Source organism: Eptesicus fuscus, chromosome 22 (genome assembly GCF_027574615.1).
Source record: "Eptesicus fuscus isolate TK198812 chromosome 22, DD_ASM_mEF_20220401, whole genome shotgun sequence".
Classification (NCBI taxonomy): domain Eukaryota; kingdom Metazoa; phylum Chordata; class Mammalia; order Chiroptera; family Vespertilionidae; genus Eptesicus; species Eptesicus fuscus.
In genome coordinates this window covers 14,748,230-14,868,216 of record NC_072494.1, presented here as the reverse complement: position 1 = coordinate 14,868,216, position 119,987 = coordinate 14,748,230, and the positions used below count along the sequence as shown (strand labels likewise).

The window sequence follows — 119,987 nt, the reverse complement described above, 5'->3', positions numbered from 1 at the left end:
ATAGGGTCTGATTCCTGGTGTCCAGAAAGTTTTTCCTGGCCTTTGTCTCCTGTGGCAGGAAGGTTACAAATGGCCGTTATATTGCCCTATAGTAGTCCTAGCACAATGAGGCCTTTTCACCTTTGCAAAGAATAGGCTGAGCCCCCTTCTTTATTTTGCTTTGTCCTCTACTCTCCCATGAGGCTAGAAGAGGATTCTGATAACACAAGGATGTGGGCCAAGAGGATACAGCAAGACCCAAACTGCAAGGGAACATTTATTGGGTAAATTAAGAGGTAGAAAAAGTAATTCCTAGAAGAAATAGATTTAGCAAACAAGTTCTAGAGGTAAAGTTAGGGCCCTTGGATCTTGGGAGTGAGGAACTTTATGTTAACTTGCTGGGGATGGGGGAGGGGAGGAGGGGAAAGGGAAAGTCAGGGGCATGTTCCTGGGAGGGAGAGTGCACTGTCCTCCATCCTGGGGGTTTTAAGGATGGAGATTTTAGGGGAGGTCCCAGGGAAAGATCTTAATAAAATATTCAGTAGTTTTCCAGGTGTGTCCTTTCAGGGTTGTGGTCTCCACTGATTGATTGGCCAACACCAGGGCAGGGGCGGGTTCATTAGTCAATGCAGCTGGGCCTGAAGTCAGCTGTGGCTAGTTTGGTTGCTTATCTGGACCTGAAGCTGAAATGCAACTGAGGCCTAGATGTTATCTCTAGGGAGGAAAGATCAAGGGATCCAAACCGCTTCCCCAGTGATAGGCTAGGGGAGGGAAAGTCACCCCGGGGGTGAGGTCTACCCTACAATTAATTATTCATTGCTAGGCACCTGCACTTTCCATCCTGGTGACCTTTTGTTGTAATCCTCACCCCAGGATATTTTTGCATTGATTTTTAGAGAGAGTGGGAGGGGGGGGGGGGGAGAGAAAGAGAAACGTGGGCGTGAGAGACGTGGATTGGTGGATTGGTTGCCTCCCGCCTGGTCAGGGCTGGGATTGAGCCTGCAACTGAGGTATGTGCCCTTGGCTGGAATTGAACCCAGGACCCTTCAGTCTCTATCGACTGAGCAAACGGGTTTGGGCCCTGGTGACCCTCTGTACCTGGCCCATCGTCCCTGCTCTGCTCATGTCTGTCTAATTGCCTGCAACACTAAGAAGGTAAGGTGACTTAAGGAAGGGGTCCAAGACCAGGCAGTCGTACTCAGAGGAGTCAGGCGGAAGACCAGGGACTGCAGGGTGCGTATGGGACAAGCAAGGCCCGCGAGTTTCTAGCACTCTTTCTCTCTTTTTTAAAAATATATCTTTATTGATTTCAGAGAGGAAGGGAGAGGGAAAGAAAGATAAATAGAATCATTGATGGGCTCCTCCTCCACGTCCCCTAATGGGGATCAAGCCTGCAATCCAGGCCTGTGCCCTCTACCGGAATCGAACCCGGGGCCCTCACAATCTGCAAGCCGACGCTCTATCCACTGAGCCAAACCAGCTAGGGCTCTAGCATTCTCTTTCAAAATGTCCAAAAGATCAGAGCCTCTGTTGCGCAGCCAGCTTCTGCCCACCAGAACTCCGCCGCAGCAGCTGGGGCCCTCAGCCCCTAGATCTTTTCTCTCGCTCCTGCCCATGCTCCCGCACATTTCCCCCGGGTCTCCGCCTCCACCGAGCTCCGGCTGCCCGTCTCTGATTGGCCCTACACCACGTCGCTCCTGGCCTGGTCCCGCCCACCAGGAGCATTCATTGGCAGCGGGGGCTGGTGCGCGGCGGCTGTGGGGGTGGAGGGTCAGAAGAGTGCTGGGGGCTGGGGAGGAGGCGGGAATTCCCGACTGGAGGCCGGAACCCAGCGGGTGCCATGTAGTGGGACCCTCGCGAGGTGAGTGCGGGTTTCCTGGGAGTGGGAGTCCGGCCGGCCGCCCCGGCCGCCCCGGGGCCTGGGAGCTCACATCTTTTCGCTTCCCGGAACGCTGGCGGCCTCGGACCCCGCCTCCCGAAGCCTGGACTTCAGACACCGCCCTCAGTTGTTGTGTCAGCCCGTCCCGGGACCCCAGACCCCGAGGGCCTGTGGTTTGAAGTGGCCTCTCTCAGTTTTTTTGGGGGGGGGGGGGATGGCGCTGGGGGAACGGGAGCGGGAGAGCGATCCGGCACCCGGACTCTCCTTGTTCAGGTGGTCCACGAAGCTGGCCGTGCGACGTCGCTGCACAGCCCCAAACCCCGCTCAGCCTCATCCACTCCTTTCATGGAGGGGCCTGGCCTCCACTTTCCTTACAGGACCGCAGCCCCCCAAGTCTCTGGGAGCTTCAGGTGAAAGCGCCATGAGATGGCTGCACAGTCCTCATGCCTCTGTTTCCCCCTTGCTGGGCCCCTTCTAAGTCACTTGGAAGGGACCCAGTCCGAGGGGAAGGAGGACTGCTCCCAGGGCAGGAGTGGATGAGTCACACTGGGGAGGTCAGAGAGCGGCCGGCGCGAGGGAACAGCACTCTGCCGCCCCGTCTCTCCTTACATGACCATTCCCCCCACGCGCTCTCTTCCCAGGTCTGAGAGCCACTGGAGCAACCACGGCCACCATGGGGCCCTGGGGAGAACCGGAGCTCCTGGTGTGGCGCCCAGAGGCAGTAGCCTCGGACCCCCCACTGCCTGTGGGACTGGAGGTGAAGTTGGGGGCCCTGGTGCTCCTGCTGGTGCTCACGCTCATCTGCAGTCTGGTGCCCATCTGTGTGCTCCGCCGACCCGGAGCGAGCCCCGAAGCCTCCGGTAAGGCGCTCCTCTTCCCTGCTGCCCTGGGTGCTTGGGGTAGGGAAGGCTCTGGGGCTGAGCAAGGTGACTTAAGGAGGGGAAGGTGAGAGTGACCGTTGCTTGGGTTGGGCCTGGAGGGGCTTCCTTGGCTCATTCCCCTCTGCCTTCACCCCTGCCCAGCCTTCCGCCAGAAAGCCCTGAGCCTGGTAAGCTGCTTTGCCGGGGGTGTGTTTCTGGCCACCTGTCTCCTGGACCTGCTGCCTGACTACCTGTCTGCCATAGATGAGGCCCTGGCAGCCCTGCACGTGACGGTGAGCACCGGCTGGATGCGTGTGATGCCGTGTATGTGAGTTGCACACCTCTCGGAGAGGTGGTTTGTATGGCTCTGTTCCTGACTGTGTGGAAGGCTCTTGGATGTGAATTGTGGTTTTTAGTTATAGGGCCTATCTTTCTTTTGGGGGTTTACCCCCCCAGTCCCTATGTGACCCTTTGAAGCAGTGTGTGTGAGGAACCTTATTACCAGGTACATGACCTACTCTGTGGGTTTCTCAGTTCAGCCTCTGGGAAGTTAACAGCATTCCAAGAATCATCTTCACGCCCTCACCACTTGCCTGAGGGGTTGGAGAAAGAGGTCTCTACAGGCTTGGGAGGCAATCCCAGGGGCTTGGTGTGGCTGACCAAAAAGGCCCAAATAAGTAGGCTATGGGGAAGATCGATTCCAAAGCGTAGGAAAAGTCTCATGGGAAAAACTGAGACATTTGGGGGGTTGGGGAGAGTGTGAGGACGGCACCCTGGGGCTCTTCCTCTATTTCCCTAAGACTGAGGAAGTGACACCGGATGGAATGTGTGTCTGTGACTGAGTGGCCTGTTTCTCCCTGTGACTTAAGTCTGAACGTTCCTGCAACAGTGTGTGGCTCTGTGTGAGCATTTGGGAAGGTGGGAGAATGCGTGGCTCTGTGTGTGTGCTTACATGTGACACTCTGTGTACGTCTACATCAGTGATTCTGAATTGGGAGTATTTTTGCCCCTCCCCCAAAGACATTTGATAATGTCGAGACACTGTTGGTTGTCACCGCTTAGGGAGGGAGGGCGTTGTGCTGCTGCTGACATCTAATGGTTAGAGACTAGGGAGGCTGTGCGCAGGACAGCTCTCCACAACAAAGAATTATCTCGTCCCAAATGTTAATGGTGCCAGAGTTGGGAAATCTTGGTTTACATGTAACACTGTGACACCAGGATCTGTGTGATTGTGTGTCATTCTGTGTCTGTGTGGGACCCCATGTCTGTGTACCTGGGACTTCAATGGACTCTGCTCCTGACTCGTGTTCCCCATACTTGGTCTGTCTCTTCAACTCCCACAGCTTCAGTTTCCCCTACAAGAGTTCATCCTGGCCATGGGCTTCTTCCTGGTCCTGGTGATGGAGCAGATCACGCTGGCTTACAGGGAGCAGTCGGTGCCACCACCTCGAGAGGAGACCAGGGCGCTGCTGGGAACAGTGAATGGGGGGCCGCAGCACTGGCATGACGGGCAAGGCCTCCCCCAGGCAAGTGGAGTTCTGGCAGCTCCCTCAGCCCTGCGTGCCTGTGTGCTGGTCTTCTCCCTGGCGCTGCACTCGGTGTTCGAGGGGCTGGCAGTGGGACTGCAGCGAGACCGGGCTCGGGCCATGGAGCTGTGCCTGGCTTTGCTGCTCCATAAGGGTATTTTGGCCGTCAGCTTGTCCCTGAGGCTGCTGCAGAGCCACCTGCGAGCAAAGGTGGTAGCTGGCTGTGGCATTCTCTTCTCATGTATGACACCTCTGGGCATTGGGCTGGGTGCAGCGCTGGCAGAGTCGGCTGGCCCACTGCACCAGCTGGCCCAGTCTGTGCTGGAGGGCATGGCAGCTGGCACCTTTCTCTATATCACTTTCTTGGAAATCCTGCCCCAGGAGCTGGCCACTTCTGACCAGAGGATCCTCAAGGTCATTCTGCTCCTATCAGGCTTTGCCCTACTTACTGGCCTACTCTTTATCCAAGTCTAGGAGGCTCCAAGAGGGGCAGGGGGAGATTCGGAACCAGGTGCCCTTGACCCACCTTCCCTCCTCAGGAATAGGGAAGGGAAGTATTGAGGTCCAGAGAGTTCTGAGAGGTGAGGATGGAGCTTTTGGGACAATCTGACCAATGGGAAAGAAGTGGGTAGACAAAAGTCTGATCCCCAGGCCCAAGGGACAAGGCATGATCAAGTCACTACAGACATGATCAAGAGACATTAGTATTAGGGAAGACACTGAGCACTAGAATTGGGCAGACACTACACAGGGACAAACTGACACTGGGGAGGCTTTGGGATGGAAATAGAGAGGACACAGACCCAGAGTCAGCAGTTCTCTTGTTTCTAGCCCATTTCAGCCCTCTGTCATTTGGAGTGGGTCCCTCCTAATTTTCTTACTCCTACTCTCACATCTTTCTCCTTTCCTTCACCCAAGACACTAGTGCCAAGTGGCCTCTTTCTGCCAGTATTGGTACCTTCTCTGGCTTCTCCAGTTCTGCTCACTCTATTTTTAAAGTGCCAAATAAAATGCCCTCCCTCTTTCTCAAAGCACAGTGATGCACTGAGCCCTTGCTCAGCACCTCAGTGAAGGGGTCCTCTTGCTCCTAATTTTACTCCCAGATTCTGGGGTGGGGCAGAAATGTTGGTTGAGTTGGGGTGGAGGGAGGGTTGGCAGATCCGAGGGCCCTACCATTGCTGCACTCTAGGAATACTGAACATGGATATATGGTGCCCCATATGCCACAGGTGATACACATTGAGCTGCCAAAACTTTTTATACCACAGGAGCCCAAGGGGGGATGGGGAATGTTCACCCCCAGGGTTATTGGGGGTGGGGGTGGGGGGCTGGGCACAGGGCCATATTCTCTAGAATCTATTTTACTTACTGATCTGTTTTGGGACATGTTCCCCAAATAAAAGATGTTTCTCTACATCTGTATGGAATCTGATTCTTTTGTATTGGGAAAGTGGTGGGCATGTGGCTAGCCTGAGCGCCGGAGTCCCAGATGTTTACAGTTGTTTTAGTAGTTTCCCTGGTCTCACTGTTTTCATTCAGGCCCTTCTACCCTTCCCTGAAGATGACATTTTCCCTCTTTTGTCCCTTCCTTCTTCCCTCCCTGTCTCCACCCCTTCCCTTTCCTCTCCTTTTCCTTTCTTCTCCTTACTCCCTCTCCCCTTCGCTTTCCTAGGCTCCGGGCTAATGTAAAACTACTCTTCCCAGCTTGCCGCGCGCAGGGAGGAGCCGAGTGGGAGGAGCAAAGTCCTCAGTATCCCGAGTCAACAGGGCTGCTGGGAATTGGTGTCCATTTCCTTTCCGTACTGCGTGGTTGGGGCTGTGAGAGGGTCACGTAAACAAACTACAATTCCCGGAAGGCCTCGCGCGCCACAGGTCAGGGCTAGGCTGGGGCCGGGTTCGCGGTGCTCGCTGAGACGGCGGCGGCGGCGGCTACGGGTGGAAGACCCGATCGGGAGCCCGCGGCGGAGGCCGGGGCTGGTGCTGGGAGGGTGGCGGGGAGGGTCGGAGGAGGAAGATGGCGACGTCGGGGGCGAACGGGCCCGGCTCGGCCACGGCCTCGGCTTCCAATCCACGCAAGTTTAGTGAGAAGATCGCGCTGCAGAAGCAGCGTCAGGCCGAAGAGACGGCGGCCTTCGAGGAGGTGATGATGGACATCGGCTCCACCCGGGTGAGGGGCCGCGCCGGGGAGCCAAGCGGAGCAATTACGGAGCGGGTAGCCGAGAGGCGGGGCGGGGGCGGGAGCCAGTGCAAAAGAGGCGGAACGGGACTGCCGACGCCGCCGTCTGGGATGCGCGGGTTGCGGGCCGGGGGGCAGGAAGACGGATTTTGCCGGGGGGGGGGGGGGGGGAGGCCGAAACACCGGTGAGGTTGGGAGTTTGGGAAGGACTGGGGGCTAAGTGAGTAAGGAGAGGGAGGAGGGAGGAGACAGTTCCCCGGAACCCGGCGGAGGTGGGTGGTCATTGTGCATCTCTGATGGAGTCCTCTCCGGGCTTCTCCTGAAGCATCCCCGGGGTCGGGTTGTGGGTTGGGGGGGATGGTCTGCTTGCCCTACTCTGTCTCCTCCGTTGGTAATCTCCTCCGATCTGGTCCTTCTGCCCTCTTGGCCACTCGGCACTTCAGTTCCTCTGGGAAAGGGCCCCTTGAGTGGTTTGAACAGCAGCGCTGGGTATAGTGGAGCAGGAAGTCCCCTCCTGCGTCCCGTCCCTTTGCTTCCTTTTTCAAATACTTCTTGTGGTTTCCTGACGTGAATGAAGGTGAGGTCCATTGCTCACAGACTGGTGCTTGGTGTTTTGCCGTGGTGGCCGCCTTGGAGGAGAGAGGCAGGGCTTTGAGTCCTGAAATCGGGAGCCAGTGGCTATAGGTTGTGTGGAATCCGATGGTCTGCTGAGCTTTCTGGGGCGATGGCTGCCTTGTGGGTCAGTTATGGGTTGGCTTGGAGGGTCTTCTATGTGTAGGGAATATTAATTCCTACGAGGATCCAGGAAAAAACGGTATCCTGGCAGAGTTGCCTCTGGAACCTCTTTGGCCTTGATTTCTTGCTACCAGCGCTGGATGTCTGAGGGAGTGCGGGGTGGGAGTTTGCCCAGCTGGTATGCAGTCCTAATTTAGGGAGGCATTGTTCTCAAAACAGCAGGCTAGGAGAATATTGTAGGATTCCCTCATGGCAGGGAGCTAGAAGGAATTTAAGGGGAGATGGTAGAACATAAATACCACATTTCAAAGCTCTTCCTCCTGATTTGACTGTGATTGCATCTGTCTATGACTGACTCTGGTTTTATTTTTGTGTGCCTCTCCCTCGACTCTCTTAGTCTTTTTCATGTTTGTTTCCCCTTTGAGTCTCTAGAGACCATGTGCCCTAGTTTGTGGGAGACAGAACAGAGAGAGTTAGGTGGGGAAGCAAATCTTGTGTGTGTGTGTGCGCCTAACCCCTGCTAACTGCCGTGAGGATCATGATCTAACTGTTGACTGCTCCCCGTTAGTAGCTTTTGGTCACGATGGAGCAGAGGCAAGAAGGTGGGTGAGAGGCTGGTCTCTAGCTGACAGCTTGAGGCCCTGCCTTCTGGACGGTGACTCCAGCAGAGCATGGTAGGATCTTAGGGCTTGTATGTGCAAACAAAGAAAGGCTGTGAGAAGCTCAAAGCCGGGCCAGCTATCTTTGTAGTGTCTTGGTCTGTCAAAAGGCCCCCTCTACCCACCTTGCCCCTGCGGGGTCACTTCTCTGCTGCACGTAAGATTCCGGTGGGCATACTTGGCCAGAGCCTGGGAACCCAGGAGCGTAAGCCTGTTATTTGGCTAGCTGGGAGGGCTCGTCTGAGGCAGATATGGCCATGAGGCCTATACTGCTTGGAGGCTGGGGCTGTCCTATATATATAGGCAGCCCTGAAGTGGTCCACAGTTCAGCATAGTGCCCACTACACTCACCGGGCTGACCTCCTGGGACAGAAATTCTGAGGTTAGCCTGTGCACAACAGTATGTCCCAGAAGCTCTTAGAATTTGCCCCTCGTCAGCTGCCCTGTTTATTTATTTGGCTGTTGACAGTGGTTGAGTCTCAGAAATAGGTGCTCACCTCTCACAGAGGGACACGAGATCTGTAGCCGGACTAAAACCGTGCTAGGCTGAGGGATGTGCTGTCTCGCTCCAGTGCCAGACTTATCTCCCCAAAGTGGGGCCGTGCCTAGGGAGAGGGCTCTGGCCCAGACTGGAGTGGACTACTGTTCCCTCTCCCATTCCCATTCTGCAGGCTCCCCTGCCCACTCAGGGCCTTACGACTAAGTAGAAGAGTGCGCCTTGGTTTTGGCCCTGTACTTACAGCTACGCGAGCCGTTATTCCTTCGATGTTCTAGTTTAGGAGGTGCAGGCTCTGTGTAGCCTTCTTGAGGCGGGGCAAATGGCAGAGCCCAGAAGCCACAGGAAAAGGCTGGTCTCTGTGGCATCCACCTGTGGCCTTTCCCTCATTTGCCAATCACTCTGGGACACATCTGGAAGGGAAAGCCAAAGTGCCTGATAGGCACCTCTTCCCATGTGACTAGCTGGGGGCTCCTGGCAACCCCTCAGGGACTCTGTTTAGACTGATGACAACTGAGCGGAGTGTCAGGCTCCGTGCTTGGCAGGGTGTTTGATGCCAGGCATTAGGGCTGTCATTGGTGCGGGTAGCCTGCAGAGAGCTAGCGCAGGTTGTTTACACCTGGTCTCAGTGGAGCTTTTCCCCAGCACTGTTTTCTTCTTCGTCTTCTTTTTCTTCTGGCAAATCTCTTAAAGGCAGCACCACTAGTAGCCTATCCTGGAGACAGGGATGGCAAGGGTGGCCAAAGAACAGGAACGGTACTCAGGCCCCTCCCTGACATTCCCATTTGCCTTTCATGTTTCAGTTACAGGCCCAAAAACTGCGACTGGCATACACAAGGAACTCCCATTACGGAGGTTCTCTGCCAAATGTGAACCAGATCGGCTGTGGCTTGGCTGAGTTCCAGGTGAGTGGACACCAGCCTCAGGCGAGTGCAGGCTCCTCGGCAGCTCCCCCATCGACTCACCTCTGTGTTTTGGCAGAGCCCCCTCCACTCGCCTTTGGATTCATCCCGGAACACTCGGCACCATGGGCTGGTGGAACGGGTGCAGCGAGATCCCCGAAGAATGGTGTCCCCGCTCCGCCGCTACCCCCGCCATATATCCTTCACAGGGGGTTTGGGGGCTGGAGGGTGGTGGGTTGGAGTCCCTTAGGAAGTCATGGTGGGAAGGGACTTGAAGTGTTGTCCAGCCTCCCAGAAAAGTGACCATTTGGCCCACGTGAGAGCGCTGGCTCCTGTGCGAAGGAGTGGCTGCTCCAGAGGTTGCGCCCTCCGTCTCTGCTGGCTCTGACTGCCCTTATTCAGCTAGCTCTTTGCTGTCTCCTGCCAAAGGGAGTTTGGTTTACCCGGTCAGTGTGGCTCCGTGGTTGAGTGTCTGAGTGTCGACCCATGAACCAGGAGGTCATGGTTGGATTCCTGGTCAGGGCACATGCCTAGGTTTCAATCCCCAGTAGGGGGCGTGCAGGAGGCAGCCGATGGATGATTCTCATCATTGATGTGTCTGTCTGTCTGTCTGTCTCTCTCTCTCTCTCTCTCCCTCCCCCACCTCTTCCTTTCTTCCTCTCTCTGAAATCAATAAAAACATAATTTTAAAAAATTAATAAAGGGAGTTTGGTTCTCTCCGCACATTTCTGTCCGTAGCTTTCAGTCTCAGAGACCTCCACAGATCTGTCTCCCCAAGCCCTACCTAGATATTCTCCTATATTTTTCCAACTCTGCTGGGCCTCACCCTCTTCTCTTCCATTCTCTGACCTGATTGTGGCCCCTTATTGAGAAGGAGAAAGGTATTTGTTTCTTGAAACTCACATCTGCTGTCTCCATTATTCCTCCCTCATCTGGTGTCTAGCCCACCCAACCTCTCCTCACTTTTTACCTTAACTGGTGCTGTTCACATTGACAGCTCTCCCTACAGCCCTGCCTACTTGTCTCCTCCCCCGGAGTCCAGCTGGCGGAGGTCAGTGTCCAGGGCAGGCGGATCTCCTGCCCACTCTCTGACATACCTCTGGAGGGAGCTTGTGTTGGGGTTGGGCTTGCTGGGCCAGGCTTTCAACAGTACCTCCTCTCTTAAGGGCAGGGCTGGGAGGGGTGGGGGCAGGTGGAGTAGGTGGGTCAGAGTCCAGCCTTGGCCGTATTGACACGGGTGGCCAAGCCTCCCAGTCCAAGCAGGGCAGGACCAATGGTAACTGGGGCTAGCTGGGGTGTGGATGTAAGGGGGAAGGGAGAACGGCTGCCTCTTGTCAAAGTGGGTGCCAGATGTAGTGTTCTGGCACTCAGATGGGTGAACCCTTCCCCTGTCCATCTCATCGCTAATACTTGTACCTAGAAGAGTTGCTGGGCTCCAGATCAGCTTGTCCTGGCAGATAGAAGTTGAGATTTTCCAGATCTCCTACATCAGTGATTTTCAACTTTTTTCATTTCATGGCACACATAAAATAATTACTAATATTCTGTGGCACACCAAAAAATATATTAATTTTTTGCTACTCTGACAAAAAAAAAAAATAGGTATAATTTTGATTGGTTTTTAAAAATAGTAATTTTTTACCTACCCTTTTTGCTCCTAAGTGACTTTTTAGTAAACCAGGTGTTGCCCAGGCCAGGTAGCTCAGTTGGTCAGAGCGCTGTCCCGATATGCCAAGGTTGCGGGTTCCATCCCGGGTTGGGACACATGCAAGAGTCAACCAGTGAATGCATAAATAAATGGAACAACAAATTGATCTCTCTTTCCCTCTCCCCCACTTCCTCTCACTCTAAAAATCAACCAATATGGTAAATAAAAAAGAAAAGAAATTTAAAAATCAGGTGCCTATACTTGTATATAAGGATTTTTGATACCAAGAATTAACCAATCAGACGCAACCTTATTATGAGATGTGACCAATAAGATGCATCTCTTTTATATGACCTATATACTTGTGGTTCCCGACAGGGTATTCACATCAGACAGCTATTGTTGTTGACTGTTGTCGTTTTTTAAATTTGACAATCTAAGGGGAAAAGGGGTTAGTGTCCCTGACTAAATAGCCAGGTATTGGATGTTGTAAAAATTCTTACGGCACAACTGTGTGCCATGGCACACCGGTTGAAAATCGCTGTTCTGGATCGACTGGGGAGAGGGTTCAGGGGTCACAGATACCAGAGAACCAGAAGGAAGAGAGGCATGGTCCTGGGTGCCGAGCCCTCTTTACTTCCACCTCGGCTGCCCCACCTTTCCCAGTCCCCATGCCTGCCTCGTCCACTACTGACCTTCCTCCTGACTTTGTTTTTCGTCCCAGGACAATGCCCTGGGGTAATTTCCCTGCAGAGAAGGGGCAGTTGTTTCGACTACCATCTGCACTTAACAGGTGATGGTCCTTGCCTTCTTTAGTCTACATCTCCTCTTACCTGTCGTTTCTGGGCCATACCCTGTCCAGCCCAGCTGTGTTTTTCCTGGCTGAGGAGGGCATGGGGGCCAGGAAGACTGTCACTGGTGCCAGCTGATCTATGTTTGCCCCACAGGACAAGCTCTGACTCTGCCCTTCACACAAGCGTAATGAACCCCAACCCTCAGGACACTTATCCAGGCCCTGTCCCTCCCAGTGTCCTGCCCAGTCGCCGTGGAGGTAGGTGGCATGTCCCTGGGTTAGGGAGTAGGCGTGGTGCTTTGGTTTGAAGAGGGCCCTGCAGCCAACTCCACTGCACCCTTTGCAGGTTACCTGGATGGCGAAATGGACTCCAAAGGTATACGTTTCTCACCACTTGTGGGTACTGAATGCCTAAGAATTTCTGGGCTGGTGCTGGGGGCTTTGCGCAGGGCCAGGGAGGGAGACTGTTCTACCTTATTGAGACTGTTCTACCTCCTGTTCTACCGTATTGACTCCTTCTGTAGCCCTCTCCTCACCAGTCTTTCTCTTTCAAGTCCCTGCTATTGAGGAGAACTTACTGGATGACAGGCATTTGCTGAAGCCCTGGGATGCTAAGAAGGTAGGTGCGGCCCACGATCCCTCTTCCCATGGCCGGTCTTTCAGGGGCCTCCACTGAGCACTGTCGTCACCTTTCACTTGCTTCCTTCTCTCCTCAGCTGTCCTCTTCCTCCTCCCGACCTCGGTCCTGTGAAGTCCCTGGAATTAAGTAAGTATGTCTGTGATGTTTGCTGAGAGGATGGGGAAGGGAAGTAAAGGGGAATGTGGGAGGCTGATCTCTGCTCTTCCCTTTCCACTGCCCCCCACAATTATGTCTTTTTTTTCCTCTCCTTCCCCAGCATCGTTCCATCTCCTGACCAGCCTGCCAACGTGCCTGTCCTCCCACCTGCCATGAACACGGGAGGCTCCCTGCCTGACCTCACCAACCTGCACTTTCCCCCACCGCTGCCCACGCCCCTGGACCCAGAGGAGACATCCTACTCTAGCCTGAGTGGGGGCAACAGTACCTCCAATTTGACCCACACCATGACCCACCTGGGCATCAGTGGGGGCCTGGGCCTAGGCCCAGGCTACGATACGCCAGGTGAGTGGCTGTCCTGTGTCCACGGGGTGCTGCCTGGCTGGAGGGGCTAAGGGATGGGAGGCTTGAGCACCAGTGACTGCCCACATCAACCCCTCACCTGTCCATGCCAGGTTTTCCTCACTGTACTTTTTTGCCAGTGAGAACTGGTAGGTGTGGCTTTTCCTAGAAAGAAGATGGAGAGCAGCCCCCAAGTGGGCAGGGCCAACATCACTGCCAGGGACAGCGTAGAGAGGACATTGTGTTGCCACTTCCATAGTCTGATCACTGCTACCCGTTCTGGGCAGAAAGGGGCCCAGTTCCCATCAGTAATGTTGGCATCTCTGGTTTTTTGTCTGTGCCTGCAGGACTTCATTCACCTCTCAGCCATCCATCCTTGCAGTCTTCCCTAAGCAATCCCAACCTCCAGGCTTCCCTGAGCAGTCCTCAGCCCCAGCTCCAGGGCTCCCACAGTCACCCCTCACTGCCTGCCTCCTCCTTGGCCCGCCATGCACTGCCCACCACCTCCCTGGGTCACCCCTCACTCAGTGCCCCAGCCCTCTCCTCCTCCTGTTCCTCCTCCTCTGCTTCATCTCCTGTGCTGGGTGCCCCCCCTTACCCAGCTTCTACCCCTGGGGCCTCCCCCCGCCACCGCCGTGTACCCCTCAGCCCCCTGAGTTTGCCCGCGGGCCCAGCCGACGCCAGAAGGTCCCAACAGCAGATGCCCAAACAGTTTTCGCCAACAATGTCACCCACCTTGTCTTCCATCACTCAGGTATGCGTGGCTGCCTTTCCTACATGTCTGTCTCCCTTCCCCTTCTTTTTTCCTGCTAAGTTCTTTCCCTCGCACCCTCCTTTCCTGAAAAACCACTTCTCCTTACTTCCCATACTCCTTGTCTCATCCATCCCCTTCAATTCCTCTATCCTCTACCTGCCCCATCTTTTTAAAAAATATATATTTTTATTGATTTCAGAAAGGAAGGGAGAGGGGGAGAGAGAGAGAAACATCAACGATGAGAGAGCATCATTGATCAGCTGTCTCCCACACCCCACACCGCCCCCACTGGGTACTGAGCCTGCAACCTGTGCATGTGCCCCTACCAGGAATCGAACCTCGACCTCCTGGTTCACATGTCCACACTCAACCACTGAGCTACGCTGGCTGGTCTACCTGCCCCATCTTTTTATCTGTCTTGTCTCCTCTTGGCTTAAGAGTGGAAACCTTGGGGTTAAGCTTTCTGATCCAGATCCTACTCTAACTAGTCGTCTCCTTGGACAGTTGTTTAATTTCTACAAGTGTCAACATTCTCATCTATACGACAAGGATGAGATTGTAAGAGTCAAAGGAAATCATGTATGTGAAGTGCTCAGCACCACGCCTAATCCAGCTGCAGGCTTGACAGATGGTAGCCTTTCTCCCTTTTCTGTTCCTGTCCTTTTCTTGTCTGTCTTTTTTTCTCATGCCTCCATCCTGTTTCATCCCTTCTCCCACCTCCCTTCTTCCTTTTCTAGATTCCATAAACTCAGAGATGCTCAGACCATGGAGCCTAGTCCTTCCATCGTATAGCTGTGGAGACCGGGGCCAGAGGGAAAATGACTTTCCCAAATGTACACAGCACGTTAGGAGGAGTTGGGACCAGAACTAAAAACCCTTAGTTCAGGGCTTTCCTCAGTGCTGAGATTCTCAGCCCTCCCCCTCCTTCTCTTTTTCTACTTTCTCTGTACCCCTTCTCCTTCCACCCCAATGCTCTTCTTTCCCTCGCCTCTGCCCTACTTTCTCCTCCTCCTGCATTCCCCTTCCCTGGAATGTGTGTGCTGTGTTCCATCTGCTGTGGTCCCCTTTCTGTAGGAAAGCCTGAGATCCAGGCCAGCCAGGGCTGTGTTCTCTTAAACCCTGGAGTGAACCTACCTTCTTCCTTCCTTCCGTCCTTCCTCTCTCATTCCCTCTGGCCTTTCCAAGACTTTCGAATGGCAGTTCTCAAGTTTACTGTTGTGCTGTCAAGCACTTGTTAGGAGTGTCACAAGTGTTTGATTACTAATAATCATTAAAGCACCAAGGTTCAGGAATAGTTGACTTCTGGACTGGTTTAAAAATTATTCTTATTTTAGCCTCACTCCGTTGCTTTTATTCTGATAAGCAGTTTTGTGTAATTGCGCCTAACCCCGGGGATCTCTATGGGAACGTTGTCAGGTTTGTGTTGAGGATGGTTGCAGTTTCTAAGGGTGGGAAGCCCTAAGAGTTCCTCTTGGGGACACACTGAAAGGTACGCTTCCCCCTTTTTCCTTGCTTCTCTTTAGGGCGTCCCCCTGGATACCAGTAAACTGCCCACTGACCAGCGGCTGCCTTCATACCCATACAGCCACTCAAGTCTGGTTCTGCCCGCCCAGCCATCCACCCCAAAGCCTCTACAGCAGCCAGGGCTGCCCTCTCAGGCCTGCTCAGTGCAGCCCTCAGGTGGGCAGCCCCCAGGCAGGCAGCTACACTATGGGACACTGTACCCGCCCAGCTCCAGTGGGCATGGGCAGCAGTCTTACCACCGGCCAGTGAGTGACTTCAGCCTGGGGAATGTGAGTACCCAGGTTCCTAGCTCGGAAGCAGGGGAGGGAATGGGAGTGGACCCGAGCGGCCTGAGTGATATCATTGGTGCTGTATGAGTTGGGAGATCCAGGCGGGGAGATCTCCCTCCCTCCAGGGAATAGGACACTGCCAACTTGGGGCTCCTCTCCTGCATCTGACCCCTTTCCTGTCCCTTTCCCCCTAGCGCTCTCTGCACAGCTTGCTCTTTGATGACTACTGCTTTGACCCCTTCTCTTCCTGGCACGCACAGGCTCTGTCCCAGCAGGTACGGTGCCCACAGCTACTTGGGGCCCGTGCTCGCCTCTGTCGCTCTGCTTGCTGCCATCTCCTGTCTCTGCTTTTGTTCGGGGGTGGGGGTGGGGAGATTGTTCGGGAAAGGGGATGTATTAGCAGGGCTAAGCAGTGGCAGGCAGGTACTTCTGTTCTGAGACCCACTTCCTCAAGATTTGTCTTTGTGTCCATAGCTGGAGCAGTTCAGCATGGAGAGTTCATCATCCAGCCTGGCGCTGGATCCCACTGGCTTTTCTGAAGGGTCTGGATTTTTAGGGGGTGAGGGATCATTGAGTGGCTTCCAGGACCCCCACGCCCTCAACCACCAGAACTTGACCCATTGTTCCCGCCATGGCTCAGGGCCTAATGTCATCCTCACAGGTGAGAGGTGTGGGTAGTCATGGGGGACGGCACAGCAGGAGATTAGGGGATCCTCACCCATTTCTTCTGCCCACACAGGAGACTCCTCCCCAGGTTTCTCTAAGGAGATTGCAGCGGCCCTCTCTGGGGTGCCTGGCTTCGAGGTGTCAGCAGCTGGGTTGGAGTTGGGGCTGGGGCTGGAGGAGGAGCTGCGCATGGAGCCACTGGGCCTGGAAGGGCTCAACATGCTGAGCGACCCCTGCGCCCTGCTGCCTGATCCTGCTGTGGAGGATTCATTCCGCAGTGACAGGCTACAGTGAGGGGACGCATCATCCCTCCGACTGGCCCTGTTCCCCATCACTGTCCCTGTCCTCCCTTCCCCCTGGCCAGTAGAGACTCAACTCTGCCCCCAGATCCTCTTTCTAACATGAATGAGGGATCCCAAGAATGAGGAAAAGCAAGGGGTTTATCCAGGTGGCCCCTGAATTCTACACAGGGGTAGGCCTGGGGGAGCTCAAGGGAGGGTCTGAAGCACTTGTAACTTTGAACCGTCTGTCTGGAGGTCAGAGCCTGTTGGAAAGCAGGGGTAGAGGGAGCCCCAGAGGCAAGGCTAGTTCTGGATGCCCAGGGGTGGGCAGTGCCAGCCCCTCCTCACCACTCTTCCCCTTGCAATGGAGGAGAGAGCCAGAGTGGATATTATTTTTTATTAAATATATTATATGTTAATAAAAAAATCATATCAAACCCTTGATGTGTTTGTCTACTGTTTGGGATGTGGCTGGGGAACTAGGGAATCCCTGGGGCACCGACCCTTTCATCTGTTGTGCTTTGTTGTTGTTAATCCTCACCCGAGAATATTTTTCCCATGGATTTTTAGAGAGAGTAGAAGGGAGGGAGGGAGAAGAGAGAGGAAGAGAGAAACATGGATATGAGAGCAACACATTGATTGGTTGCCTCCTGCATACGCCCTGACTGGGGCCGGGAATTGAACCTGCAACTATATGCCCTTGACCAGAAATTGAATCCAAGACCTTCTAACCACTACTTATCAGCTGGGCTGGGCCATCTGTTATGCTTTTTACATCTGAGCACCATTGTGGTTTGTGGAAGGCCTCCATCCTCGAGACCCACCCCCCAGTGTCAGAATTTTTTTTTAAAATATATTTTTATTGATTTCAGAGAGGAAGGGAGAGGGAGAGAAACATGAATGATGAGAATCATTGATTGGCTGCCTTCTGCACACCCCCTTTTGGGGTTCGAGCCCGCAACCAGGGCATGTACCCTGACGGGGAATAGAACCATGACCTGGTTCATAGGTCAGTGCTCAACCACTGAGCCACGCCAGCTGGGCCAGCGTCAGAATTTGAACCCAGCATTGGACATGGGAGTCCAGGCTGGATTTCGGCTTCCATGGCAGCACAGGTGCCTCCCATCTATCTGTTCAGGGCCCTGCTGCAGCATCAGGGGACGAGTTCTGATTGGCCAGATGAGTTGCTGCTCTTCCTCAACCCTGTGGCCTGGCAGTGAGTAGAAGTGAGGAGGCAACTGCAGGCTGAACCCAGAGGTCTGATGTTTCTGATTGAAGGACCCCAGCTTTGAAGGACCCCAGCTTTCTTCAGGAGTAGCTGGCCTCAGCGCTAAGCCTACCTAGGAGAGAGGATTTAAATCCTGACACCATGTAGGTCTTGGGTTGGCTCCTCCTTCTTTATGGCCCTTTAAGCCTAGAAGAAATTAGACGAGCGGTACCTGGCCAGCCTCTGATCCCATGCTTCTAGGTCTCAGGGAAGCTCTGAGGTCTCATTTCTGCCCCCTCACTAGGCATGAATTCACCCTCACCATACTTCACTCATTCTACAGATGCTTGAGTGCTATGTTCTAAGAGATTTCCTCTCTCTGGCTTGGGTTGCTGCTAGCCCTCTAACCATCATAGTCTCTCCCCTCTTCTCTTCCACTCCCAGCGAAGTCAGAAGGGTCATGTCCCTCCTCAGTTACCCTCACCTCTACTACTATTTTTCACGCCCTACATTCCTGGTCTTTCCTCTTCCTCTTTCCAAAGCTTTTGTCATTTTCAGAAAAGAGAACTGAGAGCTCTGGCTTAGGCGCGAAGGGACTACAATGTGCCCTAAACCTGGAAGTAGGGGCAGCCACCTGGGTGTCGCTGCTTAGGCCTTCAGGGCCCTCCCAAGGCCTGCCTTGCATATCTGACTAGGATCGCCTTGGACTTGAGGGGCCGCCGGGTTAGTGTCCTGCAGCATCGTTTGAGTGGTGAGAAGCTGCTTGGGTGCAAGGGGCCCTCCCAGCCGCCAGGGGTCGCACTGCAGGCCGCTGGGCGCTGGATGGGCGCTGGGCGGGCGCTGGGCAGGCGCCGCCAGGGTCACGGCCACAGGCCCGGGAGGGCGTGGGGGGGAGCAGCTGCGCCCTCCGTCCCCGTGGGGGTGTGGGGGAGCGGCGAAAGCGGGACACTCGGAGGAGCACCCCGCCTCCAGCCAGCGGGAGCCCGGAGGAGCGCACGCCCAAGTGAGCTGCAGGGCAGCACAGTCCCCTGCGTGGCGCAGCGCTTTGGGAACGTAGGGACCGCCGGGATCTCCCTCCACCGCGCCCAGCGCCCCGGCGCGCTCGGCTGCCTCTCCTTCCTTCCCTGGCCTCCCGGGAGGGAGTGGCGCCCAAGTCGGGTGCGCCATGTCCGGGGCCGGGTAGCCCACCGTCCACCGCCCGCCCGCCGGCCCGCCAGCCCACTCTCCCAGCCGCCCGCAGCGGGCCGGCCGGCCAGGGAGTCGCAGGGCAGGCAGGTAGGGGCCGGACCGGGCGGGGTGGCGGGCGGGGAAGGAAGGGAGGGGGTGCCGGGCGGGAGGAGGTCCCCCAGCTGTTCTCTGGCGTGGCACATCTGGTTCCGGTTCCTCTCTCCTGGGGAAGTGAAAGTGGAGGGGAGTTCGCTAGCTGCGCCCGGCGCCCTGCACCCCCTGGCTCCTGCGGGTCCTAAGCCAGAGCACCCCTCCCTCTGGCTCAGGTCACGCGGCGCTGCTGCTGTCACGTCCCCCGCGACTGGCGCACCTGTCCCTGTCCCCGGTGCTCCTGCCCCTTCCTCAGCAGTCTCCTGCTCCACCCGCCGCTGCCCCAGCCCCAACTTCCCATCGCCTGGTTTGCGGGCGTTGGGACCCGAATGGTGCCCGTGCCCCTTGCCTTCCCCAGGCAGCAAGGGCTGCCTTGTGCAGGGTGTTTCCCTGGCCGGGTGAGGGGGGCTCTAGGGAGCAGGTCCTGCGGATCGGGGCCACCCACTCGGCCCACCTAAGGGCTCCTGCCCGCCGCCTGGGGCATAGGGCGCCCTTTCGCCTGCAGCGGCTGAGGGATGCGGTTGTGCCCCAGAGCTAAATTAGGAGGCTGACGCTGACTCCTGGCTTCACCTTCCAGACATGGAGGCTAAATTTAGCTGGAGGTGTGTGTGTGTCCAGAAGCCATATTGAGGAGAAGGCCAACCTGGCTTCATGAGAGTCCCTTGCTCCTCAGAGTTCTCTGAGGTTAAGTAGGACTGTACCCCCTGGAGCCATGCTGAGCCTCCTCTTCTTTGCTGGGGGGTCCTTTAGTCCGAGGTTACACTTGGCATGATGCTGTGTTGGCGCCTTCAATAGTACGCCCGCCTCCCCCAACACACACCCATAGGCTGACTTCCGCTGAGCTGGGCTGAGCTACAGCTTCCCCTCCACTGTTCCAGGAAGTCACTTCCCTTCCCCTCTGAAGCACCCCCATTCCCCTGTCCTCTGCTGCAAGCCACCCTTCAAGCTCTTCCCTAGCTTCTGCGCCTTGGGGCTCCCCAGGGCCCTTAGGCTCCTACTCTCGGGGGTTGGCCATGGAGGCAGGTGAGACCCAGTTACTGAAGACCTGTGGTGGGCCGGCCTATTTTGGGGCTTCCTGGAGGAGGGCATGGGGGTGGCTGGGACTGTTTCCCACAGCCGCCTTTGTCCTCACTGGGGATAACCCGAGGATCCTGGAGGTGGGCGGGCACTGTTTTTTTGTTTGTTTGTTTGTTTTGTTTTGTTTTTTTGTCAGTTTAGTGGAATTAGGTGAGGAGAAAGGACACTTGAGTCTGGTGAAAGGACACTAAAGCTTGGGTTTTGTGGGTTTTCTCGACACTTGGGTGCTCCCAAGATCTAGAGGTGGGTTCTTTAACCCTTTGCACTCGCTTGCTTTTTTCTCGATTCCTTTATTCTAATGCCTAACCGTGTCGAGTCACACTCGACATCCGAGTGCAAAAGGTTAAGAACATTAACTGGCTCATGTAGTTCTTAGGATGTCATAACTAGAGTCAAGAAGTTAAAAAACCCTTAAACTGTAAGGTTGGCATGATGTCATGGCCAAAATTAATGATGTCATTGCAGGCCACTACAGAAAAGACTGACCTATCATAAGTCTGTATGGGTAGGGGGTGAGGAGGGGAGGGGTCTTTAAAAGGGACAGAGGAACAAAGTGATGTCAGAGCCCAAGTTAGCTGTGTGTGGTGGAGTGGAGTTTGGGTCCTTTAGGGACAGGGCTAGTACCATAAGAGAGGGTCCTGGTCTCTTTAAGAAGCTGTGGTGGGGCTCTGAAGGCCTGGTGATGTCATAGGCGGGAGAGTTCAGGATTGGCTGACCACTGATCCTGCCTTCCTTGAAGGGACTCTGAAGAGGAGGGAAGCAGAGGCGGGGAGGCACCCTGGTTGCCATGGCAACACCAGCCTTCCTTGACCATTGCAGATGCAGTGAGTGAGGGGGGGGCCATGGCGGAGGAGCGGCCCCCCCGGCTGGTGGATTACTTCGTGATAGCTGGGCTTCCGGGGAGCGGAGCACCCCTTCCTGAGGAAACGTGGGTTCCTGAGCCCAGTGGGCCCCTGCGCCCTCCCCGGCCAGCTGAGCCCATCACAGACGTGGCAGTCATCGCTCGGGCGCTGGGCGAGGAGGTGCCCCAGGGCTACACATGCATCCAGGCCTCTGTGGGCGGCCACCCCTTGGAACTCAGCGCTGGGCTCCTGAGTGGAACTCAACCTGTCATCTGCTACCGCAGGGGCCGCGACAAGCCGCCCCTCGTGGAGCTAGGGTGTGTGCCCCACCCATGTTGGCACCAGGGGAGACTGGGAGGGACTGTGGGGCGAGGCAGGGAGAGGTCGGGGTATGGGATGAGGGATAGGCAGCGGGAACGGGAAGACAGTGGGCTGGCTCGGGGCCGGAGAGAAGGGACTGAGTTTTTATTCACTTAACCCTCACACCGGTTTGGGTCCTTGTACTCATGTTGCTACTTGCCATCTGTGTGATCTTGGGCAAGGTTTGAGCCCCTCTGGCCTGTTCCCTCATGTATGAAGTCGGGGAAATTATACCTCCGCATAAGGTGGCGGAGAAGATTAAATGAGATCACCCATGGAAGGGACTTAGCACAGAGTCCGTAAATGGTAACTTTTCTCTTAGCATTTATCAATGACTAGGGGAGCCATGGAAAGCCTGAGGGGTTGTTGCTGGTGGAGAAGAAGAGACAAGGGCAGAAGAGGGGCATGGGGTTCTTGGGGGCAGAGGTCAGCAGTAAGGGAGCCCTGGGGTCGGGGTTTATGAGGCTGATAGGTAGGACGGCGTAGGCAGGTCTGGCAGGACGGGGGTCTTTCTCCTCGGCCCCGAGCTCGACATCTCTCTCCGTTCTCTGTGCCAAGGGTGTTGTATGAGGGGAAGGAACGTCCCAAGCCTGGCTTCCAAGTACTAGACACGACACCCTACAGCCACTCTGCCAGCCTGGCCCCTCCAGGCCCTGGGCACCCCCGCACCTACCTCACTTACCGGCGGGCAGCAGAGGGGGCAGGGCTGCATGCCTTGGGCATCACTGACCTCTGCCTGGTGCTGCCCAGCAAGGGTGAGGGCACTCCTCATACTTACTGCCGACTGCCCCGCAACCTCAACCCTGGCATGGTGAGTGGGGCTCGGGCCCGGGGCGGAAACCCGCACCGCCTCGGCAGGAGGGTGCGGACACTGGGCGCAAAGGGCACGCGCAGCCTACGGCCTCTGATGGCAGGCGCGGCCCCAGGGTGGACTCTGGTCTTGGGGGACCGGGATTAGTGGGAATTCTAAAGACGAGAGACCGTGTAGGGGTGGCGGAGAGCGTGGGCCCCGGAGACCTTTGTTCCTGTGTATCTGCTTGTCTCTCGCTGTTTCTCGGGCAGTGGGGCCCAGCAGTGTACCTGTGCTACAAGGTGGGCCTGGCCAAGGCCAACACGCTTGTGTACGAGGCAGGTGAGTTGCCCCTTTGTCCCGCTCACCCCTGGGCCCTCCATGTCCCTCTGCCCTGGTGCCTCTTGGCTGTCACTTCCACTGTCCCTGGAACACTCCCCTTCGCCATTTGGCCCTTCCCTGGGACACCCTCCCACCCCCGCTCCAGTTCCTTCCCCTGGAGCCTGATGTACCCTCCTCCTTTTGGGTGCCCCCCACTCCGTCCTGGGTGCAGAGCTGCTGGGCCGCTACCCAGAGGAGGACAACGAGACGTTTCCGCTGCCCGAGTCCGTGCCCGTCTTCTGCCTGCCCATGGGGGCCACTGTCGAGTGCTGGCCTGCCCAGACCAAGTACCCGGTGCCGGTCTTCTCCACCTTTGTGCTCACGGGGGCGGCTGGTAACAAGGTGGGTGTGTGGGGTGCGGGAGGGGGTCTGGGCTGTGCAGGGCCCCCCTGACCGCCCCTCCGCCCCCGCCAGGTGTACGGTGCGGCCCTGCAGTTCTACGAGGCCTTCCCGAGGGCCAGGCTGTCGGAGCGGCAGTCGCGGGCCCTGGGCCTGCTGAGCGCCGTGGAAAGGGGCCGGCCGCTCGGGGGCCGGGCGGTGCGCAGCCGGCGCGCCATCGCCGTGCTGTCCCGCTGGCCTGCCTTCCCTGCCTTCCGCGCCTTCCTCACCTTCCTTTACCGCTACTCCGTCTCCGGCCCCCACCGCCTGCCCTTGGAAGCGTGAGCATGGCTCCCCTGGCACTGGGAAGGAGTCTGAGGGGATCAGGAGGCCAGGAGGGATGGGAGAGATTAGGATGGAGCAGAATGGGGTGGGGGGTGGGGGAGGTGGGCAGAGGAGTGGGGATCGGGGCTGTCGTGTGCGGTTGGTGTGGTTGTATACATTGCAAAAGTGCCGCTGGCTAAGGGAGAGCGGGGCCTGGAATCCAGTCTACACTTGCTAGCTAAGGGGCTCGCATGCTCAGAGGGGATCTCTTTTCTTATTTGTATGGATTCTACCTATAGGGCGTCCCCAAAATGTCCACACACACTTGGAATAATTATAAAGGCAGTGTTCATGAAAATACATTTAATTGCAAAACTTGAGCTATCCGCTGTTAAAGGGTGTATACATTTTGGGGGGACGCCCTGTATATTGGCTGCTCTGATGGCTGACGCCGGCTCAAGGCGAGGTCAGGGAGGAAGAAAGTTCTGGGGGCCCGGTGGCTGAGGAGAGGGAATGTGATGGTAGGAAGGAGATAGACTGGGGACTCCGTCTCTGACCGGCATCCCTCCTTTCCCCAGGCACATCTCCCACTTCATTCACAACGTCCCCTTCCCTTCCCCGCAGAGACCCCGCATCCTGGTGCAGGTGAGGGCTGAGGCCGGGCTGGGGCTGGGCGGGGGAGGGCAGTTGGCAGGAGCCAGCCTCCCTTATCCTGACCCATGGCTCTTCCGCCTCCCAGATGTCTCCCTATGACAACCTGCTCCTCTGCCAGCCTGTGTCCTCACCCCTGCCCCTCAGGTATGTGCCCAAGTTGGGGGAGAGGGTTGATGACCAAGGACATGGTAGGTGCCAGGCAGGTGGGCACAGCTGTTGAGGTCTGTGCAGGCTGGGCCCGGGCGGTGTCTGTGCCCAGTGACTAGGAAAGGGTCTCCAGGGTCTCCTGGTGACTTGCCCCCCACGTTGGTGTTACCCACAGTGGTGCCAGCTTCCTGCAGCTGCTGCAGAACCTGGGCCCTGAGCTGGCCATCACGTTGCTGCTGGCTGTGCTCACAGAGCACAAACTACTAGTCCACTCGCTGCGGCCGGACCTGCTCACCAGCGTCTGTGAGGCCCTCGTCTCTGTGAGTGACCCCCCTCCCCGGACTCTTCCCTGGTGGGGCGGGGGTTCCTCAGTCTTCTCCTTTGGCACAGTCTACAGGGACATTCAGCTCCCATCAGGGGCTCTCCTTCAGAGCCCACCTTCAACAGTTTCAACAGGCACCACCCAAAAGCCAGTGACCCTCCCGCCCCCCAGCTGCCCCACCCCCACCCACCTGCTCACTGCTCCTCCCTCCCTGGTGCTTCAGATGATCTTCCCGCTGCACTGGCAGTGCCCCTACATTCCCCTGTGCCCGCTGGCGCTGGCTGATGTGCTGAGCGCCCCCGTGCCCTTCATCGTGGGTATCCACTCCAGCTACTTTGATCTGCACGACCCACCTTCTGATGTCATCTGTGTGGATCTGGACACCAACACGCTCTTCCAGTAAGATGGCTGGTCTCGTTCAAGGGGCTGCGGGGAGGAGATGCGGGCCGGTGTATGGAGTGCCACCTCTATGTACAAGGAGCCTCAGGCAAAGTGGGGGAGCCTGGCAAGGAGCCCCATGGCCCTTTCTTCCTTCTGCTTCTCTCATAGGACGGAGGAAAAGAAGCCCCTCACCCCTCGGGCCCTGCCCCGCAGACCCCACAAGGTGCTGCTGGCTACACTGACAACCCTGTATCAGCAGCTGGATCAGAGTGAGAAGCCTGGGTGGGAGGCTGGACACTGTCATTGGCCTTAAACCCCCAGTTTGGGCAGGCCTGTGGAGAGAGCCAGGCCTTACTTGAGGAGGTTAGAGGAGTTAGGGTTTCATTTGGTGGAAGTGAGGAAAATTTTAAGCAAGAGGGAGGAATCTATCTTATTAGTGTTCCTGGATGTATTGAGAAGGACGAGCTGATCCTTGGGGAGGCTTGAAACGTGCCTCAGGGTAACTCTTCAGTCAATACTGGTGCAAAGTCATTTGACAGCTGGAGGTAGCCAGGCCGTGGTGGAGACCTGGGTGCAGAGCGGGGTCGGGACTAGCCCTCCAGGGGGCTGGCTCTCAGTCTCAGGCCACCCTGGTCCCCAGCATACACGGGGCCCGAGGAGGAGGCGTCCCTGGAGTTCCTGCTGACAGACTACGAGGCTGTGTGTGGCCGCCGGGACCGGCTGGAGCGCGAGGTCCAGGGCGCCTTCCTCCGCTTCATGGCCTGTCTGCTCAAGGGCTACCGGGACTTCCTGCGTCCACTCACCAAGGCGCCCTCCGAGGGGGCTCGCGATGTTGACAACCTCTTCTTCCTGCAGGGTAAAGCGGGCCTGTCTGCTTGGGGAGGGTGGCAGGGGGCAGGCATTTTTACGGGCTCCAGCTTCGAGCCGTACACTCCTTTGGGCTTGGAGGGAGTTAAGGGCACAAAGAGGAACCCGCTGGCCTGCCCTCTGGGGCCTTGGGTTTGGGGTGGGCACAGGGAGGCCTGTGGTGAGCCGCCCCCCGTGGGCAGATCTCTCTTCAGGGACACTGCTCTGGAGACGCCCCAGGGAGAGGGAGGGAGCACCGACAGACAAAAGGGACTCCATGGGGCCACGGTGCTGGGGAGCTGAACCAGTCCGCTTGGAGTGTGGGGTTGTGTCTGAGGGGCCAGAGAGATGGTAGCTTGGATGGGCAGGGAGCCAGGAGAGGGGCTCACCAGGGGTGTGGCTGCGGTAGGAAGCCTGGTCATCTCCTCCCCTGCCCCGTTCTCCTGCCCTCAGGTTTCCTCAAGTCCCGGGAGCGCTCCAGCCACAAGCTGTACTCGCAGCTGCTGCACACGCAGATGTTCTCGCAGTTCATCGAGGAATGCTCCTTTGGCTCAGCTCGGCACGCTGCCCTAGAATTCTTTGACTCTTGCGTTGATAAGGTTTTGAGCATGGTCCCTTCTCTTCGTGCCCTTTGCCCTCTGCTGTCCTCCTGGCTGTCTCTGTTACCCCAGGACCACGATAAACACAGCTCTGTGTCTTGTCTGTGACAGTGATGGCGCCCCTGGTTATTCAGTGCAGAGCCTGTGTCACCACACGTGGCTGGCTTACATACACCCCATCTTTCCATTCCCGACGCCGCTCCCCCGCTGCATCCCAGGACCCTGGTGACGTCTCAGCGCACTTGCTCCTTCCCCCCGGGGTGTGCTTTCCTGGGAGACGCCACCTGCCACCTTCTGGACACGCTGGCCCCGCTCCGCACCAACTTGACGCTCACTCCCTTACCATCCTGTCCCAGGTGCACCCAGAGCAGGAGAAGCCTGAGCCGATGCCCTTGGTGGAGCTGGAGGAGCTGTCGGGAAGTGAGCTCACCGTCTTCATCACGCCCCCCGAGGAGCCCCCGGTGCCAGAGGGCAGTGAACCCACTCCCCAGTACTGGTGAGAGCCCCTGGGGCCCTCACCGGTTCCGAGGCCACGCAGGCTAGCTGAGTGCCGCCTGCCCCTGATGCTGCCCCTCTGCCCCTCCAGCTACGATGGATTTCCAGAGCTGCGGGCTGAGCTGTTTGAATCTCCCCAAGAGCAAACTGGGGCTCTGCCTGTGCCCGGCCCGGCCCGTAGTGCCCCGAGCAGCCCTGCTCCTCGCCGTACCAAGCAGGTAACCGGCAGGTGCCCCTCAGAGGCAAGGGCTCAGCCAAGGGCTGTTGCTTCAGCGTCTGCATCTGTAAAATGCACATAATAGTACCGATCCCATAAGGCTGTTAGGAGGCTTACGTATGCCTGGCACAGAAAACATGTTACCATTGTCGTCATCATGTGTCTTCATCTTCTGAGCACTCTGGGGACCCAGGGCTGTGTCGCCTCTTCCAGGGCCTCTCTGCCCGTGCTCAGGGCCTTGGCCTCTCTGCCCAGGGCTCTGGGGCTGAAGCCTGTGGGTGCAGCAACCCCCCTGCCTCCTCCAAACACAGCCCCTTCCTCAGGGAAGGGGCTGCTTCTCCCACAGCATTTGAAGACCTGCCCTGCCCTGACATCACCCCCTACCCCATCTAGGAGATGAAGGTCGCACAGCGGATGGCGCAGAAGGCTGCGGCGGTGCCCGAGCTGTGGGCCCGGTGCCTGCTGGGGCACTGCTATGGGCTCTGGTTCCTATGTCTGCCTGCCTATGTGCGGTCAGCACCCTCCCGGGTGCAGGCACTGCACACGGCCTACCACGTGCTGCGCCAGATGGAGAACCACAAGGTGGTGCTGCCCGATGAGGTGGGTTCCCGTGCCCAGGCCCAGGTGTGCTTGTGCAGGCCTGGGTACTATGAGAGGGAGATTCACCGGAAACCTGGGAAGGCAGGCGGGGGGCATTGGCACACGCCCTGGAGTTGCCAGGTGCTTCGTAAGATTCACGGAATGAAGGAGCCTGGCCAGGAACAGCAGCGGGGACTGGAGGGGGCGGGTCAGCTGGAACAGGGGCTGCCAGGGGCCAGGGAAGTCTGTGAGAACTGGAGAGGCTGGAAGAGGTGCTTGCTGAGGCTTTAGGGTTTGGGTTGGGAGTGAGTCCCCTCATCCCGTCCCTCCCCTGGCCCAGGTGTGTTACCGGGTGCTGATGCAGCTGTGCTCACACTACGGGCAGCCCGTGCTGTCCGTGAGGGTCATGCTGGAGATGCGGCAGGCGGGCATCGTGCCCAACACCATCACTTACGGCTACTACAACAAGGTACCAGATGTGGGCTACGGTGGGACGGTGGCATGTGCCAGGTGTGTGTATGGGGAGGGGGCTGCTCCCTGGCACCTGCTCCCCTCCCCTCTCCTTGGAGATTGCGCCCATACCATCCAGCTAGGCCCTGTAAGCGTGGCTATCCATGCGCTCCTGGAGTGTCTTAGTACCTAGGCTGGGTTTTCGCATGCTTGGCCGCTTTGATATTCACAACAGCCCTGACAAAGGTAGGCAGGTACTGCAACCTCCCCATTAAAGCTGGGGGTTCGCCGGTGTGCCAGGATACTTTTTTTTATTTTTATTTTATTGATTTTTTACGGAGAGGAAGAGTGAGGAATAGAGAGTTAGAAACATCGATGGGAGAGAAACATCGATCAGCTGCCTCTTGCATACCCCCTACTGGGGATGTGCCCACAACCAAGGCACATGCCCCTGACCGGAATCGAACCTGGGACCCTTGAGTCCGCAGGCCGACGCTCTATCCACTGAGCTAAACCGGTTTCGGCCCAGGATACTTTTACATCGTTTTCCCTTCACCACAGCCCCAAGAGGTGGAAGGATTATTATCGCCATCTTACAGACGAGGCACTGAGGTGGCAGAGTTAGTAACTTGTCCAAGGTCCCACAGTGAGTAAGGTAGGGAGGTGGGATATGAACACAAGCCTGTTGATGTCTCCTGAATTCAGGCCCTTGACCGTGACACTGAACTGCCTCCTGTCTTTTAGATGAGGAAACTCATGACCAAAAAGTGAAGTGATTTCTTCAAAGCCATAGCGTTTAGGAGTAACAGAGTCTGGAAATAAATTGTCTCCCTGCTTCTGGCTTCCTCCGCTAACCCCCCCCTGTCAGTAGTGGCCGCTGCCAACTGCCTCTCCTGGCTGAGCCACTGGCGGAACAGCCCCGGTCGGCACGCCGGGAGGGGAAGGTGGTCCCTGGGCTCCGCGACAGGCAGTAGGTGTCGGGCTGGGCTCCGAGGGTGAAAGTAGGCCACCTTGATGGGCACTGTGCTTGGCAGGCTGTGCTGGAGAGTAAGTGGCCATCTGGTACACCTGGTGGGCGCCTGCGCTGGGCCAAGCTTCGGAACATTGTCCTGGGCGCTGCGCAGTTCCGCCAGCCCTTGAAGGAACGGTGGCGGCAGCAGCAGCAGCAGCAGCAGCAGCAGCAGCAGGCGGCGGCGGCACGAGAGGCAGGCCGCTCCCAGACGGGTAGGTGTAGGGGCTGGAGACACGGGGCTTGGGGCCCCGGCATGGAGAGCTGGGACTGGCCTGTTGTTTGGCACTGGGTGTTCTGGGGGTGGATAAACGACACGTGGCTGGTAACAAAGGAGATAAAGTTCTGCAGAGAACCTTACCAACCCAGGTCCCTGCAAGGAGTTCTGTTTTGGAATAGAGGGCTGGGTGTTGACCTGGCTGCCTTTCAGCCCGCCCTGTCTCTTACAGAGCCCTGCCTGGAGCGCCCCTCCCCTTCCCGCCCCCTTCAGCGCCAGACTACTTGGGCTGGGCCAAGCCTGCGGGACCCGGCCTCACCCAAGGGGCGCCTGTTGAAGAGTGGCAGCCTGGGCAGCGCCCGAGAGGCACAACCCACTGTGGAGGCTGGCGTGGCCCACAGTGAGTGCCCTTGACTGACTAACACCCCAGTCAGCTTTTCTAACCACTTGCCAGGGAGAGAGGAAGACTAGGGCCGGGATGGAGGGGTGGCCCTCCGTGGTGGGGACTGCAGACTCAGGGAACCTCGCCCAGAATGCCGTCATGATAGGGGCTGTGGTGCCAGAGTTTGAGCAGCCAGAAACTGTGTTTACTCAGTCTCTGGGGGAGGGGCTGGGCTTCGTCTTCCCTGACTCTTCTCTGCCCTGCAGTGATGGAGGCCTTGGGGGTGCTGGAGTCCCGGGCATCACCTGTGCCCTGGCACGATGGAAGCCTCTCAGACCTGAGCCTGACTGGGGAGGAGCTGGCAGCTGGAGGCAGCCCAGGGGACTCAGGCTCAGCCCTGAGCACCCAGTCCACGGAATTCGTGGAAGGGCTAAGTGAACGTGTGCCCAAGGCTAGTGGGCATCGGGATGGGGGCAGCACCCCCCGGCGAGGGCTGGGTGCCCGCCTCCAACAGCTGCTCACTCCTTCCCGCCGCCGCTCCTCCGTCTCTCGCCTCCCCCCACCTGAGCTGCCCCATGACCTGCCTCCCCCAGCCCACCGCAGCCCCATGGATGGCCTTCTGCACCCCCGGGAGCGCCCTGGATCCACTGCCTCCGAGGTAGCCAGCAAGGGGAAGGTCCAGACACTTAAGCACCCAGAGGCTGGAGGGGAGGGGCTGCTGCTATTGGGACGGAGCCCGAGAGGGCCCCAAGGGGTGGTGGAAGTCAGCGTCCTGGGTGAAGAGGAGCGTGGGCCGGCTGACCGTGCTTTCTCATGTGTGGTAGAGCTCAGCCTCTCTGGGCAGTGAGTGGGACCTCTCAGAATCTTCTGTCAGCAGCCTGAGCCTTCGCCATTCCTCAGAGCGCCTCACTGAAACCCCCGGGACCTCCCAGCCACCTTCCCTGGAAGTGAGGATAACCTCCCACACGGATGTGCTGGAACACACACACACACACACACACACACACACACACACACACACTCACTCTGTCAAGGCAGGGGCTGGGAGGAGGAGGCTGGAGGCTGGAGGCTTGGCTGGGCTTCGGAGGTGGGAGGGGCTGGGGAAGGAGCCTGAGGCCAAGCAGGGGTCTTCTTGCCTGCAGATCCTGCTGTCTAGCTGCTCCCTGTGCCGGGCCTGTGACTCGCTGGTGTACGATGAGGAGATTATGGCCGGCTGGGCACCTGATGACTCCAACCTCAACACAACCTGCCCCTTCTGCGCTTGCCCCTTTGTGCCCCTGCTCAGCGTCCAGACTGTTGATTCCCGACCCAGGTGCCCAGAGCAGGGCAGGTGCTTTGGGTGGGAGAGGGAGGTGGAGGCCCAAGTGCTGAGCCCTCCTGCTGTCCCCCTGCAGTGCTCCCGGCCCCAAGCCTGCCCCTGCTGGTGCCAGTGGCAGCAGAGATGCTCCTGTCCCAGGGGGCCCAGGCCCTGTGCTCAGTGACCGCAGGCTCTGCCTTGCCCTGGATGAGCCCCAGCTCTGCAACGGGCACATGGGGGTAAGGGCTGGGCCAAAGGGGCATGAGGAATGGGTGTGTGTTGCCCTGTGGGGGGGCCCCCAGGGATTCTGTCCAGAGATGGGCATTGAGGCCGAGGGGCATCCCAGAAGCTGTTGGACATGTGGGAGCAGGGCTCTGAGGATGGGGCATGGCACATGCCCACCCCTGCTCTCCCCGTTTGTGCCCAACAGGGTGCCTCCCAGCGAGTCGAGGGTGGGGCCTGGGCATACCTGAGCCCCCTGGTGCTGCGCAAGGAGCTGGAGTCGCTGGTGGAGAACGAGGGCAGTGAAGTGCTGGCGTTGCCTGAGCTGCCTGCTGCCCACCCCATCATCTTCTGGAACCTCCTGTGGTATTTCCAGAGGCTGCGCCTGCCCAGTATTTTGCCATGCCTGGTGCTTGCCTCCTGCAGTGGTCCCCCACCCCCCCAGGTCAGTGCCCTCAGGGGGCTCCCTGTTCCCGAGGGTCTGCCTCAGCTCTCGGCTCTCTGTCTGTGTCAGTCCTCTGTGTCCTTGGTACTGCAGAAAGAGCACATGCTTTGGAGTCGGGCGTACTTGGTCTTACTTCTCACCCTTTCCCTTCACTACTGAGCCTGGGTTTTCTCACCTATAAAATGGCATGAGTGTTCCGCCCCCCCCCCCCCCCCCGCCCAGGGCTATTGTTAGACACCTTGTGTAATGCCCAGACGGATTCATTCATGTTTGTCTGCTCATTTTTCCAATATTTACTGAGCACAGGCACAGGGTTTAGGCTCTAGGAACACAGCAGATTACAGAACAAAGTCCTTGCTCTCAGAGAGCCTGTGTTCTCCTGGGGGTGAGGGCTCCTTTCCCTCTTCTCTTTGGCTACGTCCTGTAACGTCCCTGTGTGTCTTGGAGCGTTGTCTGTCCACGTCCTGTCCTCCGTGAGCCTCACTGTCTCCTTTTTCTTGGCCTCCTGCAGGCCCCATCTCCTTGGCTAGTGCCTGATCCAGCATCTGTGCAGGTGCGGCTGCTGTGGGATGTTCTGACGCCCGACCCCAATAGCTGCCCGCCTCTCTATGTGCTCTGGAGAGTCCACAGTGAGTCTGGTATTTGGCCTAGGGTGGGAAGGGGTGGGTCCCACACCCAGAGGACTCGGTAATCCTGGTTCCCTTCCTTTCTTTCACCCAGGCCAGATCCCCCAGCGGGTGGCGTGGCCAGGCCCAGTACCTGCATCCCTGAGCCTGGATTTGCTGGAGTCGGTGCTGCGTTATGTTGGTCTCGATGAGGTGCACAAGGCTGTAGGGCTCCTGCTAGAAACGTTAGGGCCCCCTCCCACAGGCCTGCACCTACAGAGGTATGGGGGCTCCCATCTGGGAGTTTGCTGGCCTGTACCAGACTCGGTATCCCCTTTCTCTCACTCATGCCCTTCTGCCTCCACTTCAGGGGCATCTACCGTGAGATCTTATTCCTGACAATGGCTGCTTTGGGCAAGGACCACATGAAAATAGGTGAGGGTGCAGGCCGGGGGGGCTGAAGCGTTGAGGGGTCTGGGGGCCTGGTGTGGGAGGTTGGACTCCTTATATATTGACCTGCCTTCCACCTCTTCCCTAGTGAACTTCGACAAGAGGTACAAGTCTGCCTTTAACAAGCTGGCCAGCAGCATGGGCAAGGAAGAGCTGAGGCAGCGGCGGGCACAGATGCCCACCCCAAAGGCCATTGATTGCCGGAAATGTTTTGGAGCACTTCTGGAATGCTAGGGACCCTCAAGCCTCCCCCTCCAGCCTGGAGTGGGGAGGTGAAGGAGAAAGGATTCTAGAGATCATCTGTTTCCCTGTTCCTTTCGCAGAGGAGTTGGGACACGGGCCAGGAGGCATGCCCAGCCATAGGCCCCAAGTGGGGACAGCGGGAAGAGGGACCCAGTATTACCAAAACTCACAGCTCCCTGTCTCCACCCTGCCCAGTGTGCTCATGCTGACATTGGAGGAGGCCTGGGGACATTTGGCACAGCTCTGTTTCTCCCCATCCTATACCAGGAACGCCCCCTCCAGGCATCCACAGGTCTGCACTACCCTGGTCATTTTATAAGTTTTTGTTTTAAAAAACAACTGGAAAGATACAGAGCCACCGAGCCTTTGCCTTGAATGGGAGGGGGGACTATCATTCCCCATCAAGGAGGGTCCCTCTTCGCTAGAATTGCTGAAGGAGTCCAAGGCTCTCCATGCCTTTCTACCTTAGAATTTGTATTTTATTTTAAGTTATTTATTCTGGAGCCACAGCCCCCCTGCGTCTGAAGTTGTTATGGGTGGTGAAAAAGAGAAGGGGGGTGGGGGTCCCATGGTCCAGTGCTTTGTAGCGCCTTAAATTTCAAGAGGTGGGAACTGGAGGAGTCCCAAGGTCTCCTTAGGAAGGATTGGTGCCCCCTCTAAGTCCTAATCCTCCTTGTCCACTCCACCTGGGGAATGCATCACCCACCCAGGGCCCTGACTGTGCAATAAGGATTGTTCCTTGCGAAGTTTTGTTGGATGTAAATATAGTAAAGGCTGCTTCTGTTTTTTTTTTTTTTTTTCCTTCTGCCTCCTGTTTTCCGGGTCTGGGATAATGGTGGGGGAGACCTCTCCTTTTCCCCTGGCTGTACATCCTCCCTTCCGCCTTTCCATCTCTTGCAGCCTTCAGGTACACCTGGCTTTCCCCGACCAGGTCTGCTACCGGTCCCTTGAGGCACAGGGAGTTCTCAGAGCAGGAGAGGGGTGAATCCGGTGCTGGCTGTGGTGATGCCAGTGTGTGGGGCACTTCCGGCCCTCCCACACAATCGCCCCCTTGTGCCTCATCTGTCTGCCCACACAAAGACTCCATTCTCTGGGGGCCCTGAGCTCATCTCTGCCTTCTTGCTTCTCCCCCACCAGCTTCTCCCCTCCCAACTTCTCCAGCACCTCCACGGGGATGGCAGCGCGCTCCCCAATAGTTGGTGTTGGTGGCCCTCATGCATCTTGGGAGCCCTGGCGGTTACCCTAGGCCTCCTTGGTTGCTCCAGCTGGAGGGAGTGCGTTTCCAACCAGGGTCTCAGTCTGGGGACAGTGCCAGGAAGATTGGGACAAGGATTCAGGGGCTCAACTGCATGTGGGCATCAGAGAGACAGGCTTCGTTTTTCTAATCCCTTTGGCCTACTTGGAGTTCTCCCTTTCTTTCCTGTCTAATGAAATAGATACAGAAACAACTCCAAACGGAGATGCAAAACAAATCACCAAAGGGAATTAGCCAACAAAACAGAAATGCCTTAGGGAAGGAGGGTGTGAGTGTCAACGGAGGAAATAACTTACAGGAGCCTTTCCATTCCTTGGGGTGAGATCAGTGGATGAAAAGTACTACTTTTGAATTCTGGGACCTTCAAGCCAGTGGACCCTTCACCATCCTGTCTTGAGCGTGGCAAAGAAGCCGCACAGGAGGAAAGCAGGGGCTTAGGAAATGCCATCTGTTTTGCCAGGGACTAGGAGATGCCTTCTTCAGAGGGAACCTTCATGTCACCCCAGGTTCTGATCAGAGCTCCTTCTCCAAAATCAACCTCTCCCTGTATCCTCCTCAGGGACCTTCTGCAATGGAGCCACTGCCTTCCCGAAACCATAAGTTTCTGTTGAGTGTAATGTGCCTAGTAATATGCTAAACCAACTGACATTGGAGAGATTTTTAGGGCTCAGTCCCTACTTTAATAGACCGTACAATCGCCCTAGCTGGTTTGGCTCAATGGATAGAGCGTCGGCCTGCGGACTGAAGGGTCCCGGGTTCGATTCTGGCCAAGGGCACATGCCTGGGTTGTGGGCTTGTTCCCCAGTAGGGGGCGTGCAGGAGGCAGCCAATTGATTCTCTCTCAACATTGATATTTCTATCTCTCTCTCCCTCTTCCTTCCTCTCTAAAATCAATAAAATATATTTTTTAAAAAATAGACTGTACAATCTTACTGGTCTAGAGGGCCTCTTGGTTCACAAACAATAATGCTAATCAACCCTGCCTCCAGCTTCTGTTTCTCATTTTGGGGCTTCCTTTTAGAGGTCTACAGTCAGATGTGCAGAACTATAGAATTCTTTAACCACAAGAATATCTGAGAATTCCACTAATAAAGTAATCGTCATGGCATCTGATATCTTCTCTGTCCTGTAGCTTAGGGAACTGTGTGAGGGGAAGGATATGCACATATAACCTGGCCCCATTTCTCTTCCCAGACTATTTTGTTGTTGTTGTTAATCTCACCTGAGGATATCTTTCCATTGACTTTTAGGGAGAGTAGGAGACAGAGGGAAAGTCAGAAAGAAACACCAACGTGAGAGAAACACATCCATTGGCTGCCTCCTGCACGAGCCCCAACCAGGGCTCAGGCCAGGGAGAAGCCTGCTACCAAGGTACGTGCCCTTGACCAGAATCGAACCCCAGACCCTTTGGTCCGCAGGCCACGTTCTGTGTATCCACAGCCGAACCAGCTAGGGTTATCTTCCCAGACTTGGAAGTTTATAGGCTCAAGTATGAAAAATTGCAGTTAAATCTTGTCTCTTCCACTTACTAATTTTATTACATCTGACAAGTTACTTAACTGCTATACCTCAGTTTTTCCTCATCTGCAAATTGGGGAGGTTGTTTAAAGATTAATTATGTAATCCATGTGAAATTAATAAATGTTAGCTTCAAAAAGAAAATGAACAGAGACTGCATAGGGCAAAGATCATGTACATTACAACAGTGGCCTCACTTACTTGTCCTCCTTGGAACTTGATTATTCCAGATTGAAAGTCCCCCTCCACGGCCTGATTTTTAATTTTGTTAGAAGGCATTTTCTTAGGACTCACTAGTATCTTCTTTCGTCTGGTATCCACCAACATACTTCTTATGTCTCCTCACAGCCCTTGAAGAATGGCCCTTCAGATACAGAGAATGCATTGGACTGATCATGGTTTAAGCGAGTTAGGGAAGAGGACTATACCTTCCATGAGGGCAGGGACTATCTCATTTACTGTTATAGCCCCAGCATATGAAAGAGTGCCTGATGACATAATAGGTCCTCTATCATGTGTACTAATAACAGTCAGTGAAAGCATTAAAATTAGGGGGTTAGTAGAGAAATAATTTTCAGTTCAGTATAAGACTACTACCAATAGAATACCAACAGAAGCTGAATTTTGAACTAAGAGGGTGAAATTCTTGGAAAAGTGAGGAAACCCATACGTTACTATTTATGTTTATTGAGTACTTACTGTATCCTTAGCACTCTCCTGAGCATTTTATATTTTTATTGATTTCTGAGAGAGAGGGAGAGACAGAAACATCAATGATGAGAATCATTGATCCGCTGCCTCCTGCACACCCCATACTGGGAATTGAACCCTGACCTCTTGGTTCATAGGTCGATACTCAACCACGGAGCCACACCGATCAGGCTGTCCTGAGCATTTTATTTTATTTATTTAATTATTTATTTTTAAAAATATTTTATTGATTTTTTACAGAGAGGAAGAGAGAGGGACAGAGAGTCAGAAACATCGATGAGAGAGAAACATCGATCAGCTGCCTCCTGCACACTCCCCACTGGGGATGTGCCCGCAACCAAGGTACATGCCCTTGACTGGAATCGAACCCGGGACCTTTCAGTCTGCAGGCCGACACTCTATCCACTGAGCCAAACCGGGTTCGGCTGTCCTGAGCATTTTAAATGGACTATTTTATAATCCTCACAATTATCCTATGAGCTCAGTACTCTTATTAGTCATTCCCATTTTTACAGACAGGGAAACTAAGGCATCTGGATATATAAAAAGCCAGGGGCCATCATGACCACAACAACTGAACAGATGACCGAACATGGGCTGCATGGGGCGACAAGGCTGGCAGGGGGGATAGTGAGGGACGACCAAACGAGTGAACAGCAGGCTGCGTGGGGCGACCAGGCCGGCAGGGGGGTAGTTGGGGGCGACCAGGCTGGCAGGGGGGGCAGTTAGGGGTGATCAGGCAGGCAGGCAGGTGAGCAGTTAGGAGTCAGCGGTCCCTGATTGTGAGAGGGATGTCTGACTGTCGGTTATCCCCTGAGGGGTCCCGGATTGGAGAGGGTGCAGGCTGGGCTGAGGGCCGCCCCCCATGCACAAATTTCGTGCACCAGGCCTCTAGTCCTATATAATAAAGAGCTAATATGCAAATGGTCGTCACACTCTTGTGCAGGGTGGGGACCTGAGGCCTGGCCGGGGGACCTGAGGCTGTGCCCCCCACCCTTCTTCCCCATGCTGGGGCTGGGGACCTGAGGCTGTGCCCCCTGCCCTGTGGGGCTTGACGGAGGTGAGGGCCGTTGGGTCTGGGTCTCCTGTGATTTCAAGGTGCACGCATGTGGGCGGGGACTTGACTCTGGGTCTTGTGGTGTGCCCCAGACTCTGACAGGAGGGAGATGTTCATATACATTTTACTAATTTTCTTTCCTCTCTGACACTTGTATTATAGAGAAAGGGCAAATAGCAATATTAAAATATTTCCTCTAATTCCCTTTTAATGTGCAGAATTTCATGTACTGGGCCATTAGTAGAGAATATAAATTAACTTGCTCCCAAATCACACAACTGGTAAGAGGTACAGCAAAGATCCAAACCCAGGTAGTCTAACTCCAGAGACCATGTTCTTTTTTTTTTTTTTTTAATGTATTTTATTGACTTTTTACAGAGAGGAAGCGAGAGAAATAGAGAGTTAGAAACATTGATCAGCTGCCTCCTGCACACCCCCTACTGGGGATGTGCCCGCAACCAAGGTACATGCCCTTGACCGGAATCGAACCTGGGACCTTTCAGTCTGCAGGCCTATCCACTGAGCCAAACTGGTTCCAGAGTCCATGTTCTTTACCTGGACACTATACTAGAATGAAACAAGGTTTTTTTACCCACTTAAAATAAGAATTGGGGCATGCCTCTGCATGTGCGTATGTGTGTGTGTGTGTGTGTGTGTGTGTGTATGTGTATGTGTGTGTGTGTGTGTGTGTGTGTGTATGTTCAGGGTCCTTCTTTAGTGTGTGGCCACGCCCTTCATTAGTTTAATTTCCAGTGCAGAGCACGACTTCTAAATGATGTGAAGAACATGTTCTAGTGCTTCTGGAATCAGTTGTTTCTGGGCTCAAAGCACTGCATAGTCAGTCACTAATTAGCTGTTTGGACTTTGCAAGTTAACTTAACCTCTCTGAGCCTGTTTTTTGATCTACCCGTATTCAAATTTCAGCTCTGCCACTTAGCATTTTTAACTTTGTACCTCCTTTTTCCTCATCTGTAAAATGAGGATAATAATTACTCCACAGTTACGAGAAGATAACCCATGTAAAGCTCTTTGAAAGAATAATGCATGTATAGCTCAGTCTCTTTCCCCAAACGTCAGCTATTGTAATTCCCTCAACACATTCTGATACTTGTTGCTTATCACTGAGGTGGTCAAGAAATGCTAAGTAAGTTTAGGTGGGTCTAACAGCTTCTGGGAATAGCAAGAGGAGTTGGGCCTTGAGTTGATTAGGGGGAGTGGGGTAAGGAGGCTGTTTCCTTCACTGTGAACCTAACCAGACAAGATCCCGAGAGAAGGAGCTAGGAGGGCTTTGCACACCGTAATTTCTCAGCAATTTGGCTAGCTGCCTTTTTTTTCTGCTGCCATGGGTTAGTTACGACAGGACCATGCTGGGGTACGATGAAGACTAGGAAGTTCAAGGCCTTTGGCAGACTGAGACAGGCCACGCCCCAAATAGAAAGCAAGGCCTAAGCGCCTAAAGCTACTTCTTTCGTGAAATTCATGGATTTTCTCGGGATGAAACACCACCTAACACAGAGCCCAGCGCCGTTCGCCAGTTTCCATCTTTAGAATTGGAAGAATGAGAGCTAGCCAAAGGGGAATCCCGGTTTTGGGATACTGGGGTACGGCGGCTGCCTGGGGACCAAAACGTCTCCAAGGTAAAGTTGCAGCCTGAAGCGATTTTTTGACCCCCGACACTTAATGGACTGCTGAAGACCCGGATGTGTCTGGGACTGGTCGAGGTACCCATTAACGCGCCCCCGCTAGACCATCCCCCTCCTCCGTTTAGAATTGGGTTTCAGGTACGCCAATCATCACTTCGCCAGCCACTCACTCTTCAAGGGTGGGGTGTAGTCCCGGCATCCCCTCTCTTATTGGTATGGCCTAGAAGAAGAGGGCGGGGAGGCCGGCTTAGGTTGCCCAATGGGCGTCGTGGCGTGTGGGTAAGGCGGAGCCGAGGCGCTTGGCAGCTGCCCAATCAGCGTCCTTGTTTGTGTGGTGCCGCCGCCGCCGGTGCAGCCGCCGCCGCCGCCGCTGCCCCCGTCTGTACCGCAGTGTCTGCTCCGCCCGCCTGCCCCGGTCCGGCCCGCCCCCCTCTCCCACCTCCGTCCTTCGTCCCGTCAGCAGGGTACGGAACCCACTGTGCCGTCGCCTCTTCCTTTTTCGACGCCTCCGCCGCCGCCTGAAGAGGCGAGCTAGCTGGGAGTTACACCGCCACCGCCAGGTGAGGAGCTCTGGCCTAGGCCAGCCTGGCCGCCCGCCCGCCCGGGGGCGGTGAGGAGGGAGGAAGGGAGGGAGGGAGGCTGGGAGGAGGCGGTGGTGGCGGAGGTGGGGGAAGGGAAAGGTGGAGGGGCGGGGGAGGGGAAGCGCCCGCGAGCCGACGCCCGCCCGCGCGCCCCCGCCTTGCGTCCCCCTCCCCCCACCCCGGCACCGCGCGCCCCCGCATCACGCTCCCCCTTCACCTCATCCCCTCCCCCCGCTCCGTGCGCGCGCCCCGGTCTTTCACTTCGGCCTCGCGCGCCCTCAGCTCCCTTCATTCCTTCTCCTTTTACTCTTTCTCCCCTCCCTCGCGCCCCGTTTCCCCCGCCATCCCCGCTTTCAGTCACTGCCTCATGCCCGCCATGCTCCCCTTCTTTCCTCTCTGCGCGTCCCCCCCTTTAACTTTCCACCCCCGGTGGTGCCCTCAGGGTGCGGGGGCCGCTCCCTGCTTTCAGTCTGGTGTTTGGCGGCGGTTGGGACAAATGGGGGATTCTGAAGGGTAAAGGAAGCACGAGGTAATTATCTTTATTTAGGTAAAGGAATCAGGAGCGCAGAACCCGACCCCTTTATTTCGTCGTCGTCGTCCACGGTCCCCTCGCGCTCCCTTAGGAAAAGGGAATTGTCTCAGTCTGTGTGGACACTTAATCTTGTGTAGCGACCAAACCACCCCTTTCCTCAGCTGGGCTTCTGGGACACACCGGGTCTGTATCCCAGTTCATTGCTTGAGGGTCTGTGTGGAATCAGAACTTACCCTTCCCTAACCAATCCGGGACTTAGAGTACTTTTTGCTTCCCTGCTCTCAGTTACACCAAGGAGCTAGCCACTCCTGTGAGTGCCAAGGTTTGGGTGCCACTCGCTGGCCCGGGACCTTTCTCCCCTCATAAAGGTATGGTAGCTTCTTTGCACTCTTTCCCCAGCATCAACTTCCTTCCAGACACTAGCTGTTAGCTCATAGGACTGGCACTGAGTTGGAGATGGAGGCATTGTGGTGGGTGGGTGGCTGACTAGCAAGCTTTTCTGCTTCTGTCATCTGGAGAATCAGGTAGCCTCCCAGGAACAGTTTTCTCCTTTCTGATCAATAATTATTTGAAGCCCTTCTGTGTGAAACGGAGCTGGGAGATAATTTTAGCAAAGCAAAAGCAGACTGCAACAGAGATTTGGACTTGCAGCAGCTGGAATAAAAAAGCAGGTTCAACAGATCTGTGTTGGAGAAGAGCTGATGTTTTTGAGTTTTTGAAACACGTTTCTCTCTAAAAATTTACTTTTACAAAATGTGATACAAAAATGAAAAGAAATGTTCCTCCAGCCCTCCAGTCCCCCTTTCAGTGCAGATGAACTTCTGATTGTTTTCTGGCAGCAACATGGTGTCCATATGTTGTCTATATGTTGGAGATGAACCTACTTGGGAGTTTAATGGTAACTTTATTGTGTTTTTTCTTTGATACACTGACTCTTGAAAGTCTGATAACCACTTTTGATGCTGGAGAGTCTTGATAAGAATGCTAAAAGTAGCATTTCTGTTGGTACTTGATTGGGAGGGAGGCTACTTCTGGAGCTGCTAAAGGTGCTACTGAGGAGATCGATATATTTTGAGGGAAGACTCACACCTGTTGGAAATGATGCTGTTTTTTGTGTGACTGATACCCAGTCTCTGACTGTTTTGGGATGGGCTGGGTTAAGGATAGTTTTTCCTTGGGCTTCTTGAGCAGATAGGTTGTATGAATAAGGAGTTAATTAATGGGAGTACTGATCTGGTAGTGCTGTCTTCCGTTTTTAGAAAAACGTAGTTTTTAGTCTAGTGGCAGTGATAGTCATCTTGATAAAGACTGAGGAAGAAAAGTATTAATGAGCAGGTATCAGAAGGCTGGACCTGTGTGTGGGCTGAGTGACCCAGTTTGAGAAGAGGTGAAGCTTAAGGACTTTTGTCCTGCCTATTCCTTATTTAAGAACACTTTCCATGAGGTGAGAGTGATTTGTAGCTGACAGCAGCATCCATCTTTGTTTTATGACACTGTGGTTTGCTTCCCCTGACTGTGGGTGATGTCTGTTAACTTCCTGTTTAGAGGCAGTCCGAATAGGGTCTGAATAGAGGCTGCATTCAAATACGAATCTAGGAACAATGTTAACCAGGTTCCCTGATCAGCCCTTCACATTTAAGTTCTAGCAGAAACTCTTATTGCTGTGTTTAGCATAAGGCCACAGGGAGGTGGGGAGGAAGATGTGAGAAATTGGTTCTGAATCTGATAGTCTTAAAGTATATTCAAAAACCTGTGTATTGTCCTCTCCCTTTTGGGAGGCAAATGTCCCCATTCGGTCCCTGTGTTCCCCATCCCCTACCCCTTTTTTTTTCTTCTGGCTGGACCTGGTTACCAGGTTGGGTTTTGGTTCGAGAACAGCAGTGTGGAAGAAGGGTCAGTGTGTCAGTAATAGTATCCTAGTCATATTCTGGGATATCCAGCTTCATACTAGCCTTAAGCAGTAGTGTATATGGAAACCAGGCCTCTGGTTTTAATTTACTGATTTTTTTCTTTTTTGCACACCCACCAAACTGGAGGTTCACGTGTAGAGGAACAGTATCTGTGCTGTCCTGGTTTCTAGATTGGGGAGCATATTCCGTATTAGCCACCCATTGGGAGTCATGCTGACAAGCAGCCCCTCTGCACTCAACTCAGAATGTTCATTTTGTTTGGCTCATTGAGAAAAACCAAACCAGCTTTGGTTGATTAAAACAAATGCTATAGACATCCTAAGATTTGAACCATAACTGGGACCGAGGGACTTTCTTTTCCAGATCCTTTGCAGTACTTAAAGAGTCCTGAATCAGTACATTATCAAGGCACAATAGACAGGCATTTTCTGAGGCCATTTGGAGGGAAAGAAAAAGGAAAAAAAAAGATATGAACCCAGATTGACTATAAATCTAGTCCTGGCCTAAAGCTGTCCACCTCTTGCTCAGAAGAAAAAAAAAGCAACCTATCAGACAGTGCCACACAAAGTTGCAGTTCGCCTGCATTGGCTAAGCCTGAGAAAAGATAACACATAAGGCAGTTCAATTTCTGTTGAAAAGGACTGGCTTTTGGGGGGGAAAGCTTCTGTTAGCCATATTATTTGTTTTATTCTTAATAATTCCTCTGATGCTTTTTCTGTAGGTTACTGGTTGGAGATTTCGGTGGCTTTAAGGTCCATAAAGCAGAGAGGCTCTTACATTTGTGTACTAATGATGAAAATCTCTGAAGAGTAGATCTAATTTGAAATGCTCCCGCCTCATGTTCCATCTTTTACCTTCTATCTTATGGATATGTGAAATATTCCTGTGCAGTTTGGAGTTCATCCAGTAGGAAAGGATTGAACCAGTGCCATTAAGGGCTTAACCTGTCTCATATACCTTATAGATGGTGTCTCCCTCAAAAATCCTCTATTTTTTGCCATTGCCTTCTTAAGTTGCTATCATCTGGCAAGAAACTATCAAGAGTTTTGGGTTATAGTACCAACAGCAACAGATGAATAAGAGCATATATTTTGTTACTTTTGAGGTATGAAGTGGTCATATCCCAGACCTCAAAGAGTCATTAGTAATTGCAAAAGCTTCTTTGACAACATAATTGTTATTAATACTAACCAGTGAACTATTAAGGGAAATGACAATACTTCCTGAGCCATTCTCTGGTTGCTTTTCACATCTGGCTAGTATACATTTTTAAAATAATTTCAGGTTACTGTTATTTGAACCTGAAAGTCATGCTTTAAGCCTTCTGAGCAAAGCTTTTTTTTTTATTTTGTCTCATTTGGGAAAGGTGGGATTTGTAATATAAATATAGGCTGCAATGTTAGTAGGATTTAAGTTAGATATTAGGATTAATAAATTTCTATTATGGTTGTGAGGGAGTAGAAATATTAACTGGAGAGCTTGTATTCACTTACCTAGAAGGTACTTACAAAATTAGCTTGTTGAGAGTATTTAAATTTACACTTCGTGGGAGGCAGGTTGTGAGCTAATAAGTGGCAAATTGGAATAGTAGAACACAGGTGTAGAGAGTCTAGAAATATTGGTTCAAATCCTAGCTGCTTTGCCACTTATTAGCTACTAGTATATGACTTTGGGTAAGTCTCATCATTTTTGAATTCTCATTTCTGTCAGAGTAAAAGCCAGTCCTTATAGTGGCCTATAAGGTCTTACATGATCTGCCTGCCCTCCTCACCCCTTCTCTTTTGATTATCATCCTCCCGCTTTGTTCACTCCATTCAAGCCACATTGACTTATTCTTTAAATACAGAGGTGGGGAAAAGTAGGTTTATAGTTGTATGTGAAACAGTTTATTCTTGTATTATTTATTAATTATTGTATTATTTACTCGTATTACAATTGTAAACCTATTTTTGCTTACCCCTGTATATCAACCATTGTTTTTTTTCTAAACCTTCACCCGAGGATATGTTTTTTATTGTATATATGTGTGGGTTTTTTGTTGTTGTTGTTTTTTAGAGAGAGTAAGGGAGAGGGAAAGAGAAACATCAGTTGGTTGTTTCCCCTACATGCCCTGACCATGACAGTGTGAGATTGAACCCCCAACCTGAGTATGTGCCCTGACCAGGAAGTGGACCCAAGACACACAGGACGATGCTCTAACCGAGCCACACTACATTGGCCAGGGCTCAGCCACATTCTTTATCTTAGGACCTTTGCCCTAGCTATTCCCTCCAGTGGGAAATAGCGAGTTTTTCCCAGAGATAATACAATTGAACCATTTTCTAACTTCCTTCAAGTCTTTGCTTACTAGTAAATGACACCTTTTCAATGAGACCTTATCCTACCACTATTTAAAATTGTACCTTTAGCCCTAGCCAGTTTGTGTCAGTGGATAGAGCATTGGCCTGTGGACTGAAGGGTCTAGGGCAGTGGTCGGCAAACTGCGGCTCGCAAGCCACATGCGGCTCATGAGCTGCGGTTTGCCGCTCAGTTGACTAGTGAGTTTGCAGACCACTGGTCTAGGGTTCCATTCTGGTCAAGGGCACATACCTTGATTGCAGGCTTGATATCCGGCCCCAGTCAGGGTGCATGTCGGAGGCAACTAATCAATGTGTCTCACACCAATGTTTCACTCTCTGTTTCTCCCCATCCCTTCCACTCTCTCTAAAAATTAATGGAAAAATATCCTCAGGTGAGGGTTAACAACAACAACAACAAATTATTCCTTCTACTATCACCCTGTTACTCCTAATCCTTCCTTACTCCATTTTCTTTTTCATTGCACTTACAACTTTATAACATACTGATTTGCTTTTTGGGTCCTTTCCTATTGTATAAGGTCTATGAAGGCATGGATTTATTTTGTTTTGTGTAATACCTAGTTCAGTACCTGACATACAGTTAATACTCAAGTATTTGTTGATCAGATAGGAATAAAACTTTTCCTAACCTCATGTATGTTTACCTCATGTTTGTTTATAACGAAAGTATGAAGTGTGATAAGCATAATATGAGATCTTAAAATGTGAACCTTGTAGTATGATTAAAATAATGGTACATAATACTTGGTTACTGAAAAAATAATCTTCATATATATAAATATTATTACATCTCTTCTAAACTCCAGTTCTTTTATTCCAGTTGTCTATTGTGTGCTGGACATATTCACCTCTATTCCATTGGTGCCTCAAACAACATTTCTATCATCTGTTTCCCTTCTATGATTCATTGAGTTACCTAAGCCAAAAATGTGAGCATCTTTGTCAATTCTCTCTCATCCATTCCTTTTTTATTTTTTTTTCATTCCTTTTTTTTTTTAATCCATTACTTTTTTTAATACTTCTGAATCTAACTTTTTCTGTATTTCCATTGCTGGTCTTCTAATTGACACCCACAATACTTATTTGAAACATTGCCATAATCTCTTATAGGTCTCTCTGCTTTTTAGTCTTATTCCCTTTTATTTTTAAACTAGGGGCCCAGTGCATGAAATTCGTGCATGGGTAGGGTCCCTAGGCCTGACCAGCGATCAGGGCTGATTAGGGTCTTCCTTCCCTGACTGCCGGTTGGGGCCTTCCTTCGTTCTGCGCCGCCCCCTGGTGGTCAGCGCACATTATAGTGAGTGGTCGAACTCCCGGGCTGTCAAACTCCTGAGGGGACAATTTGCATATTAGCCTTTTATTATATAGGATTTTTTACAGTTCCCACCTGAGGATATGTGTTATTAATTTCAGAGAGAGAGGGGAACATCGATTGGTTATCTCCCATTTACGCCCTGACCAAGGATGGAACCTGCAACATAGATAAGTGCCCTAACTGGAAATTGAACCCACAGCTTTTTGGTGTACGGATGACCCTCCAACTAAATGAGCCACCCGGCCAGGACATTCTTATTCTAAACTCTCAATCATATTGTCTTCACAATGGCCTAACACAGAGACCTGATTATTCAGTGTCCCCTTCACAAAAGTATTCAATAGTTTCTAATCAGTTAAAGGTAAAATTTAAACCTTACCTAGTATTTAAGGCCCTTTGTAATTTTGGCCTTTGCCGTAGCCTGCCTTTTCTCCCTTACAGTTTATATGTGGGCAAATAACTGTTCTTTTAGTTCCCAGATCAACTTCCAAATTTCATTTCAAATGCTGCTTTCTCTGGAAAGCCTTCTCTGACATGCCTAAAGAGACTTAGAAATGCTTTCTTCTTGGATCTCACTCTAATTTATAAATATTATTTATCTCCCCTTAGTGGTCTATAAACATCCTGAAAGAAGATACCATTTTTAAAAAAATATATATTTTATTGATTTTTTACAGAGAAGAAGGGAGAGGGATAGAGAGCTAGAAACATCGATGAGAGAGAAACATCGACCAGCTGCCTCCTGCACACCCCCTACTGGGGATGTGGCCGCAACCAAGGTACATGCCCTTGACCGGAATCGAACCTGGGACCTTTCAGTCCACAGGCCGACGCTCTATCCACTGAGCCAAACCGGTTTCGGCACCATTTTTTTTTTTTTTTACTATTGTGTCTCCAGTGCCTAGCATGGTGCCTGTCACCTAAAGATATTTTAAAATGAATAATCCTATGGGTTGAAAAAATGCTGCATACATTTAGAAGCTGCTCCTTTTGTTATGTTCTGGAGGCAGAAGAACAAAGTTGGAGTTTTAGTTCTACCATTTATCATTTGTGTGACCTTGGTTGAGTCATTTGAAGTCTCCAAGCCATGGTTTCCTGAGATTAGAAATAAGGATCAATAGCTGCTTTATCTGTTTCACTAGGTTTCTGTGTCAGTCATATAAAGGTGCTTTATAAACTGTAAAGCCCTGTACAATTGTTAATTATTATGAGCTGATACAAACTGAGCTTTCCTCACAACCCATTTTTCCTCATTGATAATGAGGCCCTTTCTATCACTGAAGCCATAAATACTCTTCTACAAAATGTTCTCATGTTCACTTTTTCTTTTTTTTTTTAAATTGATTATATATATAGAGAGAGAAACATTGATTTGTTGTTCTACTTACTTATGCATTCATTGGTTGTTCCTTATACTAGGTGTATTGGTTAATAATGCAGATTTTGTAATCAAAGGAAACATAATTTCAAGAGAAACATCAAAAGTGCTTTGTTCAAACTAATGTCCATTGCTAGCTACATATTTCCCCCATCTTTCAGGTAATTTGTGGATACTGTCCCAATAGAACTTTTCTTGTTTTGAGGCAAACCATTCAGAGACCCAATTTTCCACTTCTTCGTACGTTTTGAAGTGCTGCTCAGAAAGTGCGTGTGCCATCGATCGGAACAAGTGGTAATCTGAAAGAATAAGTGGTCTGGTGAATACAGCGGGTGGGTTAATATTTCCCAGGCAGGATCTTTTAAAGTGTCTTTAACTGGTTTTGAAGTGTGATGGTGCGTCATCATGAAGCAAAATTACTTTGCTGTGTCTTCTGGCACATTCTGGTCGTTTCATGATCAAAGCGTGGTTCACATTGATTATTTATTGTTGGTAGCGATCAGTATTAACGGTTTCACCTGGTTTTAGAAGCTCATAATACACTACACCAGGGGTCCTCAAACTTTTTAAACAGGGGGCCAGTTCACTGTCCCTCAGACGGTTGGAGGGCCGGACTATAGTTTAAAAAAAACTATGAACAAATTCCTATGCACACTGCACATATCTTATTTTGAAGTAAAAAAACAAAACGGCAAAAACACCCGCATGTGGCCCCGCGGGTTGTAGTTTGAGGACGCCTGCACTACACCTTCCTGATCCCACCAAACGCAGAGCATTGTCTTCTTTCTGAATCGATTTGGCCTTGCAGTCGATGTTGATGGTTGCCCTGGATCAACCCATGATTTTGTGCGTTTGGGATTCTCAAAATAAATCCACTTTTCATCGCCAGTCACAATTCAGTGCAAAAAAGACTCTTTCGTGCAGTTGAAGCAACATTTTACTGATGACTTTTCGGTTTTCCATTTGTCTTTCGTTCAGTTGATGTGGCACCCATTTTCCTTCCTTTAAAATCTTTCCCATTGCTTGTAAACGATTGGAAATTGTTTGCTGAGCAACGTTTAATCTTTCTGCAAGTTGTTTTTGAGTTTGACATTCATCTTCACCCAATTATGCTTGTAATTGTTGGTCTTCAAACTTTTTCGGTTGACCTGGACGTTCTTTGTCTTTCACATCGAAATCATCACTTTCAAAGCGTTTAAACCAGCATTCACAAGTATCTTGAGATGGAGCATGTTCACCATAAGCTTCCCGAAGTATTCAGCAACACTTTTCTTCAAAATAAAGTAATGAATTAAAACTTTCCGCAAATGTTCTTTTTTTGGGGGCACGAAATTTGACTTTTTAAAAAAATATATATTTGATTGATCTTTTACAGAGAGGAAGGGAGAGGGATAGAGAGTTAGAAAGATCCGATGAGAGAGTAACATCGATCAGCTGCCTCCTGCACACCTCCTACTGGGGATGTGCCCGCAACCAAGGTACATGCCCTTGACCAGAATCGAACCTAGGACCTTTCTGTCTGCAGGCCGACGCTCTATCCACTGAGCCAAACTGGTTAGGGCTGAAATTTGACATTTTTAAGCGTAAAAATACCTATGATGTTAACACCTTCAGAAAATTTGACATAAAGTTTTGAAGCTTGTTGTCAATACAATAAAATAGCATACATATCAAATTGAATATATGTCAACATATGTGTAACTCCATCTATTGAAAAATCTGCATTATTAACTGGTATGCCTAGTATATGCCCTGACGGGATCAAACCTGCAACCTTGGCATTATGGGATGACCTAATCAATTGAGCTCCCCAGCCAGGGCCTCTTCATGTCATTTTTATCAGTAGGTGTAGTGTACTCCTGTATATCATCTTAAGTGTGGCAAATTTAAAGGCTTTTTCTATATCCCCGTGGATAAAAAGGTTGCAAAATCCTGGGAAGTTACACTTCTCATGGAGTTCCTCAGTCATGAATTTTATATTTTCTGAGATTTAAAAGAAATTTGCATTTTTGCAACTTTTAGAACTTAAAAGGAATTTAAAAAATGTAACTGCAGCCCAACTAGCGAGGCTATGTGGTTGAGCCTTGACCTATGAACTAGGAGGTCACAGTTCGATTCCCACTCAGGGCACATGCCCAGATTGTGGGCTTGATCCCCATTGTGGGGTGTGCAGGAAGCAGCCCATTAATGATTCTCTCTCATCATTGATGTTTCTACTTCTCATTCCCTCTCCTTTCCTCTCTGAAATCAATTAAAAAGTAACTGTAAGCTGATTTGTTAAACACTTTTTTTGTGTAAGGCTTTTTACTATTTTAATTCTTATAGTAACTCTGTGAGGGAGATCTTTTTACTGATGAGAAAACTCAATCCAGGGAACTTGTCATTTTGCTGGAATCTCACATATTAATAAAAGTGGTGAATATAACATTATTTGAACAACTCTGATTCCAAAAGTTTTGATCTTACCATATTCCTATCATTTCTTATAGACTTTTGTTTTGACTTTTTTATTTTTAAAAATATTTTTTGATTGATTTCAGAGAGGGAGAGAGAGAGATAGAAACATCAGTGAGAGAGAATCATTGGTTGGCTGCCTCCTGCATGCCCCCTATTGGGGATCGAGCAGGAAACCCTGATAATGTGCCCTGACTAGGAATTGAACTGGGACCTCCTGGTTCATTTGTCAATGCTCAACTTCTGAGCCACGCTGGCTGGGCTATTGTGCCTTTAAAAAAACCCCAGCAAAACCCATGATAGTTCTCAGTATTAAAAGATTTTATGTAAAAAAAAGTTATATGATCAAGTAGGTTTTGAAAAATTCTGCATTAAATTAAGGCAGATTTTATTTTATTTTAAATTTTGTTTTGTTTTTTGTTAATCCTCACCCAAGGATATTTTTTCCATGGATTTGTAGAGAGTATGTGGTGGGGAGAAACATCCATGTGAGAGAGACACATCGATTGGTTGCCTCCCGAATGTGCCCTGACTAGGGCTGAGGATTGAATTTGCAACCCAGATACATGCCCTTAACTGGTGTGTGGGCCCATGCTCTTAACCACTGAGCCAGGGCTTAAATAGGTTTTTATTGATTTGGGGGGGCGGGGGGGGGGGGGGGGAGAGAGAGAGGGAGAGAAATAGCAAAGAAACATCTATCAGTTGCCTCCTGCACGCTTCCTACTGGGGATTGAGCCCACAACCAGAAACTGAACATGTGACCTCTTAGTGCCTGGGACAGTGCTCAACCCACTGAGCCACATCAGCCAGGGCAAGGCAGATTTCATTTTTTAAATTGATTTGAGAGAGAAAGAGAGAGAAACATTGTTTTGTTTTTCCACTTATTTATTGGTTGATTCTTGTATGTGCCCTAACCAGGGATTGAAACCACAACCTTGACATATTAAGACAACACTCTGACCAGCTGAGCTACTGTCCAGGGCTCAGATTTCTTTACCACATGACTTCCCATAGCCTTGCATTGTACATTGGGAGTGGTAAAAGAATGGCTAAAGGATGCAGAGCTTCTCAAAATTATTTGAACATCAAAGAGCATCTTAGAGTGATCTCACTGAATGCTTTGAGAATACTGTACTTCGCTATTCTGCTTCCCTGTAGTTCCTCTGTGGATTGAATTTTTTTAATGAGTTGCAACTTTGGAATGAGGGTGAGGGAATTGATTGCTTTTGTTTTTTTTGGTTTTCCAGAGAAATAGTATGGTGACATTAGGCCAGATATTTTTTAGAAACTTCATTGGTGTGGAGGCTGCATTCCCCAGCCCCCAACCCCGTGAAACTTCTAAGATAAGTGGCACAGTTCATCTGACTTGGCCCTACCTTCATTGAATTTCTAGGTGGATAACTGTAACTGAGCTGCTGGCCCCACCTTCTTCCATCTAACATGCTAGAAGCAGGAGAGTAAGGTTTCAACTTTGTGAGTGAGCAGAAGCCCTTGAGCCAGGAGCAAGAAACCCTTTCTTTCTGTAAAGATGGTCATATCACAGTAAGAAATCTATAAAGCCCATCATTCTTTTTCTTCTGTGAGACATGCAGATAGACCTGGGGATCAGAGGAGAGAAGATTGATACCTTTTATTTTTCAGTTTTTTTTAAAGTGGTATGTTGGTCTTTAAAACAAAACGAAACAAGAAATTTGTTCTGTATCTTTTAAATGCATAAAGGTTACCTGAATGGTGTTCACTCCTGAAATCCATACTTTTAGTTTGAGCTACCAGTGAAAAATATTGAAAATAGCCGATACCAGTTTGGCTCAGTGGATGGAGCGTAGGCCTGCGGACTGAAGGGTCCCAAGTTCGATTCTGGTCAAGGGCATGTACCCTGGTTGAGGGCACATCCCCTGTGGGGGGTGTGCAGGAGGCGGCTGATCAATGTTTCTCTCTCATAGATGTTTCTGGCTCTCTATCCCTCTCCCTTCCTCTCTTTAGAAAATCAATAAAATATAATTTTAAAAAAATATTGAAAACATTTCCCTAATAGGATAACATTTTTTGAAGGGAGGGGCAGTTTTCTAATCACTATTTAACATTTAAAAATATTTTTATTGATTTCAGAGAGGAAGGGAGAGGGAGAGAGAGAGAGAAACATCAGTGATGAGAGAGAATCATTGATTGGCTGCCTTTTGCATGCCCCCCACTGAGGTTCGAGCGCACAACCCAGGCATGTGTCCTTGACTGCAATCGAACCTGGGACCCCTCAGTTCGCAGCCCACGCTCTATCCATTGAGCCAAACCAGCCAGGGCTACTATTTAACATTTATATGGCTAGATTGATGTGTTGCTTGCTATAAAAGAGATTAAAACAATTGGTCATGTGTATTGCTACTGCCCAGGACAGGTTGGCTAGAAGAGCCTATAATAAGTTCTATGAAAATTTGATGTGTGAATATCATCACACTCTTTCTATGTACTAGGGTTTGGCTTATAATAAGTGCCCATGAATAAATTAATGCTACTCTGATGCCATTATTTAAAAAAAATTTTTTTTTAAATATATTTTTATTTCAGAGAGGAATAGAGAGGGAGAGAGAGAGATAGAAGCATCAATGATGAGAGAGAATCATCATTGATCAGTTGCCTCTTGCATGCCCTTACTGGGGATCAAGCCTGCAACCCGGGCATGTGCCCTTGAGCGGAATTGAACCCAGGACCTTTCAATCCGCAGGTCAATAATCTATCCACTGAGCCAAACCAGCCAGGGTACTGATGCCATTCTTTTTTCATTTTGTAATTCAGGTAGTAAAGAATGCTCAGTTCCTCAGCTGAGTGCATTGTGAATTTGAAAGTTTTGCTTTTATATTTTTAAAAATACATATTTTTATTGATTTTAGAAAGGAAGGAGAAGGGATAGAGACGTAGAAACTTCAGTAATAAGAGAGAATCATTGACCAGCTGCCCCCCACTGGGGATCAAGCCAACAACCTGGGCATGTGCCCTAATCAGGAATCGAACTGTGACCTCCTGGTTCATAGCTTTTAGAGTATTTAAATCCAGATATCATCTGCCACATGAATGGAAACTAGAAAATAGGTCTCTTATTGCACTAAGATCCAATTCTAAGTTTTCATTAGCCTGCACTTTTAATTCTTCACTTTCTGCTTGGAGAGCTATTTCCCAGTTGAATTCTGTATAATGCATTAATATTGAACTGAATGTTTTCAGGGAATGTGGATGACTGGAAAAGGACCTTTTATAGGTGTATTTTGCAGAGGACAGAAGCATCTTTAAAAAAACTAGTGCATCTTTAAGAACCTTGAGAATTCAAAGGAATAAGATGTTTTTAGCCTAAATAATGGTGAACAATTTCTTTGAGATCTAATGGATTACTGTATATACATAGGTACCATCTGTTGTGAATTGTTTTGATTGTTGCATGACTTTGTATTACCAAGGCCTTGATGTCTGGCTGATAATAAATTGTAACTTCCCCAATTTTGTCAAATACAGAGTGATATATGTCACAAAAGAGTATAACCAAGGTTAGAATCTGGACAGTCTTCATTTACAAATTAAACCTATTCTGGCTGGCTGAATACCTGATCATATTCATAGAGACAAAATACAATATGATATAGTTGTACTAAAAAAACCCCACACACTTAAAAGTGTCTGTCGATGTGTGATTTTTGTGCTGTCTTCTGGGTTCAGTTGGGTTGAGGGTGTGAAAAGGACTGTGCAAGGGGTACTGTTATAGTGCAGAGAATTATTAGAGGACAGTGAGATTTTTACCCATTGTATAGTTTTATGAATTAACTGAAGAAAACTTTGAAAATTAGCATTTTAATTTTGTTGTTAATGGGGCTGTTTAGCACATCTTCCATGTGCTGTCTAGACTACCACATTAGTTTTTGCTGGTTATTCATTTTTAAAAGATACTTTTATTGATTTCAGAGAGGAAGGGAGAGGGGGAGAGAGAGATAGAAACATCAATGATGACAGAGAATCTTTGATTGGCTGCCTCCTGCGTGCTCCGGGCTTGTGCCCTGACTGGGAATCGAACCGTGACCTCCTGGTATGTAGGTCGACACTCAGCCACTGAGCCACCGTGGCCGGGGTTATTTTATTTCATTTTTTTTTTAAGATAAAAAAAATGATTTCATAGATTTTTTTTTAAAGAACTATTATTTTTATTGATTTCAGAGAGGATGGGAGAGGGAGCAAGAGATAAAGACATAAATGATGAGAGAGAATCATTGATCAGCTGTTCCTGCACTCCCCCACTGGGGATAAAGCCTGTAATCCAGGCATGTGTCTGACTGGGAATCAAGTCCTGACCGGGAATTAAACCCTTAAAAAAATAAAAACCATCCTAATTTGTGTGAAGTGGTACCTCATTGTGGTTTTTATTTGCATTTCCTAATGATTAGTGCTATGTTGAGCATCTTTTCATACACTTCTTGGTCATTTGTATATTTTCTTTAGAGAAATGCCTATTCAAGTCCTTGCCCATATTTTAACTGGGTTGTTTTTGTTGAGTGGTAGGAGTTCTTGCTATAGTCTGAATATTAATCCTTTATGAGATATGGATTTGTAAATATTTTCTCCCATTTTGTGGGTTACTTTTTTACTCTGTTGACTGTTCTTTGATGCACAAAAGTTTTTAATTTTGATAAGATAGAGTTTAGTTTTTCTTTCATTGCTTTTGTTTTGGTATTCAAGAAATTGCTTCCAAATCCATTGTAATGAAGCTTTTATAGTTTTAGTTATTACATTTATGTCTTTGATCCATTTTGGTTAATTTTGTATATGATGTAAGGTAAGGGTCCAATTTCATTCTTTTGTTTGTGGAGATCCACTTTTGTTTGTGGATATCCAGATTTTCTAGCACCATTTATTGAAAAGACATTCTTTTCTCCATTGAGTGGTTTTGGTACTTTCGTTGGAAATCATTTGATCATATATGTCAGGTTTATTTCTGGGTGCTCTGTTTCATTGGTCTATATGTTTGTCTTTATGCCATTACTATACTGTTTTGGCTAAGTTTGGAAATCAGGAATTTTGAGTTCTCTTTTAAGATTCTGTTGGCTATTTGGAATCCCTTAAGATGCCATGTGAATTTTAGACTGGGTTTTTCAATACTTTTTTAATATTGGATCAAACAACATAAAACTAAACTGAATGTGATTACATTATGACAGCTGATTCCTGTCATAGAACTTTAATTTCACTTGGCTTCTTGGATCACTGTGCTTTTCTTTTTTTAAATATATTTTATTGATTTTTTACAGAGAGGAAGGGAGAGGGATAGAGAGTTAGAAACATCAATGAGAGAGAAACATCAGTCAGCAGCCTCCTGCATACCCCCTACTGGAGATGTGCCCACAGCCAAGGTACATGCCCTTGACCAGAATCGAACCTGGGACCCTTCAGTCCGCAGACTGAAGCTCTATCCACTAAGCCAAACCGGTTAGGCAGTACTTTTCTTTATAGCATTATAATCAAGGTTATACCAAATATCTTTGCTTTTATATTGTTACTAGAGGCCCGGTGCTGAGGGGGGTGTCCCTCAGCCTAGCCTGCACCCTCTCCAATCTGGGACCCTCTCACAATCCGGGACTGCTGGCTCCTAACCACTCACCTGCCAGCCTGATAGCCCCCTAACCGCTTCCCTGCCGGCCTGATTGACCCCTAACTGCTCCCCTGTCTGCATGATTGTCCCCAACTGCCCTCCCCTGCCAGCCCGATTGCCCCCAAGTGCCTTCCCCTGCGGGGACTGGGGGACTCTGGCTGGATGAGGCGGGGCTGAGGGGACTGCGGGACTGAGGCTGGATGACGCGAGATGCTGTGGGGACTGGGTGAGGCGGGGCGGAGGGGACTGGGGGACTGAGGCTGGATGAGGCAGGGCTGAGGGGACTGGGTGTCGCCATCTTGTGGCTGTGGGGTGCTGCCATCTTGTGAGGGTGTGATGGGCAATTAGCATATTCCCTCTTTATTAGATAGGATTATTGGAAAAGCATTAAATTTGGTTCAAATCTTTTTAGAAAAATCAAGATATACATCAGAAAGTTTCTCATAATTGTTTCTCACCTGCCAAGTTTTAAACCCTGTCATTGTTATTCCTTTCTTTTATTTCAGTTTGTGTGTGTGTGTGTATGGATTTATTTCTAGTCTTCTTTTTACATAAAAACATTGTTTTCCACATCATGCTGTTTTCTATCCTATATAATAAAAGGCTAATATGCAAATCGACCAAACAGCAGAATGACCGGTCGCTACGACACACTCTGACCACCAGGGGGCAGATGCTCAACTCAGGAGTTGCCCCTTGGTGGTCAGTGTGCTCCCGCAGGGGGAGCGCCACTCAGCCAGAAGCCCTGAGCCAGGCTCACAGCTGGCGAGCATAGCTGCGGTGGCAGGAGCCTCTCACGCCTCTGTGGCAGTCGGACATCCCCCGAGGTCTCCCGGACTGTGAGAGGGCACAGGCCAGGCTGAGGGATTCCCCCTCCCCCCGCAAGTGCACACATTTTATGCACCGGGCCTCTAGTTTAATAATAAAGGAGATTTTGTTTTTTCAAGTCTGTGCATAGAGAATTTGCTTGTTCTTTAAATGAAAACTTGAAGGGTAAAAGTCTTTTTATGGATATAAGAATTTCATGGAGCCCAGATGGTGTAGCTCAGTGATTGAGTGTCGACCTATGAATCAGGAGGTCATGGTTCAATTCCTGGTCAGGGCACATGTCTGGGTTGTGGTCTTGATCCCCAGTGGGGGGTGTGCAGGAGATAGCTGATCAGTGATTCTCATCATTGATGTTTCTATCTCCCTCTTCCTCTCTGAAATCAATAAAAATATATTTAAAACAACAAAAAATTTCATTGAAAAGTATTTGGGTTTATGGCTGTGTACCTTTCCTGTTGCCTATAAGTCTTGCTCTTTAAAGACTTATATCCATTATTCTCTTAGTTAACATTGAATAACATTTGAATACTACTAGGGTAATAAACTTCATTTAGGAATTCTATTACCTAGTTCATGAAGTCTGTCTTGTAGATTCATCTGTAGTTGTAAATCCAAAATTATGTCAGAAAATCCAAGGCTCTGATCAGTGATATGGGGTTATTTTTCTAATTCCTGGATTATAGAACACAGATGGTTTTTTCTATCCTAGACAGGTTCAGTCTAGGAAAATAATAGTTAATTATTATGATAAAGAGAAAATTTGATTCCCACCTATCAAAGCTCTCTTTACTTTGTAACCACTTAAATCCTCTAGTTTTGGGGAACTGAAAAGGCCTGACCATTCATATAGTCACAGAACATTTGTTGTACACCTACTATGTAAAAAATATATACTAGGATCCTGGCCTGTATGGCTTGGTTCACTGGGCGTCATCCTATGCACCAAAAGGTTGCCAATTGGATTTCCAATTGGAGCATATGTGGGGGTTGTGGGCTTGATCCCAGGTAGGGGGTGTGCAGGAGGCAGCCAATCGATGTTTTGCTTTCACATCTTTTCTCTCTTTCCCTCTCTTTTTCTTTCTCTAAAAAAAAAATATAAACACACACACACGAGTAGAGTATATGAAGATAAATAACATTACCTTAGTCCTCAAAAAAATAGTGTTAAAAAAAAGATAGTGTAGAAGAGGAGAGAAGACATATAAAAATAACTAATACTAAATTCAATGTGTTTATAAATTAAGTAGTCAGCATATTAGGAACAAGTGCTTCTTAAGTAGGAACAGCACTTTTTTGTTGTTAATCTCACCTGAGGATATTTTTTACATTGATTTTTAGGAAGAGTGGAAGGGAGGGGGAGAAAGAGAGAAACATCGATGTGAGAGAGACACTTCCATTGGTTGCCTCCTGCATGCTCCTGACCTGGGTGGGGGATCAAACCTACAAGCCAGGTACTTGCCCTTGACTGGGAATCAAATCCGTGACCCTTTGGTGTGCTGGCCAACATTCTTAATCAGAGACACACTCGCCTGGGCTTTTTACAACTTGGGTCCAAGTGTGAGACAGGTTTATTATCAAATCCTGAAAATTCTACTCTCAAAATTTCTCTCCATTCCATTTATTTGTGTCTGTCCCAACTTCTCTTGCTCTGATGTTAGCCATTGTGATTGCTTGCCCATATCTGTTTAGTACCTTGGATATGTTGTTAATAATGACCCTTACTAGTAATTGGGCTTTTCAGTGTGACAGGAACTGTTCTAAGCACTTCACATTAATTAACTTGTTTAATCCTCACAAGCTCTAAAGGTAGATGCTATTATTATTCCCATTTTACAAATGAAGAAAAAAAAAGGTGCAGAGAGGTGTTAAGGGATTTGCATAAGGTCACATACCTAGTTAAGTAAGAACTCTATACAGAATCAGGAAGTCTGACTTTTCAAAAAATATATATTACTAGAGGCCCAGTGCAAGAAATTCGTGCATGGGGTGGTGGTGGGGGGTGTCCCTCAGCCCAGCCTGCACCCTCTACAATCTGGGACCCCTCGAGGGCAGTCGGACATCCCTCTCACAATCCAGGACTGCTGGCTCGCCTGCCTGCCTGCCTTCCTGATTGCCCCTAACCGCTTCTGCCTGCCAGCCTGATCACCCCCTAACCACTCCCCTGCCAGCCTGATTGATGCCTAACTGCTCCCCTGCCAACCTGTTTGCCCCTAACTGCCCTCCCCTGCAGGCCTGGTCACCCCTAACTGCCCTCCCCTGCAGGCCTGGTCCCCCCCAACTGCTCACCCATGCAGGCCTGGGTCTCCCCCAACTGCCCTTCCTTGCAGGCCTGGTTGCCCCCAACTTCCCTCCTCTGCCAGCCTGGTCACCCCTAACTGTCCTCCCCTGCAGGCTTGATGGCCCCCAACTGCCCTCCCTTGCAGGCCTGGTCCCTCCCAATGGCCCTCCCCTGCTAGCCATCTTGTGGTGGCCATCTTGTGTCCACATGGGGGCAGTCATCTTTGACCACATGGGGCAGCCATCTTATGTGTTGGAGTGATGGTCAATTTGCATAGGATTAGATAGGATAGAGGCCTGGTGCACGGGTGGGGGCAGGCTGGTTTGCCCTGAAGGGTGTACCGGATCAGGGTGGGGGTTCCCTTGGGGCGTGGGGCGGCCTGGGTGAGGAGCCTGTTGTGGTTTGCAGGCCAGCCACGCCCCCCGGCGACCCAATCGGAGGCCCTGTATCTGGGATTTATTTATCTTCTATAATTGAAACTTAGTAGCCTTGAGCAGAGGCCAAGGCAGGCCAGGGCTATGGAAGCTTGGCTTCCTCCATCACGGGGGGCAACTCAAGCCTCCTGCTCTCTCCAACTCTGTGGCTGCCGCCATTTTTGTTGGGATTTATTTATCTTCTATAATTGAAACTTTGTAGCCTTGAGTGGAGGCCTGGGCCGGCCAGTGCAGGTGGAAAGCTTGGCTTCCTCCATTGCCAGGGAAACCCAAGCCTCCTGCTCTCTCTAGCTTTGTGGCTGCCGCCATTTCTGTTGGGATTTATCTTCTATAATTGAAACTTTGTAGCCTTGAGTCGAGGCCTCGGCCGGCTAGGGTGTGCGGAAAGCTTGGCTTCCTCCATCGCCGGGGAAACCCAGCCTCCCTCCTGCTCACTCAGTGGCTGCAGCCATATTGGTTGGGGTTAATTTGCATACTAGCTCTTGATTGGCTGGTGGGCGTGTCTGGTGGGTGTAGTGTAGTGATGATTTAATTTGCATATTACTCTTTTATTAGATAGGATTATTGATTTTGGAGAGGGAGAAAGAGATAGAAACATCAGTGATGAGAATCATTGTTCGGCTGCCTTCTGCACACTACCCTACTGGGGATTGAGCCCACAACCTGGGCATGTACCCTTGACTGGAATCAAACCTGGGACCCTTCAGTCCGCAGGCTGATGCTCCGTCCACTGAGCCAAACCAGCTAGGGCAGGAATTCTAACTCTCTTTTTTTTTCTTTTTAATTTATTGATTTTTTACAGAGAGGAAGGGAGAGGGATAGAGAGCTAGAAACATCGATGAGAGAGAAACATTGACCAGCTGCCTCCTGCACACACCCCCCACCGGGGATGTGCTCGCAACCAACGTACATGCCCTTGACTGGAATCGAACCTGGGACCTTTCAGTCCGCAGACTGACGCTCTATCCACTGAGCCAAACTGGTTTCGGCCAGAAGTCTAACTCTTAAGCTCAAACTTTTGAGTATTCTGTACTTTTATCTGTGTGCGTTGCATATATATGACACACGTATGTCATTTTTGCTTTGAGATTAGCATTGTTTTATTTATTTTTTAATAAATCTTTATTCAGATTATTACAATTGTTTCTCTTTTGCCCCCCCATAGCTCCCCTCCACCCAGTTCCCACCCCACCCTCTGCCCTTACCGCCCGCCCCCACTGTCCTCATCCATAGGTGTATGATTTTTGTCCAGTCTCTTCCCGCACCCCCCCACACCCTTTTTCCCCCGAGAATTGTCAGTCTACTCCCTTTCTATGCCCCTGATTCTATTATATTCACAAGTTTATTCTGTTCATCAAATTTTTTATTCACTTGGTTTTTAGATTCACTTGTTGATAGATACGTATTTGTTGTTCATAATTTTTATCTTTACCTTTTTCTTCTTCCTCTTCTTAAAGAAGACCTTTCAGCATTTCATATAATACTGGTTTGGCAGTGATGAACTCCTTTAGCTTTTTCTTATCTGTGAGGCTCTTTTTCTGACCTTCAATTCTGAATGATAGCTTTGCTGGGTAGAGTAATCTTGGTTGTAGGTTCTTGCTCTTCATCACTTTGAATATTTTTTGCCACTCCCATCTGGCCTCCATAGTTTCTGTTGAGAAATCAGCTGATAATCGTATGGGTACTCCCTTGTAGGTAACTACCGTATTTTCTGGTGTATAAGATGAATTTTTAACCCAGGAAAATCTTCTCAAAAGTCGGGGATCTTATACGCTTGAAAATACGGCATTTACAATTTAGAATTAAAGTGAGTTATTGCCAAATGATGGGTGGGTTACCGTATTTTCCGGCGTATAAGACCCCCAACTTTTGAGAAGATTTTCCTGGGTTAAAAAGTCCTCTGATATGCCGGAAAATACGGTAACTTTTTCTCTTGCTGCTTTTAATATTCTCTCTTTGTCTTTTGCTCTTGGCATTTTAATTATGATTTGTCTTGGTGTGGTCCTCTTTGGATTCCTTTTGTTTGGGGTTCTCTGCGCTTCCTGGACTTGTAAGTCTATTTCTTTAACCAGGTGGGGGAAGTTTTCTGTCATTATTTCTTCAAATAGGTTTTCAGTATCTTGCTCTCTCTCTTCTTCTGGCACCCCCATAATTCGGATGTTGATACGCTTGAAGTTGTCCCAGAGGCTCCTTACACTATCTTCATATTTTTGGATTCTTTTTTCTTTTCCGATTGGGTGTTTTTTGCTTCTTATATTTCAAATCTTTGACTTGATTCTTGCGATCCTCTAGTCTGCTGTTGGTTCTCTGTATATTCTTTTTTATTTCAGTCAGTGTATGCTTAATTTCTAGTTGGTCCTTTTTCATATCCTCAAGGGTCTCACTAAATTTATCCGCGGTTTCTAGAAAATTCTTGAAAAACCTTATAACTGTGGTTTTGAACTCTATATCCAGTCGTTTGCTTTCCTCCAGTTCTTTCATTTGTGACCTGTTTCTTTGTCTCCGCATTTTGGCTGCTTCCCTGAGTTGATAGAGTGGCTTTGTGTGCTAGGTGTCCTATAGGGTACAGTGGCACAGCCTCCCCAGTTACCTGAGGTGGACACTCTTGGTGCACCCCTTTGTGGGCTGTGTGCACAGTCTTGTAGTCAAGCCTTGATTGTTGTTGGTATCACTGGGAGGAATTGACCTCCAGGCCAATTGGCTGTGAGGATCAGTTGTGTCTACTCTGGGAGAACTTCTGTGCTGGAGATACCCTTATGGGACAAGACTTGCTTCAATGGGGCTTTGGTGTTCACTGAGTCTGCCCCCTGAGTGTGTCCCTTATGGATCTGAGGAGTTGTAATCTGGATGGTCCTACTCTGACCCCTGGGTACATTGGCTCTTGGATCTCCAAGGAGGTGCTAATTTAGCCTCTGTCTGTGGCCACCCAGCAGGAGCTATGGAGAGATCTTCAGATTCCTCTTCTTTGTTTGGGTTTTGGAGGTGCCCAGATGAGGCCCGGCTGTGAAGCAGTGCAAGCTGCTGCGGGGCCTTGGGCCTTCTTTTGGATGTTCTGGGTCTCACTGACTCAGCTGCAGTTTGTTAGGTAAGTTTAGAATTCAAAGGACCAGGCCATTCATATGCAAAAGCCTCTGCGTTCAACTTGGATGGGGCGGAGTCTCGGGGCGGAGTCTCAGGGCGGAGCAAACAGCAATGGCTTCCCGTCAGCCCTGCCCTAAGAGGTCCCTCGGTCTCAGTGTCCCGTGGTAATTGCTGCAAGCACCTCTGAGAGAAAGCCGCCCTCGAGTTTCACCTGCTGCCAGACAGTCCAGTTTCTCCCCGTATGAGTCTGGGTCCCCGGAGTCTCGCCCGGAACTGGAGTTCAGAGCAGTCGGGAGCTTTTGTCTCCCTCCTGATTGAGAAAGCCAGCCGCGTACTCAGTTGTCAGCCCTCTCCTTGCGTGCGTGCCTCCGTACCTCTGCACTTCCACAGCTCCTCTGAGTCTCAGTGTGCTTTTCTCTTTCCTTCTAGTTGTAAAATTTCCACTCAGCCTGCCTTCCTGTGGTTCTGGATGATGTCCGTTTTGTCTTTTAGTTGTAGTTTTGAAATTGTTGTGTGAGGCAGCAGTTCAGGCATTTACTATGCCACCATCTTGGTTTCTGTCGAGATTAGCATTTATGTCATTGTTTTAATAGCTGTGTAAGATTTCATTGTATGAATATATGTTAATTTACTTAATCTGTCCCTTAGGAACATTTAGGATTTTCTCAGTTTGTGTGTAAGTGTGTACTGTCATAACCAGGGTTCCAGTGAAACATTTTACATGCATCTTTTTGACATAAGAAATGTCCAAATCTGTAGAGAATTTTTATGAAAGTTTATTTGAACCAAAACTGACAACAATTGCTAGGAAGCAAGATCTCAAATTCTCCAGAGAACAACAGTTTTGCATTTTCTTTTATGCATTTGAAATTGAGGGAACTAAGGAGGATTACATGAAGATAGGAGAAAGAAAGGCAGGGATTGGATTATAGAATAATTAGCAAGATTAGGTACTCTCTTGAGGGTAGTTATTTTAAAGGTGTGTTAACCTAGATACACAAGAACAATGGACAGGGCTTGCTTAAGGCAAAGACGATAAACCTTTTACTATAGAAGTTAATATGCCAGGGTGGGTTGCTACCCACTATGATCTGCCCAGTTAGGGATTCATAATCAGACTAGTGGCAACCCAGTGCATGAATTTGTGCATGGGTGGGGTCTGGCCAGGCCCCACCTGACCGGCTAGGGGGAGGGGCCATGGGCGGTTGGCCAGCCAGCCCTGCCTCCTGGTCGAATTCCCAGTCGAACTCCCGGTTAAGGGGACAATTTGCATATTAGCCTTTTATTATATAAGAGGATAACCTTGTGAGGTTACTTTCCATAGACCCTTTTTTCATTCACATTCTTGACACATTTTACTATATCTATAGATAAAATTCCTAGAATTACAATTACTGGACCAAACGGCTTATACTTTTAAAATTTTGTTAGATAGCATTAAATTATCCTCCAACTTTGTACCAATTTACATTCATACCAACAGGCTATGAGAGTTTCTAAAACAACTCAAATCTAATTTGAGGGAATTAAGTGTGGCTAGATGAGAACTGTCTTCAAATGTCTTTAGGAACATTCATGTACCTTATCAGCATTTCCTTTCTTTTGCAAATGTCTGCATTTGGCCATGTGACTGTAGCCAATTGTTGGAAAGAAGAGTAGGCATTTTAAAAGAAAAATTTTCTTCTTGATTGCATTGGTCCCTCAAACCTCTCAATTGTTGACCTAAATGTAAAAGTTTTGATAAATTGATTTCTTGTCACCATAGTCTTTTTAAATCAGGACAACTTCAGGAGTAAGGAGCATATACAGTTCCCAGGTGACTGCTTACATAGAAACTCCTTCCTAGAGTTCTTGTTGAACTTTCCATAGGCAGACAGAGCTAACAGCTATATTCGCAGGATCATACTGTTTTCCGGGAATGGGGAGGTTAAGATGAATAAATGTCTTATATGACTTACGGTAGATTTTCTTTCTGACTAGTTTTTCTTCTTAGTGGGTCACTTATTTGTATTCCTCTTATCCCATTTCTCTGCTTTTAGGGTAGAAGTGATTTGTTTTATTCAGATTTAAATTTTGTTTAGTGAACTTAGAACTTACTAGTAGGCTTTCACCACCCAGAGTAGAGTCAGAGTGTGTTGTGTGTAGGTACCTTTGGTGGTATCATGGCCCCATGGAATTAAGCCTTTATTATTTTAAAAAATTTTTTTTCTTTTTTCTTTATTGATTAAGGTATTACATATGTGTTCTTAACCCCCCACATATATCCTTTTATCCTATATTTGAGGCCTATTGTCAGGAGTAAAATGAAACACTTAGTTTTCATAAACATTCTTAAGGATTACAGGAAATTTGACTAATTCAAGGGCCTGAGATGTGTTCAAAGTTACCATCTTCTTAGAGATTAAAAGAGAATTTGAGACTGCTTCATTAATTTGTTGTTGTCTTGCGTACTTCTTATGTCATTTTACTTCCAACAGCAAGCAAAGCTTGTCTTCTGGATGTGTTAATATCAGTTCTTTTAAGTTTTGGATTACTAAAATATTTCCTTCTGTTGATTGATTAAAAGATTTAAATCCACTGCTGATCTTTATATTCCTTACTGCTTGACGTTGGTTTTTGGAAATGAAAAGGAAAAGAAACTGCAAACTTCAGATGTCTTATCATCACTACTGACCTGTTTATAGTTTAAACCTGAGTGAAGGCAACTGTGATTCTAATTTTAAAATGTTGATAGCTTATGATTCTGATATTTGGGGTGAAAGTTAATTCTGGAATTTTCCTTTATCTCTTGGCTTAAGAAGTATCTTTACCCTTGGCCAGCGTGGCTTAGTGGTTAGAGCGTTGGCCCACACATGGAAGTGTCTCAGGTTCTATTCCCAGTCAAAAGCGCATGCCTGTGTTGCAGGTTCCATCCTCAGCCCTGGTTGGGGCAAGTGCGGTAGGCGGCCAGTTGATGTGTCTCTCACACATGGATGTTTCTCTCTTCCTCCTTCCTTCCCTCCCACTCTCTCTAAAAATCAATGGAAGAAATAACCTCGGGTGAAGATTTACAAAAAAAAAAGAAGTATCTTTTAAATAAGCCTTAATGAAGGGGAAAGAATTTCTTTTCAATTTACTTAAATTGTTGGCTTTTTTCCCCTTCACATTCTTCATTTTTTTGGATAAAATTAGGTTAGGGCCACCTTAAAAGAATTTTTAAAACATATATTTTTATTGATTTCAGAGAGGAAGGGAGAGGGAGAGATAAAAACATCAGTGATGAGAGAGAATCATTGATCGGCTATTTCCTGCACACCCCATACTGGGAATCGAGCCCACAACCTGGGCAAGTGCCCAGACCAGGAATTGAACCGTGACCTTCTGGTTCATAGGTCGATGCTGAACCACTGAGCTGCCCCAGTAGGGCAATATAATGGCATGTTTTAAAGACATAATGTTGGGTCTCTATAGAAGAAATTTTTCTTAAGCAAATACTTCAACTTCAGAGCAACATGGTATAATTTTAATTCTTTGTAGGAAAATACTGACTTAAGTATTTCCTTGAGAAGCACTAATCTTTTCCTTGCACTCCATTGGGTAGTCTGAGGCTCTTGGCACCAAAAAGTCAAGTAATCCTATTTGAGGTAGCTCTCTCTTATTCACATTCTCCCCAGGTTGCCTAAGATTATTCTGTTCTCATCATATTAGAAGAAACAGAAGAGGCAAAATCAGATGATTTGAGTGCTCTTTATCTTATAAAGTGTTTTAAGATATATTGATTTCGTTCTCAAAGCCATAGCCACAGTATTTTATAATTAACTGGAAGTGCTTGCTTAGCCAGTTTCTCTTTTTAAAAGACCCTTTGAAAAGGTATCTTAGCCCAGTTTGTGTGGCTCAGTGGTTGAGCCTCTACCTATGAACCAAGAGGTTGCTGGTTCAATTCTAAGTCAGGACACATGCACAGGTTGCTTGCTCAATTGATGTTTCTCTCTCTCTCTCTCTCTCTCTCTCTCTCTCTCTCTCTCTCTCTCTTTTTAAAATATGTTTTATTGATTTTTTACAGAGAAGAAGGGAGAGGGATAGAGAGCTAGAAACATCGATGAGAGAGAAACATCGACCAGCTGCCTCCTGCACACCCCCTACTGGGGATGTGCCCGAAACCAAGGTACATGCCCTTGACCAGAATCGAACCTGGGACCCTTCAGTCCGCAGGCCGACGCTCTATCCACTGAGCCAAACCGGTTTCGGCTCCTCTCTCTCTTATAAAAAAATCAATAAAAACATGTTTTTAAAACATGTCTTAATTAAGTTGCCCTAGATATAAAAAGCAATGAAACATAAAATATCTAGTCTGATGACATTTTTTCTCTAAGAAATTTATGGATATATAAATAGAATACAGGAATATCTTCTAAATTCCTCTATGGTTAATATTTCTAGTAATATTGGGAATTGCTTTCTTGGTCTGAAAATTTTCCTACTTACTCTTAAAGCCCACAAGCCATTCTGTTTTATGGTCCCTCCTACTTTTTTTTTTCTTTTCAGATTATCCCCTTTATCTGCCTGTCCTATTTGTTGGAGTAGAGGATTCAGTTCTATTTTATTTTTGTTAATTCTCACCCAAGGATATTTTTCCATTGATTTTTAGAGAGAATAGAAGGGAGGGGGAGAGACATAGAAACATCGATCTGAGAGAGACACATTGATTGGTTGCCTTCTGCAGGTGCCCCGACCTGGGTGGAGATGGAGCCTGCAAACAAGGCACCTTTGACCAGAATAGTGACCCTTCAGACCGTGGGCCCACACTCTAACATTGAGCCAGATTGGCTAGGGCTGTCTTAGAGGTTGTTGTTTTTTTTTTTTTTTTTAAGCATTACATTTTTTAAATATATTTTATTGATTTTTTACAGAGAGGAAGAGAGAGGGATAGACAGTTAGAAACATCGATGATAGAGAAACATCGATCAGCTGCCTCCTGCACACCCCCTACTGGGGATGTGCCCGCAACCAAGGTACATGCCCTTGACCGGAATCGAACCTGGGACCTTTCAGTCCGCAGGCCGACGCTCTATCCACTGAGCCAAACCGGTTTCGGCAGAGGTTGTTGTTTTTTAAATAGGAGGTTGTCTCTTAACTTTTTTTAAAGATGTAAGAGTTTTGAGTATTATTTTTCATATATGTTTTTATTAATGTCAGAGAGGAAGGGAGAGGGAGAAAGAGAAATAGCAATGATGAGAATCATTGATTGGCTGCCTCCTGCATGCCCCCCACTGGGGATAGAGCCTGCAGCCCGGGCATGTGTCCTTGACCGTAATCGAACCAGGGACCCTTCAGTCTGCAGGCTGACTCTCTATCCATTGAGCCAAACTAGCTAGGGCTATTAGAGGGGTTTTTGAAGAGCCTTTTTAAACTTCCAAAGTCAAGGTATGAAAGTCTCATTGAACAGGATACATTGACCCTGACCTCAGATATGATTCTCAATCCTAGAAAGCTTTATAGGTAAAAAGGATTGGGTGATTGGAGCTGAATGGCTAAAGGAAGCACCTGAATACTGTCAAGTATCTTGAATTCAAGGGTAAATCATTGTGTTATTCAGAAATATTTAGGGATTCGTCTCCCTGCCCTTCAGATGTCTGAGTTCTGTAATTCTAGCAGTGTTGAGGCAAGGAGTACCATCTCTTCCTTATCAATTTTTGTTATGTTGTATTTTTAAAAAAAATATTTCAGAGAGAGGAAGGGAGAGGGAGAGAGAGAGAGCAACATTGATGAGAGAGAAACATCAATCAGATGCCTTCTGCATGTCCCCTACTGGGAATTAAGCCCACAACTGGAGCATGTGCCTTGACCTGGAATAGAACAGGCAACCTCCTAGTGCATCGGAGGACGTTCAACCAACTGAGCCACACTGGCAAGGCTGTTGTATTGTTTGGTAAACTTATTTTTTTTAACGAGGTATAACATGCATACAGAAAAAGTGTTATAAGGGACCTACATAGTGATATAGAACAGCAGTCGCCAACCTTTTGGACCTCGCGGACCACCAGTGGTCCACGGACCACCGGTTGGCGACTGCTGATATAGAAGATACCTCCACCCAGAAGGTTTTTTCATGCTCCCTCCTAGTCATTATCTTTCCTTACCTCCAAAGGTAACCACTGTTCTCATTTCCTCTGGTAGTATTTGTGTTCTAGGGTTGAAATTGTTGGTGATAATAACCACTGACCTTCTTGTTAATAAAATCATGTTGTTGTTGTTTAATATTGATTCTCAACTGGGAGGATTTGACCCCCAGAGGCTGTGTGTGGGGACATTTTTGGTATTCAAAATTGGGCAGACGTGGTGCTACTGGCATCTAGTGTATAAGAAGCCAGACGTGCTGCTAAGCATTCTACATTGCATAGGACAGCTTCCTGTAAAAAGGAATTATCTGGCCCAAAGTGTTAATTGCTAGACCTGAGGTTTAGAAACCCTGTTCTAATAATTAGGGCCTATTGAAGTGATTATGGCAATAAATGATCAGCTGCCTCTTGAGCCAGCAACAAACTGCCAGCAACCTGGGCATGTGCCCCAAATGGGAATGGAACCGGCAACCTCTCAGTGCATGGGACGACACCCAACCAACTGAGCCACACTGGCCAAGGCAAATAGTTTGTATTTATGATTTCAGTTGTATTTGGCTTATATTTTCTTTAACCCAAAGATTTGGAGTGGAGATTGTCAGGGCAAGCCTAGTAAACTGGGCTCTTGAGTTTTTGCCAGGAAATGCTCAAATCATCATGATGTAGTGGAACGAGCATGGCCTTTTCAGTCAGCCTCTATTATTGTTAACTGAATGAGTGACTTCATTCAAATTTCTTAATTTCACCAAGTTAATATCCATATTTATAAAACAGGAAAAGGATCCTGCCTTCCTGGTTTGTTGTGTGGATTAAATAAATATTTAGTGCATTAAATGCTAAGGTATGTTAGGTTTTTTCTTTTCCTTAAAGAATTTTATGCCGAAACTGGTTTGGCTCAGTGGATAGAGCGTCGGCCTGCGGACTCGGGGGTCCCGGGTTCGATTCCGGTCAAGGGCATGTACCTTGGTTGCGGGCACATCCCCAGTGGGGGTGTGTGCAAGAGGCAGCTAATTGATGTTTCTCTCTCATCGATGTTTCTAACTCTCTATCCCTCTCTCTTCCTCTCTGTAAAAAATCAATAAGAAATATATATTTTATTTTAAAAAAAGAATTTTATATTCTTCAGAGCATTACAACTTGGGTAACATTTACTGAAAAATATTTTTAAGTTTACACTTTTCAGTTCACACAATTAAGCACCTTTGAATTTGGGTGATTATGATTTAGCTGAAAAGAACAAGGTTTCTGGCTACCATAGAGTTCTTAATTTTCCAGGATTCTGAAGAAAAGTGCCTGTTGGTTTGAGAGCATCTCTGGTACCTTTGGACTACTAATCAATTTAATATACAGAAACAGATACAGTAAAACCTCAATATAATAGACTGATTTGGGTAAGGGAGGTGTTCGTTAAAGCCGAAAGTCCATTTTATAATAAAGTAGGTTTTCCAAATATGTATGGTAAAAAGTTGACAAATTAGTTTACCTGTTTATACTTACGTAGACACGTTTGTGTGATTAAAATTAAGTATGTATGAAAAGTCTAATTTCATAAGAAAAGTTTACTATTATGTATTACAGTAATTTTATTTTATTTTATTTTATTTTTTAAATATATTTTATTGATTTTTTACAGAGAGGAAGGGAGAGGGATAGAGAGTCAGAAGCATCGATCAGCTGCCTCCTGCACACCCCCTACTGGGGATGTGCCCACAACCAAGGTACATGCCCTTGACCGGAATCGAACCTGGGACCTTTCAGTCCGCAGGCCGACGCTCTACCCACTGAGCAAACCGGTGAGGGCCTGTATTACAGTAATTTTAAATTTATACTTAATAGGTCTAGTAAATGGGTGCATTCACCAGTAACTGCCAGTAAAAAAATGCACATGGTTGGGATGTGGCTTAGCACATGTGGGAAGATTGGCTGGCCATGGCATGTGCTAAATAAAACTACTGCATGCCCGGGTTCGATTCTGGTCAAGGGCACATGCCTATGTTGTGGGCTCAATGCCCAGTAGGGGGCGTGCAGGAGGCAGCCGATCAATGATTCTCTCTCATCATTGATGTTTCTGTCTCTCTCTCCCTCTCCCTTCCTTTCTGAAATCAATTAAAAAAACACAAAACTGCTGTAGAGCCCAGCCAGCGTGACTCAATGGATGAGTGTCAACCCATAAACCAGGAAGTCATAGTTTGATTCCCAAACAGGGCACGTGCCTGGGTTGTGGGCTCTATCCCCAGTAGAGGGCATGCAGGAGGCAGCCGATCAGTGATTCTTATCATTGATGCTTCTATATCTCCCTTCCTCTCTGAAATCATAAAAAAAATATATTTTTAAAACTGCTGCAGAAAGTCACACCATGGGACAACAGAACCAATTATCGATTGATCACGTCCTAATCATTCACAGAACATTGTTTACGAGTGGTGGTGACTCTTGGATATAAATATGTAGACTATAGTTGTAGATAGGTAATATTTATGTCGGTGAAAGGTAATATTTATGTCGGTGAAATTACTACAGTGTTTTTCCCAACATTTGGCCTATTCACTAAAATTTGTTAACAGTGAATTAATAACAAAAAAATAAGCTGTTAATTTAATTATAAGCAAATCTTAGTTAACAAATCTTAGTTAAAAGCATTTTAAAATTAACAGTGTTCATTTTCACATATGACATACAGGCTGGTATTTTGTCTGTTAAGTCCTAAGTTCGTTAAATCGAGGTGCACAAAATTGAGAGTTTACTCTATTGTAGTCAACATATTGTATGCTTTTTCCTATGTAATTATTCAAGAATTAATTCATGGCTTATGGTAATCACTAGTGACAGCATAATTGTATCTAAGCCTTTTATATTATCTTAAAGACTGATAAAAATTGACCAGGGTTTAAATATAGTCAAATGTATTCAGTGGAGTTAAATGAGCATGATCTGTGAATGATTATAATAATAAAAGTGTAATATGCTAATTAGACCGGACGACTTTCCAGACGACCTTCCAGACAAAGCCGGGGCTTCGAGGGAAGCCCGGGTCCCAGGGTGCCAGAGGGAAGCTGGTGCCAGCAGCTGGGGAAAGGAAGGCCTACTCTTGCACGAATTTCGTGCATTGGGCCTCTAGTTAAAAGATAAACACTCTTCCCTCCCCTGATCAAACATAGAACTAGTGATCTTTATTTTAAAATTCATAGTTGGTCTCTTGTGGAAATGTTTTGAGTAAGAGGAAAAGGGATTATTTTCTTTGCCCCCATATGTTACAGATATCATTTTCCCCCTTTAGCTCCTAAAATGATAACAGTACTTAGATCTAAAGATCTCTAATGGGCCCCTATTAAGTACCACTTACTGTGACTGAGGTGGTACATCAACAACTTGCAGCTTACCTTGGTATAGATGTAGAGTTTTCCGTTATAGTTTGTAAATTATTGAATGCCTTATGCAAGTGGCCAATGCTGTCTATTTCAAATTTAGGTCAGTATTCAAATTCATTTTCTGAAAATTGAAGTTAATATTAAATTGCTCAGGAAAGCTTTTATTTACAAATTAATATTTTTGGATGGGATGTTGATTTTTTTCTCTATATTCTATAGATTCTAGAAGCTTTAGTTTTTGGAAAAAGCAAGTGTTTGAGAGATTCTGATGGGAGTAAGTACAATTGTGATGACTTTCAGAGGCCCAAATGAGGCATTCATTTGGGTGGTATGTTGATAAGAGATACCAATTGAAAAGTAAGGAAATCTTCCCTGCCCCCTCGTTATGCCTTGTTACTGTTTATATAGAACATATTCCCTCAAACAAAGATTCTAGAGTTAAAGTCTCCAGCCAGTAGATCTCCATACAATTACCATTGCCTTAGCTTTTTGGTTTGCTTGAATTTCTTCATCACCAGTTTCAGACCCTTCTAAGTACTTTTGGGAAAGGAAAATGTCTTACAAAGTGATTGGAGACAGTTGCTCTAAAACAGGAAAAGGAAGGTTGATCAGGGGGCGAGACTCAGATATGTCTACGGTCTTGATCTGTCATAGAATGACATCTATCTATATAGAATGACATCTATCTATCTATCAATCTATCTATCTATCTATATAAAAGCCTAAGCGAAGGTTACTACCGAATGATCAGAACGGCCAGTGGATCGGTTGCTATAAAATGCACTGACCACCAGGGGGCAGATGTTCAACGCAGGAGCTGCCACCTGGTGGTCAGTGCACTCCCACAGCGGGAGTGCCTCTTAGCCAGAATCCGGCTCAGGGCTGGGGGGCAGCTGCGGGGGCAGGAGCCTCTCCCGCTTCCATGGCAGCACTGCCAGGCGGCAGTGACAGGCGCAGTAGGGCGGGATGAGCGGCAGCAGAGCTGGGCCCAGCCCCGGCTGGGGTTCCTCCCTGGCCGCCTGCTGCTTTGGCACTGCTACATCCCTCAGGGGGATGTTGGACTGCCGGGTTTTGGCCCAATCAACTGGCCTGCGGGGATTGGGCCGAAACCCCGCAGTCTGACATCCCCCAAGGGGTCCCGGATTGTGAGAGGGCTCAGACCAGGCTGAGGGACCCCATCACCCGTGCACGAATCCATGCACTGGGCCTCTAGTAAGGATATGTGTAGTAAATGATTACAATGGGTAAGGAGTTTGCTGGAATATGAAGAGGAAAGAGGTTCTAGATAGGACACAAAAATAAAATAATTTTGTAACCATATTATGGCTGGGCCTAAGCCATTTAAAATGTATTATTATTTTTAAAGTTGCGGTAAATACATACATAAGAAGGGCCTAAGCCATTTTTATAGTGTGCATATACTGTCATGACTACTTTGCTGTGAAAGTTTGCTATAATTTGTATTAGATATGGATTCAACTGCCCTAAGCAGTGTGTGGGACAAGTTCAGGAAAAAATCTTTAATGAACACATTTACTATCATACTGTTGTCTGTTCTCTAGCACTAGCAATAAAGGATAAAGAAAAGGAGCTTGGTTGGCAATATGTCGTTTTTTTATTATTATTTGAGGTATGTTTTGGTATTGATGCAGTCATTTCCTGTCTTGGATGTTGGCTTTGGAAACTAAACAGTTAAAGCATCATGATTTGAGAGGAAACTAGCTCTCACGAATGAAGGCAAAGTTTGGCACTAGGCCAGAATAATTGGGAGGGGGGAGTTAGGGTGGGGAGACTGATTTTTTTTTTGTATCACAAATGACTTTAAAAAATTAAGAGATAATTCTATGTCCTGAGGTTATAAACCGGCTACAACTGGTTTTTCTCCCCCCTCCCCTGCCCCCGCTAGGCATCATGGGTAAAAGTAAGCATCCCCTTGTTTCTTTTGTTTAATATAACAGTACGCCATGTGATTGGCAGGGCAGTGCCCGCTTGGAGAGACTGGGTTTGTGCAGGTCTCTCAAGGGGGCTGGCACGTATGGGGCCACTCTCTGCCGTATGATAGAAAAGAAAAAGGGAACCTTCCCTCTCTACCCCCTCTAAAAAAACCCCAAACCCAAACCCATCTCTTATTCCTCTTTTCCTCCTTTTTCTGTTTCCCCCCCTTTTCTTGTCTCCAGCTTTCCTGGCAGCTAGAGGAGGGAGCAGAAAAATGTATACCTGTAAGTACTTTTAACTGTCTTGGCTCCCCCCCCCCCCCTTCTTTTTTTAAAAGCAGAAACTCAAAATTGTTCTGAGTTTCTCACAGCCTTTTCCTATGTGTAGAGATGATATGCCGAGGTTTCTGATGAGAGTGAAGTAATACATACTCTTGCTTTTTAAAATTTGTTGAGGAGTAATTGTTTCTCATATAAAGCTTTCGGTTTGGATCCTCAACCCTTCTGCTTCATCCTTTTGTATAATGGTCTCTCGCTTCTAGTTTTCTTTGAGCTAAAGCTGTAAGAGGAATATTATGCTAAGATTTTCTTCTTTTTTAAAAAATATTTTTCTTTTGTCTGTAGCAGTGATGTTTCCAGTTCCCCCTTACCCTCACCCCCCACCCCCTCCCTTTTCCATGTCAGCTCCAACCCTGCTCTGTGAATGGAATCAACCAGCTGACTGAGTGCTGGCATCATGCCAGTGGCTGCAAAGCAATGAGAATATGTGCACTCCTGTGTGTATGTGTATACAGAACACAAAGGGAAAGGCCTGCAGTCTAGGAAATCACAGGCTATTATATAAGGAAGTCTGCGTCATCTCTGCTCACTTGGGCTGATGGACAAGGAAAAGGGGAAGGCTTATTAGGGCAAGAAAAAGATCCTTTTGACACACACATACATACACACACTTTTTTCCTTGCTGTCTTCAAAAAAACAAAAACATATTTGTTGTGGCAATATGAGAGAGAGCTTCTCGGTTCCAGTGGTAATGACCATGTTCCTAGTGGAAGTAGTAACTCTTGGGAGGTGAAGCAGTTTTTCTGTTTCTTCTTCCTGCCCTCATTTAGAGGTATGTTTATTTGAAGAAGAGGGGTGACTAGAAGAGAAATGCCTCTTGGATTTAACAGCTGTAATTTGTTAAGATACTTTTATTTCTCTCCAAACTGTTTCTAATCATTCAGGGTTGCCAAGGGTACAGGGGTGGGTGGGCAACAGGATGATCTTAAGGAGAAACAAAAGCCAAATAATAGAGAAAAAATATCTATTAGCTACTCCTTTGAGTTTCCCCCTTTTTTTCTCTTTTCTTTTTTAAAGAAGTATTGATTGATTTTGAGAGAGAGAGAGAGAGAGAGAGAGAGAGAGAGAGGAGAGAGAGAAATCTGCTGTCCCACTTGGCTGATTCTCATATGTCCCCTGATCAGGATCAAACCCACACCTTGGTTGTATCAGGACAATGCTGCAACCAACAGATAAACTGAGTTATCTGGCCAGGGCTTCTTGTTTATTTCTTTTTTTTCTTTCCTTTTTAAATGAATTTTTTGAGGTTACATTGGTTAATAAAATTAAATAGGTTTAAGGTATACAGTTCTATAATACATCATCTGTATATTGTGTGTTCACTGCCACAAGTCATGTCTCTCTTCATCACCATTTATCCCCCACCCCTTCCCTTATTTTTTATTTCTTGTTGTTCTATTTAGAATATTATAAAAATGCCATAATCCCCCCTCTCCACCATCTGTTGCAAAGTTACAGTTGTACAAAAGAAAAGGAGGAAAAAGATTTAAGCTTCCAGATATTGTTGGTGACACAATTTTGGGATTCATTTGGAATAAATGTATCTCTTACTGGTAATTAGAAGTCTAATATTCATTCAGAAATTATATTTTAGCTTACCATCAATTTACCATGGTGCCCTTTTTCTTAATTTCTCTATGTGCTTCCTAGGTGTGGTACATAAATTAAGTAGCTCTTGTGTTAGGTGGAAATGTGAAATAAAGTATATTAATGAGTAACAGAGAGTCATACTGTAACATGAGAGTTTATTTTTGCCCCTGTCTGACCATTCAGAATAATGCAATAATTAGGTATGGAGAGCTTAGCGTGGGAGGGAACTTTTGAACTAGTTTATCTTATAATAAGGTTTGTCAGGTTGTAGTCTGGAGTAGCTCCTTAATTTAATATTTTGGTTATAGCCTATGAATTTATGTTATAGCTACATTTTTACAAGCAACAATCTTTGAATAGATGTATATTTTTCAGTTTTGGTGCAAATGTTAGGAGGTACTTATGATGTTATGCTTTTTTTTATGGGTTGGCAGATGGATTTACCAGAGTGGCTGGGTTGCTTATTCCCTAGACTGCCCTGAGATATTTCCCCACACTGAGTAGCTGGAGCCCACTCTTTCAAGTTTCCTTTATCAGTGAATTAAGGGAGATCATTTCACAGTCAGTTGAATACTAGAAGACCAAACAGCAACAGTCCAGCCTACCTGAAACCTAGAAGGCTTAGAAGATACAGTCAGAGTTGTGAGATTCCCTAATTCTTAGAAGTAATAATTACCTTTTTGAATTGATATTGTCTTCTTATACTATTATTTGGTAATGCATGGGTACCATTTTACATGTGTTATATGTGTGGTATTGTCATGTCTTACCTTTTATACTGGTTTACATTGAATATAAAGGGAAGGGAAGATGTAAGGATTATTTCATTCCTTACCATCCTCTCTTTTTTTAATATATTTTTGTTGATTTCAGAGAGGAAGGGAGAGGGAGAGAGAGAGAAACATCTATGATGAGAGAGAATCATTGATTGACTGCTTCCTGCACGCACCCTACTGGGGATTGAGCCCCCAACCCAGGCATGTGCCTTTGACCGGAATTGAACCCATAGGCCAATGCTCTATCCACTGAGCCAAACCAGCTAGGGCACCATTCTCTCTTAATTTAAGATTCTGTCTGTATGATGCTTGCTTTTTGGACTGATAGGTTTCAAGAGGCTCTTTTGTAGCCTTTGACTTTTAACTTTTCTCTTGGTACCTGAAAGCCGATTAGAAGGAATAATCTTATGGTTATGTAGTTATCACCAGTGAGGCATAAGTTAAGTTAGCACATTCTATTAGTAGTAGATTTTTTTCTCTTTTCCCCCTCTTTTTGCTTAATTCTCATAGGCCCTTTTTACTGTTTAGGGATATCTGAAGAGTAGTTTTGAAGAATGTATGAAATCTGCCCTTTGACCACCTCTGTTTCCTTTATTCTAATATCACCTGTTTTAAATTATGTCTGGCAGATTTCCTTTGGTATATGTCAGAATTATTGTGCTGATTTATATTTTTATAATATATAACATACTAGTATCCTATCTAATAAAAGAGTAATATGCAAATTAACCATCACTCCAGCACACAAAATGGCTGCCCCCATGTGGTCAAAGATGACTGCCCCCATATGGACACAAGATGGGCACCACAAGATGGCCAGCAGGGGAGGGCAGTTGAGAGGGACCAGGCCTGCAAGAGAGGGCAGCTGTGGGCAATCAGGCCAGTAGGGGAGGGCAGTTGGGAGGGACCAGGCCTGCAAAGGAGGGCTGTTGGGGGCCATCAAGCCTGCAGGGGAGGGCAGTTAAGAGTGACCAGGCTGGCAGAGGAGGGAAGTTGGGGCTATTGGGCCTGCAGGGAAGGGCAGTTGGGGGGGACCCAGGCTTGCAGGGGAGAGCAGTTGGGGGGGACCAGCCCTGCAGGGGAGGGCAGTTAGGGGTGACCAGGCCTGGAGGGGAGGGCAGATAGGGGCAAACAGGCTGGCAGGGGAGCAGTTAGGCATCAATCAGGCTGGCAGGGGAGTGGTTAGGGGTGATCAGGCTGGCAGGCAGAAGCGGTTAGAGGCAGGCAGGAAGGCAGGCAGGCGAGCAGTTAGGAGCCAGCAGTCTTGGATTGTGAGAGGGATGTCTGACTGCCCGTTTAGGCCCGATCCTAAACAGGCAGTCGGACATCCCTCGAGGGGTCCCAGATTGGAGAGAGTGCAGGCTGGGCTGAGGGACATGACCCCCCCCCCCCCCGTGCACGAATTCGTGCACCGGGCCTCTAGTAATAATATATTTGTGCTAACTTATAAGGTGACAGTGGGAAAGGACTGCTTACCTCCTAATCCATTAGTTTTTTTTAGGCAGCACATCTTGTCACAGTTAAGCATAAGATCCTTGGTGCATATTACTGAACAGTATGTCATCTAAAATAGGCTCTTCCTTCAGAATATGAGCCAAGGTTTATGTAGTAAACTCGATATAGAAAAAAGACACTAAGAGCAAGTAAACAACAATGGTCTGTTTCAATTTAGAATTACTATCTTATCAGTTTGGATTAAAAAACCAAAATGACAATATCCTATATAATAAAGGTTAATATGCAAATCAACTGGACAGCAGGACGATTGGTCACTATGACACGCACTGACCACCAAGGGGCAGATTCTCAATGCAGGAGCTGCCCCCTGGTGGTCAGTGTGCTCCCACAGGGGGCGCACCACTCAGCCAGAAGCCAGGCTCACGGCTGGCGAGTGCAGCGGCAGTGGCGTGAGCCTCTCCCCCCTCCACAGCAGCACTAAAGATGTCCGACTGCAGGGCCTAGAGAGGGTGCAGGCCGGGCTGAAGGACCCCCCCCCCCTGCACGAAATTTGTGCACTGGGCCTCTAGTAGATAATATAGTATGATGATTAAGAACATGGACCTTGCAGTAAGAAAGACCTGTGTTTGAATCAGGCTTAAGCATTTACAGACTGAGACTTTGGAAAGTTACTTATTGTATCTCTTCTGTAAAAGGAGAAATATTTAAATTACTATAGCCCTTTTTGTTTTATTTACTTGTTTATTTTTATAATACTTTTATTGGTTTTTAGAGAGAGAGGAAGGGAGAGGGAGAAGGAAACATCGATGTGAAAGCAGAACATCGATTGGCTGCCTCCTGCATAACCCCCACTGGGGCTCATGCCTGAAATACAGGCATGTGCCCTGACCAGGAATTTAACCAGCAACCTCTTGGTGCATGGGATGACTCTTTGTGCCCAGTAATAAAACTTAAATAAAATTAAACCATGAGTTTGACAGCTTCCCAGAACTTACTTTCCCAGTGCGATTAACGGTGATGTTAACAAAAGTAATTTTTAAAAAAATCTTTATTGTTGAGAGTATTACATACGTCTTCCCCATCCCCTCATTGCCCCCCTCTACCCAATTCCCGCCCCACCCTAGGCTTTCACCACCCTATTGTCTGTGTCTATAGGTAATGCATATATGCAATAAGGTATTTTGTTAATATCTCTCTGCCCCCTTCCCTCCTCCCTTCTGAGATTCATCAGTCTGTTCCATGTTTTCATGCCTCTGGTTCTATTTTATTCCTCAGTTTATTTTCATTAGATTGCTTGTTCATTTATTTTGATTTTTAGATGGATTGTTGATAGATATATATTTATTACCATTTTGCGCCTCCCAGGAGGTGCAAAGTCAGCCACTGCCTGGGGACAAGCAATCTGCAGATGGTTGCTGTTTGTATTGGTCTTGGAAGTGCCCAGACAAGGTCAAGTTGTGAAGCAAGGCAGGCTGGTGCTAGTGCTGGGTCTTGGGCCTCTTATTGATAGATATAGGGCCGTGGTCAGCAAACTGTGGCTTGTGAGCCACATGAGGCTCTTTGGCCCCTTGAGTGTGGCTCTTCCACAAAATACCATAGCCTGGGCGAGTCTATTTTGAAGAAGTGGCATTAGAAGAAGTTTAAGTTTGAAAAATTGGGCTCTCAAAAGAAATTTCAATCGTTGTACTGTTGATATTTGGCTCTGTTGACTAATGAGTTTGCTGACCACTGGTATAGATGTGGCATGCTGACTCCAGCTGCTGCTTGTTTAAGAGATTTTAGGAAAGCCTGAATCCTGAGCCAGGAAAGGCTATTCAAATGGAAAAGCTGCTGCAAACAGCTTGGGGCTGCAAGTTGGGTGGGGTGGGATCTCAGGGAATCACCAGGATGGAGTGAACAGTGTGAGCCCCACTGATGGAAACTCAGACATGGCTGCCAGTCAGCTCTAGGACTGGGGAGGTCCCAGCACAGGAACAATGACCCCTGTGAGCACCTCCATCTGGGAGAAAGCCAATGCCAAGTTCCTGCCCCATGCCAGACAATCCAGTTCCTCCCAGTATGTCTCTGGTCCCCCCCAATGCCACCACCTAGCACTGAAACTCAGAGGGATCGAATCCGAGTAAGTCCCTGTGCCGGCCCTTTAAGAGGGACTGCCTGGGTCTCCAGCAGCTTCTTGGTCACTCTGCCACAATCCCTGCTGGTTTTTACAGCCTTAAGTTATGGAACTTTCTCTTTCCAGCTCTGGAACCCTGGGCTAGGGATTTGGTGTGGGTCTGGGACCCCTTGCTTCTCAAAGGAGGCCTCTGCAGTGGCGATACCCCTTTAAAAACATGCCACATGTGTGTGTCCAACCAGCCCCTTCCATGCCCCTCCTCCTCCTATCAGTCTAAATGTGCTTGCTTCTTTACTTTTGTAGTTGTAGGAGTTCCATTCAGCCAGGTTTCATGTGGTTCTGAATGATGGTGGTTCTGTATTTTAGTTGTAATTTTGATGTGGTTGTGGAAGGCCACGAGTACCAGCATTTACCTACACCGCCATCTTGCACTTACTTCAAATGTGATTTTTAAAACTATTGTATAATGAAATATGTCAACATTGAAATCTACATGACTTAGTGGACCAGAATTTTTCAGATTACCAATGCTTGAGATGTAACAAAATAATTTTTGGGTAAAAGATTCATTCACAGTGTAAGATAGGCCAATGTATTTTAATTGTAATAATTATGATAAGGTGTCAGATTTCACATTGCAACAAACATTTAGAAACTACTCTGTTGGGTGTTTTTTTTTTTTAATGAGGTAAAAGTCATATAACATATAATTAAACATTTTAAGTTGTGCAATCCAGTGGCATTTCGTATGTTTCACAGTGTTGTGCAACCATCACCTAAATCAAATTCCAAAACATTTTCATCACCCCAAAAGGGAACTTGTACACATTAAGCTGTCATTCCCCATTTCTCCATTTTCCAGCACTTGGCAACTACTAACTAAGCTGTTTTTTTGTCTTGATTGATTTATCTATCCTGGATAGTTTATCTATACTAGTAATAGAGGAATATGCAAATTGTCCAGGACGCCGTCATTGATGACCAAACAGCAGGCTGCGGGGGTCGACATGGCCGGCAGGGGGGTTAGTGAGGGACGACCAAACGACTGAAAAGCAGGCTGCGTGGGGTGACCAGGCCAGCAGGGGGGTTAGCGAGAGACGACCCAATGACTGAATAGGCTGCGTGGGGCGACCAGGCTGGCAGGAGGGGCAGTTGGGGGCGACCAGGCCAGCGTGGGGGAGCAGTTGGGGGCAACCAGGCTGGTGGGGGGGGCAGTTAGGGGCGATCAGGCAGGCAGGCGAGCAGTTAGGAGCCAGCGGTCCAGGATTGTGAGAGGGATATCCAACTGGAATCAGGCCTAAACTGGCAGTCGGACATCCCCTGGAGGGTCCCAATTGGAGAGGGTGCAGGCTGGGCTGAGGGGACACCCCCCCCCCCCCCCCCGTGCATGAAGTTCATGCACTGGGCCTCTAGTATAAATATAATTATACAAATGTGACCTTTTTATCTGGCTACTTCCACTTAGCATAATGTTTTTGAGATTCATCCCTGTTGTAGTATGTATCAGTACTTTACTCCTTTTTTTGCCAGAATAATATTCTGTAGGAATACAGCAGTCCTCAAATGACATTGTGTTATTATTACATTGACGAGAAAAAGAAAAAAAAAAAGATTTCTGGCCAGGACCAATGTGTGGAGTTTGCATGTTCTCCCTGTGTCTGCATGCATTTTCTCTGGGCATTCTGGTTTCCTTCCACACTCCAGATATGTGCATGTTAGGTTAATTGGTGTATCTAAATTATCTCAGTCTGAGTATGGGTGTGAATACTTGCTACAATGGAAGGGCATTCTGTCCAGGGTGGTTGGCTCCCACTTGCGCCCTGAGCTGCGGGAATAAGCTCTGGCCACTCTCAATCCTGAACTGGAATAAGCAGGTTGGAAAATAATTATCTTAACTCATTTTTATTAATCTTTTAAAAATATGGATAGCTCATTTATCTCAATGTTAATATTAGGTCTTAATTTAGAAGTTTGGTAATGTTTTGTGACCAAAAACATGCCGTAGAAATGTAAGTTTATACCAATTAGCCTATGGCAAAATTGGTTTCATTATAAAATTGCAGTTTCCTGCTCTGGCTGAGTAGATCAGTTGATTGGAGTGCCATTCCAGTATGCCAAGGTTGTGGGTTTGATCCCCGGTCAAGGCACATTACAAGAATCAACCAATGAATGCATAAATAAGTGGAACAACAAATCAAAGTTTCTCTCTCTCTCTCTCTCTCTCCCCCCCTCCTATCTCTCTCTCTAAAATCAATAAGAAACACTTTTTTAAAGTTGCAGGTTCCAAGAACTTATTGATGTTGTTAAGTGAGGACTTATTGTATATCACATTTTGCTTATCCATTCATCAGTTGATGGATATTTGGGATTCTACCTTTTTGGCTATTGTGAATAATGCTACCAGGAATATTTTTGTACAAGTTTTTGTTTGAATACCTGTTTTCAATTCTTTTGGATATTTATCTATGAATGGAATTCCTGGGTCATAGGATAATTCTCTGTTTTTGATTATTCGAACTTTTTGAGGAACCACCAAACCATTTTCCAAAGCAACTGTACCATTTTACACTCCCGCTAGCAATATACTAGGGTTCTACTCTTTCCACAGCCTTGTCAACACTTGTTATTTTCTTTTTGATTATAGCCATCCTAGTGGGTGTGACTTGCTATCTTATTGTGTGTGTGTGTTTTTTATATAGTTTTATTGATTTCAAGAGGAAGGGAAAGAGAGGGTTCATAGGTTGATGCTCAACCACTGAGCCACTCCAGCCAGGCCATTGTGGTTTTGATTTGCAGTTCTCTGATGACTAATGACATTGAGCATCTTTTCATGTATTTATTGGTCATTAGTATATCATCTTTGTTTTTAAATATTTTTATTTATTTCAGAGAGGAAGGGAGAGGGAGAGAGAGATAGAAACATTAATGATGAGAAAGAATCATTGATCGGCTGCTTCCTGCACACGCCCTACTTGGGATCAAGCCTGCAACCTGGGCATGTGCCCTGACCAAGAATTGAACTGTGACCTCCTGGTTCACAGGTCGACACTCCACCACTGAGCAACACCAGCTAGGCCTTTTTCTTGTTTTAAAAAATATGTTTTTATTGATTTTAGAGAGGAAGGGAGAGGGAGAGAGAAACATCAGTGATCAGCTGCCTCCTGAGCCAGCAACAATTCACCAGCAACCTGGGCATGTGCCCTGATTGGGAATCAAACTGGCGACCTTTTGGTGTATTGGATGACATTCAACCAACTGATCCACACCAGCCAGGGCTGCCAGATTTATTTCTAACCTCTGGTTTATAATCTTGCCAGCGAAATCTATATATATAAAAGTCTAAGAGACCGTTTGTCCAGTAGCTATGACATGCACTGACCACCAAGGGCCAGATGCTTAATACACAGGCATGGAAACATGGAACAGACTGATGAATCTCAGAGGGAAGGGGTGGGAGGGCGGGAAGAGATTAACCAAAGATCTTATATGCCAGTGGTTCTCAACCTTTCTAATGCCGTGACCCTTTAATACAGTTCCTCATGTTGTGGTGACCCCCAACCATAAAATTATTTTCTTTTTTTTTTTTTTAAATATATTTTATTGATTTTTTACAGAGAGGAAGGGAGAGGGATAGAGAGCTAGAAACATCGATGAGAGAGAATCATCGACCAGCTGCCTCCTGCACAACCCCTACCAGGGATGTGCCCGCAGCCAATGTACATGCCCTTGACCGGAATCGAACCTGGGACCTTTCAGTCCGCAGACCGACGCTCTATCCATTGAGCCAAACCGGTTTCGGCCATAAAATTATTTTCGTTGCTACTTCATAACTGTAATTTTGCTACTGTTATGAATTGTAATGTAAATATCTGTGTTTTCCGATGGTCTTAGGTGACCCTGCTAGCGAACAGGTCGCATTAGAAAGGTTGAGAACCACTGTTATATGCATACTAGAGGCCTGGCCTGCAGGGATCGGGCCGAAAGCGGCAGTCTGACACCACCTGAGGGGTCCCGGATTGCGAGAGGGCGTAGGCCAGGCCGAGGGACCCCATTGGTGCACAAATTTGTGCACCGGGCCTCTAGTGTAATATAATAAGCATTTACTTTAGGATCTGTATGTCCTGCATGTTTCTATCTTATGCAGAGATCAGAGTGGTTTCTTTTTGTTCCATGTTATCTAAATCTCTTAATGAGAAATGATTAATAGAGCTTAGGTATTCACATTGATGCATATTCTTCTCAAGTCCTTATCCATACCCTTTTCTATTCCACCAGTTGCTGAATTCCAGAGATTGCTACCTGTAGGACTGTGTAGAAGCAACCTCTAAGATGATCCAATAAAATGGTACATTTGGAGATCATTTCACTCTTTTAGCATTTAAGATAAAACTTGTTCTATAACCATTTTGTTTTCCCTTAGGGGCTTTTACCCCACTTGAAGAATTTGTTTTGCAGTTTGGTTTGTGTGTGTGAGAGTTTCTTTAGGGAACTGAAATAGGTTGCAGAGTTAATTGCTGGAAATGATTGGCAGTAGGAAGCATTAGGTAGCTTGGAAGGAGCTCAGATATCCCATTCGCTCAGCTGTCTGATGTGCAGAACAGGACCATTGCTCTGTGATCTTTGCCAAGACCTGGAAGTGCAACTTGCTTCCACTTTGGTGGGAGACAAATGGACATTCATTCAGCTGTATACAGTTATAAGTAGAAGGCATGAGCCTACTCATCTCTGAAGCACTGCTGAGATAGAATTTATTTGTATGATTGTTTGTAACGTACATGAATTGGCATTAGAGAAACTTCATTAGGCCTACTATGGAATAAATATCTAGCGAGGCTGCTATTTATAACATTCTCCCTTCTCTGATATGACTAATTTAGTGCTATACAGAGCTATGAACGTTCTTTTTTTTTGTTTTAAGAGGGTGGAAGGGAAGAGTAAAGACAGATAGAAACATCCATGTGAGAGACACATCTATTGGTTGCCTCCTGCACCCGTCCTGACCAGGGCCAGGGATTGAGTCTGCAACCAAGGTAGGTGCCCTTGACTGGAATCGAACCCAGGACTCTTCAGTCCACAGGTTGATGCTCTATCCACTGAGCCAAACTGGCTAGGGCTATGAACATTCTTGAGGGATATTTGGAAGAACTTTTCATGAGGCCAAAGACTTTTGTGATATTTTCCTAAGGTTTGTAGATTATTGCTGTTTCCCTGCCATGTCCACTTCCCAGCTCTTGTTTCCTCAAAGTACAAAAATATGGTTATCCTCCCAGGCCACTAAATTCAGATTTATTAGTCTGATTATGATAATATACTAGAGGCCCGATGCACAAAATTCATGCAAGAGTAGGCCTTAGCATCTGTGGCCTCCCTCACAGCCAGCCATGGTGGCTGCCTTGATCCTTTGGCTGCAGCCCCTGGCTTCTGGAAGGACGTCTGGTCTAATTAGCATATTACGCTTTTACTATTATAGATGGATATGGTAAATACTTGGTTTATATGTATGCTACTGTTTTCATATGTGGTACCTATGGCAGACAGTAATTGAGTAAAAGTCTTTACTGATGAAACAGAATGTTACAGGTGACCACCATCAATAAAATGAAGTTGGTATGAGAGTTGAAACCTACTTAACCATCCTTGGTGTGATGGAAAGGGGGGTGTCCTGGCCATTGGAATTAGACCTAGGTTTTAATCATGACTCCCCTATTTATTTTGTGACCTTGGGCAGGTTTATTGAGTCTTTCTGAGTCTCAGTTACTTCTTTCTGAAAGGATGGGGATAATGTGGACTTCATAGGAATGTTCTGAGAATTAAATGAAATATTTCTCAGCCAACTAAGCCACCCCGGTCAGGGCTTTAACATCTTTATTGAAACATATTTCACATATCCTAAATTTACCCATTTAAAGAATACAATTCAATGATTTTAGTATATTCAGAGTTGTGCAACTATCACCATAATCTAAAATTAGAACATTTTCATCACCCTAAAAAGAAACCCCCTACCTATTAGCAGTTACTTCTTATTTTCCTCTCTCCTCAGCCCTAGGAAACCACTTATCTACTTTCTGTTTCCATTCTACTCCAAGCCTTTTCTGGACTTTTCATATAAATGGAATTATACAATATATTACCTTTTATGACTGGCTTGCTTCACTTAGCTTAATGTTTTCAAGTTTCATCTATGTTGTAACATATCAGTACTTCATTCCTTTTTATTATTATTGATTTTCTGAGAGAGAAGAAGGTAGAGGGAGAGAGAGAGACATCAGTTTGTTGTTCCACCCATTCATGCATTTATTGGTTGACTCCTGCATGTGCCCTGACCATCAAACCCACAATGTTGGTGTATTGGGACGACATTCTAACCAACTGAGCTACCTGGCCAGGGCACTAAATTCCTTTTTATAGCTGTACAGTATTTCATTTTATAGATGTACATTTGTTTATTTAGTCATCAGTTGGTGGACATTTGGGTTGTTTTCACTTTTTGGCTATAATTAATAATGCTGCTATGAACATTGTGTACAAATTTTTGTGTGGAGATAATGTTTTCAGTTCTCTTGGGTATATATCTAACAGTGGAATTGCTGGATTATGTTGTAACTGTTTAACTTCATGAGGAACTTCCAGGCTCTTTTCCATTCCCATCAGCAGTGTATGAAGATTGCAATTTCTCTACATGCGCCTTTAACACTTATTATCTATCTTTTTAAATTATATCCACCTTTCTGCATTCTCACTTCTATGGTACTCTATCCTTTTTGAAATGTAGCTGCCTTTGTCTCACTGTACCCTCATCCATCTCTTCAACTCAGGAGTCTGCCTGGCTCCCTCTCACTTCCCCCACACCATGTCCTAGAAACATAAATGAGGGCAGTTGTGGAGCTCATCCCATTGTCTCTTATTTCTCTGGGATCATTGTCCTTTGTGCTTGGTGTCCAGTGTCCCGAGACCCTTGTTTCATGTATTTTGTCTGGTTTTATTATTGCTTCAGGTGGGAGGGTAAATCCGGCCTGTGTCACACCATCTTGGCCAGAAGTAGAAATAGCAGCATTGCTTTTAACCTTTTGCACTCGGATGTCGAGTGTGACTCGACACGGTTAGCATTAGAATAAAGGAATCGAGAAAAAAGCAAGCGAGTGCAAAGTTAACATCTACAAATTGATGTCTAAAAAGTGTTGAACTGGTTGAGTGTCATCCCGTGCACCAAAAGGTGGCCTGTTTGACTCCCGGTGAGGGTCCATACCTGGGTTGCAGGTTTGATCCCCAGTCAGGGTGCACACGGAAGGCAATTGATTGATGTTTCTCACATCCATGTTTTTCTCTCTCTCGCTAAGCATAGTCCTCAGGTGAGGATTTTACTAGGGCCTCATTTATTTAGGTAAATTTTAAATACTAAAAAAACAACATTGAAAAGCAAAATGAGCCCAGCTGGCATGGCTCAGTGGTTGAGTGTTGACCTATGAAGCAGGAGGCCACTGTTCAATTCCTGGTCAGGGCACATGCCCAGGTTACAGAGCTGGATCTGCAGAGTGGGGTGTGCAGGAGGCTGCTAATCAATGATTCTCTCTTATCATTGATGTTTCTATCTCTCTCCCATTCCCTTCCTCTCAGAAATCAATAAAGTAATATATATTTTTTAAAAGCAGCTCTAGTATATGTTATTTAATTTTGCTTTTTAAAAAGTATATATTTTTTATTGATTTCAGAGAGAAAGGGAGAGGGAGAGATAGAAACGACAGTGAGAATCATTGATTGGCTGCCTCCTGCATGCCCCCTACTGGGGATGGAGCCCACAACCCCTGGGCATGTGCCCTGACTGGGAATTGAACTGTGACATTCTGGTTCATAGGTCCACACTTGACCATTGAGTGACATCGGCCAGGCCAAGCGCTACTTTAAAAAATACAATTTATAAATGTATACAAACTATACTATATTTTATTATTTATGGATACATACATACGAAATAAACTTATAAAATACTCATGAGAGCCCTATCTGGTTTGGCTCAGTGGATAGAGCAGGCGTCCTCAAACTCCCGTGGGCCACATGCGGGTGTTTTTGCCGTTTTGTTTTTTTACTTCAAAATAAGATATGTGCAGTGTACATAGGAATTTGTTCATAGTTTTTTTAAACTATAGTCCGGCCCTCCAATGGTCTGAGGGACAGTGAACTGGCCCCCTGTTTAAAAAGTTTGAGGACCCCTGGGATAGAGCATCGGCTTACGGACCAAAGGGTCCCGGATTCAATTCCGGTCAAGGGCACGAACCTCGGTTGCAGGCTGCTCCTCCCTGGCCCGGGCCCTGGTTAGGGCTCATGCAGGAGGTAACCTCAAAGTGACACACTACCCGAGTTATGCTCAGTTTTTTGGTGAAGTTTGACACATCAAGCTCAAAAGGTTGCCCATCACTGAGGTAACCAATCAGTATGTTTCTCTCACATTGATATTTCTCTGCTTTCCCTCTCGTCCACTCTCTCTAAAAATCAATGGAAAAATATCCTTGGGTGAGGATTTAAAAAATATGTTCATGAGAATGATAATAAATACATCATAATGAATTCTGTGAAGAGAGGGAGGAGGGAGAGTAAAGAATAGTTTGGGGGTAAAGTTACACAGGGTGCTTCAACTGTATCTGTAATGTTTAATTTCACTGAAAATAAATTAGGAAGCCACATGTATGACAAATGACTAATGTCTAAAATATGTAAAGAACTCTCAAAACTCTACAGGAAGTAAAAAACCCAAACAGTTCAATTAGAAAATGGGCAAAAGACATGAACAGAAGTTTCACAAAGGAGGATTTACAGATGGCAATAAACACATAAAAAGATATTCAACATCATTAGCCACTAGGGAAATGCAAATTAAAACCACAGTGAAATACCACAACACACCTATCAGAATGGCTTAAATAAAAAATGACAGCCCTGGCCAGTGTGTTTGAGTGGTAGAGTGTCAGCCTGTGCACTGGAGGGTCATGGGTCCATTTCTGGTTCAAAAGCACGTACCTGGGTTGCAGGACCGGGAGTGTGTGGGAGGCAGCTAATTAATGTCTCTCTCTCACATCATTGTTTCTCTCTCCCCCTCCCCTGCCCTTCTACTCTCTAAAAAATCAATGGGCCGAAACCGGTTTGGCTCAGTGGATAGAGCCTCGGCCTGCGGACTGAAAGGTTCCAGGTTCGATTCCGGTCAAGGGCATGTACCTTGGTTGCAGGCACATCCCCAGTAGGGGGTGTGCAAGAGGCAGCTGATCGATATTTCTCTATCATCGATGTTTCTAACTCTCTATCCCTCTCTCTTCCTCTCTGTAAAAAATCAATAAAAAAAAAAAAGAATTAAAAAAAAAATCAATGGAAAAATTATCCTCACTCCTTGGGTGACGATTAAAAACAAAAGGAAAAATGACAACACCAAAATGCTAGTGAGGATATGAAGAAACTGGAAATATATGATGATATAACTACTCCAGGGAGCAGATTGGCAGTTTCTTATAAAACTAAACATTCATTTGCTATGTGACTCAGCAGTCGTACTCTTGGGCATTTATCCCAGATAAATGAAAACTTATGTTCCTCCAAAAACTTGTATATGAATGTAGTAGCTTTGTTATAGCAAAAAACTAGAAAAAACTCAGTTGTCCTTCAGCAGGTGAGTAATTGTGGTACATCCACACCATGGACTGACTATTTAGCAATAAAAAGGATCAAATTATCAGTACAAGCAACAACTTGGATGAATCTCAAGGGAATTATGATTCGTGGAAAAAAACCAATCCCAAAGTTATATACTGTATATAATTCCAATTAATATATTTTTTAAGATTTTAAAATTGCTTTTTAGAGAGGGAGAGAAATACTGATGTGAAAGTGAAACATCCATCGATTGCCTCCTGCATGGCCCCTACTGGGGCTTGAGCCTGAAACCTGGGCTTATGCCCTGACTGGGAATTGAACCAGCAACTTTTTTGTGAACAGGGCGACACCCAACCAACTGAGCAACACCAGCCAGGGCTAAAACAACTTTTTTTTTTTTGGTTAAAGAAATACTGTTTTGCTTTGTAAGGAGTATGTTCAGTATAAATACTGAAAACTCTTCATGAAGTATATGGTTTTTTAGACTGTTGCTACTTCAAACTTTTAAAGTCATGTTATATTATTATAGGCTTAAAGTTCATTTTTTATAATTGGTTTTTTTTTTAACTTCGTTGACAGTTTAAAATTTTTTATTAATCCTCTGATGTAAATGAGAGAATAATATATAAAGGACCTTGTATTTGCGTAGTAAATACGCAGTCAGTAGATGCTAATTCGTTTTGCTAGCCCTCTCTCTGCCTTCATTCTCTTCCCTCTCAGGGTCCTCTAAGTCTTTTTTGCTAATTTCGATTTTGGTTTGGGGGTAACAATGAGTCGGAAACCTGACAAGCATGGGTCTAACTAAGGCTGTGTTGCCATCTGGCTATTCTTGTTTTTTGTTTTTTACAACAGTCAATGGTAAAGTTAAAGCTGGGATTTTTTCTGCTGTAATTGTTGGACACAACTACTCTCTTCTTGAGTCTCTGCTTTAATTTGTTAACATGTCATACTTTGCGAGTTTCCCCCTAGCTCTCCAACCAACCAGCCCTTAAATGTCTTGTCCATGGTTCTATGCTTGGCTATTTTCCTTCTAACTATATATTCATTTTTTTCTGGGGTTTCACTCATCCTCATATTTAATTCACCTCTTTTAATCATTCAAATATTTATCTCCAGCTCTGGTCTAATCTCTGATTCTTTTGTGTATATGTCGTGTATCTACCTGTTTATTGGATATCTTAACTTTAATTTCATATTGGCACTCTGACAGAGTTTTCTGTTAGGATATTTTCAGTTTAAGTAGCAAAAAAACTACCTCATACTGGCTTAAACATTAAAGGGAATTTATTGGCCTCTATAACAGGAATCCAGAGACTAGCTTTAGGGTAGTTTGGTCTGGTGGCACAGCTATATAATTAGCTGCCATCTCAGTGCTCTACTATGCAGTGTCTGCTTTATCTGCAAGCTCTCTTCCTTCATGGTCACGATGTGGCTGCTGGCAGCAACATGCCAGGGCTACGTATTTTCTTATTTATACTCAGAATAAGAGAATAGAATTGATTGGACTTGGTGACTTAGATTTAAGAGTCAGGGAAAGTCAAGGATGACTCCCAGGGTTCATCCTTGAGATATGCCTCTGGATAAATTGAATTCTCTTCACTGAAATATGGGAAAGAAAAGCAGGATATAGGAAGGCAGAAAAAAATGAGTTTATGTAAACATCCAGGTACTTATTTTTGTTATCTGCACATCTGTCTTCTATCAGAATGAAATTGTTAAAGATAGTGACCTAATCTTTTACCATTATTCCTAGCACCTAACCCTGAACTTGGCACATATTTGGGGTAAGGGGGAATGGATATGTAAAGATGTGACTATACAATACTGCTTCTTAAAATTATCTAGCTCTGCCCCTGAGGAGACCCCAAAACACTGAACTTATATGAGTTCCTAATTTAAAAATTAGGTGGAGCCCTAGCTGGTTTGGCTCAGTGGATAGAGCATCGGCCCGCAGACTGAAGGCTCCCAGGTTTGAATTCCGGTCAAGGGCATGTACCTTGGTTGCAGGTTCCCTGGCCCTGGCAACTAATTGATTCGTCTCTTTCACATCGATGTTTCTCTCTGTCTCTCCCTTCTACTCTCTCTAAAAATCAGTGGAAAAATATCCTCGGGTGAGGATTAACTACAACAACAAAATTACATGGATATCGTCACTAATAACAATTATAATGGCAGTAAGGCAGTATTTATACAAAACACCAAGAAAACAGGTCTTATTTGAGTTTTCAGTGGCCATTTGTTCAGAATTCTTCCTAAGTAAAGTTATGTAGAATCCAAATTCATATTTCTAATATATGTTCATTATTTCAAATGTCTTGACAATACCAACTATTATTTAAATCACTTGGCATTTAGGGTGGGGTATTTTGTTTTTTGAAAAAATGTTTGCTTTTTAAAAATATATTTTATTGATTTCAGAGAGAGGGGAAAGGAGAGGAAGCGAGAGAGAGATAGAAACATCAGTGATGAAAGAGCATCATTGATTGGCTGCCTCCTGAACGCCCCCTACTGGGATTGAGCATGCACCCTGGCATGTGCCCTTGACTGGAATCAAACCCAGGACCCTTCAGTCCACAGGCCAATGCTCTATCCACTTAGCCAAACCAGCCAAGGCGAAAAAATGTTTTTATTGATTTCAGAAAGAGGAGGGGAGTTAGAAATATCAGTGATGAGAGAGAATTGTCTATCAGCTGCCTCCTGCATGCCCCCTCCTGGGGAATTGAGCCTGCAACCCAGGCACCTGCCCTGATCAGGATTTGAACCGTTACCTCCTGGTTCATGGGTCAGCGCTCAACCACTGAGCCACCCTGGCTGGACTAGGGTGCTTTTTTAATGGAGTAATCATGGTGTTTGAATATCAGGTCTAACAGTTTACAGTATAGACGCTAACTACACAGTTTACGCTGTAGAAGTTAAGTGGAGGAGGCATAGATATCATCCGGCCATAAATTCCTCCTTTGCTTAATACATCTGTGTACAGAGAGATGTACTGTATAATAGGTTTTTGAAGTGTGCTCAATCAGTTTTGGAATTCCAGATTCACTACAGCTTTGGAGTCTTAGGATACTTGCTTTGACACTTTTCCCACCCATAAAGTAGGGATAATACCTCATTTATTAAATAAGAACACATGATAAAGTGCCTAGTAGCATGTTTGGCTTTTAAGCAGCTACATAAGAAATATTAGCTGTTTCCGAAACCAGTTTGGCTCAGTGGATAGAGCGTCGGCTTGCGGACTGAGGGGTCCCAGGTTCGGTTCCGGTCAAGGGCATGTACCTTGGTTGCGGGCACATCCCCAGTGTGGGGGGGGAGTGCAGGAGGCAGCTGATCGATGTTTCTCTCTTATCGATGTTTCTAACTCTCTATCCCTCTCCCTTCCTCTCTGTAAAAAATCAATAAAATATATTAAAAAATATACATTAGCTGTTATTATTAGCAGTCCAGAATGAACGAAAAAGGTTGGTTAAGCTTTAAAAGGCAAATTACAACATTCATTTTACGGAATTTTTGGAGAGAACTTTTATATGACAAGTTTACAATAAATATTTTTTTACAGCTTTTTTTTTGGAGTGTAAGTATATGATCCAGTGATTTTTTTTTTCTTCTTAGTAAGTTTACAGAATTGTGCAGCTATCACCACAATCCAGTTTTAAAACTTATCCATCACCCTAAAAAGATGCTTGTGCTATTTTATTCAGTCTCATTACATTGTATTTTTTAAAATATATTTTTATTGATTTCAGAGAGGAAGGAAGAGGGAGAGAAAGATGGAAACATCCATGATGAGAGAGAATCACGGATTGGCTGCCGCCTGCAAGTCCCCCACTGGAGATCAAGCCCACAACCTGGGCATGTACCCTTGACCAGAATCGAACCTGGGGCCTTTCAGTTCACAGGCCGACGCTCTATCCACTGAGCCAAACCGGCTAGGGCTACATTTTTAAAATTATTTTTGGGACAAAATATATGTAACGTAAAATTTACCATTTTTACCACTTTTAAGTGTACAAATTTAACAGCTTTTAAGTACATTCACAGTGTTGTGCAACCATACCACTATCTATTTTGGTTTTTAATCTTTATTGTTGAAAGTATTACATATGTCCCTTTCCCCCCATTGACCCTTTCTAGCCTGCCTCTACCCCCTGCCCCGGGCCTTCACCACCCTATTTTCTGTGTCCCCAGTCCATTCCATGCCTCCATGTTTCTGGATCTATTTTGTTCATCAGATTCCACATATGAGTGTGATCATGTGATACTTGTCTTTCTCTGACTGGCTTATTTTGCTTAGCATAATACTCTCTAGGTCCCTCCATGCTGTCTAAAAGAGTAAGGGATCCTTCTTTTTTACTGCTGCATAGTATTCCATGGTGTAAATGTACCACAGCTTTTTTAACCCACTCATCTACTGATGGGCACTTGGGTTATTTCCAGATCTTAGCTATTGTAAACTGTGCTGCTATGAACATAGGGGTGCGTACATTCTTTCTGATTGGTGTCTTGGGTTTCTTGGGATATATTTCTAGAAGTGGGATCACTGGGTCAAATGGCAATCCCATATTTAATTTTTTGAGAAAACGCTATTGTTTTCCATAATTGCTGCACCAGTCTGCATTCCCACCAGCAGTGTACTAGGCTAAGGTTCCCTTTTCTCCACATTCTTATCAGCACTTGTCATTTACTGATTTACTAGAGCAGTGGTCAGCAAACTCATTAGTCAACAGAGCCAAATATCAACAGTACAACAATTGAAATTTCTTTTGAGAGCCCAATTTTTTAAATTTAAACTTCTTCTAACGCCACTTCTTCAAAATAGACTCGCCCAGGCCGTGGTATTTTGTGGAAGAGCCTCACTCAAGGGGCCAAAGAGCCGCATGTGGCTCGCGAGCCGCAGTTTGCCGACCATGGTACTATAGGCCCAGTGCACGATATTTGTGCATAGGTAGGATCCCTAGTGGCTGCTGGCCGGGGCCTCCCTTCCCCCGGCTGCCTGCTGCCATCACCAGCCGTGGGCTCCCTTTGCACCCGTGTTGGCCTGGTACCGCCCGCTCACCTGCTCCACCATCTCGCCGCGGTCCCGCCTCTCGTGGGGACCCATCGGGGCTGGCAGCACCTCCACTGCTGCTCGCTGCCAGCGCCGCATTGCCGACGCCCGCATGTTCCACGCCATCCCATGATGGTCAGCGCAGGTCTAACTCCTGGTGGGTCGAACTCCCGCCTGTGGGGGCATTTTGCATATTAGCCTTTTATTATATGCTAGAGGTCCGATGCACAAAATTTGTGCAAGGGGCTCGGCTCTCGCAGCCCCAGCTTCATCCTGAAGGTTGCTGTTTGGTCTAATTAGCATATTAGCTCTTCATTATATAGGAGGATTGATGTTAGCCATTCTGACAGGTGTGAAATGACATTTCATTGTTGTGTGTTTTTTTGTGTGTGTGTGTTTTTTAATTTGCATCTCTCTGATGATCAGTGACTTTGAGCATTTTTTTCATATGTCTCTTGGCGATCTGTATGTCCACTTTGGAGAAGTGTCTATTTAGGTCCTTTGCCCATTTTTTTTTTTTTTTAATGAGATTTATTCTTTTTTTTTTTTTAAATATATTTTATTGATTTTTTACAGAGAGGAAGAGAAAGGGATAGAGTTAGAAACATCGATGAGAGAGAAACATCAATCAGCTGCCTCTTGCACACCCCCTACTGGGGATGTGCCCGCAACCAAGGTACATGCCCTTGACCGGAATCGAACCTGGGACCTTTCAGTCCGAAGGCCGACGCTCTATCCACTGAGCCAAACCGGTTTCGGCCTTTGCCCATTTTTTATTTGGATTGTTTGTCTTCCTTTTGTTAAGTTGTATTGTTTCTTTATGTATTTTGGATATTAACCCTTTATCAAATATATCATTGCCAAATATGTTCTCCCATACAGTGGGCTCCCTTTTCATTTTGTTGATGGATTCTTTTGCTGTGCAGAAGCTTTTTCTTTTGATGTAGTCCCAATTTTTTATTTTCTTTGCCCTAGTAGATGTATCCATAAACATATTGCTATGGAGATGTCTGAGATTTTGCTGCCTATGGTTTCTTCTGAGATTTTTATGGTTTCACAATTTACATTTAAGTCCTTTACCCATTTTGAATTGATTCTTGTGTATGGTGTGTTGGACTTCCTACATTTCTTTCTTCCTTTTTTTTAAAAAAATAAATCTTTATTGTTGAAAGTATTACATATGTCTTCTTTTTTCCCCTATTGACCCTTTCAGCCTGCCCTGCCCCCGCCCCCAACCCCCACTCCAGGTCTTCAGCTCCCTATTGTCTGTGTCCATGGGTTATACATTCCATATATGCATACAAGGTCTTTGGTTGATTTCCTCCCACACACCCACCCTCTCCCACCTCCCCTCTGAGGTTCCACATTCTGTTCCATGCTTGCTGTTGGTATTTTAATAGAAATTGCATTAGAAATTGTAGATTGCCTTGAGTAGTATGGATATTTTAATTATGTTAATTTTACCAATCCATGAACACTTGTTTCTATCTTCCTCTCTTTTTTCAGCGTCCTGTAGTTTTCCAAGTACAAGTCTTTTATCTCCTTTAACCATTATCTATTTTAAGAACTTTTTCGTCATCCTAGAGACTCTGTTTCCACAAATAATAACACCTCACTCCCCTCCTCTCCAACTCTAGCCACTGTTCTATTTTCTGTTTCTGTGAATTTGCCTATTCTAGGTACCTCAAATAAGTGGAACCATAAAATATTTGTCCTTCTATGTCTTTTACTTAGCATAATGTTTCCAAGTTTTATTCCTTTTCTTTGGATTTTGAGGCAGGCATGGCTGTGAGTACATAAAGTTGGGACTTACAGGTCAGTGAAGTCAAGAGTGGGCAAGGAGCCCTGGCTGGTGTGGCTCGCTTGGTTGAGCATTGTCCAGATGTTTCTCTCTTAAAAAGAAAATCAATAAAAATATTAAGGGAAAAAAAAAAAAGAGTGGCTCAGCCAGCGTGGCTCAGTGGTTCAGCATCGACCTATGAACCAGGAGGTCAAAGTTCAATTCCCAGTTAGAGCACATGCCTGGGTTGTGGGCTCGATCCCCAGTGTGGGGCATGCAGAAGGCAGCCGATCAGTGATTCTCTCTCATCATTGATGTTTCTCTCTCTCTTTTTCCCTCTCCCTTCTTCTGAAATAAATAAGAACATTTAAAAAAAAAAAAAAAAAAAGGTGGGCAGGAATTTGGAACAACATGGATAGATCTTGAGGGTATTATGCTAAGTGAAACAGATGGAGAAAGACAAGTACTATATGGTCTCACTCCATATGTGAAATAATTAAAAATAAAACAGAAACAAACTCATGGATACAGACAACAGGTTGGTAGTTACCAGAAGGGAAGGGGTTGGGATGAGGGTGAAATTGCATGGGGACAGGTGAAAAGCTAGATATTTGGTGGTGAGCACACTGACATCTATAACATGTCAAATTATACTAGACGCCCAGTGCATGAAATTCATGCACTGGGGGGGGGGGGTGTCCAGCCCACCTGCACTCTTGCAGTCTGGAAGCCCTTGGGGGATGTCCGACTGATGGCTTAAGCCCATTACCCATGGGGAGTGGGCTTAAGCCATCAGTCGGACATCCTTAGTGCTGCCGCAGAGACGTGAGAGGCTCCTGCCACTGCTTCTGCACTCACAGCCGTGAACCCTGCTTCTGGTTGAGCAGCGCTCCCCCTGTGGGAGTGCAGTGACCACTAGGGGGCAGCTCCTGCATTGAGCATCTGCCCCCTAGTGGTCAGTGCGTGTCATAGCGACTGGTTGGTCTGCCGTTCAGTCGATTTGCATATTAGCCTTTTATTATGGTACTAGTGGCCTGGTGCACGAAATTTGTGCCGGGGGGTGGGGTGGGGGGGTATTCCCTCAGCCCAGCCTGCACCCTCTCTAATCGGACATCCCTCTCACAATTCAGGACCGCTGGCTCCTAACTGCTCACCTGCCTGCCTGCCTGCCTGATCACCCCTAACCACTCTGCCTGCTGGCCTGATCAGCCCCAACTGCCCTCCCCTGCCAGCCTGATCACCCCTAACTGCCTCTGCCTCGGCCCCACCACCGTGGCTTTGTTCAGAAGGATGTCCAGAAGGTCTCCTGGTCTAATTAGCATGTTACCCTTTTATTAGTATAGATACTAGTATAGGACTAGTGGCACGGTGCACGGATTCGTGCACATTGAAAGGAAATTAATTAGAAGAAATATTTTAATACTGCTATTCTCCCTTTCTCTATAATAGAAGTGTCAACCAAATTCACAATTGACAATGACAGATCAAAACACACGCGTGCGATTGGTGCCAGTGAGAGTTTTATATGTATCGCACATGTGATACATATTAACCTTTTATACATATATATATAGAGAGAGAATAAACTTGCTTAATTAAACCTGCTTTCAGATTTAGCTAAACTTATTCCAGCCCAGTGAAGCACCCCAACTTCTCTAAATTGATGAATTGTATGATATGCGAATTATATCTCAATAAAGCTATTCTTTTAAAAAGAAAATTAAGAAACACTAAAAAATTAAGAACTCTGGGTTCTGACTTTTATCTGGTCTTCAAAAGATCTGTTTCCTTTCATTGGAATTTTTTGTTGTTGGTTACTCTTTTTCTTCGTTATAACCAGAAAAGAATTGAATAGCTGTTATTTTACTGTGCGCTACAGGAAGGAAGGTTCCTCAAGCACATACTTTTTTTTTTGCAAGAGCACCAATTAACATTACTAGTTTTTTTCATCCTACTACTTGAGTCTGTGAAGTTTTGTGCCTAATCTCATATCTTAGGTATGGAAGTCATAGCCCAAGGGTATAGAAATTAAATTTTGCTTAGCACCTTTTAAGTACCCACTTTATTTATGAAATTGAGACTTAGGGAGGTAAAGTAACTTAATTTTTTTTATCTTCTAGAAATAAGTAGCATTTCAAATCTATGTTTCTGTGACTCAAAATGTTTCTTTCCAGTGCCTCAGTTATTTCCTAGTAAGAAAACAACCCTAGATTTAAAGCTTTTGGAGAAATTCTGCATTTAGATTTCCAAGGTGTAAAAAATCAAAGTAGAAGGGAAAATTATAATTAGCTTGTCTTTAATAATTTTGCTGCTTTAATAGAGAAAATACTACCTCTTAGCAACTTTAGCACCCGAGTCTTTCATTAAGCAGAGCCAAGTATTTTAAGATTTTGAATCTGTATCTATAGCATTAAGTGCAAATAACAATGGGCACCTCTGATCCTTGCTATATTCAGACAACTGCGGCTTCCTGTTAGATGATCTTTGTCTAATTCATCTTTTTCATATTTCTCCCTTTATAAGATAGACCAATTCAAGATAATGCATGTGTGACCTGAAGAACTTCCCATAAGTTTTTTCCAGGAGGCAAATTTGGTATGAGTTAAAGCAGGCGTCCTCAAACTACGGCCCGAGGGCCACATGTGGGTGTTTTTGCCATTTTGTTTTTTTACTTCAAAATAAGATATGTGCAGTGTGCATAGGAATTTGTTCATAGTTTTTTTTTTGAACTATAGTCCGGCCCTTCAACGGTCTGAGGGACAGTGAACTGGCCCCCTGTTTAAAAAGTTTGAGGACCCCTGAGTTAAAGCATCTGATTAGGAGCATGCGTTCACAAAAAGCCAGTCACAAAGGAATGTTTCTTTTTTGAGAGATGTAGGCTCTTAATAGACTATCCAGATGAGTGTAGTGTTTGGTTTCAGGTATCTCTACAGTAAGGACCTAATTGACTGGAGAGTATTTGTAGTTTCTTTAGTTTCTAGGAAGATATAGGGTAAGTTAGCTGAGTTAACTTTAAACCTCCATGTATATGTTTATGATTCTTCTTAATACCTTTAACACCCCACCCTCTTTCCTTATGGACTATTTAAGGGACTTTATTCTGATCTCACTTGTATTTTTCTTTCCACAGGATGGATAGAATGACAGAAGATGCTCTTCGCCTGAATTTATTGAAACGGAGCTTGGACCCAGCAGATGAGCGAGATGATGTCCTGGCCAAGCGACTCAAAATGGAGGGGCATGAAGCCATGGAACGTCTGAAAATGTTGGCATTGCTCAAACGGAAGGATTTGGCAAATCTTGAGGTGTCTCATGAGTTACCCACCAAACAAGATGGCAGTGGTGTCAAGGGCTATGAAGAGAAACTCAATGGGAATCTCAGGCCTCATGGAGACAATAGGATTGCTGGAAGGCCAGGCAAAGAAAATATCAATGATGAGCCTGTGGATATGAGTGCTAGACGGAGGTATGGCTTGGTTCAGCTGTCTCTAGGGATAGGGTTTTCTCATAAATTAAGCCTATGAAAATAGAATGAATTCCAGCGAGAGGAGGGTTTTACATCCTAACATACCTTTTTTTTTTTTTTTTTGCCCTGGCCGGTGTGGCTCAATTGGAGCGTCTTCCCATGGACCAAAGGGTCTGAGGTTCAATTCCCAATCAGGGACATACCTAGGTTGCTGGTTAAATCTCTAGTTGGGGCACATTCAGGATCCATTTTTCTCTCTCCCACTCTTCCTCTCTCTCTAAAAACCAGTAAGTAAATAAAATAAAAACATTTTAAAAATTATTTTTTAAAAAGTCTCCTCCCCCCTCCAATGTGTTTTTATTGATTTTTTTTTTTTTTTTTTTTTTTTTAGAGTGGAAGGGAGGGGAAGAGAGAGAGAAACCTCGATTGATTGGCTGCCTCCCATACACCCCCTACCAGGGGTTGAGCCAGCAACCTGGGCATCTGCCCTGACTGGAAATCGAACAGGTGACCTCTTGGTGCTTGGGATGGCACTCAACCAAATGAGCCACACTGGCCAGGCCTAAAGTTTCTTGAATGAAGACAGGGTCTGCCATATGGCTTGACCCTGAATTCCTCTCATTTCTAAATGAAACGGTACCTCAAAAATTTGCTTAGCATACAGAGAATCATAGTTTTAACCCTTAAGATAACCCCTGGCCAGGTAGCTCAGTTGGTTAGAGCGTGCCAAGGTTCAATCCCTGGTCAGTGCACATGCAAGAGACAACCAATGAATGCATAAAAATAAGTGAAACAGCAAATCTCTCTCTTTTTCTCTTTCTCCCTTTCTCTAAAACGAATTTTTAAAAAATTTATTTAGAAAAAGATAAAGTAGTCATTTCTAGATAAAGGAGGTACTACAGTGTTGATACCCCAATTAAAAGTGAATTAATACACACTTTCCCTCTAATCTTATGGCTAATTTAGGAGGGAAAAGCAGTCTTCAGATCATCACCGGAATTTTAGGATCTGTTTATTCTGGAGTCCCACCTTTTATTACATCAAAAAACATGGGTCCAACTTTTTTTGTGCCAACAAAGAAATTATCTTCATGTGGTAATTCTCTACATTCTTGTTTCATTTGTGCCACTTTTCCCAACATACGCATACACATTCGCTTGTACATGTACACTCATGCTTGTGTTCTCTTTCTTTCACACACACACAACACAAGCACACATTTTTTACAGGCTTTTTTTCTGGTGTCTGTCAAGGTTGAGTACTTAAAACTGTGGAGCAAATACTGAGAAGAGGTATCTAGTACTGGCTGAGGGTAGAGCCTACCTTGACAGTGAATCACAGTATAGACAAACCCTAGTTTTAAGAACATTCAGTTTGTTATGGTTCAACAGCTGATAGGCATGAGAATTACTCTTCAGTGTTCATTTGTCTTCCAGCTGACCTAACTTTGTCTTAGCACTGATCCAAAGCAGGATCTTTAAGCTGGACTGATGGAGAAAGAAGAAAGGAATGGTTATAATCTCACCTAGATTTCTTTACGTTTTAATGTTTATTTACTAGTATTATCCCAGGATTATATATATATATTTTTTTTAAAATATATTTTATTGATTTTTTACAGAGAGGAAGAGAGAGAGTTAGAAACATTGATCAGCTGCCTCTTGCACACTCCCCACCGGGGATGTGCCCGCAACCAAGGTACATGCCCCTGACCGGAATCGAACCTGGGACCCTTGAGTCCGCAGGCCGACGCTCTATCCACTGAGCCAAACCGGTTTTGGCCCAGGATTATATTTTTAAGAAACACCCAAGGAGGAAACTTTATTCTTGGTATAGCATTAAAAACCCTTAGCACTCTGGCTGGTATGCTCAGTTGGTTAAGCATCATCCCATGTACCAAAAGGTTACTAGTTCAATTCCCAGTCAGGGCACATACCCAGGTTGTAGGTTCGATCCCCAGTCAGGGTAAGTGCAGGAGGCAACCAATCGATGTTTTTCTGTCTCTCTCTCCCTCTCTTCCTTCCTCTCTCTCTGAAAAACCAAGAGAAACTTTTTAAAAAGCAACAACAAAAAACCTTAAGAAATTTCAGATAAATTTTCTAGTGGTTCTGGGAGAGGAAAAAAATCCTTGGAAGCTATGGGTAGTGTCAGCAGAATATTATGAAAGTAGGTTAATCCTCACATCCTTTGGGAAAAAAATAAAGTGAGTGATTGAGATCATGTACCTGAGCAATCCACTTGCCCCATAATCACTCTTACCCTTCTGGAGCTAGTGACTATATTTCACTGAGGAGGAAGAAGAGGAAAAATGTTAGGCGGATTTCTCACATCTTAAATTGGAATTGAAAATGCATTTTTCTTAGAAACATTGTTACACATTTTGATAAAATCTCATCAGTGGTATTGGGATTATACAATATCACAGATAAATTCTATGTTAAAAACTCAGGTTATCCTAACAACCCTACCATTACTTTTAATTATATTTTAGAGGGATGACCTTTTGGAACTTGATCCTCTAGAAAATGGAAATTTTTTTAATGGTCTCCAAGGGAAAAGGCTTGATGTGAATCATCTAGAACCCCATTCTACATGGAAAAGTAGGCCCTATTGGCTGGCCCATGTCTCTTCACCAGATATACTGACAGCTATTTCTACTTAGCCCCAAGGCTTCTATAAGAATGAGTAAGATTAGCCCGGCTGGCGTGGCTCAGTGGTTGAGCATCGACTTATGAACCAGGAGGTCATGGTTCAATTCCCAGTCAGGGCACATGCCCGGGTTGTGGGCTCGATCCCCCAGTGTGGGGAGTGCAGGAGGCAAGCAATCAATGATTCTCCCTCACCATTGATGCTATCTCTCTCCCTCTCCCTTCCTCTCTGAAATCAATAAAAACATATATTTTTTTAAAAAGAATAAGATTAAAAGCAGAAAGAGGGAAGTGCTCTTGACATCATAGCTATATCATAATTGCCTAAGTTTTTTTATCATTTGGGCAAGTTACATCTACTATGAAGTAAGGTATACAGTATATATGAAACCAGTACTGCTAATATTTTGTAATGCTAGCCAGACATGGCAGTTTTCTTTCTGTTCAGTTGTTTTTTACTGTAGGCATTTTATAGCTTCTGGGTATCATAAGTGATGTCAGCAGCAAGTCTAGCTTTTAATATCTCTCTAACCGTTAGTGTTTCACACTTAGGAACATAAAATATTATAAATCATATGTATGTTGGGGAAAGTAGCCATTTCTGTCCCTGGAAAGTTTAATAAATGAGGCCAGAATCCCACGTCAAAAGTTAATTAAAAATTTGAGGAATGAAATTTGACGAGCTTTGTCTTACCTATTGTGGGTCTGATTTATTTCTGGGAATAAAATACCATTTAGGGTTGTTCTCAGATATAACTTCTTGATAGATGCCACTCAATTGCAAAATCCCCATCCGGGAATGTCTCTGCCTGTGTTGTTGCTGGGGAATCCCTAGCAATAGGTAGGTGGCACTCATTAGAGCAAGGAAGAATTTCTTAACTTAGAAATATGTGGTGTATGTATCCAGCAAGGACCAGGATGGAAAGAGCTTCAGACTGTTGATATAATAAACTTTGGGGAATCAAGTAGAAGAAGTAGAAGTCTACCAGAGCATTCAAAATTGTTCACCCATGTCAGTGTTAGAGATGGTGGGGAGATGAAAGAATATAAAAATGATAAAGTTGCCAAAAAAATGAATTCAACCCTAGCCGGTTTGGCTCAGTGGATAGAGAGAGCATCAGCCTGTGAAATGAAGGGTCCCAGGTTTCAATTCCGGTCAAGGTAACATACCTCAGTTGCAGGCTCCTCCTCAGCCTGGGCCCTGGTCAGGGCTCGTGCAGGAGGCAATCAATGTGTCTCTTTCATATCGATGTTTCTCTCCCCCCCTGCCTCCCTTCCACTCTCTCTAAAAATCAATGGAAAAATATCCTCAGGTGAGGATTAACTAAAAATAAAAATAACATTCAAACTTTATTTAGGCCTGACCATTACTCGAGGAATTTGGGGTTAGAAAATTAAAGGTTCTTTTTCCCCTCTAGTGGCTTCATTTTCAGTAACGCCACAGTCTCAGCTTGCTATGTCTGTGACTAGTGACTACACAGGAGACTGGAATAGTTCCCAAAATAGTAATTCCTTTGTTTAAAGCAATTTTTTAAAATTTATTTTTTATTGATTTGAGACAGAAACAGAAACATAGATTGATTGCCTCCTACACGCACCCCAACCAGACCCGGAACCAGGATATATACCCTGACCAGGAACCGAACCCGCCACCTTCAGTGCTGCAACCAACTGAGCCACATTGGCCAGGCCCAAGATAGTCATTTTTGTTACTCTGTCCTCTTATTCTATTTCCTCAGCTACATTTTGGTTGATTTTTATAACTTAGTTTACCCTATAGAAAAATTGAATGCCTATCCCAACCATCCAGCGTGCCTAGTTTAAAAGGCACATGTTGTCAAGCCCTCAGAAATGGTAGAGAAGCTCTCAGGATTAAAGATCTGTGTGTATTAAGAGTTTGAGTTACATGTTTAAATAAGACGTAAGAACATATTGCTTAGATTTATGTACTCCAAACTACAGTGAAAAGCTCAAGGTCTTTTTTTTTTTTTTTAATATATCTTTTTATTGATTTCAGAGAGGAAGGGGAGAGGGAGAGAGAGATAGAAACATCAATGATGAGAGAGAATCATTGATTGGCTGCCTCCTGCACACCCCCTACTGGGGATCGAGCCCACAGCCTGTGCATATGCCCTTGGCCAGAATTGAACCTGGGACCCTTCAGTCCGCAGGCTGATGCTCTATCCACTGAGCCAAACTGGCTAGGGCAAAGCTCAAGGTCTTAAGTGATAAGTGGGGAATGCCATTTTTCATCATCTTAGAGAAATAAGTAGGATTCTTTTTAAAAAATATATATATTTTTTTATTGATTTTAAAGAGTAAGAGAGAGGGAGGAAGAGATAGAAACATCAATGAAGAGAGAGAATCATTGATCTACTGCCTCCAGCATGCCCCCCACTGGGGATGGAGCCCAAAACCTGGGCATGTGCCCTGACCAGGAATCGAACTGTGACCTTTTAGTTCTTAGGTTGATGCTCAACCACTGAGCCATGCTGGCCAGACACAAGTAGAATTCTTTCAAGGCTAGCCCCACAAAGACCAAAACTAGAGTTGTTTAATAAATAAGCTCCAGGAGCCCTAACCGGTTTGGCTCAGTGGATAGAGCATCGGCCTGTGGACTGAAAGGTCACAGGTTCAATTCCGGTCAAGGGCATGTACCTTGGTTGCGGGCACATCCCCAGTAGAAGGTGTGCAGGAGGCAGCTGATGGATGTTTCTAACTCTCTATCTCTCTCCCTTCCTCTCTGTAAAAAATCAATAAAATATATATTTAAGAAATATATAAAAAATAAGCTCCAGGAGAACCAGTGTGGAACACTTAGATTTCAAATTCATTTCTAGACAGTTTCTTTCTGAAGAAATATACTAAGCAGAACTCTGGCAAATAGATGCAAGTTCCATATATATTTACATCTGTAGTGTCAGTCCTCCAGAAGGCCATAGACATTATATTTGGCATTGTCCATTCCCTTAAGCCAATGAGAATAGTACCTTCTTTTGCCTTAACTCTTGACAGAATAAGATTATCATGGAGTTGTGATATAACCTCCTTTCTTGTAAATCCTCAGATAGCCAGGACCATGTTATTGGTATAATGAGCTATCTCCTTAGCAACTTATTAGCTGTACCTGGGGTGGGCAACTAGGCTTTCCTGCCTTAAACCCTTCTTCGCCTGTCAAACCAGCCATTTTCTTCTTGCTCCTACTAATGAAACAACCCAAAGGAGAGAGAGGTATAAGGAGAACATTTAGAATTTTAATTTACTCAGTGTGATGAGAACACTCTTATTTCCATTTCTAAAACCTGTGTCTTTGTCTCTGCATCCTCTGTGAGGAATTTAGACAGGAAAAGTACTTTTGTTGAGGTTTCATCATCACTTTCATTTTAGTGTCTTCTTTATCCTACAATTTGAGTGCTCTGTCTTCCCCTGGGTGAATCGGGACAGACCTAAGTTCCCTTGAAGTTTTAAAAACTTTTCTGTGAACTTTTACTGTTGGACATAGCTTAATTTTTTTCTTTTCATCTTAGTGAGCCAGACCGAGGAAGGCTAACTCCCTCCCCAGACATCATTGTTTTATCTGATAATGAGGCTTCCAGTCCCCGTTCCAGCTCCCGAATGGAAGAAAGACTCAAAGCAGCCAACCTAGAGATGTTTAAGGTAAAAAAAAAAAAAAAAGGACAGAAAAAAAGAAATGTTTTTCTTACTCCTCCTATTCTCTTTAATTCTGTAAGTATCCCAGTTCTGTTATTTTTATAGTTACTTGTTAGGTCAAAATAACTACCATTGATGATGCTTTATAAATGACTAGAGGCCTGGTGCATGAGATTCGTGCACTGGGGGTGGGGGAGTGGGGTCCCTCAGCCTAGCCTGCACCCTCTTGCAGTCGGGACCCCTCAGGGGATGTCCGCCTGTGGAGGATGAGGGGGCGAGGGATTGGGTAAGCTGGCAGTCAGACATCCCTCTTGCAGTCCGGGACCCCTCGCTCCTTACTGCCAGCCTGCTCTTTACCTCCAGCCTGCAGCAGAGGCGGGAGAGGCTCCTGCCACCACCCCTGTGCTCGCCAGACCCCAAGAACACAAAGATAATCCCATCACCACTTTTGTTACTTGTGGAAGATGAAGGTTTCAGACCTAAAAGAAGGGATCATCTTGCAGGAAGGGACTCTGGACACCTGCTACCATAGTTGATAGTCTCCATGTTTCCTTAGGGGAAAGGCATTGAGGAACGGCAGCAGCTCATCAAGCAGCTGAGGGATGAGCTGCGATTGGAAGAAGCTCGACTAGTGCTGTTAAAGAAACTGAGACAGAGTCAGCTACAGAAAGAGAACGTGGTTCAGAAGGTAATGTGCCCTAGAAATAAGGGACTGGGGGGAAAAACTGGATTGAGAATGGGCTGCCCCAGGTAGATTTTTTTATGTTAAGCGTTCGTTAATCAACAAAACCTTGATTCCCCCCCCACCCCCACCCGCTTCATTTTCCCTCCTGATCAGTGGGAGCTTCACACTGACAAGAATTTTTAAAGTGTAAAAGTGTGGCTCAATTTGTTGAGCATTGATCTATGAACCAAGAGGTCACGATTCAATTCCCAGTCAAGGCACATGCCTGGGTTGTGGGCTCGATCCTCAGAAGGGGTTGTGCAGGAATCGGCTGATCGATGATTCTCATCATTGATGTTTCTGTATCTCTCTCCCTCTCCCTTTCTCTCTGAAATCAATAAAAATTGGGGGGAAAAAGTTAAGAAGTGTACCAAATTTATACCTCTTTAGCCTTTTCTAACTCTCATTTTCTATTCTCTTTCCCAGACTCCAATTGTACAGAATGCAGCATCTATTGTTCAGCCATCTCCTGCCCATGTTGGACAGCAGGGCCTATCCAAGCTTCCCTCCCGGCCTGGGGCCCAAGGGGTTGAACCTCAGAATTTAAGAACATTACAGGTATGTGACCCATAGTGGGATCTTACTGTCAGAGGGCCATGAAAGAGGTGTTATTACTACAGGCAATCCTGTTGGTCCTTTATGGCCTGATTTAGTTTGCAGTAGGATGAATAACCCTCATCTTTCCACTCTAGTTTTTCTTCTCTAGAGAAGGTTTTTAGTTTAGCCCTTTTCCATATAGGGTTAGCTAGCTTATACAAAAAAAAATAAAGCCAGGGAATTTCTAGCGACTGATAAGGGTTTACAGTGATGGTAGACTTATTCTATATTTCTACTCAGCTATGTATTATAAACAATGTCTTCCCTTTAACATTTTGTGGGGCATTTTATCACCTATGACTAGTTCTTTTCCTCTTCTTCCCTTTCAGGGTCATAGTGTCATCCGTTCAGCAACCAATACCACTCTCCCACACATGTTGATGTCTCAGCGTGTTATTGCACCAAACCCAGCCCAGCTACAGGGTCAGCGCGGCCCGCCTAAGCCTGGCCTCGTACGCACCACAACACCCAATATAAATCCCGCCATCAATTACCAACCGGTAAGAGAGAGAGCCCTATGTGGTAACACAAATCTTTTATTTGCTTTCCCTGTTGAAAGAACTGTAGGTTTTACGTTTTTGGACAGAGAGAAATTAAGACAACAAGGATAATTTTGATGGAACTTGGACAACTATCCCAAAAAGTGGAAGCATTGAGGGAATTATATGAAAGTAGAGGTGGGGAAAAGAGATTATACAGTAGAGCATAATAAGCTAAAATTGTCTAGAAGAAAGAAATCTCTAGGGAATATTTTTATTTTTCCCCTTAGCAGTTTTAGCTCAGTCACTATCATTCTTCTTTCCTGTGTCCTGTAGTTTTTTTCAATGAAGAAATTGGACAACTCCTGTCTTTTTCTTAGTTTGTGGGACGCTAGGTAGTCTAAACTAAGATCAAATAATGTTCTCTGCCACAAAAACAAGAACTGGTCCTTTCTCCCACATATCATCACTGACCCTGTACTAAATCTATTTCAGCAGTCCAGTTCTTCTGTTCCCTGTCAGCGCACAACATCCTCGGCCATCTATATGAACCTTGCCTCCCATATCCAGCCAGGGACCGTGAACAGAGTGTCCTCACCACTTCCTAGCCCCAGCGCCATGACCGATGCTGCCAACTCACAGGCTGCAGCCAAATTGGCTCTTCGTAAACAGCTGGAAAAGACACTCCTGGAGATTCCACCCCCTAAACCTCCTGCTCCCTTGCTTCACTTTCTGCCTAGTGCAGCTAACAGCGAGTTCATCTACATGGTAGGCTTGGAAGAAGTCGTACAAAGTGTTATCGACAGTCAAGGTAAGACTTTTTTTTTCCTCTAGTCAGTCTTTTTATCTAAGCAAGAGGTTGCCAAGCCTGGTTGACATAAGCAGAGTATCACAGGATATTGTGTAATATCAAATAACCTCTTCTTACTATATATATATAGTGTATTTTATGTCTCTTGTATATTTTTGCAGTGTATTGTTTTAAATGGTGCCTAGCGTAATTCATGCATAATTTGTTGACTAGAACACTTATTTTTTAAGCTATGTTGTTTTTTGTTGTTGAGTTGTACTTTTTTTTTTTTTAATTGATTTCAGAGAGGAAGGGAGAGGGAGAAAGAGATAGAAACATCAATAATGAGAGAGAATCATTGATCAGCTGCTTCTTGCACGTCCCCCAACTGGGGATTGAGCCCGCAACCAGGCATGTGCCATGACCCGGAATCAAACTGTGACCTCCTGGTTCATGGTCCACGCTCAACCACAGAGCCAAGTTGGCCAGGCTAGAACACTTATTTTATTTTTTTTTTTTAAATATATTTTATTGATTTTTCACAGAGAGGAAGAGAGAGAGATAGAGAGCCAGAAACATCGATCAGCTGCCTCTTGCACACCCCCCACTGGGGATGTGCCCGCAACCAAGGCACATGCCCTTGACCGGAATCGAACCTGGGACCCCTGAGTCCGCAGGCCGACGCTCTATCCACTGAGCCAAACCGGCTTAGGCTAGAACACTTATTTTTAATGTCAGTGTTTATGGGGCATTGTGCTACATTATTATATTCAGTCCCTGTCATTAAGTTATTAAGCCTGAATTTCCAAACATACAAGTTTAGGGGAATACCTGACAGTAAAGTGTCTAAAGGGCTCAATATTGGCTAGAAATCATAAAGTGAATCATTTAGACACTGATAACTAGAAGTTATAAACACGTGACAAGGATAAATGCAATCTGAGGTAAAGCGATGCTAAGAAGCAAAAGTATTGGCTGAGTTAGCTGGAGTCCTTTGAATCTAAATTGGCACTTTTTAAAATGGTAATATAATAAGAAATCAGAAGACTTGGGTTCTTATGCCAGCTTTGTTATTTAGGAACTATGTTTCTTAGATTTCGTTTGCTCCTTTGTAAATGGGAATGGTACGATCTGAATTCACTGAAGTTATGCTGTTACAATCAAAGGAAATAAGGTATTTTATAGAGTATTATTTTTGTAGAGTCTCTTTCTTAATTCAGGAAAGTAAACTCCTGGAAAAAGATTCCTTTGATGAAGAGAAACAAGATAGGAAATGTGAAACCACTGATTATTCTTCTTGTTGGCATCTAGGCAAAAGCTGTGCCTCACTTCTGCGGGTCGAACCCTTTGTTTGTGCCCAGTGCCGCACAGATTTCACCCCTCACTGGAAGCAAGAGAAGAATGGTAAGATTCTATGTGAGCAATGTATGACCTCCAACCAGAAGAAGGCTCTAAAAGCTGAACACACCAACCGGCTGAAAAACGCTTTTGTTAAAGCCCTACAGCAGGAACAGGTAAGAATTCTGACTTCTCACCAGCGACTTGTCCAGGTTGGGTTGTTCCTAAAAATAATTACTTCTAATTTAGAGGAGCTATCTATGTGATCCTCACAGTTCCTGGTGATCTAGGTTTCTGGATTGAAGTTCCTAGAACCTAGAGGCCTTGGTTCCCTTTTTTCCTACTTAACCATTCTCTTCCCCACTTCCATTTGATTATTTCTGATTGGATAAGAGCACAGTGAGTGATATATAATGACTGAGGTTAAGGGAAAGGGACAGAAAGCTTGAGACTCTTGCCTTTCCCTAATAGCACTAAAGAAATTTCTTCTCAATTGTGTTTCCTCCTCAAACAAATGGATTTTAATGGGAGGGGTTTGTATTTGGAAATCTCTTTGAGAGAAGTAATTATCTGCAGTCCATATTTGACAAAGAAATGACAATGGAAAGGATAGATATAAAGTAGCCCAGTGAAGACTAGTGGGGCTAGAGTGTGTGAATACCACCTGTAGTATCAATACAATGAATCTATCTTGAAGAGGGGAGTATGTGTTGGGAAACTCATTTAGATTCTTTTCCCCATCAGACCCTTTCCAAAACCTCTGGAAAATGTTAGGAGTCAAAAATAAAACCTCATCAGCCTTAATTACATAGGTCAGCTCATCACCACTACCCAGCCAGCTTCTGAGAGCCAGCTTTCCAGGAGAGAGGGGCCGGGGCCCCTTAGTGAAGCATGTTGGCTACTTGTACCCTAATATCTTAGTGCACCGTACCCCACCAAACTCTTTGGCCTTTTTTATATCCCTTCAACTAGAGCTGGCAGCAATAGAGATAAGACCTCTAGGTTTTCTGGTTAGGAAATTGGGTGCTGTCCTGCCCAATTTGACCTGATGACTCCCAACAGGAAATTGAACAGCGATTACAGCAGCAGGCAGCCCTCTCCCCCACTACGGCTCCAGCTGTGTCCAGTGTCAGTAAACAAGAGACCATAATGAGACATCATACACTTCGGCAGGTGAGGAATTATCTCAGGGTTTGTCAGCTCTTTATCCAACTGGTTTTTCCTTCTGCGGGAAGTCATACTGTAATCCTGCACTCTCATGTTCTTATCCCCCACTTAAACTTTCCCTATGGCAGAGTTGTGATGAACTGTCTCCTCATCGTTGCAGGCTCCACAGCCCCAAAGCAGCCTCCAGCGTGGCATACCCACATCTGCCCGTTCCATGCTTTCCAACTTTGCACAGGCACCCCAGCTGTCTGTGCCAGGGGGCCTCCTTGGTATGCCAGGTAAGAAGGGTTGATCTGAGAACTTTTCTCAGGGATTAACTAGTTAGTACACAATTCTGTAGCAGCCCCTTTAAGTAAATTGTTCCTTCTTTTGTTTTCTACTCTTTCTTTAGGTCCTACTCCCTTCCCTCTTTTTTTATATGACAAATTTTTTTAAATCTTTATTACTGAAAGTATTACATATGTTCCCTTTTTTTCTCCATTGACCCCCTCCACCCCGCCCTTACCCTCCACCCTAGGCCTTCACCACCCTTATTGCCTGTGTCCATGGGTTGTGCATATATGCATACAAGGTCTTTGGTTGATTACCTCCCAACCACTGACCCTCCCTGGCCTTTGCTCAGAGATTTTGCACTCTGTTCCATGCTTCCGTGTCTCTGGATTCACTCCGTTCTTCAGTTTATCTTGTTAGATTTCCACATATGAGTGAGATCATGTGATACTTGACTTTCTCTGACTGACTTATTTCACTTAGCATGATACTCTCCAGGTCCCTCCATGCTGTCTCAAAGGGTAAGAGATTCTTATTTTTTACTGCTGCATAGTATTCCACTGTACCACAACTTTTTTTATCTACTCGTCTACTGATGGGTACTTGGACTGTTTCCAGATCTTAGCTATTGTAAAGTGTGCCGCTGATTGGTGTTTTGGGTTTCTTAGGATATATTCCTAGAAGTGGGATCACTGGGTCAAATGGCAGTTCCATATTTAAATTGTTGAGGGAACTCCATACTGTTTTCCATAATGGATGCACCAGTCTGCATTCCCACCAGCAGCGTACTACTAGGATTCTCTTCTCTCCACATCCTCCCCAGCACTTGTCATTTGTTGATGGTAGCCATTCTGACAGGTGTGAGGTAATACCTCATTGTCGTTTTAATTTGCATCAGTGACTTTGAGCATTTTTCTTATGTCTCTTGGCCATCTGTATGTCCACTTTGGAGAAGTATCTTTTTAGGTTCTTTGCCCATTTTTTAATTGGATTGTTTCTCTTCCTTTTAAGTTGTATTAGTTCCTTATATATTTTGGATATTAACCCTTTATCATATATATCATTGCCAAATATGTTCTCCCATACAGTGGGCTCCCTTTTCGTTTAGTTGATGGTTTCTTTTGCTGTAGTTCCATTTTTTTATCTCCTTAGTTTCCTTTGCCTTAGAAGATGTATCCGTAAACATACTGCTACGGAGATGTCTGAGATTTTGCTGCCTATGGTTTCTTCTAGGATTTTTATGGTTTCACAATTTACATTTAAGTCCTTTACCCATTTTTAATTTATTCTTATATATGGTGTAAGTTGGTGGTCTAGTTTCATTTTTTTGCATGTATCTGTTCAATTTTCCCAACACTATTTTTTTTCCCCCAACACTATTTATTGAAGAGACTGTCTTGACTCTATTGTATGCTCTTGCCTCCTTTGTCAAATATTAATGGAGCGTAATGGCTTGTGCCAATTTCTGGGTCTCTGTTCTGTTCCATTGATCTATATGCCTTATACGGCAAATGTTTGCTAAATTTATATTACATGCTAAGCACAGTGTACTAGGGTTTTGGTGGTGAAACTGACAAAGTCCCTGCCATTAGAAATTTAATGTCTAATATGCCCCCTTGGTGGGCATGTGGTTATTGATCTCTTTTGGCCAGAACTGTAGAACCAACTGTCCTAATCCTGTTTGATCCAAGGTTGCCTTTCCATGGTCGGCAGCCCCAAAACCAAAGCAGATTCAATGATTTCATCTCTTTGTCTTAATTTTCTTCTCACCACTGTTTTCTTTGACTTGACTATATCATCAAGACATCACGTTTATTATTCTTGAAGGATTGAAGTTTCAGGAAGACCTCTTTCCCTAAAGCTTAGAGCAAAGGGGTAGTTGCTACAGAAATAAAGCTAACTGAGTCTGGACAGGAGTAGGCAGCTTCTAATGTTTTCTCCCCATCTCCAGCTCTGCAGCCCTAAGTAGCAGAAGAAGGCGTCATTTCCTTTTTAATACCTGCCCTCCACTTTTGTCTCCTGGGTCTAGGTGTCAACATTGCATACTTGAACACTGGCATCGGAGGACACAAAGCTCCCAGTTTGGCAGACCGACAGCGGGAATACCTTTTAGACATGATCCCTCCCCGGTCTATATCGCAATCCATTAGTGGACAGAAATAACGCCTGTTCCACTTGTACTGCCCCAACCTTGAATCCTTTACCCCTCTCCTCTCCCTTTGGCCCTAACTTCCGTCGCATGCAGTGCCTGTACTGGTGCCTACCATACACGGAAAACAAAACAGAAGACAAAAAATAGAAATCAACAAGAAAACACAAGCCCTGCCCCACCACCTCCCCTTTATTTCATACTGCTGCGATCTGTTCTTCTGCCGCTCTGTCTTCTCTCTTCAGTTTTCTTGTAACAGTGAGGTGAATATTCGCCTCTGATAGAGGTGAGAATGAGGTCCTGGGGAGAAATTTAAGCCCTCCTGACTTGTGTTTCTAAAGTTTGTTTTTATGCTGTAATGATTATTACTGTTTTTAATGATGTTGTGTGTCCTCCCTTTGTTCAGTGGACGGTTAAACCTCCCCCCCCCCCAATACTTTTCTTTTCCTTTTCCCCCTTTTTCTTTTTTTTTTCTTCTTTTTTTCCCCCCCAATAAACACAAATTACATACAGTTAAATAGTAGGAGCATTGCAGTAGGGTCCCAGCTGCCAGGTAAAACATGACCAGGAGTATTAGGGCAGAGTTCTTATGCACTTAACCAGGGGAGGTGGTGGCATCAACCAAGGAGAAACAGCACACCCACTGTGGAGTCTCTGGATTGGACAGTTCAGGAGGCAGTGTTAGTATTTAAGTTGGGCTCTAAGAATGAGGGGAAAGAGCCTGGAGGGAGAAGCTTTAAAACGTAACCATCCTACAACTGACTCAGAGAAGGGGAGAAAGGAGTATGATGATGAGCATAATGTTGAGCCAAGGAAGACTGAGACCAGGTCCTAGCCTTCTGGATGCTGGGGGAATAAGATTGGTCTCCTGATCCTAGTGGAGTCGTGGGAGTCTATTCCAGGCCAACTAGCCCAAATTAATTAATTCATCCTATTTTCTTATAAAAATTTTCCCTATCCCCCCCCCCTTTCTTTATTCTAGTAACCACAGCCCCATTTGTACTATAGAGGAATGGCTGTTCCCAGCCTGAGTGTTGGGTGACCTAGAGTTGGGATGGACATGAAATGATAAAGGGAGGAAATAGACTTAGAGGAAGGAAGAAGGGCTTTCTCTCCTGACAGCTGAGGCTCACAATTGTCTGTCTTCACCCTCTGAGTGCCAGGAGGTGAGGGTGAGGGCACCTAATCAAGTTGGAGTCTTGCCCTAACCCTCCTGCACTGACTGCAGAGCCAACTGCTCAGAACCAGACCACTCACGTCCAAACCAACTTTAGGCCTCTGCTAGAAAATTGTCACCACCCACCCCCTCGAATTCTATTAATTGTGCCCTGCCCCCTTCCTTAAGTGCTACTAATGTAGAAAATGAATTTAATTGTGCAATGTTGCTGTTTTGGGGATTGGGGAGATGAGTATCCCATTTACTCATACGGTGGGGGAGGGGTGGGGACCCGGCTGTTTTTTGAGGTCAGGGAAGTCCCGTAAAAGCGGGGTTTCTGCTCTCACAGTGTACACCCACCTGCCTCTCCAGCTCTAAAAGCTACCACGGTGCTGGAAAGGGATACTCTCAGCAGAGAGGGGTGAAGAGTTGTTTAATATTTTGCCCTTGAAAGCCACCTGGGGAAGTTCCCCCACTTTTATTTTTTAAAATTAAATAATTTTTTTAAAGTAAGAAGGCACTTTTAAAATTAACACACACACAAACTGCACATCTACCCTATAAAGTTTGGGGATGGGATGGGAGAAGGAGCTAGAATCAGGCTCAGTTCTCCCCACTCTGGCCTCTATTCCCCATACTCCAGAGCCACAGTGGGTGATTATACTGGCCTTACAAGGCCTTCCTGGCTTTTTTCTTTCCTCCCTCCCCCCAAATTCATTGAGCACTTAATAAAGGAGCAGAGCAACAGCCCATGTCTGTGCTCCCCCAGTGGTGAAATGATCTGGAAGCTAGACACTAGTAACAGGTAGTGATGGGGTTGTTTCGAGTATTTTTCTGGGGAATGTGTTACCCCTGACTGTAAGTGGTGGGAGGGGGGTGTTAATGGAACTGGGTGTGGTATTATTTTAAAATTATATATATATATATATATAAAGATATATTCTTACATGTCTTCTTTGCCCTCTGTGCTTTGAAAGCACTGGATAAATCGTTTGGTTTTGCTTTTCTGTCTTCCATGAAATTGGAAGCTTTTTAAAAAAATATTTTCCCTACAGGTCATCTTGCCTTTGTGGCATGTCTGTCTAGCCTCTCCCCCCCCCCCCCCCATGATGAAGTGCCATTTCTGTTATGTCTCCCCTCCCCCAGCTCAGAGGTGCTCAGAGGTACGAGGTGCCCAAGTTTGTCAGTTGAGATTAAAAATAAGAAACAGAGAATGTGCAATATCGTTTGGCTGGGGTCTGTCCCTGCCCTGAACTGAGCCCCTTCCCTGGGAGCCAGGCCACCTTTGGATGGTGTTTGGAAGTCAGATGTATAGAGAAGGGGGAATGATGGGGAAGGAAAACCTATAGTTGAGTGCCTGCCAAGGTGCTGAGGCAGTGGGGGAGAGGGTGGAGTCTTTCCTGTTTTTATCCCCTCAGGGTCAGTTACATAGAGGCTGCTTATTCACTAGTAAAGCTCCATGACCCTTTGCTCAATCGCTGAGGTTTGATTTCTTACCCTCTCTTTTCATTTTAATACCCTTCCCAGGGATTAGTGATGGGGGTAAGGTTCCCCTAAATCATGGTAAAGTATTAGCCTTCCACCTCCTTCCTTCCCTCCCTCTCCCCTGTCTTCCTCATTTCTCTACTTTTTCATCCCTGATTGCCTTGAGTCCCTCCAAGCCTATTGTTGCTGTCCATCCCCAGGCCTTGGGCCCCATAGACACTAAGCTAAAGATAGGAGGAAAGACCCTCTGTTCAGGGTTATCTTTCACCCCTGGAGCTCTGAAGCTCAGGGTAATATAGTGAGGATCCAACTAGTTCTGCCTGGCTTTCTCCATCCCCAAAGCCTCTAAAAGTCGTCGTTTATGGATGGTGGCTTACTCCCTAGAAGCCTGAAATGGGTGGATGAGTGGTAAGGCTTGGGTAAAGCTGAGGGACCGAGGTCCTTATTTGTCTCTCTTTGATTTTTCTTTTCTTTTTATTTTTTATTTTTGTCACTTGACCACAGCATCTGGACTTCCTTCATCCCTGGAATAAGTATTTCCCCCCACATTTTTGTATGTATGTATGGTAGACATATTTTTTTTAAAACAGAGATGTGTTCCTGCTTTGGTTTTCTTTCTTTTCCCCTTTAAAAAGAATTAGCTATAGGACTGCTTTGTAAAGATGCTTCTTGATATTTTACTTTTGTTCCTTTTCCCCCTCCACTCCCTTTTCTCCCCATTCCTCCAGAAGGCATAACCCTTCCCTCCACCCCATCCCAGTCCCAGGCTCCCTTCCCCTCCAACAAGACCTTCATTAGCTTATGATATTTGCTGCCGAGATGTTATAACAAGGACTCATTCGTGTATATAAGCTATTTCTTGATTCATTTAAAAGGAATTGTACATTGTGTAGAAAAAAAAAGCTGAAAAAGAGAAAAAAAAGCCCTAGCCATGGATATTGTGAAACCGTGTTATGTCATTTTGTAATGTGCCCGTTTGTGTATGATCCGTGCAAAAGGGTTTCTGGGGAAGGGGAGGAGGTAGGGAGGCAGGGCTGTGGAGGGTGGGTAGGAGAGTGGGCCGGGCCCAGCACACTGAGACTGGCAGCTGCTCCAACCCCATCCCTCCTTAGAGAAGCCACCTCCCCCACCACCCACCCCTCTTTTGTGCCTTGCCTCCCCACCCTGGAGTATTCCCTCCGGGTCACCAGCACTGCCTTGGCAGAGCCCACTCCCTACCCTAACCTGCCCACCCTCTCTACCCCCCAGCATTAGGGTGATACTGTGGGGAAGTGCTGGGGGTTGGGAGGTAGCCGAGGAATGGGGCAGTTCCTGGGGGCATTGAAACCAAGTATTATGAATTGTAATTGTATTTGCACTGTTTTTTCCCCCCTCTTACTGCATCAGCATATATACAATATACCTATATAAGAAAATTTAGTGTCAAGCTTTCTTATGCAAGGGATTTCCCCTACCTCACCCCCCACCCCCAAAAAAGAACCTAGTTTCATGGGCCTTTGAGGGGGGGGATTGACAGGGGACGATAGAGAAAGGACTTGAACAAGTCATCCTAAGAAAGTCTCACCTGGGGAAAGCCCTGTCCATCTGCACACAGTTTTAGGCTTTGTAAACTGGGGTGAGGCTGGGCTACTATGAAAGCTAAGGCTCCTAGTCCAGACTTGAGAGTAAAGAGAACCACACACAAAGTGGGGTGTGGTGGTGGCACAGTCTGAAGACCTGGGGTCTAATCCCAAACTTTCCTACTAACTTGCTGTGGTAGAATTAATTTTCTGGGTCTCAGTTTTCTTATTTGTGAAATTACAGTGGAAATCATCTTGCCACCAAGTTAATGCTATGCTTCCTTCTCCAGCCTGTGAACAGCTTGAGGTGAGGAGAAGGTTGGGCTGAAAAACCAGGGAGAAAACCAGAGTAACTATGCTAACGTGGTTATATGTGTGACAAGGCCCTGGGGGAGCTGCCAGGTTTCTGCTGTGACTTGGTTTGGGAAAGGCAGCAGAGTGGTGTCTAGGACGTCAGTAAACCGTGACATCTTTGCCCTTATGCCTCCAGTCATTTGAGGGTATGGACCAGGCCTCCGGCCGCACCTCACAAACAGCCACAGGATCCTAAGGGTGGGGTTGACCGGTGATGCCCCAGGTTAGTGGTCTAGTGACTTACACCCTTTTTGAGCTACTGGTTGTGAAACTTCCCGTCATCTTGGTGACACAGTAGGAGAGCTCAAACATAGTCCCCAGCTTGTCTCCTTCCCTCATATCTCATCTGAATCGCCTAAAGACAGCTGTCCGCACACAGTCTGTCTCTTTCAGGGGCCCAGTTTCCCCACAGCCTGGCTGAGTACTCCCACACACTTGAGGTTCTTGGCTGGTAAAGCCTGGAGAGGATACAGGACGATGGATGAGGCCCTGATGACCGTGGAAGGATAGACCGGGGTGGAGGGTGGGGAGCAGGGAGGTGGGATGGGGAATGGCCTTCTCTGAACGGGGTGGGTGGGAGGGGAACAAGACCCTTTTGCACAACCCTCTTTTAAGTTTCCTTTTTTTTTTTTTTTAACGCATTCTAATTTTCTGCATTGTGTTTGGGAATTAAAATGAAAAAAACTAAGACCAATAGAAACTGGGTTTCAAAAAGGCAAATACACTCCCATCTGTTTCAGATGCTGCTGAGCATTTCAGTAGTGACAGATTCAAATAATAAGCTAATTTTTGGAGAAAGGATTAAAAGAAAAAAAAACTTTGTAATATTTATCACTTGCAAGCTATGTTTAATAAAGAAAGGAATGGTTTCTAAACTTTCCTGTGGCTTGTGCTTTAGTCATGGTGGGCAACTGGTGGGAGAATTTTAGGGGTAATTGGGAGATGGGCTCTGGGTTGTACTCCCTTCAGACATGGGGTACCTGTGGTTTGTACCCTCTCCAATTGTGCTGATTACTTAAAGCCCTTACCTACGTCTGTATTCATATTCCCCTCCATCTTCATGTGGAGCCAGTGTTCCAGAAGCTACTGACCCCACTTTAGTTACCTGATTACTTAAGGTCTAAAGGTACCTGGAAGGGGAGGTAGCATTTAATCCAAAGTCTGGGTCTCCATTCTGTCCAAGGTAGAGCTGTTTCCTAGCCCTCCTCAGCCCTTCCCTGCATACTGCTCTAGTCTCTAGTGACTGAATTCTTTGTAACATGCTGGTTTCTCCAGGTGAGGACCTTATACTAGCAGCTCACACTGCTCTTAGCAAACTGCAGAATCATTCCTTAATCTGTATGCACCATCCCCTAAAAAACCTAGAATGCTCGGTGTACCACCTTAATCAACCCACTCCCCCATGTTTTCCTTTCAATTCATTCATTCACCAGTCACCCAGAGTAAACAAATGCACACAGCTGGCCTGAACCAGTTAAAACTGCTGCAGAGCGCTGGCTGGTGTGCTCAGTGGTTAGAGCATGGCCCGCACACTGTAGGGTCTCTGGTTCCATTCCAGATCAAGGGCATATACCTGGGTTGCAGATTCGCTCCTGCCCTGGGTTGGGGTGGTGCAGGAGGCAACCAGTCAATGTGGATCTCTCACATCTATGTTTCTCTCTCTCTTCCCCTCTTTCCCTCCCTTCCACTCTTTGAAAAAGCAACGGCAAAAACATCCTCAGGAGAGGATTAACAAAAAACAAAAACTGCAGAAAGTCAGGCCATGTGACATCAGAACCAATTACCATGCCCAGAAAGGTGTGATAAACATGCTAACCATTGTTTACAAGCCATGACTCTTAGATTTAAATATGTAGGCTGTATTTGTAGATATGTGATATTTATTGTCAGTGAAATTACTACAGTGTTTTCTCCAACATATGGCCTGTTCACTAAAATTTGTTTAAAATGTCGTATTTTCCAGCATATAAGACTTTTTAAAATATATTTTATTGATTTTAGAGAGGAAGGAAGAGGGAGAGAGAGATAGAAACATCAATGATGAGAGAGAATCATCGATTGGCTGCCTCCTGCATGCCCCTACTGGGGATCAAGCCCGCAACCCAGGCATGTGCCCTTGGCCTGGAATCGAACCTGGGACCCTTCAGTCCGCAGGCCAACGCTCTATCCATTGAGCCAAACCAGCTAGGGCATAAGACGACTTTTTAACCCAGGAAAATCGTCTATACGCCCAGTCTTCTTATACGCCGGAAAATACGGTAACAGTGAATTAATAACAAAAAATCTATTAATTTAATTTTAAGCAAATCTTGCGTTAAAAGCATTTAAAAATTAACAGGGTGCTAATTTTTACATATGACACACGGATAAGAAATTTTGTCCGCTAAATCCGAATCTGTTAAATCGAGGTCCACAAAAATCAAAGGTCTGTACACTATTTGTGTCTATACTGCATCTATTGTTTTAAGCCACTCACTCATCTTATTCGGTTATTTAACAAATCATCACTGTGGGTACCATGGCCAGAAGCTGAGAGTATGGCTGTGACAGCAAAGGGATAATAAGCCTTTCTTTTCCTTTATCCTTTACCTTCTCT

The 119,987-nt window shown here is 46.5% G+C and overlaps 4 protein-coding genes across 9 annotated transcripts; all 4 read left to right on the top strand.

The window, feature by feature from the left end:
- Positions 1-1,730: 1,730 nt before the first annotated feature.
- Positions 1,731-5,658, top strand: SLC39A1 (solute carrier family 39 member 1). The gene is made up of 4 exons (XM_008155773.3): positions 1,731-1,840; positions 2,500-2,718; positions 2,881-3,011; positions 4,062-5,658. Exons 2-4 carry the CDS (start codon positions 2,532-2,534, stop codon positions 4,716-4,718), a joined length of 975 nt encoding a protein of 324 aa, XP_008153995.1. The 5' UTR covers positions 1,731-1,840; positions 2,500-2,531; the 3' UTR covers positions 4,719-5,658.
- A 441-nt stretch (positions 5,659-6,099) lies between these two features.
- On the top strand, positions 6,100-16,727 carry CRTC2 (CREB regulated transcription coactivator 2). Of its 6 annotated transcripts, none has more exons than XM_054711856.1 (14): positions 6,101-6,384; positions 9,114-9,215; positions 9,292-9,410; positions 10,204-10,263; positions 11,585-11,653; positions 11,808-11,911; positions 12,000-12,029; positions 12,193-12,272; positions 12,370-12,419; positions 12,550-12,794; positions 13,139-13,545; positions 15,069-15,338; positions 15,813-15,999; positions 16,078-16,727. In XM_054711856.1, exons 1-14 carry the CDS (start codon positions 6,259-6,261, stop codon positions 16,296-16,298), a joined length of 2,070 nt encoding a protein of 689 aa, XP_054567831.1. In that variant the 5' UTR covers positions 6,101-6,258; the 3' UTR covers positions 16,299-16,727. The 6 variants fall into 6 exon arrangements, with proteins under 6 accessions (XP_054567834.1, XP_054567831.1, XP_054567829.1 ...); XM_054711854.1 differs by having other exon boundaries at positions 6,101-6,411; XM_054711855.1 differs by having other exon boundaries at positions 6,102-6,411; positions 12,208-12,272.
- Positions 16,728-18,501: 1,774 nt separating this feature from the next.
- On the top strand, positions 18,502-33,248 carry DENND4B (DENN domain containing 4B). The gene is made up of 28 exons (XM_028131545.2): positions 18,502-18,767; positions 20,706-21,045; positions 21,647-21,899; positions 22,151-22,220; positions 22,432-22,601; positions 22,674-22,918; positions 23,480-23,546; positions 23,641-23,699; positions 23,878-24,022; positions 24,248-24,423; positions 24,574-24,674; positions 25,046-25,261; positions 25,705-25,850; positions 26,207-26,346; positions 26,437-26,563; positions 26,956-27,162; positions 27,482-27,610; positions 28,626-28,815; positions 29,050-29,217; positions 29,466-29,857; positions 30,024-30,146; positions 30,342-30,511; positions 30,594-30,735; positions 30,927-31,163; positions 31,675-31,792; positions 31,884-32,049; positions 32,139-32,203; positions 32,307-33,248. Exons 2-28 carry the CDS (start codon positions 20,729-20,731, stop codon positions 32,450-32,452), a joined length of 4,485 nt encoding a protein of 1,494 aa, XP_027987346.2. The 5' UTR covers positions 18,502-18,767; positions 20,706-20,728; the 3' UTR covers positions 32,453-33,248.
- A 5,741-nt stretch (positions 33,249-38,989) lies between these two features.
- On the top strand, positions 38,990-118,266 carry GATAD2B (GATA zinc finger domain containing 2B). The gene is made up of 12 exons (XM_028131547.2): positions 38,990-39,205; positions 83,371-83,440; positions 98,689-99,024; positions 105,200-105,329; positions 105,880-106,011; positions 106,474-106,605; positions 106,974-107,144; positions 107,619-107,934; positions 109,225-109,427; positions 110,314-110,424; positions 110,579-110,696; positions 112,718-118,266. Exons 3-12 carry the CDS (start codon positions 98,690-98,692, stop codon positions 112,849-112,851), a joined length of 1,782 nt encoding a protein of 593 aa, XP_027987348.1. The 5' UTR covers positions 38,990-39,205; positions 83,371-83,440; position 98,689; the 3' UTR covers positions 112,852-118,266.
- The last annotated feature ends 1,721 nt before the right edge of the window (positions 118,267-119,987 follow it).

What these genes read in the sequence shown, in the direction of transcription:
- CRTC2 (XM_054711854.1), top strand. Translation starts at nt 6,259, where the DNA reads ATGGCGACGTCGGGGGCGAACGGGCCCGGCTCGGCCACGGCCTCGGCT. An exon ending in TGGACATCGGCTCCACCCGG is followed by an intron (nt 6,412 to 9,113) that starts GTGAGGGGCCGC and finishes TTCATGTTTCAG; the next exon opens with TTACAGGCCCAAAAACTGCG. An exon ending in CTACCATCTGCACTTAACAG is followed by an intron (nt 11,654 to 11,807) that starts GTGATGGTCCTT and finishes TTTGCCCCACAG; the next exon opens with GACAAGCTCTGACTCTGCCC.
- DENND4B (XM_028131545.2), top strand. Translation starts at nt 20,729, where the DNA reads ATGGCGGAGGAGCGGCCCCCCCGGCTGGTGGATTACTTCGTGATAGCT. An exon ending in GACACCAACACGCTCTTCCA is followed by an intron (nt 24,424 to 24,573) that starts GTAAGATGGCTG and finishes CTTCTCTCATAG; the next exon opens with GACGGAGGAAAAGAAGCCCC. An exon ending in GTGGTCCCCCACCCCCCCAG is followed by an intron (nt 31,164 to 31,674) that starts GTCAGTGCCCTC and finishes GGCCTCCTGCAG; the next exon opens with GCCCCATCTCCTTGGCTAGT.
- SLC39A1 (XM_008155773.3), top strand. Translation starts at nt 2,532, where the DNA reads ATGGGGCCCTGGGGAGAACCGGAGCTCCTGGTGTGGCGCCCAGAGGCA. An exon ending in AGCGAGCCCCGAAGCCTCCG is followed by an intron (nt 2,719 to 2,880) that starts GTAAGGCGCTCC and finishes ACCCCTGCCCAG; the next exon opens with CCTTCCGCCAGAAAGCCCTG. An exon ending in TGGCAGCCCTGCACGTGACG is followed by an intron (nt 3,012 to 4,061) that starts GTGAGCACCGGC and finishes CAACTCCCACAG; the next exon opens with CTTCAGTTTCCCCTACAAGA.
- GATAD2B (XM_028131547.2), top strand. Translation starts at nt 98,690, where the DNA reads ATGGATAGAATGACAGAAGATGCTCTTCGCCTGAATTTATTGAAACGG. An exon ending in GATATGAGTGCTAGACGGAG is followed by an intron (nt 99,025 to 105,199) that starts GTATGGCTTGGT and finishes TTTTCATCTTAG; the next exon opens with TGAGCCAGACCGAGGAAGGC. An exon ending in GACATCATACACTTCGGCAG is followed by an intron (nt 110,425 to 110,578) that starts GTGAGGAATTAT and finishes TCATCGTTGCAG; the next exon opens with GCTCCACAGCCCCAAAGCAG.